The sequence below is a fragment of the Epinephelus moara genome, chromosome 8 (assembly GCF_006386435.1).
Source record: "Epinephelus moara isolate mb chromosome 8, YSFRI_EMoa_1.0, whole genome shotgun sequence".
Lineage (NCBI taxonomy): Eukaryota > Metazoa > Chordata > Actinopteri > Perciformes > Serranidae > Epinephelus > Epinephelus moara.
This window is the reverse complement of record NC_065513.1, coordinates 19572621-19711086: the sequence shown is the minus strand read 5'-3', so window position 1 is coordinate 19711086 and position 138466 is coordinate 19572621. Positions and strand designations below refer to the sequence as shown.

At 42.1% G+C, this 138466-nt stretch overlaps 4 protein-coding genes across 6 annotated transcripts; 2 read left to right on the top strand and 2 right to left on the bottom strand.

Annotated features, from left to right (window-relative positions):
• Window positions 1-2656: 2656 nt before the first annotated feature.
• On the bottom strand, window positions 2657-5072 carry LOC126394133 (uncharacterized). The gene is made up of 6 exons (XM_050050772.1): window positions 4824-5072; window positions 4027-4169; window positions 3843-3910; window positions 3506-3634; window positions 3257-3352; window positions 2657-3163 (listed from the first exon to the last, which is right to left on the bottom strand). Exons 1-6 carry the CDS (start codon window positions 4932-4934, stop codon window positions 3054-3056), a joined length of 657 nt encoding a protein of 218 aa, XP_049906729.1. The 5' UTR covers window positions 4935-5072; the 3' UTR covers window positions 2657-3053.
• Window positions 5073-25036: 19964 nt separating this feature from the next.
• On the bottom strand, window positions 25037-92726 carry ssbp2a (single stranded DNA binding protein 2a). 3 transcript variants are annotated; one of them, XM_050050761.1, is made up of 17 exons: window positions 92576-92726; window positions 63662-63734; window positions 59935-59996; window positions 59497-59581; window positions 35907-35996; window positions 34427-34486; window positions 33714-33780; window positions 32442-32512; window positions 32273-32340; window positions 31837-31885; window positions 31701-31736; window positions 30795-30849; window positions 30168-30238; window positions 29989-30067; window positions 29829-29857; window positions 29619-29717; window positions 25037-27207 (listed from the first exon to the last, which is right to left on the bottom strand). In XM_050050761.1, exons 1-17 carry the CDS (start codon window positions 92629-92631, stop codon window positions 27178-27180), a joined length of 1080 nt encoding a protein of 359 aa, XP_049906718.1. In that variant the 5' UTR covers window positions 92632-92726; the 3' UTR covers window positions 25037-27177. The 3 variants fall into 3 exon arrangements, with proteins under 3 accessions (XP_049906718.1, XP_049906717.1, XP_049906720.1); XM_050050760.1 differs by lacking the exon at window positions 92576-92726 and adding an exon at window positions 66681-66748; XM_050050763.1 differs by lacking the exon at window positions 92576-92726 and adding an exon at window positions 64988-65119.
• A 28212-nt stretch (window positions 92727-120938) lies between these two features.
• Window positions 120939-128529, top strand: LOC126394130 (arrestin domain-containing protein 3-like). Its single transcript, XM_050050767.1, has 6 exons — window positions 120939-121423; window positions 121518-121587; window positions 121921-122068; window positions 123702-123804; window positions 123913-124178; window positions 126571-128529. The coding sequence occupies exons 1-6, from the start codon at window positions 121147-121149 to the stop codon at window positions 126667-126669; spliced, it is 963 nt and encodes a 320-aa protein (XP_049906724.1). The 5' UTR covers window positions 120939-121146; the 3' UTR covers window positions 126670-128529.
• A 2423-nt stretch (window positions 128530-130952) lies between these two features.
• On the top strand, window positions 130953-135088 carry LOC126394131 (arrestin domain-containing protein 3-like). Its single transcript, XM_050050768.1, has 6 exons — window positions 130953-131211; window positions 131607-131667; window positions 131910-132060; window positions 132172-132268; window positions 134513-134769; window positions 134866-135088. Exons 1-6 carry the CDS (start codon window positions 130956-130958, stop codon window positions 134989-134991), a joined length of 948 nt encoding a protein of 315 aa, XP_049906725.1. The 5' UTR covers window positions 130953-130955; the 3' UTR covers window positions 134992-135088.
• Window positions 135089-138466: the final 3378 nt, after the last annotated feature.

Below are 138466 nucleotides of genomic sequence, written 5' to 3'. Positions count from 1 at the left end.
AGTCATGGTATGGTCTGCTGTACATAATCATGGAAACTGTCAGTGTGTCATTCTGTCAGTCAGTCATTCTGTCTGTCCCACGTTTTTCTACTCACTGACGTGGTCAATCTATGTGAAACTGCACATAGGCATTGAGGATTGGCATAGGTAGAAGGTGACAAAGCTACCAATGGGTATGGACTAGTTTAAATTAGATTTGTGTTTCATATTCTTTTTCAGAGCATCACTCAGAAATGTATCATCTAGCAAGTATACTTGATCAGTTATCTGGCGATACACAAAAATATTTTTGTCCAATCCAGTCTTCATTAATGGCCGAAAATGTTTCATGTATTGCCAGACAAATGATCAGGTGCAACCCACTCTTCTTTATACAGATACATGCACCAGTTAGTCATAGTGCAGCGGCAACCCTACAAATATTCTCGTTACCAGTAAATTATAGGAATTAAACAGTTAGCGTAAAACAATAATAAAGTTTTAATCTGAAAAAAAAAAACCATTACATGAGATGTACCCTAGTAACTGCATTATTGTAAGAAAAAAACGGTGGTTTTGACACCTCGATTTCCCAATGCAACTCAGTATATCATCATCTGTTCTAGGTTTTTAAAAGTCAGAATGTAAAATCATTAGTCACATGTTGCACTGGCATTCATAGCATAGATAATTCCATCTACTACACTATACGTGTGTTTGCTTAATGCAAATGTTGCCGTATCTCTTTGTGTTTTTTGACTGCTGCTCACTCTGTGCTCTCTTCGTCGTCGGGGCAGAGCTCTGAAACATAAAGACAAAAAGCAAAATTGTAAGAGGGGAGAGCAAATATTCCCTGAGCAGCAGTGTTTCCATTTCCTGACCATGTGCATTGTGTGCCATGTACAAGTTTGCTGTAAAAAGACATAGTGTTTAACTATATTCAAATACTGCATTTCACAACACAACGCAACATCTCCACCTTGTGGCAATTTCTGTGAGTCGTCATGTCCAGTCAAGACTCGCAGTTTCTCAGCTATGGTCATTATTACAGGTTACTGAAGACTTACTGACCTGTTTTACCATCGTAGGTGTAGAAGTTCTCTGGGAAGGTCAGACACCCAACTTGTTTCTTGAAAATTTCGACATCTTTGGGATCTATCTTTCCCGTCCTTGCTGAAAGGAGAGGGAGATTTTAAAAAAGGACTGGCCACATTTAACACTCTGTCTGATTGTGTTAGAGCAGATGAGGAACTCACTGAACTGCAGGATGTATCTACCAGTGACGTCCCCGTTTCGAAAGGTGTCTGTCCACAGCAGGCAGTCGGAGCAAGTCTGTAGAATATGTCCTTTGTGGTCTGAGAGATTTTCTTAAAAAGTGGACAGCAGAGTGATGCAGTTTTATTTATATGGAGATCTGTTGTTGCGCTCTGTTAATACCAAGCTAAAGAAATGAGCTGCTGTATCTCATCTGATGTGTTACTTACTGCGAAATGTGGTGGCAATCCCTGAGACTGTTGCATTTACCTCCCCTGTGATGCACCGATCACTGAGAAACAAGAATATGCTGTGATAGCATTTTGTTTTCACAAGCGTAATAGTGTTAAAGAAGGTATAATATAGTGCTTCACACTCCATTTACGGAGGATTCTGCCCCAAATATTCCAGGGATTAAGTCACCAAACTTACAAGCAGTAATCCCCCCAACGTAATGTCACAACTTGACTGTCAGAAGTGGGAGACAAGTCTATCCAGGAGCTTTTCAGAGACTCCAGCGCCTTGTGATACGCCTTGGGGTCGCCAGCTCCCATCACATACACCCATTTTCCAAAAACCTTCACATAAACAGCCAAGAATCATAGTTATATTCAAAATATCTAAGCATATTTGTGGATATATAAGAAAGAGACAGAGAAAACCTACCAGTTTGGGGTCCTCTGGCATAAAAGGTTTGACCAGGTCCTTACAGTCAGGTGCAGATGCAGCACTGAGGGAAGTGAGAGCCAACAGAACTACAACAGCAGGCAGAGCCATGGTCAGACAGAGGAGGATGTGAGACGGCAGCACTGCAGAGGATGTCACTGAAGCTGCAGCAGAAAACTTCTAACGCTGATTCATTGTCCCTCTGGGGTTTCGGACACAAAAAAAGTCGTTGAGCAAGTGCTAATAACAGGGAGGAGGGGGGGTTCTACATACTCAGATGCACCAGTGAAGGTTTGTTTAATGACCTTGCAGACCCATGCAGATTTCTCTTTCTCAGCGTTGAATAGCCAGCTCATTAGTCCTCTGCTGCCTGCAGCGCTGCCCCTGAATGAACTCAGGCAAAGTGCCAAAGCTTGTCTCTGACTGTTGAGACATTCAAAAAGGACCTGAAGAAGGCTGTCTCCCTGTGGGTCTGAGTGGACTCCTTGTGGCGACAGTTTAAAAGTTTGACGTCTTCTTTCTCCCCCCTAACGGTGACGTTACCCGGCAACACTCTTTGTTGAAGTTTCTGGGAACAGCGGTGCATTTGAGAAGAACTGTAGCAGTTTTGGTGAGGCGTTTAATCGTGACACACGGGTCAGAGGAGTGTCTTCATCTTCTATTGTATTCAGAAAAGGTTAAAGAAATGTTGGAGCTCAGAGGCCGAACACTTTCACGATTAAGGGTGGAAATAAATGATGAGAGCACGACGCAGAGGGAGACTGAAAGCTGTTTTATTTACTTCACACAACCAGTGGGAAACAGAGTGTTAACGTGATTTAAAGGAGGCATTTAGGTGGATTTTTCAGCCATTACTGTACCTGACAGAAAATGCCATGAGCTAATCAGATGTCAACATTTCCTAATCTAAATTATGGAAAGTCAAACAGCTTAGCAATAATAAGACTACACATTACTAACCACAGATCTAACATGACACAACACCAGCAGGCCTTTAATTTAATGCTGCTGCTGGAACAAACATGACCACGACTTATCAAACCACAGCACAATCTATTTTTTCCACATAGCAACACTATGAAGCACATGTTAAGCTGGAGGTGTTTGGATGTGTGCATGCTGTTCAAAGGGCCGTGACATCTCTGTGCTCTGCTTTACTTTGCAGCAGTAGGCTCAACATCGGTTTGATTATTCTCCATATTCTCCGTATTCTCTGTAGTCTCAGCTGCAGGTGTAGCAGGTTCCCTCTCATCTGGGCACAGCTCTGAAATAAAAAAGCAACGATCAAATAGTGAAGAAAGTAGCATGAGGAAAATTTTAACTTGGTATAAGATACAAAGCTCAAATGGCTGCTGACCTGTTCCTCCAAAGTGGTACTCTGGGTAGAATTTAAGGCACTCGGCCTGCTTCTTGAAGGTCTCTAACTCAGATGACTCCAGAGTGCCGGTCCGTGCTTTGAAAGAGGAGCGAGAGGAATAAAACAGGGAGGGTGAGGTGGTCGTAATGAAGAGAGGAGACCAGTAAAATAGAGACAACTGGTCAAAATATGGACCAAAAACTGTGTATTTTTACTCAAATTGGCAATGGAGGTGGAAAAAAGCCTTACTGAAGAGGAAAAGGTATCGTCCCTTTGACTTGCCGTCAGGAAGGAGGGTGGTGTCTTCAGACAGGAGGCAGTCAGCGCAGGTTTCATAGTACTTCCCATCATGATATGAAGTGTGACCGTTGATAATAACTGTCAGGGAAACATAATGCAAGATATGAAATCTGAGGGTTTTTATTTCCAATTTTCATCTATTTTAAATACTGTATTTGGAGCCTTGTAGGACTGTTTTCTTTATTAAATCCAGCCTATACTTTGGTAATGTGATTTGGCTGCATGCATCACCCACATGACAACACACAGCACAGACAGAGATGATGAGACAGGGCGTAACACGTACAAGTGGTGTGACTGGTCATCCCCGAGATGGTGGCATTGGCGATACCCTGCAGGCATCTATCTTCACCTCTGTGATGAGAAAAAAGAAAAAAGAAAAAGAGGTCACGACCCATGTCAACATTTCAAAACACTCTTAAATGCCATTTCTATGTGCGAGAACATCACAATACGTGCAGTGTCCTTACAGGCGGTCGGACCAGTAGATGGTCATGACCCCGTTGTCCGAGGAAGGCGACAGATCCACCCAGGAGCTGTTTACCGTCGCCAAGTCATTCTTCAGGCCGGGCTGGTCCCACGCCCCAACATGGAGCACCCACTTCCCATAGATCTGCCACAAGCACAGAGGCAAAACATCCACACACGTCACTCACACGATTGGGCTGCATCTGTGCTGGAGTGAGCTCATACTTTATTTTCCAAAAGAACAGAATAGAAGAGAAGCAAAAGAAAATGTTTTTAAAGAGATACATACAGATATATCATTCCTTTGTTTTGCCATCATTGTTTCTGTTGGGCAACTGTGCAGTATCTGCTGAAGAAGCCTGTTTGCAATATGATCGAAAGCACCAGAACAGCTTAATGGACCTTGTGGGAACATTGTTCACTAATGAATTGATATATATATTTAAAAAGAATTAAATTTCCTGGGAAAAAAGTAATATTGGTTTATCTGTGAAGGACTGCAAATGAATTAAAAATGTTCTCTGCTAAAGTCACATAATATCACAGCTGTTTTCTGTAGTCTTGATATACAAGATGCATTAATGTGCATGATAAACTGAATATGCTTGAGCTTTATGTAAAACAATAAACCAAGATAAAATATTAAACAGACTGGCTACACAGATGCACTGTTGCATAATTGAATGTAACACTTAAACCTATACAGTTTCAGCTCTTGGAGTTTTCCTAACACACAGCGCTGGGCTACAGAGCCTCCTCTCATATGACCTGCTCCTACCAAATGATCACTGATACTCACGGGGCTGTGGCTGTCCAGTACCAGAGGCTTGACCAGGTCTTTACAGTCCAGTTCAGATGCAGCACCCAGGGAGGCGAGGGCCAGCAGAGCTACAACCAGCTGTGAAGCCATGGCTCGAGACAGCAGGCAGCCAGAGAGCAACACTAATGTCAGGGATCCTGCCAGCTAGAGCCTCCTCAAAGCAACCGGGGGAAGTGTTCCGTAACAGTGGGCTGGGCCACACACACGCGCACACACACACATGCACACACACATACACACACCGTCACTTCTCACATCCAGTCAGCAAGGGTTTGTGTCCTATTTATCCCCTTACATAACAGCCAGCTGGCAGAGTCTGAATAGCAAGACCCCTGCATCTTTCAATATGTGAACACCCCCCTGGACAGAGTCACACACAGGCACAAAGGCAGAAAAAGTGAAAAGAAACACACACACACACACACACACACACACACACACTTATCTTATTTCAACAATGGCTCCAAAACATTTCATATATCTCCATAAACTCATCTTAACATATTTCTTATTTGCCGATTCACTGAACACACACAAGACGGGCATTTAGCGTCTTTGACATCAAGTAACTTTTTGTTTCTGCAGGGTGGGTGAGAGCTTACGTAACATGTACTGCCTCCATTTCTCCAGGGACACAGTTCAGAGATGGGTCCCTCTGTTTTTTTGTTTCTATAGGGACAAAAATCATTACTAAAAGTGATGATAATACTACACATGAGTGTGTCACAGTTCAACAATATAGTGTATTCTTGTGAAACACTGGGGCCAATCAGGGCATTGTCACTTGTCTAATATTGTGCTCTGCAAACACACCTTGTACCAGATGTTGATAAGGTCCAACTGGTCAGCTCCATTTCCAAATTCCTTATCTGAGGTAAACACACAGAGACCCTGAGATGAGGACAATCGACATAAGGTCTGTTTGCAAAATGCCGTTGTCAATACTGGGTAAAGAATCACCAGTTGTGTTTCATGGCCTCATATGTGGAAGGTTTGGTCTGTGGCAGAGGGACAATTCAGATTCAAAGCAAATTTTGTGGTGAAATGTGTTTCATGTGTTCCTGAGTATGTTTTGTGCTTGCTCAGTTTTTGGCTATGGATAAAAATCTACACTAAATCTTAAAATATATAGTACACATAGATTATGTAACTCACACATGCAGTACTGCATATGCCATTATGTAAATGGTGTGTCTCTGTGTGTGTCATTCTTTATTGATGTGCACTTAAGGCTGCGTTATGTAACATAAAAAAAAGTCCTTTAGGTGCCATGTTTTAATACTGAAGCCATATATAAGTCATGTTAAAGTGGCAGACATATTACAGCTTCGTTTTGCAGGAAATGTTTTTGGATACATGATGGTTTAGGGGAAACTAGTACTTTTCAATGTGGACTCTGTTTGATCCCATGTTTTGAATCTAAGTGACTAATGGAGACAACTATTTTAGAAATTGGTCCCGTATTTAGCAAGGGTGCTGTGGCTGGCAGCGGGAAAACAGGGCTGCGATATGATCTTGGCGACGATAGCGCACTGTCATGTGCATCCATCTAACGTGATTGTTTTTACTACTGACCGGCTCAGATAATTAAAGCCTGGTTTCCACAAAGCAGTACAGTACAATACAGTTCAGTTTGGTATGCTTTTTGTCATTTCCACAGTGAAAAGTTGTGGATGGTACCAATGGAACCGTTCCGTACCGTCCCCATTTTTGGTCCCCCCTCTGTTGGGGTACCTAGCACACAGATCTGGTACGAAAAGGTGGAGCTGTGAACACTGCAGTCTGCTGATTGGTCAATAGCTGACGGTCACTCTGCTCAGGGCTGAGTTGTGACTGGTTTGAGGCTCATGTAACCACTGTTCACACCGTGGAGAGTTTTACATATATTAGTAAACTGTGCCTATAAAATGAAAGGATGTCTTGCTGCCTCTTGCAGCAGCAGTTGTCTGAGAAAATAATTCACTGGGCTGACTGCCAGCAACTTTTAAGGTGGAAAGTTTGATTGTAATGCTACTCAAAGACGTGAATCCATCAGCACACCTTTTAAATTTCAACGAGACAACTTTGGGGCAGCATGGTGGTGTGGTGGTTAGCACTGTCGCCTCACAGCAAGAGGGTTCCTGGTTCGATCCCAGGAGGGAGCCCCTCTGTGCGGAGCTTGCATGTTCTCCCCGTGTAAGCGTGGGTTTTCCCTGGGTACTCCGGCTTCCTCCCACAATCCAAAGACATGTGAATGGCTGTCTGTCTCTACATTTCAGCCCTGCGATAGTCTGGCGACCTGTCCAGGGTGTACCCTGCCTCTCGCCCAATGTCAGCTGGGATAGGCTCCAGCCCCCCACGACCCTCAAGAGGATAAGTGGTTCGAAAATGGATGGATGGATGAGACAACTTTGACTTTGACAACTTTACTTTAGTTTTTATTGTCTCTTTTGGATTACATACACTTTTAGTAATGACTGGATCTTCAAATGTTTAAAAATATATATTAATTTCAACCAGATTATGTGAACTGTATATATTCTAATCCTCACTTGGACGTAAAAAAAGCGTTGCAGAGCATCGTTGCTGTGTGCTCCGCCAACACTAAACCCCTGAGTTTGCTTGAGAAGGACTAAATGCACAATCCTGCTATTTTTAAATATCCCATACAGAGAGAGATTCTGAGTGTAGGCTGTTTTATTTTGTTCTGAAAATGTCGGCATGCAACCTTGTGGATAATAAACTGGAGTGCTGGATGCAGCAGTGAGTGACAACAACCCCACCCACATTTAAGCGGGGGGAGCACTAAGCGGACCTAGGGTCTAGGTGCTATGTCTGCAGGGTTACTTTTGGTTTCAAAGGTACCATACTGAAAGTGTTTGGTGGAAACGGGGCTTAAGTGTCTTTCTTTACCTTTCACATTTAGTTTTGCAACAATTCAGCTCACAAGACTTCAGAACGAAGCTTCTTCTTGAGCGAGACGTTGGTTAGATACAATACCAAACAGACCTGATCAAGTAGGATAAAGAAAAAAGTTTAATTTCTTTGTAAAACACTTACAAAGCATTTGCAGTAGGCTACATTGCTCAAACGATTACAGTGCAGTGCTCTTGCTCAATACTGGGCCAATTTCAAAAATTGTTGTTACCGTTACTCACTCTGACACAAAACATGGGAAAATAGCGTCCAGGTCCCCCCGGACCTCAGAAACATGGACTCTCTACCCCATTTCAAATCACAACTCAAAACCCATCTGTTCCAAATTGCATATTCCCTTTAATTGCCCACATCCATTTTTACTTTGTGTCACTCTTGTCTGTTGTTTTTATTTATTTTAATTGTGATTTAATTGTGTTTTTAATGCTCTGTAAGTGTCCTTGAGTGTTGAGAAAGGCGCTTTTTAAATTAAATGTATTATTAAAAATACCAAAGTTGGCTTTTAAAGTGAGCCTGGTGAAATAAGTGAGAGGAAGTTGCACTACTTTTTCAGGATAAAAAAAGGTTACAAGCCACCATCTTTCACTTCTTTCAGGAAAATCTCCACACAGTGCAAGACATCTTCTGAAAGGGCTCCAAAAGTTTCTCACAGCCGTGTAAATACGTTGCATTCCATCCTTCAAGGGGCCCTCCAACAAGAAGACATCTTGAAAAGAAGTAGTGTTGAGCTAGAACAAGAGTATGCATGAATGTAACAGTCAGCCAGTCCACAGGCCTGCTTAGTATTTACATCTTTAAGTCCCCTCACACACACACACACACACACACACACACACACACACACACACACACACACACANCACACACACACACACACACATGCACATTTTAGTCACAGTCCATAACAATAGCTTTGAGTCATAAAAACTCTGTCACAGCCTGAGTTGGACAGTGTTTCGCAGAGATCACTGGAGGCTTGTAGTGTCAGCCATGAATGCCAAAAGCCAGAAAGTACAAACAGATTGCATTCATGCAAAATAGAAGCATGCTGATGCAGTATGATGGCATCGGATTATTACATGCTTTTGTATTTTGACAATAATCCCATGTGAACTTCTTTCATATACCTTTTTTTTTTTTTGTTAGAAGTTTGTGTAACTTTGACACTGTATTTATCACCTATGGAAGCATGTATGGCCCATAAGGCTCCCTCTGTCTAGCTGAAGGTAGAGATGATTGTCATGTGTATTTCCACGCAGCCATATTACATAGAAGCTGTGTCTGCACTGTTTTGGAACAGACCCTGAGTTGTACTTTGGTCCTACTTTGGGTCTGACCAACGCGTTAAGAAAACCAGCCTGGACTAAGAATGGCCCTGTGGCCTGAGTGATTGATTTCCTCTTCTTCCTTTCACATGCAAATGTAGCCCGGTAACCCTGTTTATTATTTTGGGTTGGTGAAAAGATCATTATTTGAAATGTAATGGTTTTATTATTTTGGGATTGGTAAAAGAAGTTCTTATTTTGTGATGGGTACTGGTATATTGCATTGTGAAGAGAAATGGTTAAGTTTGAATACAGTATATTGTTTACCTGAGCCTACCTTTTTTTTTTACCATTTACCTTTAAAAGCGTTTTATTTACTTAAAGTACTGTACTTTTCTGTGGGTTTTATTTTATTAATTTCTGGGATTTATTTTGTAGCGGGATGTACTTTGATACCTGTAGTCATGGGAGAGCGAATGAGCAGTGAGAGAATGGGTCATGTGATCGGAAGCGAGAGAGCGGGTGGTATATGCAGTTCCATGTACGCAAGGAGAGACGAGCGAGCGATAGTTGAATGAATGAAAGAACATTGAGAACGGAGCGTGACAGACGATCCGAGACATTCTTATAGTTATCAGGGGTGAAATATCGCTGGTGTGACTGTGAGAGAAGTCTGTGGAACGGCCACATCAGTCAACAAGCCTGGACAGTGTCGTTCTGCAGTGAAGAGTAGTAGTTAGCTCGCTAAGCTAGCTGCGCATGCAGTACAGTGTGTTGCTAACCCAGCCAGCCGCTGTTTGAGTGGAGGAACGTGGACTTCGTGATCAGAGAGGATTACCAGGGCTACTTTTCTTCTGCACGGAGACTGTGGATTAATTTGGACAACTTTGTGCTCGTTCGGCGGATTTGTGTGGTGCTTGGAACTTTATAACAAGGAGATCGTCTGACTGTGAGTAAGCTTTTCCCTTTACCACAGACGCCATCTTGTGGACTACAACGGAACAGGCCTGCAACATAGGGTGGGGTTTGTTTGCTATGTTTTCATTTAGATGCCGGCTTAGGTTATTAAGTTAAGGTATTTGGATATTTGATTTAAGGTACTCAATTCATTATTGATATTTGATCATTTAAAGGTGAACACAGTTGAAGGTTTACATTTCTAAGTTTAAATAATTCATAATCTGAAGGTATTGAATTCATGATTGTATCTGCTTGATTGGGTTTTACTTGATTGAGGGTACATATTTTCTAATTTGAAGGTTACATGATTGATTGACCGAAACAGTGTTGTTAGTTAAAAGTCACAAGTGACGGGTTTTGCCTCTAGATAGGGCAATTTATTTGTGTTGCACTTTATTTCATTGTTTGATAAAAACAGTTGTCCTTTCATTCTATTCCTTTTTCCCTAAACCTGATTCCATAAAACAAGTTCCTATTCCTAACTCATTGTCCTAACTAAAGTATCTATAAAACTCATGTGGTATTGTCTGCCTCAGTTATTTTAAAATACAAGTTGGTTGCACACAAGTTCATAGTTGGGGTAATTTATCTAAAAACATCAGGGATCCCATAAAGAACTCGTAGCCATCCTATTATCTAGGATAATAAGGGTTACATAAATGGAGGCACCGCTGGGATTGGGATGTTTGATTCCCTATGTTGATATTTCATTCCCTATAAACAGTTAAAAACAAGTCTCTAAAAAGTAACACAAACTAGCAGCCAAGCTAATTTAAAATGGCAGTCAGTGCAAAACACAAGATGTTCTCAAACAAATTAAAGAACTGGTGTCGAGGAGAGGGGCTCGATGACGCTCAAGCACTCCTGACTGTTGTCCCTGAAGATACACAAATAGCCGAAGTTGAAGATGTCCTGCAGACTATAAAGTGCCTTGGAGTTGTCCGCGTGAGGGGCAGAATGTTCAGCGATGCTGGAGATGAACTCATGGTGCTCTGTGAATACTGAGGAAAAGTGACAGACGCACAGTCTATTCCCCCTGAAGTTGTTCCAAAGGAAGGAGCAAAAGCCTGGCCAATCTACACCGTAACAGAGAGCCCAGTAGCAACTGGCGATGATTTTAGTACTAAATTGACGTCTCTGCTTGCAGCTGAGGGAAAGTCCATGGAGGATGTGCAGGCTTTGTGCGCAGGGCCAGAGCCAGCCCACTCTTCTGTGGAGTCCATACTCCGTGCCGTTGACGACCTGCTAGACAAAGCAGGGAAGCCACCTCCTGAGAGTGGAGGATACCGGCGCCTGCGTGTTTTCTCCGGTACTGTACCTACTCCAGCTGGGGAAGAGCAGTTCGACCACTGGATGGAGCAGGCCTACTTGATGGTGGAGGAGAGTGATTGCCCACCAAAAGAGAAACGCAGGAGGATAATGGAGAACTTAAAGGGGCAGGCACTGGAAGTAGTGAAAGCTGTGCGATTATCTGACCCAGATGTCACCCCAGAGAAATGCTTGGAAGCACTAGAGAGTGCATTTGGACTGGCTGAATCAGGAGACGACTTATATTTCTCTTTCCGTCTGCAGCGACAACACCCGGGAGAGAAACTGTCAGAGTTCTTAAGAAGATTGGAGCGCTGTCTGTCTAAAGTCGTGCAACGAGGTGGTCTTCCCGCAAGCAGTATGGACAGAGCGAGAGTTGAGCAACTGCTTAAAGGGGCAGTAGATGCTGACTTGATGTTAATCCAGCTGCGGCTGAGGGAGAAAAAGGACAACCCTCCTACATTCCTGCAACTGCTGCGCGACATCCGCACAGAAGAGGAGTACGAAGCCTCTAAAGCTAAGCTAAACCAGTCTGTGCGCTCAGTCTACGCCAAACCACAAGCTGAAAGCAAGTCAGAAATACAAACACTAAGAGCTGAAATGAAAGAAATGAAGTCAATGTTTGCCACACTGGCGACAAAACACCAACCAGTCACTGAAGAAAGGGTTGAGTCACCTGTTGCCCCAGTAAAAGACACGGAGACTAGTCAAGACCCTGAAGTAATTGCCCTCAGGAAACAAGTGAGGCAGTTAACACAGAAAATGAACTCCAAAACGTTCACTGCAGCTGCGGCCTCATCAGCAGTGATGACTGTTGGCAGCACCAGCCCGGCACCCAGCACCAGTCCCGTACCCAATACCCGTCCTGCACCTAACACCTTAACCAGAAGATCAACTGACACAGCTGACTGCATCTGTTACCGGCGTGGAGAGAACGGGCACATTGCCTCAAAGTGCACTAATGCTGAGAATCCAAGCAAAGTGATCCAGAAGCTCATTGGAGCCCTAAAGAAAGCTAAAACTACTGGCTCCCAGACCGCCAGTGCTGGGGCTGAAGTCCGGAAGAGTACACTGGATTTCCACAAGACAACAGACCTACCAGAAGGCTTGATAGTGCCCCCGTCCATGGAGCCGCTAAAAGTCAATGGCCACCTGTGTGACGCACTGTTGGACAGTGGCTCACGTGTCAGTATAATCTTCGAATCCTGGTACAAACAGTATCTGTCCGATGTCCCGATACACCCCGTGAGCAGGTTGGATATTTTCGGGCCTAAGTGACTCTAGCCACCCCTACCTTGGCTATGTAGTGGTCGAAATCGAGTTCCCGAAGAAAGTGGTCGGAGCTCCGACCATCATGTCAGTCCTGGCGTTGATTTGCCCTGATCCCGCAGGTCCCGACAAGACACCTGTGATCCTGGGGACCAATGCTAAGGCCAGCCTTCCCAAACGACTAGCCCAGTTGTGTGAAGACATGCCAGGGTCGCATGTGGCTCGAACTATGGCCGTTCAAAACACCTGCAAAGAGTCCTCAAAACCGCTACAGGAAGAAGGCAACGATGAAGTCGGATATGTAAAGTGGCAGGGCCCTGGTCCCTTGATAATACCTGCTGGACTGGATGCAGTTACCAAGCTATTTGCAAAGTGGAAGCCACTGAGCCACTACCAGATGAAATCCTCATGGTCGAAGCTTTCTCCCAAAACCCCCTTCCTGCTGGTGTGCTTTTGCAGCCCATGGTCATTCCGAGCCATGCAGTAGATGTAAACAGGTTCACTGTACTTCTCCAGAATGAAACCCTCAAAGACACCACCATACCTGTGGGGTCCATTGTCGGCTGCCTGTGTCCCACTGATGTTGTTCACAAACTGTCAAAGCAACAGCCAGCCTCTAAAGTGTTTGACCTCAGTCTGTTAGACTTCGGGGACTCACCTGCTCCCGAAGAGTGGAAAGAAAGACTGCGACAGAAACTGTCTGAGAGAGCCGATGTATTCTCCTTCGATGAACTAGATGTGGGGCTAGCAAAAGGTGTAGAGCACACCATTCGCCTGGCAGATGAGCGACCATTCCGTGAGCGCTCTAGGCGCCTCGCTCCTGCAGATATTGACGATGTGCGGAACCATATTCAGAAGCTGTTGGCTGCCGGCATCATTAAGGAATCCAGAAGTCCATACGCTTCCCCGATAGTGGTGGTCAGGAAAAAAGATGGAACAATAAGGATGTGCATAGACTACCGCACACTCAATAGTCGCACAATACCTGATCAGTACACCACTCCACGGATAGACGAGGCTCTGGACTGCCTAACAGGAAGCAAGTGGTTCTCCGTCTTAGACTTAAGGAGCGGCTACTACCAGATTGCCATGAAGGAGGATGACAAAGAAAAAACGGCCTTCATCTGTCCTCTGGGCTTTTATGAGTTTGAGAGAATGCCGCAAGGGATCACCGGAGCACCTGCAACGTTCCAAAGATTGATGGAAAAGGCAGTCGGAGATATGAACCTCCTCCAAGTCCTAGTATACCTGGACGATCTGATCATTTTTGGAAAGACACTAGAAGAACACGAAGCAAGACTCCTGAAAGTCCTGGACCGGCTCAGGGAAGTTGGGCTCAAGATTTCCCTCGACAAATGCCGTTTCTGTCAGACCAAAGTCAAGTACGTGGGTCATATTGTGTCAGCAGATGGTGTCGCCACGGACCCCGGCAAGGTTGAGGCCGTTACCACCTGGCCTAGACCCACCAACCTAAAGACACTACAATCGTTCCTGGGATTCTGTGGGTATTACTGCCGGTTCATCCACAACTACTCAGCCGTGGTCCGTCCCCTGACTGAACTGACAAAAGGGTACGCTCCCTCGCAGAAGGGGAGGAAGCCAAAGAAGGGGACAACTGATCAAGTCTACCTGGATGAACGCGAACCATTCGGAGAGAGGTGGGATCAAGCGTGTACTGACGCATTTGAAAGCATCAAGCATCGTCTCACTAACGCTCCAGTTTTGGCCTTCGCCGATCCAAGCAAGCCATATGTGCTGCACGTAGACGCCAGTCTGGCGGGACTTGGCGCAGTTCTTTATCAAGAGCACCCGGAAGGACTCAGGCCAGTGGCTTTCGCCAGCCGAAAACTGTCGTCTTCGGAAAGGAACTACCCCATACATCAGCTCGAGTTCCTGTCCCTCAAGTGGGCCATTGTGGAGAAGTTCCACGATTACCTGTATGGAGCTCGCTTCACGGTCCGAACCGACAATAACCCACTGACCTATGTGCTCACCACGGCTAAGCTGAATGCCCATGGACATCGGTGGCTGTCAGATCTCTCAGTGTACAACTTCGATATCATATACAGACCGGGAAAGAACAACATAGATGCAGATCTGCTGTCAAGGCTGGAACCCAGAGAAGGCTGGGAAAATATATCCCAATCTGGCATCAAGTCTATATGCCAGCAGGTCGGTGTCCTTGGATCCCCTCAAGCCTCTCCAAGATATGTAGAGCAGCTTGGAGCATCACCTGAGTGTGTGCCAGACGTGTATGCCTTCCCTGCACGGGTGCAGCTGAACACACTGGGCCAGTTGTCCAGACAAGACCTAATCCTGGCTCAAAGTCAAGATCCTGTGATTGGACCGACCATCCATGCCGTGAAGCAAGGGAAGTGGCCAGACGATGTGGAGTCTAATCCTGAGATCTCAGCCATGAAAAGGCAGATGGGAAAGTTTGTCATGGAAGATGACTTACTACACCGTTTGAGCCGAAGCCAGTCTGGAGAACAAAGTCGTCAGCTTGTCCTGCCATCTGAGTTCAGACCAGTAGTGCTAAGGTCCCTTCATGATGACCTTGGTCACTTGGGAGCCGAGAGGACTACTGACATGATAAGAAATCGGTTCTACTGGCCAAAGATTGCTGCCAGTGTCGAGGAGTATGTCAGAAACTGTGGAGAGTGCATCCTGAGGAAAGCTCCTGCACACAAAGCTGCTCCCCTACATCAGATAGTCAGCGATGGGCCTCTAGACCTCGTGTGTATCGACTTCCTCTCCATGGAGCCAGACTCAAAAGGAATAAGTAATGTGTTGGTCATAACAGACCATTTCACAAGGTACGCCCAAGCCTTCCCTACCAAGAATCAAAAGGCCCTTACAGTCGCCAAGGTCCTCGTTGAAAAGTACTTTGTCCATTACGGATTGCCTTCTTGTATCCATTCTGACCAGGGCCGGGACTTTCAGTCTCGATTGATCAAAGAACTCCTGAAGATAATGGGCATAAGGAAGTCCCGAACGACCCCTTATCACCCCCAGGGTGATCCCCAGCCAGAACGCTTCAATCGGACCTTGTTGTCCATGCTGGGCACATTGAACCAGGAGAAGAAAAGACAGTGGAGTCAACATGTTGTGCACCTGGTGCATGCGTACAACAGCACCAAAAGCGACGCCACGGGATACTCCCTGTACTTTCTTATGTTCGGGCGAGAAGCCAGACTTCCCGTTGATATGTGCTTTGGCACCCAGCCTGAAGACAAAGTTGAGCGTCAACACTCGTCCTATGTCACCAAGCTAAAGCAAGACTTGCAGAAGTCCTATCAGCTGGCCGAAGAAGCCTCGAACAAGTTACACATGCGCAACAAGAAAGCCTATGACAAGAGAGTCAGATGTCGAAATCTAGAGCCTGGTGATCGGGTGTTGCTCAAGAATCTGGCCTTTACTGGGAAACACAAGCTCCAGAACCGCTGGTGTGATATTCCCTATTTAGTGACAGAGAAAATGCCAAACCTACCCGTTTACAAGTTGAAGCCTGAGGACGGGAAGGGCAAGTCGAAAACCCTGCACCGAGACCATCTATTGCCTATTGGAGAGCTGGTGCGGATGCCTGAGTTGCACAAAGATGAAGATTTGCCCTCCAGGCCTAGAACTCGAACACAAGTTCGGAGTAAGAGCAAAATCTCTGATCACCCAGTGCAACAAGAATGTGAATCTGCTGAGTCTGAACTGGAGTACCCCCAGCGTAGGTCCTACCACACTTACCTGGAAGAGATCTGGTCCAGAAAGGAGAGGCCGCTTTCAACGAGGCACAGCCAAAATGAAGTCCAGATGGAAGCAAGTGACAGTCCTTCGGAGTCAGGGAGTTCCAGTTCCTCTGAGCCAGAGCCCCCTCCTCTTAGGGAACATACACATCATTCGATACCAGACACTGAATCAGATCCTGAACCGTTCTCCAGTGATCCAGGTGATAGAAGGCAGTCTAGTAGTGCTAAAACAGGAGTCCCTCCTAGACAGATTAGACCTAAAAGATCACTTAAGCCAGTTATGAGACTTACCTATGATAAACCTGGTAGAGTCAGTGAGGAACCCCTTACAATTGTACATAGGGGAGTTGTGATTAAGATTGGGAAGAACTAAAGTAAGCTTGCTTACACGCCAATCTATTCCTTTAGGTTTTTCAAAGTTAATTGAGTCTGATGGGGACATCAGACATTTAGAAGGAGGAGCCTGTAGCCCGGTAACCCTGTTTATTATTTTGGGTTGGTGAAAGATCATTATTTGAAATGTAATGGTTTTATTATTTTGGGATTGGTAAAAGAAGTTCTTATTTGTGATGGGTACTGGTATATTGCATTGTGAAGAGAAATGGTTAAGTTTGAATACAGTATATTGTTTACCTGAGCCTACCTTTTTTTTACCATTTACCTTTAAAAGCGTTTTATTTACTTTAAGTACTGTACTTTTCTGTGGGTTTTATTTTATTAATTTCTGGGATTTATTTTGTAGCGGGATGTACTTTGATACCTGTAGTCATGGGAGAGCGAATGAGCAGTGAGAGAATGGGTCATGTGATCGGAAGTGAGAGAGCGGGTGGTATATGCAGTTCCATGTACGCAAGGAGAGACGAGCGAGCGATAGTTGAATGAATGAAAGAACATTGAGAACGGAGCGTGACAGACGATCCGAGACATTCTTATAGTTATCAGGGGTGAAATATCGCTGGTGTGACTGTGAGAGAAGTCTGTGGAACGGCCACATCAGTCAACAAGCCTGGACAGTGTCGTTCTGCAGTGAAGAGTAGTAGTTAGCTCGCTAAGCTAGCTGCGCATGCAGTACAGTGTGTTGCTAACCCAGCCAGCCGCTGTTTGAGTGGAGGAACGTGGACTTCGTGATCAGAGAGGATTACCAGGGCTACTTTTCTTCTGCACGGAGACTGTGGATTAATTTGGACAACTTTGTGCTCGTTCGGCGGATTTGTGTGGTGCTTGGAACTTTATAACAAGGAGATCGTCTGACTGTGAGTAAGCTTTTCCCTTTACCACAGACGCCATCTTGTGGACTACAACGGAACAGGCCTGCAACATAGGGTGGGGTTTGTTTGCTATGTTTTCATTTAGATGCCGGCTTAGGTTATTAAGTTAAGGTATTTGGATATTTGATTTAAGGTACTCAATTCATTATTGATATTTGATCATTTAAAGGTGAACACAGTTGAAGGTTTACATTTCTAAGTTTAAATAATTCATAATCTGAAGGTATTGAATTCATGATTGTATCTGCTTGATTGGGTTTTACTTGATTGAGGGTACATATTTTCTAATTTGAAGGTTACATGATTGATTGACCGAAACAGTGTTGTTAGTTAAAAGTCACAAGTGACGGGTTTTGCCTCTAGATAGGGCAATTTATTTGTGTTGCACTTTATTTCATTGTTTGATAAAAACAGTTGTCCTTTCATTCTATTCCTTTTTCCCTAAACCTGATTCCATAAAACAAGTTCCTATTCCCTAACTCATTGTCCTAACTAAAGTATCTATAAAACTCATGTGGTATTGTCTGCCTCAGTTATTTTAAAATACAAGTTGGTTGCACACAAGTTCATAGTTGGGGTAATTTATCTAAAAACATCAGGGATCCCATAAAGAACTCGTAGCCATCCTATTATCTAGGATAATAAGGGTTACACAAACATCCAGTGTTTCCTTTTATTGGACTTTTAAAGAAAAAGACATTCAAGTGGCATCCACTGTGATTCATGAATCTGACACTGAATGTGAAATCAGTTTATTCAGTTCTCTTTAATACAGCAATCTACAAAGTCTGGCATGGTGAATAACTTTAACAGGCTAAGTAGCTCTTTGTTTTCAAAAGGCACTCTCACACTTAAAAAAAGCTGTAATCCCTCTTGTCTTACATTAAACCCCCCTGCAGGATGAAAAAAGGGTGTCATCTTCACATCTATCAAGACATCTGTGTGGTACTGGGAGTTTACAGACATCTAAGAGAGGAGCATACTTGAATACAAATCTGACTCATGGAGTAACTTCAGGTCTCTATTCTTCTTCTATTCTATTCTTCTTTTACATCTGTGGCAGCCACATTCTCATCAGGACACAGGTCTGAAACAGGAGGAGGACGTTTATAAGTGCTGTAATAAGTGACACATACTCACTACTGCCATGTGTGTGTTTGTGTGTAGCAGTGAATCAGCTTGTACCTGTGGATTCTCCAAAGTGGAATTCTGGTGGGAGGTTGAGGCACGCAGCCTGTTTCTTGAAAACCTCCAAATCAGAGTCATCCAATTTCCCAAACTTCGCTGCAGGGCAGGGACAGGAGTAGAAGTTCATGTTAAAGGGGAACTAATGTTTTTTTCAACCTGGGCCCTATTTTCCGATCTACTTTTGTCTAAATGAGTGATAGGATGTTCAATATTTGACATTTCTCCAGTACGAAGCTAGGGCTGACCTGCCTGCAGCCCGTGAGCGAGCTATATTAAATAATAGGGCACTCAGACAGCGTCAAACATCGTCAAAATACGTCCACTAAAAGTGCATTTTTTTCCACACAGATAGGCTCGGATTGTTAGTATAATAGTATAATTATCTGACAACATAACGGAAAGGAGAAATGAACGTCTGTGTTTACCTTTAGCTGGATTAGGACATGTTCTTCTGTCTGTTGCTGCTCCCTCTCTCTCCTCATCTGCTCTTCAGTTTCAATGAGCTCTGCATCCGTGTACGTCCGTGTTCAAATAAATACGGGCGGTCATCAAATTCAAATGGCTCATCCAGATCCAGTTGGTCAAAATCGGGTAAAAATTCGGACATGTTTGTTGTGGCAAGTCAAAACACTCACTCAGAGAGTGAAAGTCTGGCTCTGAAATCTCACGACTCGCGAGATTTGAGTTGTTGCAGGACGTTACCACTGGAGTGACCTTACAAAAACGCCAGGAGTTACTCTGTTTGGAGTAGTCATGGCTGAATTTTTGCCCGATTTTGACCAACTGGATCTGGATGAGCAATTTGAATTTGATGACCGCCTGTATTTATTTGAACACGGAGTACACGGACGCAGAGCCGGACGAGGAGAGAGAGGGAGCAGCAACAGGCAGAGGAACATGTCCTAATCCAGCTAAACCCTAGCTTCGTACTGGAGAAATGTCAAATATTGAACATCCTATCACTCATTTAGACAAAAGCAGATCAGAAAATAGGGCCCAGGTTGAAAAAAAACCCCACAAAAAAAGTTTTACCCATTACAGAAAAGCTGTCACAGACAACTGTGAACTCACTGTAGATCAAGAGGGATTTTGTGTCTCCCACTTTGCCCACAGTCACTGAAGTGTCTGTCCAGAGGATGCAGTCAGGGCAGGTCGTCAGGTACTTCCCAACATGAACATGATCAGAGGCATTGAGGTGAACTATGACACAGAAACAGAAGATTAACATATTATTATGCATTTCTAGGAACTGTGTGTTAAAGCACACATGATAATATGTATCATAATGTACTTACATGTCACTCTGGTGGCGTTTCCCATGGAGGTGGCATTAACGCTTCCTCTAACACATTTTCCATTCCTTGTAAGGAGAGATCAAAATAATACGTTTTTAAAACTGGAGAAAGTCTCATTAGTTACCTGACACACTGACTGCCCTAAAGGAGCAGCAGTGTGTGGGCTTCAGTGGCATCTAGTGGTGAAGACTGTAGATTGCAACCTACTGAAACTTCTTCATGTGCTAAGCTTGAACTCCCTGTTAGATTCCTTCAGTGTTCATTGTTCAGGAGGTGTTTTTGACCCTTTGCTATGTCCCACCTCTCAAATGTAGACGCTTCGACAAGGGTCCGACAACACAGCTGTGCTCTGTAGATTCTCATGCAATCGTTTCAGATTTTCTTTTATCTCAGGCTGGTTTTGTGGATTTCAAGCTAAAATGATGGTAAACTAGATGGTAAACAAACACGGCAGCACACCGGTAAGGTAAGACAGCACGTTTACATGTCGTTTTCTATATGTTCTCTGACATTTATCCTAACGATATGAGGCGGTCTTTGTGGAGAAAAAAAGCTTGTTTAGTGGACTAACTTTGCACTTGAAAGGATGCCCGTTTAATTACGTTTTAACAGGTCTGACGCTACAGCTGTATCTAGGCTAATGGCTAACATGCTAACTATTATTTCTATGTCACTAGTCACTTGAACCAAATTTAGGACGATAGGAGACGGGTTGAAATAAACCGAAATTTCCCTTTAAAGCCATTGTGCAACGTTTTGGGCAAACAGCTCTTTGCCAGACTTCTGAAGAAAAATACTTTCAGTGGGAGCTATTTGTTTTGCCGATCGATTTGTTTCAACTCAGATATTTCTTTGATCCAGCACCCACTCCAATAAGCACTGGGACGTGCATTTCTTTTTTAGTGTTTCTTATGCCTTAAAGGTAGTGAAATAACATTAATTTTCAAAAGATCATTAACAGTTACACTTTGTCTCCCCAGCGAAGGATCATGTCATCACTATCAGGTTTGGGTGAGAGTTCAATCCAGGAGCTGTCGAGAGTTCTCACTGAGTTCATCATCTGTTCACTGTCCGATGTTGCAGCGTGGAATATCCATTTTCCAGAAACCTATGAACAGATGTGCAAAATTAAAAATGTACAAATTTATACTTGTATAAAAAAAGAATTTGGAGCTCTTAAACCCCACATGTTGTAGATCTGTGAAACCATTGTCAAGAAAGTATACAGTATTTGGTATCAGTTGTATTACCCAACAAAAATAATGTGGTGACACCGACACAAAGGTGACGGGAGAGGCATGCACAAGATTGTTAGAGGGTTTTAAAACAGAATAGCCTTCGAATACAATCTCAAAGTGTCTTGCAGTGTCCCCCTCTCACCCCTGCTCTATCTTGTTGCCACCTGTGAGTTAACTGGGTTCAGGTGTGTTGCACTGAGGTGAAGGTTCGTGGAGACAGCCTGCCTTGTAAGGAGAATAAACTTCAATGGATTTGTGTTTTTGGTGATTCCTCAACTGTGTGTGTGGAGGACCAGAAAGGAACTGAGCCCACTACCAAGTACGACCGGATCATTTTTTAAATTCCACCCCGGTGAGTTTGATTCCTCTTTTTTGGATGGCATTCCTATCATTTGGGGATGGGCACAATATATAAATAAATCATGTTTGAGTCTATTTAAATTTTGTTTACTGTGTTTTCTGCTGGTGTCAGTAGGGAGGCCCCTTATTTTGTCCACCCCCCGCTAACCGAGATTAAATAATAACTGTAGCTTACGAATTTCACTCATAACTAGGCTTTAAAGCTGATTGTTATAATGTAAGTTATAATTAGGTTAAGTCATGATGCAAAACCACCATGAGTGGCCTTTTGAAAAGCAAATATTGACTCTGCTTGTATGTAAATGCTGAGGGCAACATACCTGGCTTTGATCCTCCAGAGGTTTAAGCAGCTCTTCACAGCCTGGGCCAGATGCAGCAGTCAGAGAGGAGAGAGCCAGCAAAGCTAAACAAAACTCTACAGACATGATTAGAAGTCAGATCACAGCCAACTGGATACAACAGCAAGAACAGAACAGAACAGGACAGCTGTCTTGCAGGAAGGCCACCCCAAAGACTAGCAGAGAGGAAGTTAGAATGAGAGACAGAGAGAGTTTTCGAGAGGAATAAGGGAGGTGGGTGGAAACTCCAGTTTGCATGTGAAATGATGGGATTGCGCAATAGTTCAAAAGCCTTTCAGCAGACAACAAAGAGTGTTAAGTTTGGCTCTGGCAAGAGGCACACTGTATTTGCAGATGACTCCACTGCTCAGTTTTCTCGTGCGGAAGATAAGGATAAATACTTTATATATAGCAAATGCTTCTTGCTTATTCGTGTGTGAGAAGCTATATCAGAGTGTAATACAAGAGAACTACTGTAGTCTTCTTTGTGGTTCTGCCAAAGGCTCTCTCGCTTTCCCTCCTACTGTCTTCTGTTGTGCAGGATAAATTATTCCTTCTGTCGGTGATCACAGTCTCACTCCTCCTCCTCCTCCGTGTGTGTGTTGTGTGTTTGAGGACAAAAAGAGAGAGACACCCTCATGCAATATGCAAACACCGTAGTCATATGAAAAATAATCTACATGCAGTGTTGACATAAAGTGGGTTGCACATGGAGTTTACAGTCAGTGAGTAAATAAGTATTGCAGCCAACATGTGAAAACTTTCTGAACCCATTCCTTTTGAACTCTCTGACTTGTAGGAGTGTGCTGCTAGGTATAATTATATGGCAAGTACATTATAACTACAGTACAGTAGCCTCTTATTTCACTATGTGCACCTTGAAAGCTTTCAAAGGTTTAATCTTCTATAATCTTATACTGGATTCCAGTCACAATGTAAATCTGTTCGTGAAAGGTTTTCAGCGCACTGTTTCTCCCAGCTACCACGATTTGTGCTCCACTAATGAAACTGGGCCCGTAAAACATGCAGCAACATTTTGGTAAATATGCGTATTCCCTCTCTAGCAAAGAATTAGACGAGATGCTATTTTCATGAAGCTATAACCATCAGCCGTTTAGCTTAGCTTAGCTTAGCACGGAGACTGCAAATGGGGACTAGACTGGCTCTGTCCAATGGTAACAAAACCTGCATACCAATCTAAAGCTCACAAATCAAAATTCCATACAAAAATTGAAGTGTAAAAACAATCCACCATTTTTCTGGGTAATGTGAAAAAAAGGGGGGGTGGGGGGGTGTCTTCCTCAAGCTTGGGTCCTCTACCCCAGAGGCCTGGGAGTTTGAGGGTTCTGCGCAGTATCTTAGCTGTTTGCAGGACTTCGCTCTTGTGGATAGAGACCTCAGATGCTAGACCTGGAATCTGCTGGAGCCACTCTCCCAGCCTCGAGTGCTCCGATTACCACTGGCACCACTGTTGCCTTTACTCCCCCCATCTCTTCCAGCTCCTCTTTTAGCCCTTGGTATTTTTCGAGCTTCTCGTATTCCTTCTTCCTGATGTTGCCGTCGCTCAGGATTGTTACATCTGTCACCACCGCCTTCTTCTATTGTTTGTCAATCAACACGATGTCCAGTTGGTTAGCCATCGCCAGTTTGACAGTCTGGATCTGTAAGTCCCACAGGATCTTAGCTCGGCCATCCTCAACCACCGTAGGAGGTGTCTTCCATTGTAACCTTGGGGTCTTCCAGCCCATACTCAGTGCACATGTTCCTGTACACTACACCAGCCATTTGGTTGTGGCGTCCCATGTGCGCTGATCCTGCTTGCATCTTACACCCTGCTATTATGTGCTGAAGTGTCTCAGGAGCGTCTTTGCACAGCCTGCACGTGGGGTCCTGTCTGGTGTGGTAGAGCCCTGCTTCTATTGATCTTGTACCAAGTGCCTGTTCCTGTGCTGCCATGATTAGTGCTTCTGAGCTGTCAGTGGTACATGCCGTACAGGGGCATGACAGTTCATCTTCCACTCCTGCATTCTCAGGTTTCTGCTGCCTGAGGTATTCAGGTATTCACTTGGCAGCTCATCTTTGGGGGCCATCTTCCTGATGTCGTCCTGGATCTTGGATGTTTCGTTATAGGAGCAACCTTAATGATTACGCAGTTCACATTTGGATGCTGTCTAGCTTCCTTGCTCAAGGGGACCTCACTGGTGGTAACAGAGTGGTGCAGGAAGGAGTCCTAAAACTTGTTCCCTCGTCTTGAATTCAGTGGGTTTCTTGAATGGGTTTGATAAGATGCCTGAAAAAAGGTCTGTGACTGACACAAGCTTCAGAGATTTTCACATCTTGCTGTATGAAAATATGTCAGTAAATACTTTCCTTGTAATTTTTAAAGCTTTTACATGTCTCAAAAAAGGCGATTGCTAACAAGTGGCTAAGCGAAACTACAGATGTTGACAGGGACATTTAACATCATCATTCCCAACATGGAAATTCATCTGCTAACTAGACCGGTCTGCCTTCACAGTGTTGGGTTGTGTTTATACTTGCGCTATTTTTTTTTTTTTGGTTGTTTTTGAAAAACTACAGTTAATGTTAATGTTAGCCTAACGTTAGCTTTTTACTTCTGGAAATTGCATTTATGCCTCAAAAATCATTTAAGTGGTGTTCATTTGTGAAGATAATCTTGCTGAACAAAACCTGCTAATATCATAAGCCAATGAAAAACTCCTATGGGCTCTTGGTCGGGAGAACCCGGGCGATGCTATCTTCCAGGCTGGCCTACAAAACAACGTTGTCCCTGCAGCACTCCACAAAAGATATCTTGCCTTTCCCCTACTAGGATAGAAGTGTATGGATCACAGTTAGTGGTTTTTCTTTCACATTGCAGACACTGCTCTGCTGCACAACACAGAGCAGATTGGACCAAAGCACACGACTTAGAGAGGCATAACTCGTGATAACACCTCGTCTACAAACCCTGCATACACCCTGAAGTGACTGCGCTCATGTCCACACACGCAGTCCTCACAAACGACAAGAGCTGACACTGTGACTAAGGGAAGAGAAGCTTTATACTAGCATATTCAAAACCCATGAAATACTTCTCTGTGTATTTACAAAAACATAATACAAGAATAAAAAAGAGAAAATGAACACGTCACAAATGGAGTCCCACATACTGCCACAAAACAGATAAACATGACCCAATTTACAAATGCATCTTCTTGTACTCCCACTTATGGCTTCAATCTAACACACACAAAAAAAAAATCAAAATAAAATATCTCTGTTCAGTTGTGATGGTGCGTCATCAGTCCATCCCTCCCTTTTGCATGAATTCTCTCCAGTTTTTTTCTTTAAATAATAATAATATCAAATACACATACGAGACAGAGGAGCTACATTTGTGAGCTGTACACTTTGCAGTAAGAGAGGGGAGAGGAAAATGTTCACAGGCATTATCGTCCGTTTGTACACAATGATAATACATTTTGGGCAGTGAAAAAAGTCTAAAACATTGATTTAAAAACAAGCTTGTTTTTAGCTTTCTGTACCAACAAACCTTTCACATCACACTGAGATCACAGTTTATCCGGATGGCAATAAAGTATGAGTGACCAAAGTGACTTTATAAGCTTGTGTCTTACAGTTTACGCTCAATACTGGTCATGTGTCTTTGATTTGTCTCTGTCTTTTTAACGTTTTACGTCCAGAGAATGTGGGCCATTGTATCCATTTTGCAACTGTTGCTGCAGGACATAAACTGATAAATAATTTGGATAAAAGTTTAAATAACTAGAGACGAGAGAGGCCTCAAAAAAAATAAAATAAATAAAATCGTATGACTGCATGCACAAGTTCAGTATCCCCTCTTGTAAGATAACACAGTCCCAAAAAAAACTCAGCTATCCTAAACTTTGCCCTGTGCCTGTGCAGTCAACAGAATGTAAAACCCTCCATAGTAAGCCACTCACACTGGGAAGTCTAACAGTTTGAACGCAACAAAGGTTTATCACTGAATACAGAACGACACCATGCTTAATTATAGAAAACATTTTCAGTCTGTACTACTGGGTATCGACCTTTGTGCTAACCGTATTCCTCAGTGTCAGCGTAGTGACTGATCTGATTTAAAGAGAGACTATGTCAACTTTAAAAAAGAAGTAACACATTCTTCCTCTTATGAATAGAAAGTTAAATTAATAGGCATTGCTCAATTCAGTACACTCAGGGATTTTGTTTCTACAGCCTTGCTTGGTCAGGTATGACTGGTAGCGCTGTTAACTGAAGTTGCATCATCTCGCCTTAGGCCTCGAACAAAGCACTTTATTTTTCTCAAAAACCATTCGATAGATGAGGACAAATATTTCAGTTGAAGCCTTTCTGCAAATCGTGGTTAAAGAGCTAACTTTAAAGAGATTTCACATTTCCCACATTTGTGGCTTGAGTTTGGGGAGCGCAGAAAAAAGAAACGGCCCATAGTATAAAATATGAAACACAATGTTAGTGGTCTTAAAGATTCAGACAACCACAAAAGTTGAAAAGACAAACACCTGCACAAGCCTCAGATAAACTTATTGGTAATATTGTGATGTCTCTCCAATTCTCTTTCAGTTATGGACAAATTAATTTGTAAAGAAAAGAAAAGAAAAGAAAAAGTTCCTTGTGAGACCCAGTTAGATTAAATTTGAGCATCAATCAAAAAGTATCTGTTATTTTTCAAACCCTTGGAAATTTAAACTTTAGCATAAATAGGATACTGGCCGTTTGTTTTTGGGCATGAACTCTGTAATATGATGCCAAAGGCAGACACGTCTGTCTGTGACTGGAGTGTGTGCACAGTCTCATACACACCGTATGCAAATATACAAAGAGTTCTCCTCCAGGTTGTTTCAATTTGGTTCCTTTGTACAGTCTCATAGTTGCAGAGGAAGAACTGATGAATGTAGCAGAGTCACCACTTAGAACGGGAGAAGAAACAGGAGAGAGAGAGACGTGGACAGGAACAACGGAGGAGTGGGGTGGGTGGGGTGGGGAGGAGAAGGACGGAGCCTGGGGCAACTGTCCTGACTAGGCAGGTGGTGGTGGAGGTGGTGAAGTCACTGGCCTAGATGACATCACATCCTGTCTCTCTGCTTTTCACCGATCCACACCAGGTTACTGGGCGACTGAACCAAACCTGCGTCCAGAGCCTTCACACGCTCATTGTCATGTTCGGAGAATACTGCAGAGATACAATGGGAAGAAAAGCGTGTGTGAGTATTTTTCACCATTATACACCAAAATCCCTCCAAATGCAATGGTTTAAAGTCAAATATTTTTTTATGAATGTTTAAAGGTATACTATGCAGTAATTGTCATTACTTTGTATGAGTCTATACACTCTTTTTTAGGAAAAACCCTCATAGTATACCTTTAACTTTAGTTAAAGGAAAAGTTCGACAATATGAGAATTATGTTTGTGTTTTAGGGTTGTCAAATTAACACATTAATTTTGATTAATTTATCACAAAGAAATACCATGTTAAAAAAATCAACACTGATTAATTGTGTTCCATGGTGACCTTTGACCCGGTGCGTCATTGAAGGCCACAGTGCCTTTGTCACATGACGGAGGGAGACGATGCTGCTTGGCCCAATGAATGGAACATTAGCATTTTAAAAACGCCCAGATGGAACTGTTGATAGGAGCACCGTTCTCTGCATTTTCTGCAGTAAGGAATTTTCGTACAATCGCAGTAATTAAAACCTGAAATATCACCTCAGCGCAAAGCATTTAGCAGCAAACTCAGAGGTCCAAGCTGGCACAGCCTCTGATGCTAGTGCTAGAAGTCAGCCTTGTCACGACCAGGGCCCGTATTCACAAAGAATCCTAAAAGTAGCTCTTAGTGATGTCATTCTTAGAATTCCTCAAATTCTAAAATTTTTCTTAGAATTTTCCCTTGGTAAGATAAAAGTTATTCACAAAGCATCTTAGGCCTTAAGAGAGCTCCTAAGGTGAAAAACTGTTAAGAGGAGGGAGGAGGACTTTTAAGAAGCCTAAGAGTGTCTTAAACAGAGAAGATGGCGGAAAGACAGAGAGGAAGGAGAGATATTCTCCGTATATTGAACGACAGTGATTTAATAAGACGCTACCGGCTTGATCGTGCAGGGATAATGTTTGTGGTTGACCTCATCAGGGATGAGCTTACTTTTCCCACCCAGCGTAGTAACGCAATAACGCCCGCTTTGGATTGCAGCACGTACCAGCGCTTCTCACACTCATCGCTTGTGCGTAAAAGGAGAGGGAACGACGCATTGATTTGTCGGGCAATGCGCTCCCAAGTCTGCCTCTTCCCTTGTGCCGTGATCCCGGGACCGAATTTCCCTCTTAAAACTCCTTTGTTCTCCTCCACGAGCTGTGCCAACAGCAGGCACTGCTCTTCTGTCCAGTTCGGCTTTCTCGTTCTTTTTTTCTCCATTTCATTCGTTGTTTTGGTCATTCTGCCAAATCAAACCGCTTTTTACAAGGAGGCCAGCAATCACAGTAATTGCTGACAGCTGAGTCTGCGTCCACCATTAATATCAAATAGATTAAGTAGTAAAATTACCAGCATGGCGAGTAAACATAACAATAAGCAAATCAATATAATAATCGGCATGTGAATGAGGTACGTTCAAACATTTTGAAGCTGTGTAACAATTAATTTAATTTTGCTGAGTTTCATCATCATGACATAAAATTATTTTCACGATTACACATTTCTTAATAGCCTACAGTCTAAGTTCTATGATCGGTTGATTTCACTGTCCATTCATTACTAGGAGCCCATTTTTTCAGATTTTTTTTTCTTTTTTTTTTTCCTTTTTGTAACAACCAATCACAGCTTTTAGAAGAATGCGTCATACCTAGCAACGGGGTCAACCACACCTCCTCACTAAGATAAAAGTTTCTGTCCCCTCCTTGCTCAGAGTTGCTCTCAGAAACTTCCTGAATCACTCTTAAGCTAAGATTCCTTGCTAGGAATTTCTAGGCTAAGTTAGGAGCTCTCTGAGAGGACTGTGAGAATCTTTGTGAATATGGGCCCAGGCATTCAGACACAAACTGAGTGAGTCTACCTGTGACCGACTGACAAAAGGGATTGCAATGGATTACAGACCAGTTTCGGTGGTAGACACATATGCCAAAATTCATCTGAATTTAAATTTTTTAAATACTTTCACATTTTTATTAAATTCAGATTAATTAATCACAGAGCATGTAATTAATCAGATAATCTTTTTAATCGTTTGACAGCCCTACATCCACACATCTTGTTTATTTAATCCAAAGTGACTTCCTGGAGTATTGCTGTCACAGTGTGGTTGCCAAGCAACAGGTGGAAACTCCTTCACATGACATATTACGTGTATCACTTAAGAGATGCTAAGTGGATTTCTTCTTCTTTGGACAGAGTCATTTGTTTCCCCAGAGCCAACAAGCTGCTGGCTGTAGTTTCATATTTAGCGTACAGATTTGAGAGTGGTATCAATCTTTTCATCTAACTCTCTGCAAGGAAACAAATAAGAGTATTGGCCAAAATGCCAAACTATTCAAACCCATTTTTAACCTAACTTTGGTATTAAGTTTTGAGATCCCGCTAACTTCTGACTTACACTTTCATTCTGAAAAGGGTTAAGGAAGTTTCCTCCCATCTCTCCATCCTCCCTGGGGGTCCCGGGCTGGTTACTCATACTTAGGTTACCAGGAGAGTTCTGAAAAAAAGATTGTAAGACACAGATTATTGGTAACTGAATGCTACTAAAGCTATGGAAGAAAAATACTGCAATTTTAAAATGGAGTTTCAAGGTAGCATCTTGTCTCACCTTGGGGAGACTGTCCATATCACCTGACCCTGAGAGAGGGAACACAAGGATGAACACAAACCACCATTATTGAATGAAAACTGGTTTTACTTAAATTAAGGGAAAAAAACATATAACCAGATTAGTGTCAGATTTAGTGTCAGTGCAGCACACACTGTACCTAATGATCCATTCATGTGATGGGGCTCCATGCCAGCCATGCCACCTAATGGACCGTCGCCACCTGCACCCATAGGGAACTGAGGAGAACATACACAGGAGACATCAAAGAATGATTACATCCACACACAATGTCTACAACCAGACACAGTGATGTATACAGAGAGAGAAATGTCTCACATTTGGTCGGCTTCCCCCCGGAGGGACTGTGTTTATCATAGTGTACATGTTGTCACCAGAGTTGGTTGAATCTGACGGAGAAACAATAAGAGGATGAAAAAGCATAAACGTGTACTGTGAAAGTAAGATGAAGATTAAACAAATAAGGTTATCATTTAATAAGGAAGCACTATTATGAAACATTAGGGTTTATCTTTTTTTTTAAAATCATGACTTTTCTCGCAGCCTGCTTCATGGACTTTGGTTTGAGTGGGCGTCTGAGGATACACAGAACTATGCTTTGTAACTGTCTAAACTAAAAGTTAGAGTCCAGATATGGTGACCGTAACATGACTATAGTATGACTTTTAAATGGCTTTTTGGGATTGGAGGAAAGTTGTTATCATTTGGCAAACAGCCAGTCACTTTGACTTTCTTTGTCTCTATAATATGTAATGGATATAGTCTCTTTCACACACTGAGACAATTTCTGTATAAGAAGATCTGTATTTGTCTCATTACAATTATTTTACTTAAACTCTTTTGGTGTTTGGTGTGTATTGATAATGTGACTGGGTGCTTCACATCTTCACAATTTTCCATGACAGTACAAACTCACACTCACGCACATGGATACACAAGCCTTACCTGCTGGACTCGGCATTATTGGAGTGCCGGGTGGCCCCCCTCCTCCTGGAGGTCCCTGAAATCACAGTTGGTTTCCGTAAGATTCATTAATGAACTAATAAATTTCAGCCCATACAGCCAGTGAATAAAGACAGTATAATGGGGACCTGTTATACTTTTTCTCATTTTCTGTCAAATATATAAGAATGATGGATGTTCATATTAAGCGTGGCCATTGTATGTAAAAGGAACCCATGTAACAAAGGTACTGATTTCAGGGGGACGCAAAGGACACCTCCCCCTCAATATTTACAACCTGTGCATTTCTCCCTCCCCTAATAAAAACATTCAAGTTGCTTAGGGCAAAATCATAGACATTTACACTGTAAATTGATGCGGATGAAACCACAAACTGGTGCATTAAAAATCTCCAGAATGCAAGAAATGACATGTTTGATTCTTAAAATGTTCTGGTAGAGTACCCCCAACCCCCCCATTGCATATGTTCCCTCACCTCCAAATATGGAAAGGAGAAATGTATGCCCCTGTGTGTGAGCAAAAGCCTGTTATTGTCTACTTTTGAGACCAGCTGACGTCAGCTCCTGACGAATTTCTTGTTGATCTGCTACAGGCATGTAGCCCACACTGCTTCATGTGCCTACATGCACTAACAGAAATATGCAGTCTTGGTTGCTGATGTTATTAATTTCTCCCTGATTTCTGATCATATTCCTGCTGGATCAAGGTTGTGTTTAGAAGGGTGGGGTGGATCTTAAAGAGACAGGTGCAAAGACGGAGCCGGTGGATACAGGTGTTCCAGCACCGACAGTTTTGAAGATTAAAGCATTTACATATATATTTTAGTCGAAACCTTAAATACAAATATGACCCTGAAAATAATCATAATTTAAACTCAAACATACATACCACATAACTTCCTGGAGATGCAGAAGAGTATGGGGTCTGGAAAAAAAAGAAGGAAAAAAAAAAAAAGAAGAGAAATCATTAAAGAAATGAAATATCTGTTAAACCTTGTCTTGGGTGTCTTTGTAAGAGCACTTACCGAATTGGAGTTTGGAGGATTTGGCCAGGGTCTACCCCCACCAGGTCCCCTGGAACACACACACAATTATACACTTTAGTTGTCCGCTTTTGGCAAGCGTCTTTGTTTCCAATTCATTTGGGCAGCGTTGGCAACAACAAGCTCCTCTCTTGCCAGCGAGAGGTGATGGGAACAACAAGTTTCAAAAAAAAGAAAAGAAGAAAAGAAGACAAAATAGAGGAAAGCTGGCTTCTCGCTCCGCTTCCAGTCCTCTAAGAGCCAGGAACATACAGTAAAGTGTAATTAAAAGCTACAGAAAGCAAATGGCTGACTGCATCTACTGTCGAGAGAGATTAAAGACATTTGCAGTTTAATGTCCCTCTGAGTGAGAGAAATGTGGGAAGGTCAGTTACATTGTGTGTGTGTGTGTAGATCACATTATGTTGCTACCACTCACATGTTCATGCCGGGCATCCCAGGACCAACCAGGGCATTCAGTGGTGGTCTCATCCCACCTCCATAGCCCTGAAACAGAAGACACCAAATGTCCTCATTGATGTCTACACGAGAGTAACTGTCAGAACCAATGCTTTGTATATATCCCCTGAAATCATCTGGTCCCGTACCTGGGGCCCGAGCGGTACCATGCCTCTGGGTGGAGTCATCCGCTGCATCGGTCCTCCCATATTTGGATGTCCTGAAACACAGGAAAACTGTGAAACTACAACCGACCATCCGTTTGTTCCACATGAGTGTATTTGGGTGTGACTGGGGTGAGTTTTCTATTATTCAGTCAGCAATTTCCCGTCATGTGTTTTTATTTTCTACTGTACTCTCTTCAAAAAAGCCTGTTCCCTTCATGTAATGTTGTATTTTACACCTCCATCTGGAACCCTTAGAAGACATCAATTTCTGAGATGATGGAACTAACCATCATACAAAATTCAAATACAGTGTTTTTTTTTCATTCTAATGTTGAGTTTAACAGTAACTGAACATTCTGCGTCTTTTTACTTCTGCATAATTCATGTGCTGTCTGAAGGAGTAAGTAGTGTGTGTAAACAGGGTTGTACTTAAAGGGTAAGAAGAGATCTTTTTATTACTATCTACAAATCCCACAAATAGACTAAACTAACAATGAACTCATTCACATTAAATTTGGTACAGATATCCATAGTCCCCACAGGTTGAATCCTACTGACTTGGTGACGCCCTGACTTTTTCTCTAGCGCACCTATGATGGTGACAGTTGTGATTTTGAGATGACATTCATGTTCCCGGCAGTGGTGCAGTAGTTGGCACTGTTGCCTCACAGCAAGAAGCTTTCAGGTTTTGAGCCGGCCATTTGGGCCTTCTGTGTGGAGTTTGCATGTTCTGTGGGTTTTCTCTGTGTCTTAACACATGGTGATTGGTCATTGCTGACTTTAAAATGCCTGTAGGTGTGAATATGAGCATGAATGGTTATCTGTCTCTATGTGTCAGCCCTGTGATAGTCAGGCGACCTGTCCAGGGTGTACCCTGCCTCTCACCCAGTGTCAGCTGGGATAGGCTCCCCCATCAAGTCAAATTTAAATTCATGACTAAATACCTGCAAAGCTATATCCTATATTATCCTTTTAGTGCTAATTAAATATGTTAGCATTGCCATTGGGAGCATGTTAGCATGCCAACATTAGCATTTAGGTCAAACTGCCACTGTGCCAAAGAGCAGCTTTACAGAACTGCGGCTGTACACTCTTAATCTTGTAAATAGTTCTGGGACATCGGTTCTATGATAAAAGCACTATCAGGCTGTGACTCTGTCTGTCTGTCTATTCCTTAACAGGCTGGGTGCTGACTGAGCACATGTGCTGTAACATCATGTGTCTGTGTTTGTGCATACCAGTGTGTGTGCGTACCTTGCTGTCTTGTGGGGTCCATTCCACTGGGCAACATAGGCTGACTACCTGGGACTCCTCCAAGTCCCTGCAGAGGGAAAAGAAAACCCCACCCCTCATTATCGTCACAGTAACACAGATACTGTCCATTTATACTAATTCATTTATTTCTTTATTTTCTATTTTTGTTTGCCAAATCATTTGGCCCATTCCACATGGGATTACAAAATTATAGTACAAACATCTCCCGGTCTTGCTTATATAAAGCATGTGAAAAAAGAAAAGGAAAGAGACACAAAAACAGTATCCCAAATGAACTGTTATCATGTAAAACTATTACATTTCTACAGATTATCTAGATAATCTGCTTTTCTTCTTATAAATTAATACCGTCTAGTTTTAACAGTCAAAGGCAACATAGCAGATCTCAACTTAGCACACTGAGATCTCCTTTTAAACAAGTTATAGACAGCATAAGTGTCTGTACCATAATTCAGTTTTTATCATTGTAAAAGTACGTAGTTTTGGCTATGTCAGTATGTCACCAGCCCACTGACCTTTGTCCTTTGCAAACAAGCCTTTTCTAAACAAACCACCACTGAGCTTTTGACTAGTAAAATAAACCCAGAATTGGGAAACAGTGTGCTCACAGGTTTGTTTTTAGACCAAGAGCCAGTCATTTCTAACTAGCTACAGTTCTGTCTGCCACCTGCAGGTGTCAGTGTGGCTCTTACCTGATTCGGTAATCTGAGAGGTGGTCTGGGTCCTCCGGGGTATCGAGGTGACATGAACGGCTGAAATTAAATTAAAAACATTAAAGCAGGTTGAATCACAAACACACAGGACTGCTATTTTAATACCTCTCCCACAGAAACAATAATGGTGTACAAACTGCACAGAGCACCATATGGGGAGTTTTTTCACACTTCAAAACAGGAAACCGACCACAACCACTGCAAAAATCTGCTGTTGAGTTTTGGGCACATTTAACAACAGTTCCATGACAGCAGACTCAGTACGCCGACCACATTTTCATTGGACTGGATTTATGGAAAAAGAATGAAAGACTAAGAGATGAGGTTGGTTAATAATGATGTCAGTGTTATGTGTTAACTGTGAGCAGTTTGGCAGCAGGAGTGAGAAGCTCTTTTGCAGCTGCGAGTGGGTTTTCACTTGTCCTCACCACAGACAGTAGCAATGCTGTTGCTATGTCTGCTGAACCGATGCCACTGTGGTCAGAGGAGCCAGTCTGCAGCGTTGGGGAAGCAATGCAATGTGTTGCCACTAGAGAGCAATGGTCCACTTGTTTTGATCAGGGTCTCCTCTTTAATTACCCCTTGTCTCATCTCCCAGCTGTGCTGAATGTCCATCAAAGGAAAACAGCTACACTATTCTAAGTCTATTGAAGCTCTATAATGATTTACATTCCTGTTTTCATACATGCACAAACAAATAAATGCAAACAACTAAACACAGAAAGTAATAAACTGAATGAATGAATAAATGACACTCAAAGCTAGACGTTATATGTCTGTGAGCACGGCTGTGCATTGTCTGTGATGTGCAATGCTTTGCTAATAAATATAATTATGTGATATTCTCCGATCTCGTCCATATGCAAATCATTTTATGGAGCCCGAATGAAGAACTGGCAATCTGGCAATTGTTGCGTTTCTTTCACCGATAGGTCCTGACAACCCCTTGTCTTCAAAGAACAATTGATCTTCAGAAGGAGATGGAAAAGGATGTTTGGAGTTTTTTTGAAAGCGGAGCTGAGAAATGCCTATGAAGGATATTGATCTGCGTGTCAGATGCGAGCGTCTGAGTTTGACTGATAATGACGGCTGATCAATGTGCAACTGGCAGAGTCATTCTGATGGAGAACAGCGATGATCTGGGGCGAAGCTGCACGTGTGACTTTTTGTTTGTGAGACATTCATTTCAACTGTCAGGCCCTTTTCTGTCCGTTTTGAGAAACACACAGAGGTGCACCCCCCACACACAGATTAATGCACACAAAGGTTCTGTACATGAACACAAACAGTGAAGTATTCATGAATTAAATTCTCACATATGGAAATATCCAATAGAACTATTCAGTGCTGTATCTGTAAGTGGCCTGAAGGCCCCAAAGAAAACTCTCTTTCCTCTCTTTCACTTTCTGTATGTTAGTATGTGTGTGTCTGTGTGTGTGTGTGTGTGTGTACCATATACCTGAAAGAATCCCGGAGGGACTGGCCCCACTGGCATGCCCTCTCCTGGGGGAAGGTTCCCAAGGACGGGGCTGGGAGCTGCTGCAGCACTCTGGAGGATGCAAACACACACAAAGAAACAAAGAGTTAAAATCACAACTCAAACCAGTCTGCAGACACTCAACACTTCTTTGCTCAGCAGTGGTGGAAAGTAACTTAGTATATTTAGTCAAGCACTGTAGTTAACTTGACTGGAGTTTTTCTATTTAATGCTACCATACAGTTGCATGCAGAATAATATACATTCACCAGCCACTTTATAAGGTACACCTGTTCAACTGCTCATTAACACAGATAGCTAATCAGCCAATCACGTGGCAGCAACTCAATGCATTTAGGCATGTAGACGTTGCAAAGATGACCTGCTGAAGTTCAAACCGAGCATCAGAATGGGGAAGAAAGGTGATTTAAGTGACTTTGAACGTGGCATGGTTGTTGGTGCCAAATAGGCTGGTCTGAGTATTTTAGAAACTGCTGATCTACTGGGATTTTCACGCACAACCATCTCTAGGGTTTACAGAGGATGGTGCCAAAAAGAGAAAATATCCAGTGAGCAGCAGTTCTCTGGGTGAAAATGCCTTGTTGATGCCAGAGGTCAGAGGAGAATGGCAGACTGGGTCAAGATGATAGAAAGGCAACAGTTACTCAAATAACCACTGCTTACAACCAAGGTCTGCAGAAGACCATCTCTGAACCAACAACATGTCGAACCGTGAAGCAGATGGGCTACAGCAGCAGAAGACTGTGCCGGGTGCCACTGCTGTCAGCTAACAACAGGAAACTGAGGCTATAATAACAACCAGGCTCACCAAAACTGGACAACAGAAGATTGAAAAAGCGTTGCCTGGTCTAATGAGTCTGGATTTCTGCTGCGACATTCAGATGGTGGAGTAAACAGCATGAAAGCATGTATCTACCCTGCCTTGTATCAACAGTTCAGGCTGCTGCTGGTGGTGTAATGTGTAATACAGTGTAATACAGTAAAAATGATTAAAAACAGTAACAGTATAACACTCACAGGGACATTTTTATCTGACTACTGAGTGTTGAACTTTGACTTTTGCTACTTCAGATGCCTGCTGCTTATGGTCTGGCACCTGGTTGCTTCCTTTTATAAAGCCCTGACCTCACCTGAGCGCTGTGGGGGTTCACGCCCATAAACATCACGCCCATAACAACAAACAGAGAAAGGAAGAAAAGAAGAAAATGCAGGCAGAGGGCAGAAAAATACACTGACACATATTTCTAGTGGGTCATAAGTGACGATTGAGAGGGATTACTTCTGTATGAGTCTATAGATAGTTTTTTTTAGGACAGTCCTGTATAATATATCTTAAAGTAAAGGACCTGAATTCGATTGCTCAGTCAATACCTACAATACAGCACCTCTTCTGAACACGCCACCAATAAAAGCCATGACAACAAAAAGAAGATCTACAATCCAAAGGTCTTCCCCAATGTCTCACTTGCCGTCTCTCCCTCAGTGGGATATTTCCTGTTCCTGCAGATACCCTGCCATGCTGGCACAGGTTTATTTTTATACCTTGTGTTTTTTGTTGTGCTTGTCCCAGACGGGCGGCGCTGGCACATTTCAGCACAGCCTCCGTCTGCTTCCTGTGGCATTGTACTACTAACTAACCCGGAGTTACCACCCAGCACCGGCCTCTTCCTCGTCCTCATTAAGTCTAGAGACCAGACAACATGCAGTGTGGGAGAGTGTGCATCCATATATATGATAATGTGTGAAGAGTGCGCACATAAAGCCAGTGTGCCTATGTCTGTGTATTTTTTTTTTTTTTTTTTTAAATATCTGCCCACTCTCTGTCCTATTTCTCTGATCTCCCCTCTCGCTTTCTCTCCCTCTCTGAAGGCATCGGCTGGGTGTAAAGAGCTCCAGTGAAATTCACCCACAGTCTCTGAAGTTTCCGCCAGCTGACTTTTTAGGTCAGACAGGAACAGGGTTTAATCAGAGCTGAGATAAAAGCGGACTGACGACACTCCTGTATCCTCCTCTGCTCCACCCCACCACCCTCGCTATTCCCTCGTCCTCCCTCATTCTCCTTCACATCTCCCAATCGTTAATGTTCGGCAACAGGGAACAGGATGCCGTGCAGCTTTTTGATTCAATATTCTGTTGCAAACAGAGCTTGTGTTTGTCTCAGCAGATGAATGTACAGATGGACGCAGATGGATATTGTATCTCTATAGTTCAGCGGTGGGAGACTGGATTTGTTTGTGTGTGTGTGTTTGTCTGAGTGTACGACGTCATGCACAGCATCAAGTGTGTGTTGTGAATTTGTGAGAGTTTTTCCCCCTTTCTTTCCCTCTTCCTTCTCGCACCCTGGATTACCCAGAATGCCTTTACTCCCTGGCAGCCTGGAGGTCTGCTGAGTTTGCCTTCACGCACAGAGAGGGAGAGAGAAAGAGAGGGAGCAAAAGAGGAGAAAGGAGGACAAAGCAGAGATTATAAGTGTGTGTGTGTGTGTGTACTGTGAGTGTGTGAGTGCACTTAATGTTTGTTTGTGCGCAGAAAGGAGAACTGGGGGAGGGAAAAAAAATCTACCTGACCTGCTGACAAAGCAGCATTTTCCAAATACAGCAACAAGAAAAAAAATAAATAAATAAAAAACACGGCAGGATGTATTTGCCTGCCCCAAAACCAGCACCACCCAGAAAACGAAAACAACACTGGCAACAACACAACAACTGCTCTGGTGCTGACAGTCTCTCTCGATTATGACAAATCAGATTGACTCAAATGACATTAGAAAATTAGAATGAATCACGCTGAGAAGGAATCACAAAGCCTATTTCAAAGAGAGGCTGTGAATCTTTTTTTTTTTTGCATAAACCTGGACCAGTTACACGATTTGCATAGTGATGTTTGTGTAAAAATTGTGCAGCAGCATCTATATTACTAGACATTTTGTGAAATAGGCTTATTTGCTATCTTGCTGAGAGCTAGATTGATGTCACTCTCATATTTGTGCAGTTAATATAAAGCTACCACAAGCAATTGGTTAGCTTAGCTTAGCTTAGCACAAAGCCTGCCCAGGTAGCCAAAGTGACCTGGCCCTGAATTGGCCTGAACTCCGCATGCTTGATGAAATTAGCCGGGCCGTTGCTTGACTCGGAGGAGACTCGGTATGAATGACGCTCCAGAATTAGGCCAAATCAGCTGGCTCGATTCCAGCTGCCGACACTGCCATCACTGGGCGGAAACAGGAGGTAAAAGCTAGCCTGGTTGTGTCCAAGGGTAACAAAATCTCCTCAATTAACATATTATATCTTGGTTGCATTATCCATGCAAAAAACGAGATGTAACAATGACATGTTACACTGCTAAAGAATGGTCATCTACCAGTGTATTTCTGCCACTGGTGTGCTGAGATGCCTATCCAGGTGTGCCATGGGATTTTGTGATAACCACACATACTGCAATATTCAACTGGGTCTGTACAAAAAGTTACAAATACATTTTTAATTGACTGTATCAATATGTTGTGGGCACCCATTTCTTAATAAATAGTCAAACTCTAGCTAAAAAATGTAATTGATTTTAATTTATTAAAAATAAAAAAAACCTTAACAGGAAACGTATTTGTAGCCGTGCACACGTGGGAATCTTAAGTGTGTGACATATCAAGAGCCCTGATTGGCAGCCAGTGTGAGGGATGATAACATTTAAAAGGAAAAAGCCGTGAGTGGGATGATGCATCGCTTTATTGTACGGAGCAAATTACAACAAAGCACCAGCGAAGACGACCTACCACTGAAACAAAAGATACGTCAGTAGACAGTTTCATAAAAGCTACCTATTCTTATTTTTATTGTCTTATGTCATAATAAGATCGACACATGTTATAGTAGCTTCTGTGCACAGATATAAATACAGGTGTTGCCTTGAGATTTTGGCTTGCCCTTTGGTGTGCCTTGGGCACACAATGTTCGAAAACCACAGGGCTAGAGCAATAAATCAGCCGGGCTAACGTATCGGCAAACATGAGATTGTTTCAGGTGTACTGGCATCTGCTTTTATGTTGGTCGATCAGTAACTGAACTGCAGAGCAGAAATGTTAAAAATATGTTTCAGACCATTTAGAAACATTATCACAGTTACATCGATTGTCCAAAAGAGAGAGCTCACAATTTATTCTTAATGATCAGTGGGTGACTACACATCAACTACACTTTGTTCCTCTAAAAAACTCATTTCAAGGACTCTGAAAATTTAAAAATGATCAGCCCACCTCTTAAATATTGGTATTGACCTGCAAAAATTCTAAATCTGCTGGAATACAATAAAAATGACACTAACCACACACTCACACACTGGACCTGAAAGTTGTTACACTCAAGCAGTGAGAAAACAATCTATGACGTCAGTTAAATTGGACTGATAACAATATGAGGGACATTCAAAGAGTCCGTGGCAAACAATCGATAACGCCTTAAGCACCTATAGACTCATAAAACCTGGTATCTTTTAAATACTGGCAAGAGTTGGTGCTTATTTCAACATTTAGAAAAAAAAGGAAATGCTTACGACTCTCTCAGTTTCACTAACAACCTTCATCTGCTGACTTGTGGACAGTTACAGAGAATTATTCGAGCAACACTTAATGTTTATTCCGTTGGTAACGACTTCGATAACAGTTAGATTAAACATGCTGATGTGCCAACACCTTAACTGTGTTCAAACACTGCGCCGCTCATGGCTGTTGATAACTGTGTGAGCCTGCAGGGCTTCACCTGCTCTAATGTGAACACATCAGTGTGGTGCGATTAGCTCCAGTTAGCTACAACAGCGCGGTGACCAGGAAGTTAATGTTTACTGTCGGCTGTCATTATTACACCACTGTAAATTAGACTCAATGAATTCCTGTTAGCCGGTTCTGTTTAAATACTGATTCACAGCCAAGCTCAACATATTCCAGCACTTAACCTTTGTAAACATCAAGCGCACAGACATTGTTACACGCTGTTAATGAGTCCATCATTTACACTTCTCACACATCAGTGTTTACACTTTTCTGACAAGGCCGAGCGACAGGGACAATGAGATATTGAGCTGGTGGCTTTACACATTAACACACTGTATCATAGCACGCATTATTGTGTGTCTTGTGTAGTCTTTGTACATGTTTCACTGAGCTCAAACACAGTCAAGTACTTCTCATAATATTAATGGCACTTGACCTAATGGAGTTGACTGCTGATTCAATTTGAGAACAAATTGTAGAGCCCATTATAAGAGCCGCATTATCTCACAAATTCAGAAACTGGTAAATGAAAGCTAACTTGCTGCTGTTGTTGTCGTGTTACTTTGAAGCAGGTTAAGGAACAGGAGCCAACGTTTGCATCCCATACCACTCCAAATTATCTGAACACACTCAGCCAGCGCTCTGCCCCCTCCCCTGTCTTTGTCTCTGAGATCCCAAAAAGACTTCAGCCTGAAGACACTGAAAACAAGACAATCAATTAATCTGTTTGTCCATTCAGCCTTTGCATTTCATGAGTCATCAAATTGCTCAATGCTTTGCTCTTTGCGGTTTGTTGTGTACTGTGATCCCACCGCATTCGTAGTCACTGCATGACGACGTAACCAAAAGGTGTTTGTGATGAAACCTGAGGCGGTGGAACGGCCCCCGCGTGTCCTCAGATGAACACCTGCATCTCCTGGCAAACTCATTTGTTGCATAAATTATTCAAACTGCCCCCCTCCAGGAGGACGCTACAGTATACCAGACATACACAACAAGACATTCAGTACAGCACACTACAACATCACTAAATGTGCACTGAAGTACGCCGCTCCTCTGCAAAGACAGAATGTCAAAAAAGAGGGTAAAATGAGAAGAAGTATGTGCCAAAATAGATTCTGATGTGATTTAAAAACTGGCGAATAGTCTATATATTTCATGTGGACTGCGTAGTCATGGTTTGTGTGTAGGACTGTCTGCATTTGTTTCCTGAGGCGGTACAGAATCACTAAGATATACATGATACATACACCCACAAAAACATACAAAGAAAGATTTGAGATAAATGTTTCAAAAGGTAAAACAGTGTAAGACTGGATGTACAGTGGGGGAAAGTCTTATTAACCGTCTACTGTCATCCTGTCTCCTTATGGTGCTGGCTTACAGCAACTGCTCAGAGTCTGCTCAAGTTATAATGTGCAGTATGACGTTAACTTTAACTCTTATCCTGGTTGGAATCATAAGCAAATATTTCTATATGTCAGATTGACTGTTAAATGTGGTCAACAAAGTCAGATATCTGGGTGACATTATCTCTCTATGCACAGTATGCTAGCATGTAAGTTTCACATGTGTACAGCTGTTTTCAGAGCCCTCTGTACTCCACCATACACAGCCCGCTTGTGGTGCAGTTATAGTGAAGCAAAAATGCAAAAGCTTCAGGTGGCATTTAATGATGCGTTCAGGATCTTGCTCAGGGTCCCGAGACAGACATGTGCAAGTCATATGTTTGTGGCTGCTAATATTCCTACCCCGGAATTTTATGTACAAAAGTATGTGTGGATTCAAAAAATGTAATTATAATAGCATTAACTGGGCCCACACAAAGTGACACAATGGACTCTGTTATGTGTCTGAATCAGGGGCGTCGTAGTGGGGAGGAAAGTGGGAGTGATTACCCAGGGCCCCAGTGGGAGGGGGTGCTCAAATAGCCTGGAATGAAAAGTTTGGTTCTGTGTGGCTTTTTTATCTAAGTAATTAGAGCCATGACTAAATTAAATTTTGTTGAATAAACTGGTTGAGAAAGTAAACTTTGTATAGAGACTCTCTGAGGCCGCTCTCACCCCTTAAAGATGCAAAATGGTTTAGTCCACGTCTGCAATAGGGTTAGTATTTAAAAACATCATAAGTAACTGTTTATGATGATAAATGGACCTGCACTTGTATAGCGCTTTTCTAGTCTTCTGACCACTCAAAGCGCTTTTACACTACATGTCACATTCACCCATTCACACACACATTCACACACTGGTGGCCGAGGCTGCCATACAAGGTGCCACCAGCTACTCAGTAACCATTCACTCGCACTCACACACCAATGGAACAGCCATCAGGGGCCATTTGGGGTTCAGTATCTTGCCCAAAGATACTTAAGCACGCAGGCTGGAGGAGCTGGAGATCGAAACCATCAATTGTCCAATTGGTGGATGACCCACTCTACCTGAGCCACAGCCGCCACACCAGCATCAGGCAACTGTACGTCCCCAAAAACAGAAAATTGGGGTTCCAAAACAGAAAAGACAGAAAGACAGATAGAAAGGAAAGGATAACAAAGCTATGGCTATGCTCTCCATTCACAAAACATGTTTTTACTGTCTATACTGAGGTTAAGTACAGAGTTTTGCAAGCAAGCATTTATGTATGCAGCTCCTTATATGTGGAATCTTCTGCAGAAGGACTTAAAGTTGCACTCATTGGTTCCTCTCGGCCGTTTCAAAGCAGCGTTGCAGGATTTTTGTGCACAATCTTCTATATGCCAATGTCACAGTGTGTCATAGCTGGTCCTTGTAATCATGTGTAGTTGCCATTTTTTGCATTTTATGGTGCATTTCTCGTATATATTAACATACCTTTTGGCTTTTCTTTGTAGTAGTCTGATTTTGTGTTTTATATTGCTTGTTTAAGAGCTTTACATTCTTATTCTGTATTTTTTTTTGTTATATGTTTTCTGTCTGTAACTTATGTAGCTGCCTGTCTTGAAAAACACTGATCAAGAGAGGAGGAAGACCCAGACCCAGAAGTTGGTGCTACATCCCTGTTTTTTTATCACAGTACATTATACTAATATGGACAAATGTGTGTGAAATAAAGCCAAACTGAAATGTCAATATCAAAAAGGACTTTGCGTGAGTTTGAGGTCAAGTCGTCCGAGTACAGGTTCAGATGTGTGAGGCCTAAAAAGGAGAAGGAAGACCATAACAGTGCTACACACATTGCGTCAATGTGTCCAATTTCTCCATCCGAAATGACGCACTTTGTCAATATATAATCACACTGCTTTTATCTTATCAAACCTCCTTTGCTTGACAGGACGCTGGAATGAGTGCTGAGATGAGAGATGACTCATCATGGACAAAACAAAGCAAACATTTACAGTAGATTGAAAACATTTTATATGAAGTGATCCGACATATGCGTTACCGTAGAACATACAAAAACTGTTGAAGGAAGTGCAGACGCTGAGATGTTGTGCAATTACACTACAGTTCGCTACTTTACAACCTAATCAGACTTTCTTAATCCCATCAGACTAAAGGGCTCAGTAATACTTAATGAGATAACTCGCAAACTCTTTCATCCCTATATGTTTACTGATTGTGTTCCTCGCTAATGTCTCTGCGTAATGCATGCATACTGTGTGTGTGTGTGTGTGCGCGTGTGTGTGTGTGTGAGTGAAGGTGGGGAGTCATTTTCATTCAATACTTCAGAGACCGAGAGACACTCAGAGATGCGTGAGTGGAATCTCAAAAGGCTGTCTGTGTCTATCTTCTCTCTCGCTGTCTCTGTCTGTTTATCGCTCTCTCTCTCTCTCTCTCTCTCTCTCTCTCTCTCTCTCTCTCTCACACACACACACACACACACACACACACTCACGGTCCCAACCTGCATCGGCCGTTGTCTGCTTTCTCCACCTCTCTGTCTCTCAGAGGCACACTTCTCGCACAAATCAGCCCTGTCTCGTTTTTTTTCGACTCATGTACCACCCCATAACAATTTGTTTCTATCACACATCTGGAAGTTGACTTCAAGGATCGGGCTGGTGATATTCTATATTTTTCTTGTCAACAAATCCCACTGTTGCCTCCTTCCTCCATTGTTGTCAAAAAAACTATTAGATGGGGGGCGTCGGTGGCTTAGTGGTAGAGCAGGCGCCCCATGTACAAGGCTGTTGCCGCAGCGGCCCGGGTTCAAGTCCAGCCTGTGGCCCTTTGCTGCATGTCATCCCCCCTCTCTCTCCCCCTTTCACACTCAACTGTCCTATCCATTAAAGGCAAAAAATGCCCCAAAAAAATATCTTAACAAAACAAAAACAAAAACAAAAAAAACTATTAGATGCACACAAATGAGCAAAGTGAACCTCTATTAGGAGCTGTGACTTGTTTAAGTAAATCAAAACCTATATGACTGAACCATGTGGGGGTTCAATTTGAAAGGACAGACACAGGAGGAGGCCACGCTCAGCAGTCAGACAGGAGTCAGGTTACAAACCAATCACAGCCGACAGATGTCTTTCTCTTCTTCCGTATATATTCAGTCTGAATACGGAAAATGTTATTGCAGGGCTACCCAGAGCTTTACATCTGCCCCACGGACGATAGGCCTACACGCTTATAAAAAGCACCTTGAAGAAGATCAGCTCTGCACTCAGGATTTCAGGTAAACAGGTTATAGCTATGATGCTTGCAAAGGTTGCTTAGCAACCTCAGAAGCAAACCTGCTGCTATGCTCTTGAAAAGCTGGCACAAAAAAGGCACAAGAGTAACGCCCAGTAACGTACCGACGTAGTTTGGTTGGTACCCTTAACTGAAAGTAATGAGTTCATTTCGACGATCAAAATTGAATGTTTAAATCAATTTTAAATTAAGAACTGAAATAGTGACACCCTTAATGTATATAAATAAATATACCGTATAATATTTATATAATGATTCCAAACAAATGTACTCCTGTTTCAGTTGTGTTTGTGGAAAACCACAGTTGTTTTAAGGAAATTAGGAAAATGAAATTACACAATTGTGAACAAGGAAGGAAGGAATAAGTGGGATTGAGGTCGACCCCACAGACAGGATAATACAGTCTAAAGGTACTGACAGACTAATGTATTATTGGCTTTGGTTATTGGATGGAATTTGCTGAGAAAAACCGTATACTCCAGCCTTATCCTTTAAACTACTACTTCTATGTGAAATTATTTATGAGAGCTGCAACTAATGATCATTTTTAGTGTGAATGACTGGTGATTTTCTCTATTAATTGCTTGTTTGCTCTATAAAATGTCATAAAATCCCCACAATGACAGGGTGTGGAAGAGTTACCACTGAGTCTCAAGGCCACACGCAGTACAACAGGATCTACAAATGACACACCACACAGGAAGGAACTCCGTCCCTCCTCCCTCTTTCCCACTCCCTCCATCCTCTCAAATGCCATTAGTCCACTTCCTGAATGAAGGGGGGAGGGAATGGAAAGAGGAGATGCTACCAGTCTGCATGACACACACACACTCACATACACACCCACAGTCAAAAGTAAAAACACATTCACTAGAGTGTGAGAGCAAAAACACAATAAGACAATTGATTTCTGCATTAGTGTAAATGCACAGAATACTTTTGTAGTGTGTCAGTCACTGACAAAAGCATAACTAGAGCATATATATATCTATATCTACTGTAAGACTGTTGTATAGCTGTATAACTATGTGTTTTAACTAAGAAATAAATGCCAGGCAGCACAGAAGTAAGAGAGACAGAGGGTTAGAAGAAGAAGTGCAGCGCAGAGATGAGAATGGGTGTGCTCTGCTTTTAACCATGTATTATTCACAGTCTCCTGTGGCGACCAGAGACAGATCAACACGCTCCACTGTCCAATCCTAAACCAAACTCACTTTTCAATTTCAAGGCAGATAAGCTTAAAATCGCCCTCTGGCATTCAAAGCTCCCTTTCTTAACCAAAACATGCCATATGTTACACCAGTAAAACACAGCAGCGAGTGGAAGAAAGTGGATCTCTGCTCGTTAGAAACAATATCTGACTGTGTGCAAGCTGCCAAGGAAGAAAAAAAAAATAACGTCAGTGTCCATGTGTTTGTTGTTAGATGCATGTTTTTATATTGTCTTAAATGCAATCCTGATTATACTTCACTGTTGCCATAAATAGTCATAGAACGTTAAATGTTTATGTGTGCTCTGCCTTCCATGTGCACTTTCTTACTTTTCTATCTACCTATACACTTTCCTACTTTTCTATCTATCTAACCATAACCCTTTGGCCCCCACTCGGAAACCCCCAGATGGCACAATTACTCTCATTCATAGTCTCAGTATGTGCATCAAGGGCTTGTAACATCTAATCCTAAACAGAGCTTGTGAGCCATCTTTAAAGGAGCTGCATACGATATTCAGAGCATATCTGCGATTCGGAGCCTGATCCATGTTGTCTTCACATGGCTCTCAACATGGAGGTGGGCCGAGCTGGTGGCTATGAGCTAATGGTGCTAACTCTATAAACAGTACTAACAACAGTGCTGACGGAACTGAAGTTACGTAAAATGTCTAATAACAAGGTTATTTGTGGATGTTAACATCATGACGCTTTGCAGACACTGGGTTTTAGTCTCCACACCACACAACTAAATGCCATTATTCTACGTCATGACCTAACCCGTTTAGAACAGTGGTTCCCAACTGGTCCAGCCCCGGGGCCCAGATTTCTCCTTAGTCATCAGTTCAAGGTCCACACAGTTAAATATATGCAGCGTCATAGTTGTGTTTGGTCGTTGAACTAGTTTGCTGTCTCTGTCAGGTAGCTGACCATTAGTCACTCACTCTACAGCAGGAGACAGCACTTCAAAACAAAAGCCCTGTGATGGAAACTTGACACGTTCGTAAATCACTTGAAGTCCATTCAGAATGGACCTGCGACCCACTTTTGGACCATGACCCACCAGTTGGGAACCACTACTTAACAATGTAACTTAAACCAACAAAATAACCTCATCCGTCGTCATAATTCTACATCAAACTGACGTTGGCATTAGATGTTGTCCTGACATTTAATTTTGGTCACCCTATGTCCGAACCTAAATCTGGGGTCTGGGCGACGCTTCTACAACGCCTTGTGTCAGGACAGCATTATAACCCTACCCTATGAGTGCAGTGCAGAGTGGCAGCCATTAGCTATTACATATTTAAGGACTCAAATGCACTAACATGCACACGCCACCAGACCGTCTTCCAAAACAACAGACGGAGAAAGTTGAATTCCAGCCCACACAGAGGAAGTGTTACATCATTCTCTGCTCGGGATGCCATTACTCCACTATATCTTTACGTAGAAAATAGTTGTATGCTGCCATATCTATACTCTAAATGTCATGTACAGCTCCTTTAAAGATTTGACTTCAGTAGGAACCAGGGGCTTGGGGCTGGGTGCCACAGTCAGGCTTGGAAAGGCTGAAAGTATGGAGAGGTTAACTAACGCGAAGCATGTTTTGGTCTTTTCATTGCATCGGGTAAACTATCTTATCCTTTAATTGCTGAGTGCTGGGAATGCAGTGACATCACCAACAAGAGGTAAGATGGAGCAAGAAACACAAGCTGTCAGAAAATTCCCACATTTCTGGTGTTACTAGAATCTGCAGACACGAAGGCCAAAACAACAAAAATTAGACCTAAGTCGTAACAAAGCCAGAATTTCCTTTAACAAAAGAAAAGAGAATCTGAGTTGAACAGAAATGAAGGGAAAGGTCAACCTATTTCAACAGCCCTGTGTTCACCCCCAATCCTTCTACATCTTTCAATCTTTATCACTTCCAACAGCACATTATCCCCCACAACAGAATTCCCCACAGCACCACTCTCTAGTGTAACATTACAGGTGATTACCAGGTAAAATGGCTGCACAACACTAATCTACTTGGTCTCACTGGGTGATTACAGGTAGGGTGATATCAGCTGTGCAGGGGGGTGACACGAGGGGGGCATTGGCCGTGTTTCCTTTATCACTGATGTCATTATCGACCCTTGTAAACATCTCTGAGGCTGCGAGGAGCTGTATAATATGTGAGGTGGAGCCGTGGGCCGATGCACTGTCAGATACACATACAGAGCTGAAAATGATAGTCACTTTGGCGCTGGGGAGCCACACTTCTCCCACCACTATCTGGCTTGGTTCAACGACACGGGGGAGATAAGGGAGATGGACTGAACACAGAGGAGAGGAAAGGGTACAGAGACATGGAGGAAGATTTAAAAGCCACGGCTTCAGATGAAGAGGAGACTATGTCATGGGCTTTTCTATCTGGCAGATTGCTGCAAAGACAGAATATTGATTCAGCTGAAATCCACAGATTGTATGATCTTCAACACTGTATCGATCCAATTCTTTTAAGATATATTAGAGTGCAATTGCAGCGTTTGAAAAGTGGATTGGAATTAGAAAACTGGCAGAATTGTAATACTCCTCAATCCAAGCCACAGGAAGAACTACTCAGAAGTCACTTTCTGTGTCTTACCTTGCAGTCCTTATAGCGCGAGAGGGGCAGACACAAGAGACAGCGCGAGATAAGAATATGGGTGTCTACAACAGCAAAAAAAAACAAAAACGCCAGGGTTAGTTGGGGTCAAAGAGATAACGTGCTGGTCTGATCGTGTCAGCATTCTCGCTTCGCCCTCCTGCTCTCCCTCTGTAGTCCTGCTGCAACTTCTACAGCTCAATTTTTGGATCACTCACCATAATCCCTTTCATGCACACAACCTGTCGGGTTGCTGCTGTGTAAACTTTGTGCAACATTTCTATAACTTCCCTCCCAGTTGGGTCAGGGAAGACTGGATGTTATATTACACAATGTCTGATGCTAACTTTGACTGATGTCAAACTGACATATTTTATCCCGGTCTCTTAAATATTTTAGAAAATTTCAACTCTGACTCCAGTTAGAATTTCACAGCTCACACAGCACTGTATCACCTCTCCTCACACTGCTGCAGACACACAACATATGCTCCTGACTAAGCCCCTTATTTTCATAATCAATAACATTAATACCCGCAGCCAAACTGGAAACCACTCTTCCGTAGCCCACCGCTCTGCTAGCGCTTGCTCTCATTCTTACACCTTCTTGTCTTCTGCTGCCCCCAGTTAACCTCTCCCCTCCACTCTGCGCCATGCCCTCGTCTGTGCCCCCGCCTGCTGCAGAGCAGCAAGGCGTGCATATGTCAACATCACATTAACACTCCACCTCGTTCATGTCCAAACACGCATGTGACATGACTCAGCGTAACACGCTGGTGGAAAACACGCTCCTCTGAGACCAGAGGGCTGCGTGCAACAGGCCAGCGAAAGAGGAAGGAAGATGATAAGAGACATAAAGGGGAATGCAGAGGGACGGAGAGCGGGGACAGTGATAGGCAGAGGAGATGAAGAAGGGAGAAAAAACTGCTGATGTGAAAGAGAAAGGGAGGAAGCAGTGTAGAGAGTGAGGGGGGACAAGCAGGGGAGGGAGAAATGGGAGAGATTGTGATGTTTTTCTATAAAAATGCAGAGAAGTAGCATACAAGCATACAGCAAGTGTTCAACACTGACGATTCCCTTATTCTGTTTTTATTTTCAAACTGTTGGAGATCGTGACGACCGTTTCCATCTCTGCTCAACCTATGGAAATTCCCGTTCTTTTTCTCCCTTCACTCCCTCCACAGTCGGCTCACTCTTCATTGCCATGGCAATGATGTTACAGTGAGTCACCTCCACATCTCCCTCCTCCTCAACACCGCCGAGAAGGAACATGGGAGCATGTGAGAGAGAGACAGAGAGACACAGACAGAGAGAGAGGGAGAGAGACAGAGGAGGAGAAAGGGCTCTGTTTCCCTGGAAACAGACTGGGGGTCTCCCCAACCCCCATTGGTTCTCAACTGGTTGGAATCAGCTTGTTACCCACAATGCTTGGAGCCAACAGAGTCTCTGTTTCTAGGTTGTCTCTGTCCTCTCTGTTTTGCTCTGTCTCCTCATATGCATGCGCACACAAACACACACAGGTTCAGAATTCAAGTTTGCATTTCATGCTGCTGAATCAAGCCAGGTTTGTTTTACGCTGATCAATAATAAGATAATAAAACATCCGTCCCTGACAGGACCTTACCATGTTTTCTTTTGTAATTACTGCAGTCAGGAGTGACTAGATTTACAACTGCTCCTCTGAAACAATGTGTTGCAGTTTGCAGCACTTTTAATATCATTTCCTGATGAATTACGGTAATGTAAAAAAAAAAAAAAAAAATGCAACCCCGGGGGGAAAGAAATGAAATAGTTTGAGGAACTAACTAATAATCAGTTAATAATGTTTCCAGTAAGAGGTAAAATTATCTTCAAAAGGTTCAATGCAGCTGGTGGTAATTGCAACAATATGCAACAAGGGCTTGGAAAAACAAAGTATCGATGCTTCAGCTCAGACTGAGGGTTAGAAAAGTTTTGTTGAGATGTGAATTGGTGGAGTTTGTTGGGAGGCAGCTTTGCCTGAGAAGACGACTTCAGGGGAAAGAAAGTCCCACAGTCAATAACGTAGCTGCAAGGAAGTTGGATTGTTGAGGTGGAATACTGATTTGATCTGGGCTCATAGGAGTGGCTCTGAATGGGATTATTTTATCTAGGAAAGCACAGTGATTTGAAGCATTCTTTCAATTTGAGCGTTGTTTGTGAGAGTTTGGAGACAGAAAACAAGTCAAATTAGAGTATTAGGTAATTATAAGGGCCCTCACACACCAGGCCAACAGTCCACCATTGGTCAATCTTGGGCTGTTGATGAGTGTAGCCCTGGTTTTGGAAGTTTATCCAGCACCGTTGGCACTAGTCGGCCCCTTTTGGCCCTTGTTGGCCGACTAGTGTCAAAGATGGTATGAGATCTAAACAAACGTGTTAATGCGCTAACTGACTAGAATTAGACATTTTCCCTTTTTAATGACAGTTACAGACCACCGCCGCCCACTGATAGGGAGAGTTAGGGTGCTTTCACACCTGCCCTTCCAGTTTATTTGCCCCCCAAAGTGTTGTTTATTTAAGCAGGTGTGAACACAGCAATCGCACCAAAACAACCAGACCGAGACCTTCTTGAAGCAGTGGTCTTTGTCCGGTTACAAACGAACTCTGGTGCGGTTCGTTTGTGGTGAGAACATGTTCTGACGTCGATCCGAACCAACTGCATTCACATTACACATTGTTTGGGTTAAACATGAGCATGTTACAGTCCTGGAGGATTATTAATGTGCACCTCCTCCTGTACTGCCTTAATATGCACATTCGGCACATCCAGTGCATCAAAACATTGTTTTCTAGTTGGAGCCGCGCCTCGATTTCAAACTGTATGGTTTGACTAAAATGAACTATGACAGCAATATAGTCCACGATGAGCAGCGCTAAAATCAACCTGCATAGTTGTCCCTCCATTGTGACATTAGAAAGTGTCACATTTATCTTGCAAGTGTACTCTTCTTCGTTTTGTTTACTTCCTGGATCTTTCCCGCATGGAAATTCTGACCAATCAAGAGCAGCTTTCTCGCACAAGGCATTTTATCTGGTCTGCTTGTAAATGCTGCTGTGAGAACACAAACCAACTCTAGGTACTTATGCAACTTTGTAACAAAATTAGTCCCTGATCAAAGCAAGCGAACTCTAGGTCTGTAATCTTACAAAAGCACATTAAATGTGCTTCGCTTTTGGCTGTAGTCTTCGCGGTGTGTTCTGGTACAACTTTTTGGTGGCAACACAGGCAACATGAGGCAATGCAACAGTCGACCTTTGTCGCCACTAGTTCTTTAATGTTGGTTTGGAGTGTCTGAGCCTTAACAAAGTCTTTTGGCCCGTTAGTGACACAACAGAAAAGCACCTATGTCCAAAATGAAGAGGGTTTATCCTCTAGCGAGCGTGACTGTGCTTAGTGAATTTCATGGCACTCTGACCTTCATGTTCTTTGACTTCCAATGAACAAGTCGTCTGCATTTTAGTCAGAAAACATTGACTCAGAGTGCCATCCTTGCAGTGCGAGAGAGAAATTAAACATTAACAATTAATAATTTAACAGTACAGCATATTTGATTGCAACTTTCTGGGAATCACTGTGTGTTAGTGGGTTATTAAGGCTGCAGAACATCAGTACTTACAGAAAAGGGAATCAGGCCTATTTTATGAGAAGAAACAAAGCTTGTACCAAAAAGACCACAGAAAATAGAAAACATGTCCATGGTCAAGTGTATGTGAGTGTCCTTCTGTTTAGTGTAGCAACGCACGTTCATAATGTACACTGCATGTTTCTCAATGCAGGCGGGAGCTGTTTTCAGTTAAGCCCCAGGGTCGCTGCCCCCTCCTGTCCTTCATTCAAGCACACACAGTGCAGTACAGTATGCACGCACTTGTTTTTCCCAGAGTGCATCAGGATGTAGATAAATAAAACAGTCCTGTGTGTTACTACATATTTACAAATGTGTGTATCCCTTAGCTGCGCAATCAAGACAGAATATGTGTGCTGGTGTTAAATTGAGCAGTGTGAATACATTTCCATGCATGAGTGAGAGAGTTATGAATGTGAGATCTGGCAGCGTGAGATGGAGCATTTTTATCAAAGGGGGTTGCTGTTGGCGCTGCCTCTTGATCTCTTCTTCCCCTCTAACTGCCGTGTGCCTGCCATCTCCCACGGCGATGCCACACAATGATACCAGGCTCTCCTTGCTTTGAGTTGCCTATAACACCGCTGCCTACAGCCGGTGGGGCGCAATGACAGTAGTTTTTATTGCAGTTTTATCATTTTTGCCAAGTAGCAAAAAAAAACAGTCGGCCCTAATCCGGACGTGGGGCCTCACAAAGGTCTCTCTTGATAAAGCTAACGGGTCATGAAAACATTAAAGGGATAGGACAGGAATATATACTTCTGAAACACATCACTATTAGTTTTTTTCCTTTTAAATTTCAAACACCTACACCTTTTCAGCCATTATAAATAAAACTACTTGCAACTTACAGTGCGCCCAGACTATGGTCATAACATGTGAGTTGAGCTGAAACAATCTGTTGATCAATCCATCGGTCGCTCAAAAGAAAATTAATGTACAACTACTTCAATAATCGAATATTGGCTTCAGCAATTTTTCATCTTTCACCTTCTCTGTCAGCCTGTCATCTCCTCATTTTAAATATGGTTCTTTCTTGCAGCCGTCATGCACGCCCTCCACCTCCCCATCACATCACCACCCAGTCTCTACGTATTCATCACCCTCATATCCCTCAGCAGTCAGCAGCCTCAGAGTCATCAGCCACCACCACCAACACCACCAGTGTCTGGGCTCCATGGGGGGATTTATTTTGCTGCCGCTCAGATGTCCCTTAATCACAAAATATCTCCCGCTATGCTCCAAGCACCAAAGACTTCTGGTTAATCTTAATCAGCACAAATCATCTGTTAATCTTTACAATCATGTTCTGTATTAGATATTATCTTTACTTCATTCTTCTGTCTCTCCTGATTGAAATGGCCTATGTTGGGGCATTTTATGACCCAAACAATTCATAAAAAAATAATCTATCATTAACACACAACATAAGCAACATTTAGTTGTGAAGTAATACTTTAAGACACTCATTTGAATGTCTGTTAAGTTGCTATCGATCACTGAATGAGGTAACACAAAGGGGACTGAGCCGTGGCCCACTGATGACAGCCCTTGCATTTGTAGTAGCCTATTACAGACTGAGTGTCTGTGGTGACTTTCCTGGGAAAAACCACAAGTGGCGCAAGGTCATTAATCCACTCTCACATACATGGAAACATACACACACACACCATCCATGCTGTGGTAACTCTCATCTCACCCGCTGCAGGGCTCGTGACACGAACTGCACACTGCAACTACCTTTATTGTCACAGGTGCCACCGAAGACAATGATACGGCGATCATCGAGATTGCAACTTTAAAGACGTAAATTAAAACTGAATAAAAAATTCACTCTGGTATCAGGACTCTGTGCAAAAAAAACCCTTTCATTAGACTAAATGAAATTGCCTTATCGCACTGGCATAATTTAATTTGGTAGAAAAACATATTTAAAGATTAAAAATAAGGTGAAATATATATTTTTGCTTTAGCCTTGGTGTCAGCATATTTCTCAAAATTTTGTGGTATTTTTATGAGTCAAAATATCCATCAGCCAGTCTGTCTTTCTGTGTGTCTGCACTGCAGTTTTTTAAATTTAATGCCCATCTTTGCCTGTCATCCTGAGAGGCTGCATGCCAAGCTGATTCTGCACATGTGCAGTTTTTGAGAAAAACATATTAAGCAAGAAGTCCAGTGTGATATTAACTGTACATGTTGAGGCCATTACAAAAGACTTTCACAACCACCTGCTAATTTCACTTCACAGCATGTTTTCATCCACAATAATCACTTTTTATACAAAAACCCACAATTCATGCTGTTGGACTCCTGTCTTTTTTTTTTTTTTTTTAACCAACGACTTGCTTCAGTTAATAAGCATATTCTTATCTGGAGGCTGCACAGCACAACCAGTACAAGTGTCGGACACTGATAATCTCCTCAAATCAGGAGTGAGATATCTTTCTGAGTGTTTTTTTTCATCAGCTCTCCCAAACTCCCCCAAATTTTTCTAACTCATCAGCCTTTCTACCACAAGTCTCCCTCGCCAACATCTATCTCTCCCAACGCTTGCGAGAATAATCCACTGAGGGTTTGAAGTTTAAACATGTAGAGTGTGACTGTATAATTATTGTGCAAACTCACAGTGCCACACACAAATACACAACCACGCACCACCGCACTCAACACAACTTATATGGAGACGTTTGTATTTCAATTAAATAGAGTGTTTTTCAGTACAGCAAACATTTTAAAAGGTCTAAATGTCATAATGTAGCAGACGAAATGCAGCTAATATGCTCAATATTGTTTCCACCAGTCTTACAAGCAATTTCATGCTGGCTCGATTCTTTCCTGCTCCGCTTTAATTTGACCGTATTTTGTTAAAGATCACAGAAATTAGGTGGGACAAAAGTTTGGTGTCGCAAGAGAAAACACACAGTTCAAAACAGAAGATTACCTTCATATTAATCTCCATTTATTTACGATTATGAGACCTTGAAATATTGCATGATGTGGAGTATTTGCTGGAAGATGTTACAGCTGAATGACAGCTGTTACCTTTCAACTTTCACACTAATGACTCTTTCAGGACGAGCCTGAAATGACCCGTATGGACTAATGACTTCTTCTTCAAAGACAGAAAAGCACCAGCAGCTGACATTTGTCTCTAATAAGGCGATTTCCGGGCCAAGCATAAGAATTTAAAAATAACTTGTTTTTATGACTTCATGGCCCCTCGGAAATGGAAACCGCTCATTTAGTATAAAGAACACAATTTACAAAGCACTTAACAGAACTGTAAACGGCCTTTCTGATGCCTGAAAAGCATCGTCTGAGGATGGAAATCAATAACATTGCATCTCTCTTCACTGTGTTCATAAGTCTTTTCTTTCTTTCCCTTTTAACAATGGATTGCTGGATTAATGTCCTGGAAGACCATCCTCGCACACTCGAGTCTGGTGATATGATTAAGACATGCTGCACACAGCAGCACAGAGCTGCATGATATGCAAAGTTATATTGCAATTATTTTGGATGGATATTGTGATATGCATTGTAATTTTTGTAGGAATAGTATTTTTTGCATTTCATTTTCACTGCAAAGTCTGGTCCAAACAAGCCTTTTGCCTTAAGTCTGGAATATGTTTTGCAGGCCGGAGCATCTCTGTAGCACCACGGTGCTTCATTTATAATGGTAGGTTGGGACACATTCATCATAAAATTGCAGCTCCTGCAAATGGAAATTGCACTTAGCCATATTGCAGTTCTATATCTTGATCATTATGCAGACCTACAGCTGCATGCAAAGCATCATGCACATGTAACCAGGCAGAGCAGAAACACTCTGTTAAGACAATTCCTTTAAATAAGATTTACTCAAAGCCAATTGTATCTACAGTAGGTAGTTCAAACTGGGATAATCGTGCAAATCAAGTCAAAAGCCTTGTCACAATCCCATCAATTATCAAAAGGAAGGGACCCAAAGATGATGTGAACGAGCTCCTACATCTCCCCAGCATTAATTAGGACTTCACTCAGTAATTAGCTATCTGAAAATAATTACCATCAAAATGTCTGATTAAAATCTCCATCAGCCTCAAAGTCAGGAGACTGAGAGAGAGACACCAACGTCAAATTAAGGCGTGCTACTTTTTCCAACGACGGCCACCGCGGTTGTCCCCTCATTTTGCTTTAATTGAGCGGCAGATATGTGAGTAGTACCTCTGATTGGATCTGAGAAGCAGCGCAGCATTGGAACAGTTGATTGAAAGTGACCTTGGTCTAATTACAATTGGTCTAATTATAATTCTCTGATTACATCCCTGCAGGAAATGTAAGAATAAGATGTTGCTGGTGGCCTCCGCTAATGACGTTAAGACAGGTTCTGAGTGATTCCTGAGCTGAGCTGATTCTGATCAGATAAAAAGACACAACAAGATACTGTTGTTGTCATCTTGAACACAATTAGATTGAATCACTCTAAATGTGTTTGGTTTTTAGGTGCTGCGAAAAGATGAATTGATAATTTAAAGAAGAAATGTCTCGTCTTTTTTGGACAGTTTGTTCCGCTTTTTTGACTCATTCTCTCTTCCCTGTTTTTCTCCCCCTCTGTCTTCTCTGTCTGTCTGTCTCCCAGGGCTGAGGTCGTGCTGCCCTCCAGCTCCCTTCCTAGCAGCCAGGATGACATCATCACATAGCTGCCTCGTCCTTGGAGTGCCTATTCATCACCCTGATCATCATCGCCGGCATCAGCAGCATCACCTGCGTATGCGCACACATTTACACAAGCACATACACCTACTGTCAGAAGATAAAAGAGGAGAGAGCCCCCACCGGTTCTGCAGGATTGCGAGCCTAAAAGGAAAAGAGGGGCAGAACCAGAGAGAGAGAGAGAGAGAGGAGGGGAGAGGAGAGGAGTGGAGAGAAGAGGAGGGACGATCCTGCTGGGGTAGGCAGAAACCCCTGACCTGTGCACTTCCAACAATACATCTCAATAAACCACAGTACAGACAAATCTGATGAGTCAGACTTAGTGGGAAAACAACAACATAAAAAGCAGAGGAGAAGACCCCTCCACACCTCCCCGTCCTCCTCCTCCTCCACGTCGCAACTTCCCACGAGGAGAGCCGCACTTCCTCTCTCTTAGTCACCAGCTAATCTAAAACTTCAAGAGCCCTGGCACTGCTCGCTGTATTCCAGTTACTGGACGGCGCATGACTGAATAAACCAATGCCTTGATGTGCTGGAATTACAGCAGTGAAATGGAGCCACACTGAGAAAACACGGCAATAAACAATGTTTCCACCACACGGGCCACTGTCTGCCTGCCCGGTCTGCTCCTCAGCGCAATGTGCTCACAATACTATGGCAGGATATGTGCATGTGCAGCGTGTTAGAGCCGGATTCATGTCGCAGGTACTGCGATCATTAAGCATTATGTTCTCCACGCTTTGTTATCACACGCTTTGAACATCACACCAGGCACTCAATTAAACACCACTTCAGATGAAATGAGATTCATAAGGAGATAAAACTATTTTACAGGGTTGTTAAGACAAGTTGCAGCCGCACGATAAGCAAACAGTGTTAAGTATGTTGTTCTGGGCTTTGATGTGAGAAACTGATGAAGACTGTTGAATCCACACTCTCGACTTTATGGCCTAAACGTGCACCAAATTTTATACCAGTTGTTTTGACATCAAAACAAGTCCAAATCCTAAGCTGTAATTTTTTTGCGCTTTTAGACGTTATTATTGTAATCAAAAAACAGCAGCAAGCAAGCCACTCATTCACGTTACAATCATCTATATGGATCTTTCCATGATCTGACCTAGTAAGCCAAATTTTTCAAAGTGAGTAACAGGGCTGAACAATGTGGATGAAATCACGTATCACAATATTTTTTGACAAATACTTTCAATATAGCGACAATATTGTAGGTGCTCTTGCAAAATACTTACACAATGAGATTTTTGATAACACTAATCAGTAATGTGGATATAATGACTAAGTGGGTAAAGGCAAATAATGTAACAGCTAGGAAAGTCTGGTGAGTTCAGAAACTTAAGGCAGTTTGCTGTAATACAGCCTTTAAAACCAGGAAAAGACAACACTTACAATACAATACAAATAAAAAGATGTTATGAAATTAATATTTAAATAAATATAGACAGTTTTGATATATTTTTTTAGATTCTAACATTATCTAATTATATCGTATCCTGCTTCTTTTCATAACGACGCTTTACTGCAGGTTATTTTTTATTTCATTTAAGCAGTAGCTTTTTACAGAAACGTAAAGCATTCACTTGAGAGAAAAAAATCATTATTTGCAAAGCCATTTTTCCTAAAGATCATCTTATTTCAACACTGCTTCTTATTATCACAAAGTCTTCATCAATCAAGACAAACAGGGCAGAGCTATTTATGTAGCCAACAGCCAAACTCAGTACAACAAACAAAGCTTTATAATTATGTGTTGGAACTGTTTCAGCTGCTTCTACACAGTATTATTCATTTAATAATAAAAATAATTGTTGATTTATTTATATAATATCTAACACTTGCGGTTTTCCATATAATATGGTGTTAATCGGACAGTGACATTAAGCCAGGGAGAACAGAGAAAGCTGCATCAGTGCAGACTCACGTAGTCATGGAAGGCCTTGGCCTCACTCGAGTGTTCACATGTGTCTCTTCTCTCTGGAGCCGCACAGTACAGGTCCCAGAAAACACTGCGACACACAAGAGAGACAGTCAGAGAGAAGCGTGATGGCAAAAACAGAAACATTAAAGCCTGACAGATAAAAATAATAGTCCATTTTGCAGGCAGGGTAATCCAGCATCGAGGCAATAAGTGCAATTCTATTATCATCATCGGAGTACACAACTTTAGGAGAGCGCGTTACAATTAGCAAACAGCAACCTGAGGAAGAGCTTTCGGGGACAATTAATGAGATGGAGATAAATTAAAACAGGAGAGAAAGGAGGGAGAACACTCATTTTAATTAATATTGTCAATGATGGAATGGAGAAAAACAGCATGAGGAGGAACGTAACTTGAATCATTAGACATAAAAACACTCACCACCACCATGAATGGAGGAACCCCGGAGGTTCTCCTAATGTGATGTTCTTCTCCCATCGGATCTGCAGACAGACAGACAGAGAGAGACAGAGTCAGAGAGAGATGCTTCAGAAACACGTTAAGTATGAAAACATGCCCGACATCTGAATTACCTGCTTTACAAGGCTGGAGAGGGTGCAAGGGAATTCTTATAACACATGCCATTATGTAATTACATTATGATTCTCATGCCATGGAATCATAAGTGGATAAGTGAGTCTATCTGTGCTTGAAAGCCCCTTTTATTCACAAGTGTGTGTGTGTAAGAGCCAGGGGATATGCAGAGTCTGAGGTCAGGAACATGTACCAGCCTGAGGAGCCCAATCAAACCTTTGTATAACCCACACACCCTTCAGCCTAGTCCTCTACCACAGTGTCTGTCCTTCTGCTTCCAGTGTTTCATTCACTTTGCTTCTGTCTGGCCGTCCTTACAGTGGCTTCCTACCCTGTATTACTTCTTTACTCATTTTCCCTTCCTCCATTCCTTCCTTCCTTCCTTTCTTCCTAATGTGTGTCCAAGTCACAACTGAATAAAGAGCTGTTTATATTGTTCTGAACGGACACACTGGACAATGAAATGCTCAAATTTTGCCCACCTTCTCACCTGTTATACCTAACCCTGTGTCACTTTAAAGGCCGGGGGCAATTCATAAATCATTTTTTGGGGGGTTACAGGTTGTGTTAAAAAAGCCCTTCTCACAACAAGCTGCATAGTATTAAGGGGTCCTGGATGCTATCAGAGTTCAGGGTAACATCATTAACATCTCTATGTTCCCAGGGTCCTGCGTTCCCAAGGGCCAACTCTAGCCTTGTGTTGAGTTTTGAGCACGAGTCTCTTGATGTAAACCAACATTGTAGGAGATTAATAGGAGCTATTTTTGCAGTTCAAATGAAAAATCAGAACAAAACAAAATAAACAACTGCTGCTTGAATGGTTAAAAAAAATCCATCCAGCCACTGTGTGTAGGCTATAAGCTGTGGGCGAGTGATTTCAACATATTGACCCCGGACAACATACATTAAACATTTGACCTTGGGAGACAACATATAACTCTTTAAAAGGTCTCTTTAATGTGCCATATCCAGAGGATATAGAGCTGGGAACAGAGGACGCTGGGTACATAGATTTGCTCCCTCTTCTGATAGAAATCTACTTGGCACAGTTGTAATTTTAGCTGGAAAAAATGAATGATCGCTGGCTAGAAATGAGAAGCTACTTTGGTCTAATAGACACATACAGCAAAGGAACAAAAACACACACAAAAAAATACATACAATAAAATTCACATCTACAGTAAGATTGTTGTGCATGACACGCACTGGTCGTCTGAAATCAAGGACCTATTGCTTTCAAAATTACAATGAATTCCAAGTGATACATCTGCCACTGTTATCATTGCATAATGTGCCGTGCCAGAACAGAAAGACAGGCAGATGTTGCAACAGTACCTAAGGGGGGCGGGGCTTAGCAAATGGTTAATTCCACCGCTGTGTTCCAGTGAAAGGTGTGGGAGAGGACGGTTTCATCTGACAAACACTTCAATTGAAGCATTTTGACGCCCTAACACCTCCGTCAAGGTTAGTGACTAACATGAGCGCTGCTGACATCACCCACAGTGGGGATGATTTATGTTTGCAGACAGTGTCAAGTGACGTGCAGATACACACGAAGAAAGCACACAGTTTGAGCAGCAGCTGTGGGCAGCAGTCGGGCTTCTCCTATCACACTATGACGCCATTGTTTAGTCTGCCTCACCTCTCCATAAACACACTTACATCACTTTTAAGAATGATCTCACGATCGTCTTCATGAACTGAAATGTTTCATATGGGTGAAAGAATACGACTATTGTACCACCTGCTCTGCTAGTGGAGTGAACAAGCTCTAAAATAACAGGAACAACTGAATCACTTCAAATCAGACCGTCCTGACCTCAGCTGCATATCAGACACAGTGACTTTTAGAAGGAATGTCTTGCTTTGAAGTTTTTTCTTGTTGGGTCAGGAACTGCCTCTCTTTGTTTATGCCACATGCTTTCAGTCCAAGTTAGCAGTTCTAGCAAAGACATCAGTTAACTTGAAACATTATAGGCGGCCAGCAGTTTCCATACACACCGTGACAAAGAAGGATTTACCCCCTCATCGTTGCTCAAATGGCACAAAAGATGCAGCATGGGCATGACATCCTTCATTTCTCACATTTAATTGGCTGTGGCTCAGTCCAAACACGTCTGCAGACAGTTCGGGTCAGGACACTTTTTAGTGTGCTCCTTTATTCCCCCTTTCATCTGGAAAGCGTAGAAGAAAAAAGCATTGACTGCGCCCGCATATCCTGTCTTCTTGTGGTCTGCGCTCCCGGGAGGTTTGTTCATTTACCTTCACCATGTTACAGCGAGATGCCTTTAGCGTGATTACTGGCAGATGTAGGCTGCGTGTTGCAGGGGCTGCTCTCATTGCTTGGGAAAGCCTTACTTTTACGTTTCCTTTTCACTCCGATAAATAGCCTTTAAACTTATTTTATTTCAACCTTTTCATTCTAGCTGTCCTGTTTTTTTTCTCCTCGTGTATTCTGTTAAAGTGTTTTTTTTTTTGTTTGACAGGGTTCCATGGTTTCTTGTTTCCTGTGAGCTGTCTGTCTGATTTGGTATTTACGTCGAGGTATTTGGGTCTGATTCGTGACTTGTCTTTCTGGGCTCTTGTTTCCTGAGCCTGAGGATACACTGTAAACAGATGTGGATGATAGAAAGTGGATAACAGGCCTTTAAAACTGTGTTTCACTCCACCACCACTACTACTCCAGCGAGAGCTACATTATAGGGTAATGTTTACCCTGTGTGTGTGTATGCATGCTCATGCATGCACGGCCATGTGTATTGGATACAAGTGGCTGTGTTTATACTTGTTGCACTCTTAGCTAATGCGATCCCACACTTGAATGCGACGCCGCCTATCCCATTCATCTGCCACATCTGCCGAAGAAAGAGCAAGTGATACGGCAGAGAGGAAAGGGTGTCAGGGAGAGTCCGCGGTGTGTGTGTGTGTGTATGCACATGAACAAATCAGAGTGATGGGAATTGGTGCCAGCTGATGATGTAACCTTTTCCATCCCCCTCTCTTTGTTCTCCTCTTCCTCTGGCCAATGTACAACCAGCCTCCAGCCGCTGTCTCCTACATTGTAATTTACCGTCATTTACAGCAAAGCACCGGAATCAGCTGACCTCCTTTTCACCCCGTCACCTTTTTACCTCTGCAGAATTAAAGTGAGGACAAGCTCGCTTTGCAGGAACAGCAGTGGAGAGGTAGATCAAAAAGACATGGGATGGATCACAAAGAGAAGGTGGGGGAATAAGAGAGGACGAGAGTGAGATTGAAAGAGATCGACTGAGACGGGGCCGCAGAGCGGATCAGTGAATGATGTCAGTCGAAGACGTCAGCGGCAGGCCGAGGATCGTAACTCTCCCCGCGCTCCGGCTCCAGTCCCACTAAATGCAACACTAATGTTAAAAAGCCCGTCTGCTGCTGCTGCTAACCTGTTGGCTCAGCACTGTGAGGCCAGACTAATTCAATTAGCTGCTACACTTACTGGACATGTTGTATTAGGGTCAGACCACCTTTCAGAGCGGACACATAAAGTACATGTGCTGTACTCTCTGACACACAAATATGTACACCAGTTTTTGAGGCTTACCTCTGAGAGGAAGGTCTGTGCTGACTTCTGTGCTCCTACATGCAGCAGGTACTCGTACACATACAGAGCTAACCTGCATGGAGAGATAGAGAACACAGTGGGAGGAAATGGGTCAGTTTGTTCTTCAAGATCCAAACAGTAAACAACAGATGTTAGCAGAGTAAAAAAAAACAGCTCAGAAATATGACAAAATTGAACATCATAAGGAGCAGAGGCAACATATGTACAGTAAGAGATAGACAGTTCAGAAAAAACTAAGCATTTGAAATCCCCCGAAGATCCACCTCATGTATCCCTAAGTTTGAGCATCTTTAAGTTTTAAGTTCTAACTTTGGGGCCAGAAAACAACTGCTTTGGGAGCTAAGACAATTATACTTCCCACTCTGTATTTAAGATAAATCCATATTTAGGAGGGAGTTTCTCCCAGGATTGCCTAAAAATAAAGATGAAGGAGCCTACGCATGGATACGGATTGCCAAGCAGCTCCGAGATGCAACGCGCAGTGATGTGTGAGGGCGTCACAGTCCGTTACAAATCTCATGAGAAACCTAAAGACACACACCAGCTTAGGAGCACTAATCATCTCCCCAATGCCAAACAACAGTCAGGGCACCCTTTAAAGACATTTGAAATTCGCCCGACGTTATGCTAAACCTAAAACCCACCTGTTTGAAGAACAAACAGCGTGTTGATAAGAGTATGCTCGGTAGGGATTGCACTGTAAAACACCTCACCCTCGTGCCTCGGGCTCTCCGCAGACTTCCTCCCAAGGCTTTGATCACAGTAAGAATTAATTACAGGCTTGATTTGTTAATCAATTCTCCTCCCAGTGTGTCTGTGCTGGTACTAACAGCAACTTAGAGAAGAGGGGGAGCAGTGATGATCTACCAGGTCTATAAATACAAGATAAACATTGATCCACAGAAGATCAATAGCAGATCACACTGACTCCTAACAGCACCCTGTAGAGTTGGTCAGGAGGTCTAGTGTAACAACATATAGTCACTGCACATAAGGAAGGAGAGGTTTGTAGTGGATTTAAAGGGACAGGTCATCCCAAAATCAAAATGTGCCACTTATCAATCTAGATTGTTTTGGTGTGAGCGGCCGAGGGCTGGAGAAATCGCATCTTACTGTAGGAACTATTTTCTTTCTACCGACCTACACTCTCCAAGCGAGATGTAAACATTAATGGTGTCCTCCTCGGCTGAGCTGTAACGTTAACTCGCTCAGTGGTGCACGGTGAGCTAGCAGTAGATACATGCTTCCTTCTGCACGGTGATACAGGTGGCGGGTGTAATTCAGTAGAAAGAAAATAGTTCTTACATGAAACTGCTCACAACAAGATCTGTAGTAGGCCTGCCCCTTGAAAGTCGGAGATTCGAATCATCAGTCACAGACCCCTCAAATGATGAGATTGTTTCAAGTCAAACAGTCGTTCTTGTTTTTTGCTAGTCAGTGTGATGTGCAATGTATTTCTGGTGACAGTTTGGTCCCCAGATTTTGCTAAGTGAGCACTCTTGACTTGACATGATGCAGCAGGACAGAGGAGGAGAGACTTTGCACCGTAAGGCTCTGAGATAACATTATCTTCTCTCTTCTGCTTGTTGCAAACTTCCTATCCAACTTCATTTAGCTTGTTTACTATATTAAGTGAATGCCGCTGTCACAATGAACATATCGCTGAACCCCATTCAAACTTTAACACTTTATGAGAAAAAAACGTTTCATTGAATATTGGTAGTCGACTGATTCGATTGACATAATTCTGTGTTGGTACAGCCCTAGTCTGTGGATTATCTGTAGTAGTGTCTGTATGATCTCCGGAAAGAGACACTGCTCTTTTATTTTTCATGTGTACTTTTTTGGCACTTTGAGCACCACAAGCTGAGTGCCATTTAACTCCATTAAATTTGAGAGAAGGCAGACATCTCTACGGCCAATATCTCCAACACTTACTACAACTCACACCAAAACTATCTAGATTTATAGATAGCACCAAAAATGAGAGGAAAAGTATGTATTTTGGTTTTGGGGTGAACTGTCTCTTTAACAAAGGGAGCAATGAGTACATTTCTGCTTAAAGATATGTCACGCAGGATATTTCTAAAAAACAATTAGACTCACACAAAAGAAATCCTTCTCAGTTTGTCAATTACAACGCCCTGAAAGTGTGTGACAGTGTATTTTTCTGCAGAGACCCTGCCTGTATTTTATAGACGTGTACCCCCACAGCGCTCAGGTGAGGTCCGGCTTTTTAAAAAGGTAGTGACCAGCTGCCAGACTGTAAGCAGCAGGCATTTGAGAGCAGAAAAAACTCAAGAAACATCCAAGAGATTATCTGGTGTGGCTTTTACTTTCACTTTCGCTGGCGAGTGTGTTCATATAAAGTAACTGACAACTCTGCATAGTATACCTTTGTATTCACAGTGCCCCTTAAATCATATTTAACAGATTAAGGGCAAGATTGGTGGTATTCTCAAGTGTTTTCATATTCCTGAGATGCACTGTATATAAATATTTAGCCACATAAAAAAAAAAAAAAAACCTCAGTTAGAGGTCGGTGTACTGAGGTAAAATGGAACCTCAAGTGTGTTAGCTGAGCAGATTGTTGGTAACATTTGAGAAATGGTAATTAATGCATGCTTGGCATTTATGCATGAAAAATTACTGACATGATTAGCTGATGAAGATCAATATGTTATTTGACTAACTGGTTACATGACTAATCGTTCTGCATTCTGATGTACAGATAGATAAGACAGACAATATAGAAACCTTAAGTTGAAGCATGACACAGCACAAGACTTTGGTGTGTCTGTGTGTGTTTGTGTCACGTGTGTATGATTGTATATTGTCAGGTGTGAAAGATGGTCACACTGGGACAGCAGCTGTCCTAGAGCCTCCACTGAAAGGTGCTACCAGGCTGCTGTAGCCGATCCACACACCTCCATATCGAGGTAAAAATAAACTCCCCAGACAGCCCTGTCTGCCTGTCTGAGGATGATGGACTGCACACCTTTCTGCTCTGCACACAGGTACTCCGTCTCCTCCAAAACCCCTCTCCTCCATTTCCATCTCTCCTCTTCATCACTTTCATCCTCAGTCTCCCCTCTTCCTCCTCCTCCTCTTACTGTCTTGATGGCTCTGCTTTCTTCTTGCACTCCTTTTGGTAAGAGGCCATGTTTGTTTAATGATGAAAGGATGAAGGGAAGCAGCAGAAGCTCTTCCTCACCATCCTCGCCTCCCCTTTTCCATCCCTTCCCCTTTCTCTCCGTTCCCCCCGTGGCCTGGCAGTAATGTTTAACCAAAGAGATAGAGACAGAATGTTTCACAGGGACAAGGTTAACGGAACAGTGAGAGGCTTGACAAAACTCTTGACACCTCGACAACAGAACATGAATAAAAGATGCAGCCATTTTTTTTTTTCAAGGCACTGTACAGCTCTGAACATTCCCAGGTACAAACTCGTCGAGTCGCTCTGCGCTGCATCGTTTTCCTGTCAACCTGTCTAAATGTGTCACTCTCCCCTGTGAACCCTAACATCAGCCACAGCAGCGTCAGTACAGATCTGTTTATTAATACTGAAAGATCTCACGTCGCTGCGGTGAATACGTTCACAGCGATGACGACGAGCCTGACGGACTGTGCGAATTAATTCATTGTGTCAGTGGGGATAAACCAAAGAAATGAAAGTGTGTCCTCAGCATGCATTGGCCTGTATCCAGTCAGCTACCCATTACCACATAAAAACACAGGCTCCCTCAGTAGCTGCCTTGGAGGCAGACTGAAAGGTTTGACCTATGATTGATTCCACAGGAGCTGTAAGATGTGACCTTTGGCCCTGATATAGAGAAAGGGTCAAAGAAAGTGAGGAAACCCGGTATAGGTGGAGGCATGAGGGCGGCGCTGGGGGGGAAAGGTGATCCGATGAAAGGAAGAGAAACATTACAGGGTGTCAAAGGTATGCAGGTTAATGCAAGTTTTGTAGAAAACATGAAAGGCAGGGGAAAAAATGAAGGATCTGATTCATTCAATGCTCCTGACCTTAAACACAATGGCTTTAATGCGTCGACGCCTGCGGAAATACATACATAAATCAGACTTCTACTTATTTATTAAATTTATAACTTATTTATTTAACACGCCAACAGAAGGCAGAGCTGAAACGGGGCTGATAAGCAGACAGCAAAGCAGCAGAAGACGGCACTTTGTTAGTGTTCAATATCTATTGAACTTTAACTCAAACTACTAATTTCCTCAAAGACGAGTGATAGGCTTTGAAAACACAAAACCCTCTCACGCTGCTCTCTCATTGTTCACTTACAACTTGTTCAGCTGAGCCTCCCGCTGATATATATATATATATAAAAAAAAGCACCCAACTATGTGGAACTCGACTGACTGACAAGTTAAAATAAAGAGCGGAGATAAGGTTTGAGGATTAGAGCACGGTGGACTGTTCAAGGTTAAGAATCCTCTACATTTGACACAATAAAGTGGAAGCATTACAAAGACTCTCTTGTCATTAAATAAACTGTCACTTTAAATAATCTTTGCGTTAGGATTTTAGGTAAAAAAGTGCTCAAACTGAGGCAGCCAATGCATTTCTAATGGTTCCTGACTCCATATTAGTCGCTTCACATTAAAGCTCTTTCGGTGTTTGCCCTTGCTGTCGGACACAGACCAGAAAATTGAAGATATTTTTTTTAATACCTGCACATCTACCCTGGAAATTTGAGTTGTAAATAAGAACCACTTTACATTAATCACAACCAGGATGATTGAAGCGATCAGGTGCCTCCCACTTTGTTTCTTCTCCCCCCGTACATGCTGTGTGTGTGTGTGTGTGTGTGTGTGTGTGTGTGTAGGGGGGTGTACAAATGCAAAGGCAGGACAAGTGAGTGGATAGAAGTGGAGAAGGTGGGGCAGAGTGAGACTTTAAGATCCACACCTGACTCTTTTCTCCTTCAAACTGAAGTAGTTTTGTCTTCTGTGAGTCACATTTAATTAAATTCATATTTGCAACCAAACCCACCCTGACTGCTCCTGTGAGTCTGCACAAGACCAGACAGCCAGCGAGCTTCCACAGTCAGAGACTGAGCTTAGCTTAATGACGGCAGCAGGCAGAAACAGCGCCCAGCATCTATGTTGCTCTCTTACTGAGCTGTACAAAGCTCAGTAAGAGAATGAAGACGTGAACCGATTTTTCCCAAATCAGCATTTAGGAGGGACCAGTAGATCACTGCTAATCAATTTACTGCCATGGCGATCAAAGTCTGGCGGAGCTTCAAATGACAACAGACAATGGCTTCACTGATTGGATTTGCCTGTTATAGATTAGCTCCAGATTATTTCACCCTTGTTAAAGATGAAATGGAAAAGTGATTATACCTCTGATCTGAATCGCCATGTTAATTGACATATTTACAAGACTTGCCACTGTGCTGACATAGCCTAATAACACCCATTTGAAAAGTAATAAAATCCTAAAGACATTGTTGCCTGTAAACATCCCCACCGGTGATACACACAAGTCACTGCTTCAGACGTGTGACAATTACGATAAACCAGTGATACCTTGCTCCCACGATGCATTTTAAGTGAAACTGTCTGGTGCATGTCACAGCTTTTCTTTTATAGCTGCAGATATGTTTCTGTTTAAGCTGTAAAGATGCACTGTCTTATCCACAGTTGAGACAGCAGCGTCTCACCCCATCTAAGTAAGATGTTATCCATCTGCCTTCTTTGCCCAAATTAAATTCTGGTGTTGGGTGTGGGCAATGGCAGGAAATCGTCTCTGCCCACAGGAAGTGATGAATACAAACTGTCTCCTCAGCCGCAGTCAAGAGAGCGATCCAGTCAGAGAAAGTTGTCTTATCCCTTTTGGTACTTAGTAATTATGACACATTGTAAACTTCACAGAGTGCGCTGAGTGGGGTTAAATGTTGCATGTCAAATTACATGATATCTAGACCTGCTTTTCTGGCCACTTGGGGGCAGCGCAACAAGCTGAAAACCAAACATTAACAGATTATATGGAGAACTTGTAAGCAAACAGTGGCTAGTTTACACAACTGTCGGACACTTATTAACATCAGCATTCACTTAACGTTTTGTTTATGGCCACCTGATGAATGTAACTTCTTTTAGCTCTGTTTTGTTCTCCACCAACCCCTGAGGGAAATATCCGGCTCTTCAGCCGCTATATACTCCATTTTCCTTTTCATCAGCATACCACTGTCTTTGTCTGTCTACTGGTGCTAGGCAGGTAGGGTATAATGGGTTTTTAGAGCTGTTTTCATTGGAAAAACAACTGGAAATGACACTAATAAAAGCATTGAGACTGAACTAAAACAGTCAAGTTGCAGCCTAGAAAACCAAAACAAGGGTTTAAATATGATAAAAGATTTACTGCGTCGGATTATAATTCTCTGTGGGTTTTTGACTATGACTTCTATCATATCACAATCATTACTGATATAAAAATTGTTGATTATAACGGCTTCAAGTCAAATTTTAGAGCAGTTACATGCAAGGTGATGTTTATGATGTCATATGACGATACAGATATGTATATAGATATGACTTTGTGACTTTATTTTCTGTATGAAGTTATCAAATATGAAAATGTTCCATTTAAATCACACATTGTGAGGGTACTGTAAATCTCACTGCACAGCAAGGTGATTCCTCCAAGTTTTAAAACTAGAGCATTATTGCTTTCTAAGAAGTAGTGCCCCAATTAAGCCTATTATATGCCTTTCAGTGACACGTGTTATACTAGCCCCTTTTACACTGCCTGTTCAAGGTGGGAATATCAAACCATTTGGCAGCCTTGCCGTGCTGTATGTAAGGTGCCATGGCAGAATGGGTGGACAAAGTGGTCTCGCCTTTAAGCTGCCACGGGAGGTTGTAACTATGGTTAAACAGTCTCTGTATAAACAGGACAGCTGGCAGGTCGGGTGTGACATTTTGATGTGCGACCCACTGTGAGAGATTTAAAAAGTAGCTGTTAGCGGTTAGCAGCTAACTCAAAAAAGAAGAAAAGCAGCCGTCTGCAAATGTCTGCAAATTGGTAAACAATGAGATTCGGGAATTACTACCCTCTGAGCAAAGGACAAGATGAGACGCCATATAACAGGGACGCTAAATGGTTGTTTTTCCATGTTTTACCATTGTTACTGTTCATAAGCACTACCTACGCATATGTTATGTCACACTAGAGACTGACACTGTTGTGTAAAATGTCATGCCCGTTGTGCCTCTTTTGATTCCACAATGCCGGCATGCAGTCTATAATCACACACTGGAGTGAAATGATGCCGCCGTCATTTGGATCTGGTTAAAAAAGCAAAGGTGGCATGCAGGGTTACTTTGTAGTGGCCCTACAGATCTCTGTGTAGAAAGAGCTAACGTGCCATCAGACACAGTGACTGGTAAATTGGCATTTATGGGGATATTGTTAACTATTATTATAAAGTCTGAAAAAAAACAGAGAGTGCAGTTTTCAGGTTAAGCAGTCATGTCCATTGAACAACAGCTGCAGACTAAAGTCTCTGTGTTAACCAGGGATTAACTTGTGATGTCTCTTATGAACAGGTCGAGCACAGGTTGAACACTTGTTCAGCAGAGCGTGTTAAACACAGACTTCCTGTATTTAACAAAAGTGTAAAATACATGTTCTTCTCCTATTTTGATAAAATTTGACAAGTGATTTCTGATAGACAAATGAACGAAAAATAAGAACAAACAGCCAACAGAGTAAAACATACCCCCCTATCCAATTCCGCCGTGGAAGAAAATTACAGAAAGAGAGAGAAAATGAGAAAAAAGAGAGTGATGGGGTGACGGGAGCGTAGCAGAGAGAGATGAAAGGTTTTGGTGAAGAGACGAGAGTGAAGAAGGGGGATTAGAGACACAGGGAGAAAAAAAAGGCAGATGGGGAGGATGGAGGTGATGGGTGCTAGCGGATGAGCCCCAAGATGAATACTCGTGAGATCTGTAAACTTTCATATTCTAATGTTGAGGATTCTCACTGAGCAGTGTCTCAGTTAGCCAAGCACCCTGCTGTGACCTCCTTCTGCAAATTAACACAAAACCCTGCAATGAAAACAGCCCGGCTAAAGAAGACCTGATTCCTACCATTCTCTAAGAGAAAAAGCAAATGACTGCACGCTGTGCTGAAAACACAACATAAAGAAAAGACATAATAAAAGATACATAGGCGTACCATGCCGCTGAGTATGCACTGGATTTCATTATATTTTTATAAATGAATTTCAATGGGTTCTGCGCGAGACATAACAACAATGGAAAAGTAATCCTAGATTGAACTAAGTCGCAGTCAGGAAGTTGAAATACTGTAATTATCTCCTGGATATGCTTACCTACTACAAAAGACTAAATTGCCGTCTTAAATCTCTGCTGTGTGTGTTCACAGCAAAGAATAATGTTAGTGGAAGTGACACTGTGAAGTATGCACTGAGAGCTATAGTGTCTTTGAAGCACTTTGCTTTCAAGCGAATGGAACACTTTACAGAATAATAAAGCAATAAGGTGAAATAAAGTGACTCCTTTAAATTCCCCATGGACACAATAGCAATAATACCTTACAATAAATTAGACCTGCAGTAAACTCCAGTTTGGTAAAGCTCAAGTTTCCTTACAGCATCATTTTCAATGTATTTTGTCTGTTGTTAATCAAATATCCCACAGTATGTCTTTCATTCAGTGTTGGTGAGAATCTACCTGTGCCTCTTTGTTAATGCAGCTTGTTTGGTGTGTGTTGCCATGATTTTTGAGATACTTTTCTTGCCATGTTACATAACTTTGCAGCATATAGGACTGATGCAATACAGACAGTGACAGCAGTAACCGCAAGTACAAAGGCAGCCAGTTCAAAACTGAGCCAAGTTGATTTCCACTTAGCAACATGCATCAGTTTTATAAGGGCCGTCAACATTGAAACAAGTCAGTTTTAAGGCTTTCAGTGTAAGTACTATAAAGTCAGATGTTCTAAAGCCTTGATCTGAAACCTTGATTTCTGAGGCTGATAAAAAATCAGATACTGTTATACAGCCAGTAGTATTTTTTTTAACATAATATAAATGAAGAGTCTCGATGCCTCTTGATCTTATTTTCATTTTTTGAAGGGACAGTTCAACCCAAAATAAAAGATTTTTAGCCCCTATCTGCAGTGCCATTTATCAGTCTACACTGTCTTGGTGTGAGTTGCTGAGTGCTGGAGAGATCGGCCGTAGAGATGTCTGCCTTCTCTCACATATAATGGAACTAGATGGCACTTGGCTCGTGGCGCTCAAAGTGCCAAAACAATACATTTGAAAATCTGACAACAATGTCTCTTTCCTGAAATACTCCAGATGATGCGCAGACCTTGTTGTGGACAGTTTCATGTAGGAACCATTTTCTTTCTACCAAACTACACCAGCCAACTGTTTCACAGTGCAGAAGGAAGTGTGCAACTAGTTATGGACAAGAGGCTCATGCTTGTGACAGTGCAAGACTTGAACATTAATGGCATCCTCCTCACAAATGTACGTATTCTAGGATAGAGAAGGAATGGCCCGTCCTATGCTCCCGAAGATTGGCTAGTACTTGTTGCCTTTGTTGGTTGGACAGGTTGGGGTTGGGCAAGACGAGTGGGAAAGGTTAAGGTTAGGGTAAGAATGTCAGGGTAAGCCAACAGGAGGCAGAGTAAGGAGGGCCATTCCTTCACTATCCTAGTAATTGCAAATTCGCTTCCTCTTCGGCTGAGCTGTAATGTTAGCTAGCTCAGTGGTGCTAAGTGAGCTAGCTGTAGATGCACACTTCCTTCAGCACTTTGATACAGTTGGTGGGTGTACTTTAGTAGAAAAAAATAGTTCCTACATGAAACTGCTCACAACAAGCTCTGTGGATTATTTTGAGTAACCGGGTCATGATTTCTGGAAAGACATATTGCTGGTCAATTTTTCACATGTATTTTTTGGCACTTTACTTTGAGCATCTAAAGCCGAGTGCAATTTAGTTCCATTATATTAGAGAGAAGGCAGACTTCTCTACGGCTAATATCTCCAACACTCTGCAACTCACACCAAAACAGTCTACACTGATAAACAGCACGACAAGAAGAGGGAAATATGTATTTTTGATTTTGGGGTGAACTGTCCCTTTAAGAATTGTGACAACGAAACACTAACACTGACATTTGAAGTGTAAAAATCAACTTTTATGTGCCCTCTGCCAAACAAAACATGCAATGGTTTGAAATTACCTCAAACTTATTTTGATAATGCTGCTGCAATTTCTTGTGAATTATCTGCTGACACATACAAATACATAGACACATCTGCGATAAGATAATCGGCTGCATATTCACCTGGCTGATTCATTGTTCTAGCTCTGTTGTTTTAGCGTTACCATATATGCATTACACTGCTGGGCTATGTGTTCTAAGGTATTCCTGTTATTTTGTGCCCCCTTTACAATAATCATATGATGAGACTGAATCTCCTGCATGCAGCAGCAGTAAAGATCTGTAGTTGAAAGTTGTTTACTCCTTTGTTTGTATCCTTGCCCACTAACAGCACTGTCCTCTCATAACTCCAAACCTCAACACAGAGCCGCGGGCCACGAGAGCAATACAAATCCCAGACACCTGTCTTTGACTCAGATGTAGAATCATCAACATTATCATCACCATCACGCCCAGTCTACAGCCAAGCCAAGCAGACTCCTGCTCTGCAATCAAGCCTCCAAAAAGCCCACCATCAAACAGATGCCACCTGTGGATGAGGAGAGCGTTGGCAGCTCGGGCTCCAGACAGCTCTGGCGAGAATAGAGAGGGACCCCGCCATAAAAGAGAGCGCAGCGATCAAGCTGCTGCCCCTGCTGAGGACAGCCCTGTGTGTGACAGCCAAACACTTTCCCTGATTAATCAAGCCTAGCAGCGGGGCTTTATGTGCCATTAAGAGCCTTGCTAAATGACTTCACTTCATTCATTAAAGTGGAGCATCCTCTGCGGGTAGAGGGGGCTGCGCTCGCCAGACAGACAGACAGACAAGTGAAAGCTGGGAGAGAGATGGTGGTAGGGCAGCGATGAGGGTGGCGGGGGCACTGAGGCAAGATAAACAACGACAAATATAGACCCATTACAATGCTGAATAATTCATCCTATACGCAGGGCTTCAGGAAAACAACAGAGAAAAAAAAAAACAACAGCCCAAACAACCATGGGGATTATGGAGCCTTTATACAGTGAGGAGCATCTTCAAAACAAGGCTATTTATGCACACACCTTGTCTGGGAAAGGTATAGCGACAAGATCACGGTCAAATCGCTTTATGTGGAAAATCAAGTTCCAGTGGACTAATCCCTGATGCATTTTCATTAGGCAAAAAGATAGCTTTAATGAATCTGTGCAGGGGAGTTGGACAGCGAGGTGTGAGTGGATTCATTGTTTGAAAGTGCTGTGAGCTGCATACAGTAGACGCTTTGTTTGAGCTTTTCTTTTAACTCTTCTGCAAGCACAAACACGGATACAGTAAAACTCACACACACGGGTTTAAAAGAGGAAAAAGCCAGAAAAGAGGAAGATTATGGAATGCAAAGGCAATGACACACACTGATAGTATTGAGGGAAGGACAAAGATAGGTAATTTACCAGTCAACAGAGAGATAAAGATGTAGCGATGGAGGGTAAGATAAAGAGATAAAGATTAGCAGCAACAAGAGGACTGGAGGGTAGAGAGGAAGAGAGGAGAAGAGGGAGAGAGAAAGAGGTAGAGAAAGAGAGATGGAGAGAGAGACACAGAGGAGGGAGAGAGTAAATGATTAATGAAAGGAGCTGGGAAGCGCAGCGAAGGGAGGTCAGGACGGAGCACAAGAGGAGTGATGCTGCAGCCTGTGAGCGAAACTGAAAAGGACAACATTATGAACATGCCTGCTGCTGTCACACACCTTTATCAGGGAGGATCTCAGAGAGAGACTGAGCTGGTATTAAGCTGACGCATCCCTATAAACGCTAAATTTGCACAAGTGGAACTGAACTCGTCTTGGGAAAATGGGAAAATGAGGCAGAATTGCAGTCCGTAAATGAGACAATCTCTCCTCTTTTAATTCATAGAGGCAAAACTAGTTGGTTACTATGGCTTTGAGAGGTTTTGTGTTCTGTGTTTTACTGTTTTTTACTATCAGTGACAGACCCCTAATATGGCTGAGATTCCTTTAAGCTGAGTCAGTGTGTAGTGTACTTCTGTGGACTTTTTGGTCCCCAGATTTTGCTGCAGAGTGAGCACTCGTTACTTTCATGTTGCTCTCCCATACAGGCAGCTGCAGACACAGACCCAGGGTGAGTCTGGAGGCAGCTGCCTGGAGGAAGAGAGGCTTGGCCCGATGAGGCTCCAAGATAACGTTATCTTGTGCCTTCCGCTTAGAAGTTGTGAATTTACAGCTCACTGCAACTTAATATGATACAGTCTCCGGCTTTTGTTATGTTGGTGCACATTACTGTTGTCACGAAACCAAAATCTTTGTTTCGGTACCGATACCAATATGAATTTCGATACTTTTCGATACTTTTCGGTACTNAAAGGCGTTTGTGTGCATAATTGAGTAAAATAAATTAACTAAATTAATGAATTGAATCAATTTCAAAGTACCGGTATTTTCCAAATGCAGTATAGTACCGTTTGGAATACTCTAGTACCGCGGTACTATTTTAGTACCGGTATACCATGCAACACTAGTGCACATTTCCAATCTGTCTTAGCATGGTTAGCACCCATTAGCTCGGAGGGCTTGTAATACATGAACGTCTGTCATCTTCAGTGTCCCACTGAACTTTATTCAACCTCTCAAACTCTATATGGAACAAAAGGAGCAAATAATGGAATATTCGTATCTGATTCGACTGATATTCGTCTGACACAGCCCTAATATTTAAGAGCATCAAATAACATGAAAACCTGCTTGTAGATAAAGTTTCTCTCATTATGTTGGAAGAAAACAACCATCAACATTGAGATGTATTATTTAAGTGTGACTTCCATTAGACTCCTTCAACTACTCAGTCAAATACATGCCTTCAATTAATCCCCAACTGGCAGTGTGCTGTGGTTCTATCGCTGGCTACTCGCTGATGCATTTCTAATTGGTATTTTTGCTGATGGTCACAAGTTAAATCTATATTCTCCATTACCCTTCCGCGGCATCCCCTGAGGCCTCTCTAATGGCCCCTGCTAAAGGCAGAGCACTTGTATTGAGATATTCATATAGAGTGTATTGTCTCTGACGCTGACTGGCCTCTGCATATACTTCAGGTTTGGTGCACAGTGAAGAGTCGGGAAGAGCAGTGAAAAGTTCACTCCAGCTTTGAAGATTAACAAAACACGCATCGTAATCCGGCATTGGAGGCAGCCTGAGGAAGGACAGTCGTACTCAAATAAACTGCGCTTTATCTGCCCGCGTTCCCTGTTTTGTCTCCACTGAGATGGTCTCACACGCTGCTTTGCTGAGCAAATGTTTGTCGTAGCCTTTATCCCTCTCACTTCCACAACACATAGTAAAGCCCTTAGTGGAGCATTGGCTGGGTGACAGGCCCGAATGCTCCAACACTGGCTTGGCAAAGATCGGTGAAGCCTGGAGCTGGCTGACTTCAGAACTGTGTGAGAGGTTGACCAGGCACACAAAGAAAATCTCTATGACATTACACAGGTGGCTGATAAATGCTGTCACGAGTTAACTGAACTCAGGGGATAATGATGCTGACATGAAGCTCTATACCGAACATCCTGCAATCTGCTGACATTAAAGGAATACTTCACGCACGAAATGATTGTTTGTAAATCATATACTCACCACCGTTACATTAAATTTGTGAAGAAAATTTTATTTTTCCTCACATGCCTTTATGGTGAACGAAGAATCCAAAAACAGAAAATCCTTGATGAATTGACGTCATAGGCGACTGCGTTAACCAACAGCAAAACCTCCATTTACAACTCTCATACAACTCCTGCAGTATAATCCAAGTGCAATCTTATTCAGTCATATGTTCAGTACTTCCCAAACATGTGCATTTCTGCTAAAATCTTAGGATTTAAAACACTTCTGCCTATTAGTATCACGCCTGCATTCAATTGAGCAGAGTTTAACACATATGCTTGCCTGTGCACGCTGCTCATCTGTGCTTCAGACTGTTAATGTGGAAGTGTGTGTGTGGAAATGCACGTGTTTGGGAAGATCTGAGCATATATGACTATATAAATTAAACTTTTATGGATTCTTTGTTCACCATGGACACACTGTTCATAAATTCAACATCACACCAGGTGAGTAATTGATATACAAATTATCATTTTTTGAAGTATTCCTTTAAGATGAAAAGTTTTTCCTAGTTCACATAATCATACATGTGGCTGCAAACAGCAAAGCAGCTTTCAGGGAAGTGGTCCTCCTGCAGAGAGGAGGAATGTGCCAGTGGAAGGGTGAAATGTCATGCGTAAAAGTATGAGTCAAAAGAATGAAGCTCATATCCTGAAGGAGAGTAAGACTCCTGCGTTCTTTGGCTCACCTCAGTGTAAACCTTGTGTTTACCTTTCATTAACTCAAGATCCCAGAATCCTCCCCCTCCCCCTCCCCACCCTTGGGACAGTCCAGTACAAGGTGAACATAAAGGCTGTAAAACACACTTGAAAGGCAAATATTAAAGCAGCAGAGATAATACTGTTTGAGTTATGAATTGTTAATAGATGTGCATGAAAGACAACGCTCAGTTTTTGTTGTTTGTATTAACGTACTTGCTTGAATTATATTTTTATGTCTACTCATTCACTGGGAAACACACGTTTTATAAAGGCAAATACCCTCCACAGCCCAGATGCAACATATCTTAACTTGATTTAGGCTAATCAACTCATCGATCAATCAGCCACCATGCATGACTGAGGACTAAAATGTTGCAATAAACAACAGCCGATTCTGCCATTGCTTTCTTGATCCTCTATGAGAGAGAAAAATAAGTAACCCAAGCTACATGGTGAACAGGATGGAGACTGATAACAGCCAACTTATCAAGATACTCTGACCACAAGCACAACTGCAGTTGCAAACTGCCACCCTTCGCTTTAAGGACAGCACAGACTCCAAAAGACTCCACCCAGACTGAGTTATCAACAAATATGTTGCTCATGAAAAACAGCACACAGACAGAGCACAAAGTCTAACAGACAGAACAGAAAGTGAACGATGTAGTGAATGAGTAAATAATGTGTAAACCACATCCTCTAATTGAGCTAAGTGTTGAGATGTCTTTGTGGAGGCAAAATGCAAATGAATGAACATACAGCACAATATAGATGAGACACTTCTGCAACAAGATAATTAAAAGTGTTGATGCAATGTTGAATCTGGGCTCATAATAAAGAACTGATGTGTAGTTACAGCCTCGTGTTACATTAAATACAAAACAATTACACTTCACATTCAGTATCATGAGGAAAAGTAGGATCTCCAAGCAGGTATGGGTATGACTTCACTACATGTTTTGGTGTAAACAATTTCAGGGCTGCAACTAACAATTGTTTTCATCATTGATTAATCCGCTGATCATTTTTTTGGTCAATAAAATGCAGGAAAACAGTGAAAAATGCCCATCGCGATTTCCTAAAACACAAGGTCATGTCATTGTAGTGCAAAACCTAAAGATATTCAGTTTACTATCACATAAGACAAATAAAAGCATGACACTATCATAAGTTAGAAGCTGGGATGGGGTAATGTATTTTTGATTATCAAACCTAATTGTTTCCAACATAGGCTGGACAATATGGCCTATAAATAATATTGTGACATTTTAAGGCTTTATAGTTATACATAATATATATCATGTTATTTTGAAATCGTCCCTAAACTACTGTAGACTATTAAAATACTAATCTACTAAATAAACCACTGTTACAGTAAAGTTAAATTGAGTACTGTGACAATACATTTAAATAAAGTACTGTTATAAAAAAGTTAAAGTACTTATAATAAAGTTGAACAAATTACGATTGCAATAAAGTCAAAGTTAGAATAAAGTTAAAATAAAGTTGAATTAAGTATTGTTCTGATAAAGTTAAATAAAGTACTGTTGTAATAAAGTCAAATAAAATATTGCTATGATATAATTAAATAAAGTACTGCTGTAATAAAGTTAAATAAAGTATTGTTACCATAAAGTGAAATAAATTACTGATGTAATAAAGTTATATACAGTACTGTCATTACAAAGTTCAAGTATTGTTATAATAAAGTTAAATAAGGTACTCCTGTAATAACGTTAAATAAAGCATTGTTATAATGAAATGAATCAAAGTGAAACCACTGGTGTTTTTATTTTGGAGCACCCTGCTCATCTTCGTCCGCACGTGTTGACGTATGTTAACTAACAGTTCTCTAGTTCATATATCAATAATGTTTGCAGGTTGCACTGGTGCTCCATGGTCGCAAAATGCAACTAAATGGTTGTAGTCTGGAGCACTTCAGACACAAAAACAAACGCCTCGCCTCACACACTATCACCCTGGTCTGGATGGGTGGGAGAGTTTATCTGACGTATGATGTTTGTGCCAGTAGCTTAAAAAAAATGGCGTGACAATTTTTACTTGATGTTCGCAATGGTTACTACATACATCTCACATGGAACAAGCCCTGGAACATCAAATATCGATATATCGCCCAGGCTCTATTTCCAACATTTTTGTTTTCGTCCATTCACTCACGTTTCTAGTTGTATTTTTCTGTTTGTAGATTCCTGCTTTGTGTCAGTGGAATGTCCGTAGTAAGACAAAACTAAGCTGTTCGCCTTGATTGTGGCTTAATATTGATAAATTCATCAATGTGCTGTGTGCTTGGTTTGTTCAGTGGGTGGTGTGCACCAGACTATACAGACTGACTGGTGGCAGCTCTGGCAGGATACACTCCTACACTCACATCTTGAAAACAGCAAATTAGTGCAGCTGCAACTAAGACTTGAAAAGACAATACAATAAAGAAGGAAGCATTCCCCCACCCGATACAGGCACAATCAGACAAAGTGAAACAGTTCTTGTTCTGTCAGCAGTGCAGAGACTCCACTGTCTCACACAGCAGACAACAATGCCCAGGGCTGAGATAACAGGAAATGCCAGCTTATCAGAGAGCGGGAGAAACAGAGAGAGAGCGTGATGGGAAGCTCACTGTTTACCAACACACTAATTGAGCAAAAATCCAGTTGTGCCCTTTATATAAAAATCTGTCATTTACATATTAGGTTTCAGCCAGTAAGGTTTTTCTACAAGTGGAATTTGTTTGCAGAACATGTAAAGTGGATAAATCAAATAAAAGCGGGGGCAAATCCATCACTTTCTTAATTCGAGTTCCATTTCATTGGCTTTGATTTGTTTAGATTGAGTCACCTCTCATGGGGAGTTTGTTTAATTTCACAGCTGAAAGAACACCAATGATTTTTAGGAGTGTTTTCCTTGTTCAACTTTCTCTACAAGCTATTACTGTAAATCTTGAATGCAACACAGCCATAAAGCCCGGAATATTAAACTCCTGTTTACAGAGGGAACTTAAGAGTTTGATGACAACACTTAGCGATCATACGAGGTTAATTACTGTATTCTTTTAAAGTCTATTTCCAGCGTTTCACAGGAAGAGGGGAGCTTAATGGATTGTGAGTGTAGAGGCAGTTATACATGTAACAAAAATATTCCCCAGTTCTTTATAAAAAATCGCCAAAACACTGGTATTTATTATGCTGGAATACGATTTACCAATTTACTACAATATAAAGCAGAGAGCCTAGCAAACCCTCGAATTTGAGAAGTCTGAGCCAGCTAAAATTTGACACTTTGGGTACGTCTGATAAATTAAAATAAAATTAAATTAAACAAAAAAAATAATAATAAAATAATTGCAAATTATTTGTCTGTTGATCAGCTAATGGATTAAATGTGCTACAAACTACAGTGCAACATCAAAAATGGCGACGAAGTTGAATAAACAACTCTCTAAAACAACAAAAATTGAACATTGCAACCTTCATATAGGTAGTATTTATTGTGGTGCTGCTGTATTAGACTGCATTAGTTTGAGCTGGGAGTGCCTAATAGATGGCTGACTTAGTGAATGAGCTCTAAAAGAAAACACAATTGAGTATTTGTGAAGTCTGGCCCCTACATTTCTAGCTGGTGCCTGTTTATTTTATCTCTTATACCTTGCTTACATTAGCTCCATGAATTGAATGAAAATGTTCTCTCTCGCCTGATTTTAATATTACAAGCATAGACTGTATAAAGAAGTGGATGTAGCTATTATGACGTCACCCATTAGTTTGTAGTCTGCCATTTTGAAGCAAGGTAGCAAGGAGTAGATCTGAATCAACAACTGTAGTGATGCCTCATAGACAGCCTGTCACTCCAGCAGCACTACCCTTAAACATGCATAACTTTGAGCCTTAATTAAATGTAAATGGATGAGTTCATATAAAAATTCACCCCTATACAGTTGTCATGGATGTTGAAATTAGCTATAAAGACCAAAACTGTTTTTTGTACCAGGCTGTAAACACGTTTATTTCTGTTGAAAAGTTGTGCATTTTAGCATGGGGTCTACGGGGATTGACTTCTGGAGCCAGCCTCAAGTGGACATTCAAAGAACTGCAGTTTTGGCACTTCTACGTGGCTTAATTTTTCAGCCCAACATTGCCGCTTAGTTATAAGATGACTCTTATTAGTTGATGGGTACTCATGCATAAATCAAGCTAAATAACTAAGGCCTAGTCCACACTTACAGAGGTATTTTCTTATATATATTTCTTAAAATCCTGTCCACACAAGCATTGTTTTAAAATAATCTCTGTCCAAGCGAAAACACTGACAACAACAACTGAAGTGCTGACAAGACTCTGCCAAACCAAGGAATAGTAGGAATGACCTCTTGTGCAATCTGACACCTGTGTTCATGTTCCAGTGGAGAAGTAACTGTACATGTCAGGTTGAAAAGGTGGACACTTCTTGTGTAAGAGAGACATATGAAAAATAAATATCCAGATTGTAGAGGAACAATAAAATTATAGTATAAAACAGAATAATGAATGTTCTGTTAATGTCGGACATTGCCTAATGCAATTTAAAATAGTACATAAGCTGCATATTTTTAGTAGATAGTTTCTTCTCTGTGCGACAAGCGTCAATAAACCATTATGCTATAATGTGTCCTAAGATTCAGAAGTACTGGTGCAACATTTTCCATACAATGTCAGACATTCTTGATTCAAGCATTGAGCCTGAACCTCACATCAGCTCAAGGATGACTTATCAACTATGTCCTTGTGTCAGCTAAGACATGCTTGCTGATGTTGTGGAAGGGTAAAAATATTCCTAATGTGAATATGTGGCTTGATGATGTCGTCAGTACACCCGAGATGGAGAGGATCAGATATAACAGAAATGAGCAGGTGAATTTATTTGATGCCATCTGGTAACCTTTTATTCAATATCTGGAGAGGATAACAGTGTAAGGATCCTTCTATTTTGTTTTGGGTGTCTAGGTTGGGTGGGTTGAGTGCTTTATGTTTTTCTTTTTTTCTCTTTTTGTTCTATTGTGTTTTTTTTTTCTTATTTATATAAATTCTGAACAAGAACAGTGTCTGTATCAATTGTGTAAATACACTTATTATTTCCAAAATATTCATTGTACGTGTGGGTTAGGTCTGAGGCTAAAGGCTACGTGTCCAAGGCAAAAAAATAAAATAAAAATAAAACTTAGCACACGTACCAGCTCATAATCGATGTAGAAGACATGTTAATAATCTGTTTAAATAAAGAAAATCTTCTTGTATCGCAGTGGAGAGCTAGTTAGTCCTCGTATTACAATTATAAATATGATAAGGATCAATGTAAGATCACACTGTTGTTTTGTTCTTTGACGGGACCATCACTGTTCAGGGGAGGGATTACTTCACACACTCACACACACAATCCTGTCGCATAAATTTTTACAGTAGATTGAGTTGTTTCACTTTAGGATAATCTTTTTCTCTTACACACACCCCACTCTTCCTTTTACAAACACACACACACACACACAGTGGGGCTGAGGTATTTCCTTGCTGCCACACACACCTCCCTGCCCCTAGCATGCAGTATGTGACAGCCCAGGACACTCTCCGCACACCGTCCAGTGACACATCGTCATTGTTCACCTCGCACAATGCAACATTCCACAATCAGCAGCAACTCCAACAAAACCAAAGGGAGAAGGAGACGACTGGGAGGACGCCGTTGCTCTAATCTTATAGGATTAGAATTCCTTTCTACGGGCTCTAATGGGCCTCTATTCTTTTGAACAACAGAGCTTCGAGATGAGATAAAAGAAACTGATACAGATGAAGGCAATCTAGAGCAATTTGGGGAAGAATGTGAGGCTATTAAGGCCTGCACAGAGGCTCGGGAGGAAGTATAAATAAATGACTAACCATTCAGACAAATACATCTTGCTGCAACGTGAGGGTGTATAAACTAGTAGTAAAATTTATGCACCGAGGTGTCTGTAAATTAATAGCGCCAGTTAATAACAAGAAAAACACACTCAGAAAAGACAGTGAAATAAATAAATAAACTGAATTTAGTTAACTGTACTGGTAGCTGCCAACACTGGCGCTATCCTGATGAACAACCTCACTGTTGCCTTGCTCTGCACCTTGTGTCACTCATTTATCCTCCCTGCTTCTCAATGGATGAGAAATGGCATTTAGTGGACCTTAAAAAGTCAAGAACTCAATGTCAGAGAATTAAATCCTGAGCGAGAGGATATACCGCCTTGCATTCAGAGGGGAGAAAATGTCATGAAGGACTTTATATGGATCAGTGGACAGACGGCCTGTATGTTGGTCATGTAAGGACAGTACATTTAAGGAGAATTAAAGCGAAGAACTCTGTGGCTTAACTTCACAAAACAGACAAGGGACAATTGAGGCCAAGACATAGAGGAACTGAGGTCTATGCAGAGAGGAGGCACAGTAAGAGAAAATGTGTGTGTGTGTGTGTGTGTGCAGGAGAAAGAGAGAGGGATACAGAGAGAGAGTGTCTGAAGCAGTTCCTAAGCCTGGCCGTCACGCATGCTTAACCTTGCGCTAGCGCCTGTGCGATGCAGCTTGCATATCAATGATGGAGGGATATCAGCAGAGAGGCCTCCAACCAACCTCCACTACACTCGGCAGGCAGGGAAAGCATAGCAGCATCCGCAGTTACACTATACACGGCAATATGCAAGTTAAACCACGCTGGTGAGCACGAGAGCAGTTGTCACACACTGAAAGTGAGGGTGATACAGCTGGGTGGCACTAATAAAAAAAATGGGAAAAGATGACTATTATTCACACGTACTATTACACAGGACAGGTAAGGTAAATAAATAAAAGTGCTAAAATAATTTATGTTCCAGAAAATCTGAGAAATAAGAGCAACAAGCTGGGCTTCTCTCATCTGAGCCCAGAGACAGTGAGTGTTGTTTCCACCGACAGCATTTACTTTTGGCTGGAACTCTCAGGTTACAGGAAGCGCTTTGAGGGAGCGTCCCTACCGCGCTGTGGTTTGGAGCGAAGCCGTGCATATTTGGTGTCACCAGGGGCAAAAAGAAAAAAAAAAAGTCCTAACAAAACCACAAGTGCTACCACTAACGACACGAACAAAGCCTGACAGCATGGATCGCAGTTTACAATCATGGTCAACAAAGCGTACGATGAAATACCCCCCCCCCCCCGTCTCTGCTCCGTGTCTTACACTCATCTACAGTGCACTGATCTGAATCCTCCACTCCCCGAATGTCAGTATCTCACTCCAAAGAAAAAGCTGAGACACTGTAACTGTTAAAGGGAGGATGTTCCTTGAAGAGAACTGAAGAGAAAGGAAAGACATGTTGTGTTCCTAATTAAAGCAGAGGCATTCAGGGACACCCATGGGGTCTTCAGGGACCAACACCGGGTGATAAACTAACTCATCTGTACCCTCCGTCTTTTGAAGGGAGTGATAAAAGACTTTGAGGATGCTGTGCCCTCTCCTCCTCTCTTCCCCTTCTCACCCGCGTGCTATCTGATGCCGACGGAGGCCTTTTGTCACGTCGATCCTTCTCAAGGACCCCAAGGCGTCCTGTGAGAATGCCTTCTACAGGGTCCTCTCTGTTGATTGACATGTCACCCCTTTTTCTGCCTGCGTCGATCAGAGGCTGTCTCCCCCCGCCTCACACAGCTCAATAAGAGGCCGCTGCTTTGATAGCAGTTCTGTGGCAAGTTACATCTCTGGCAGCGGGGATAAGAGAGAGACTAGGAGGGATGCCAGCAGATAAAAGAGGACTTTTAACAGCCTCTATGTGTTCAGCAGGTTAAAAAGTGTTTTCTATCAGGGCCTTGTCAAACTGTCATCATCACTTTCGTTTGAAGACAGCTCTGTATACCCAGAGAAAAAAAAAAAAAAGAAAACATATCAGAGGTTTTCTTGTAATCCCAGACTGATGCTAATCTAAAACGCTGCGAGGATTAAATACATCTGCAGCAGTTTTAAGTCGATATCTTTCACTGACCGTCAGTGTTGCTGGAAGACAACAAACGGAGAGCGGTGACAGTTCTCCGTGTTCTCACAGTTGTTCACAAGCATCCCATGAGAGCTGAAGAGGCTATTAGCTGTGTAATGATCACTGGATGTTGTAGTTCGCGTTCACACAGCCAGCGTGACAGACAGATGGAGGTTGATTTTGAGGGATGAAACATATGGGGAAAGTGCTGTAAGCAGACAGCTCAGATGGGCTTACAGACTTACACACGCAGTATGCTCTCTGTTGACCCAAAGCGGCAAAGAGCGGAGACAGACACACACGCATTATCACACACTTTTATATTGTTCTCTGGAGCTAAAGCCGAGGTCCACCATGTGGCTTTATGTTTGGGGTTAAAGGGTTCCTTTTTACTCCGGCACTGGACTTGAGCCAACAGAACCAGGTGTGGCCACTTACCAGTGTAAGTGATCCACAGAAAGAGTGAGATGTGTGCAGAGTGCAGAGGTCCGACACACAGTCATTATGGAGCATTAGACCATGAGGTCCTGCAGGATATCACCTGACCTCGTCTGACCTGGACACAAAAACTCTCCCTTTCCCTTCGGATCGTTCTCCGATTCAGCCCGTCTTTTTTTAACCTCTCAACTGTTGAACTTATGTCGACTTTTAAATGTGATAGTTTGAAGCTAATTTTCCATACTCGGCGTCCCATTTCACCCGCCAAGTTGACCAGGAACATATGCTTATCCTCTGGCTACATTCTTTTCTTCATGCTCTAACAAATGATCCCACTCTCTCCTTCCCCTAATGAGTGCGCCTCCATCATTTCTCAAGGACACCGAGATGTAGTAAACAAACAAAAAACTCATCAATTACATTCATAAGGTGGCAGCTGGCACGGACAGAATCAGATTCCCCGCACAGTCGAGTCAAGGCATTGTGAGCATACACTATGTGTGTGTGTGTGTGTGCGTGTGTGTGAGATACTGCTCTATTTTTATTGTAGTTCTCCTGTAATGCGACTCACTGTCAGAGCCAGAGTGGCAGCCTGAATTGCTTCTGTCGGATAAACACTCCCAGCATGCACTGCTTTGCCTCAGTCTGCGCAATGCTGCATTGGCAGCCTCCTGGCAGGATTCTGAGGTGTCTCGGTTCAGAAGTAGCTGTGTGTGTGTGTGTGTGTGTGTGTGTGTGTGTGTGTGTGTGTGTGTGTGTGTATGTGTGCAGAATGATGATCCTTACTAGAAATGCTTAAGTCTGCACCAGATTTATGGTTGGTACCTGAACTACAATACCACCTATGATACTTGGCCTTTTCACAAATGTGCATTTACAGTTTGTGCTTTTCAGTCTGATGAGTAAAAAAACAGTTGTACTTTCTAGGAAAAAATCCACAAAAGCAGATATGATGTATACGTCTGTGAGTCCGACAGAAATAGAGAGCAGCGACAAGACTTGCAAGCATGTGTATTTGAAGCAGTGTTTGTTCCATGATTCATTACACAGCAAAGAAAAAAAAAAAGGAATGTGTACTATGTGCTGCAATGCAACTCACACAGGACCACAATCCCAGAACTATGTGGAATGTGTCCTCTAACTGCCAGTGACTGAAACCTACACTCGTCGAACAACTGCAGTACACAGTCAGTGGTCGTGTACTGTCACTTCGAATCAAAATCAAGTGCAGACCGTAACACAGGTACAGCCAGAGAGAGGGAGCGAGAGGAGAGAGTGGAACAGTGTTGCTGCCTGAGACCCACTGAGAGTGTTTGCTACAGACACACGGGTGTAAAGACTGCTCCCTATTCATATTTCTGTTGTCTTAAACCTTAAAGGATCAGTTCAAACAAATCAGAAGCTACATATTTGTGGTGGTATGAGTGGTATCTAGCTCTGCAGACAGTTTGGGTTTTATTTGCACATGTCCCTGTTACTCAGCATAATCCATACACCATGCTGCCAACAGTTTGTGACTGCAACCACAGTACTTCCTGCTGAAGAAGAAGTCCTATCAAAACTATTGATGGCTAACATTAATGTTTTTTCACTTGGGCAAGTGGGTTGAATCTACCTGTCCGAAGCCAATTTTTATGTTCCCCTATACAAACTGTTATATTTATTAGCGATTATAAAATAACAACAAAGACTAAAATTAACTGTCATGTTTAATCTTTGGCCCAAATCCTCTACCACCACCCAACTAAACTCCTGTTTCCAGGTAACTGAAATTCTAGCTTGCACTTCAGCTCATAAACTCTGTCCGATCAGTGCTGAACATGTGCAACTCTCAACAGAGCTAAGAAGTAATGCAGCTCTGGAAAAAAATATGTATTGAATTCTTCCACCATTGCTAGATTTACTAGCCCGACATGGCATTCCACTTGCCCCGGGCGATCAGGCAATCCTTATTGCAGAGCCCTGTATTGTTTCTGCGCACATGTTTCCATTAACTTTTTAGAGCTTTGAACAACACAAACAGAATCCCATGGACCTTTATTGAACTGGCGTGCAGCTGCACTTTTTAGAAGCAGAAGTCTCACAACTGCGGCACATCCAACCTGAGCTATCTCCGTGACGTGATACCAGTAACGCTAAGTGTGACAATGTGTTTCTGTTTATTTATTTATTTCTATAACTTGGGTAAAGTGAGTCTTTGGAGCATCATTTTCGTACTCATCTGCTTTTCTTTATCTGCACATCCTCCTCTGTAATGGTTACAGATTACATACAGGAGACATCGATAAGTGATAACAGCTTGAGCCGCATCTTTAGTGAACTTCATAAAATGCTTGTCTACTATTTGGTGCAGTCGTAGTTTTCTTACCATAATTTATGCAGCATAGAATACACAATCTGGAAAAATGTCAGGTACTTGGGCCTTGATATAATGATTTAAGCAAAATCATTTTCTCTACAGGCCTAATTCCTTTTGGCATATTTTAACATACTACATTTTCCTATATAGGAGGACAAAGAAACGAAGTGTATGTTTATAAAAAATCTTGCAAATTAATAAAATTGTTCACAGAATTTTGAGCTTTTGTATGCAGAATACCTTATGTGTCTGAAAGTTTTTCATATCAAGAACAAAAAGGTTAACGGACATGCCGAACAATAAGCTCAGTGATAGCGTACGAGAAAACTAAGCTTCCTTTATTTTGTTTAAATATCTCAGGCAGCTTCTGCATACTGTAAATATACACCGTAATACAGCCTTTAATATAGGGTCTTTTAAAAGCGCCACATTCTGTGATTCTCCTGAAGCAATATTTTCATCCTGCTTTATTACTTTTTATCTCAAAGTACGCAAACTGCAAAACTACCTGATAAACATTCTGCTAGATATTAACCTGCTGGGGAAAAAAATTGTATTCCCAAAATGCATTTGTAGCAAGGACATAACACACAAATCTGATTCTAAGAGCACACACACACACACACACACACACACACACACACACACGAGTGAACAGAGTAGCATAGAGGTCAGTTGCATTTCAAGCTCCTTTACATCTACATGGGCGAGATGCCAGCGCCCTGTGTCTGCGGGGGTCCATCCTGAGGTCAATACTACAACACTGTAAACTAATGATCCAGCAAATTCCCTCAGTCCTGCTCTCTCCCCTCCTCCTTCTTTCCCTCAATCTGTTGTTGCCCTCCGTCTCTCCCACTCTCTGATCCCCTGCTGTGCTGCAGAAATGAGAAACAACTGAAGACTCGGCGGCGCTGGGCCCCGCTCTGCTTCTCCGATACACACCACTGATAAACAAGGCTGCTTGTTAAGAGACGAATGAAACTCTGTCTCGCCTGATTTTTGCCTTTCCCGGCCCCTTTTCATCTGGTGTTTTCTTGTCACCCCGTCCTTTCTTTTGCCGTGGCCTTGGCATTAACGCCCAGTGGAACATCAACTCTCGCCTTGAAAACACTCGTAAACACAGATAACGAAATGATCTGCAACAACGGGGAAGTCTAAATTAAATGTGATGCCACCCAGTACGATAGAAAATTATTAAGTTTAGTGACTGCAGGAAGGATCTTTTTAATCTCAAAGACTGATCTCTAAAATAATCAGAAGATCATATAGGGTTGGGCGATATGGATAAAATCAAGTATCACAATATTTTTTAACCAAACACCTCAATATCTATTGCAACAATATTGTAGGGTTGACTACTGGTGCCTTTAGAAAATGTTTACACAATGAGATTTTTGATGAATAATCATCAATAATGTGGATATAATGAATAAGTGGGTAAATGCAAATAATAGAACAGTCTGCTAAGTTCAGAAAACGGCATCACCTTATTATAATGCAGCCTTTAAAACCAGGAAAAGACAACACTTATGATGTTATGATATCTAAAATCAAAGATGGAATCTAGCCACAATCACATCTACCACTGTAGATGGGTCATTTACAGCATATTGACAGACTGTATTTGTGGATTAAATATTAAGACTCGCTCAATAACATCAGTATCACACAGAGCCAGGTGTTCATGAACGTTAAACCTCCCAAGTAGCTCCAAAAAACTAGGTCTTCACCTGAGACACATCGCGTCTGTCACATCTATGAACAAAGTTTAGGCAGATGTTCCCTTTAAAGACAGCAGGTAACCCACTTATAGGCCATGTTAACACAGCGCTGTGATCTTTAGTCTCTTCATCGTAGGTGAACTGAGCCGCTCTGCAAACTCACAGGGGACTCCTGACGAACACTTTTACAGAATAAGTCTCTGCTGCGTTTTCCCAAAGAAAAGCTCTTTCACATACAGTACATGCTTACACACATACACACACGCTTACATGTGTTGACACAGAGTATCTCCCAGGCCTGGAGGAAGCTTTCCATCTCTCTGTCAGCGCATGCAATAAGGCAGCGATAGAGCCACACTGCTCAGTCCTATCCTTTTCATATCGATTGGGGGATAAAGAATGGGGCTCGAGGGAAACGCTGAACACTCAATCACACTGTTGACAAACATGAGTGAACTGGATTCAAAAGACACGATGTAAGTAGCAGTGGCTGGGGGGTGGAGGTGAGACGACTCATCTGATCTTTCATGAACATCTCACCAGGGCATGTAAGGACTCTCAAAGGTGGCAACAGCTGAAACAACACAAGTCAAATGCACTTTATCCTCATATAGTTGTGTCATACTGTAACTGTTACGGAAGGCAAACCCACCGTAAAAAAGTGTTTTTGTCTGCTCACAGCCAAAAGGCACATCATCAATATGTACAATATGTACTATGTAATATGTACTCCTCTTTGCTTAGCAGGTGCTGATCTATGATCCCTGCTCGCTGACCATCTGACCCTGAGCATCCAAAAAAGTAGCGAGCAGCCATGACTTCACCTTAAGGATCTTTGCATTTCAGAACATAATGAATTTATGGTGTTTGTTTTCACATCTCATGCATCAAAGTAGACAAGATGTGTTGAAAAGTGGCACAATTAATTACATGCATTTTATGAATGTAGATATTTAACAACCTGATATTTCTATTTAAACTACTCTACTGTCAGTTTCCACCTCCAAAATTGACTTAATTCTACAATATAAAAGCTGTTGTCTGATAAGGAAAAAGCCTGATTAGTTCAATTCTTGGGTCAAACTCTGTTCTGTCTGTGAGAAAGCAAAGCACAGCCATATCTTTCCTTGCTGGTATGTAAACACAAATTGCTGTACATCCTCTTCTATAGCCTATGAATAACTATCTCACACTGTGCCTGTCTCGCCAAAATGTGGAGACAAGATGACTGTCTGCTGTCACAAATCTCCTCTACCGTGGCGGTGACTGGACTCACGGAGCGTGGCCGTAAACGCAACACAGTCTCTCTTAGAAAAGCGACACCTTAAAAAAACGCGCAGCGGCTCGTGAGCAGCCAAATGCGTGGACTTTTTGTTGCCGCTTCCACAGCCCGACACACGGTCACGGGTGTCTAGTTTGGACTCTGCAAAACTGCCAAACAGTTGTGCGTAAAACACACGCAAAATTACAAACAGTCGCTCGGCATGTAATGAAACAAGACAACAAGCACAGAAACGCCAAGACATGACAAGAGAAGAGGAAAATCCTGAGATTAAGCAGTGGAGCAGAAACTGCGTGTTACATTTTAATCTAACTGCGCTGAAACCCCGCCGACAAAATGTCTTATCTTTCTTCAAATAAATGAAGCAGTCAACTTTCCAGTGCTTGCAGAGCGCAGAGCTGAGAGCTCCGCGCCGTGCGCCCTCCCCTACCGCAGCTCCGTGTGTGACTGCCCCTGGCCGCTCATGAACTTCCCTCACAGCCGCGGTTTCCTCCCCCATAAATAAAACTTACTTTTCTCTGGCTTGGCTGTCGGACGGCACGTTGCTACTCTTGCCTTTGGCGTACATGCTTGCAGAGAGCTCCGATTGTCACGCACCTGTCAACCCATCACAACCTCCCTGGGCACAGCCCCGTCACCATGGTGACACAAGCAGCGTCGGCTCCCATTGGATGTCCCGCTGTTCGGGACCGCCCGCTCGCCATGGCAACCGCCAGTGAGTGACAGCATCCTAGCCACGCCTCTCCACTGATAGCTCCACCCCCCGCCTCTCTCTCTTTCCCTCTCTCTCTCTCTCTTTCTCTGTCTTTCCCTCTGCTTTCCCAGTGTGTCTGTCTGAAGTCTGTCTGTCTGTCAGTGTCTCTCCCATCCCTTCCCTGATTGGAAAGGCTCTCTCCTGACATGCAGACAGACTGACATACACACACACACACACATACACACATCCGCACCCCCTCCCTCTATTCTCCTCTCTCAGTGCAAGGGGGGGATTTGAAACCGTCCAACTAGGATTTTAAACAACTGGCTTTGGCTGTTCCTTTTATAGACAATCACACCCTCTACCGACGCACACACAGCGCACTGCGCAAACAACTCTCGCAAATACGAACTGCATTTGCATTGGTGTTTATTTACAAAGGTGTTAAGATATCCAAACATGTGTGGAGCAGAGCATGTTGGGAACAGACTGAGCACTACTGAGGGCCTGTAAACAACACACCCCAGCATGCACTGTGGGGAAGACGTGGCCACAAAAGAAGGCTTCCTTTACATACATGCTTGAAACACTGCCACTGTGCAGCTGCTCCATCACTGAGAGGAAATGTTTCAGTGATACTAAAATGTCGGATACATGCTATAGGACACTGAGGATGATTAGCTGTAAAGTGTAAATGCTGACCTGTTGGAGTACACATGTGAGTTTAATCTGCAGTCCTCAAAAGGCCTCACACTTACTAAGTGATCAGAGGTGCTGATGGTCACGGGAATGACGCAGGTTTGGTATGTTCACAAAAAGAAACAAAGGTCACGATGACTGCGGAAACATCTTCACAGAACACTGTGTGTGTTTTTTGGATATGCAGCAGGCAAGAAGTGCTACGTCATGCTGCTGTCCAGTCTGGCAGCTAACAGAGAGGAGGGTTCACTCCACTGTCACGATGTACTTATCACAAATCCACTGAGAGAAAGAGCACAAGAGAATAGGGATGGACTGCAGCTCTGTGCTATCCAGGACCTGAAAAAACACTACAGACTGATGGACAAAATGCTTGATTCCCAGACAGTAGTAAGCTGTGGAAAGACACAGTGTGTGTATATGTGTGTGTGTGTGTGTGTGTGTGTGTGTGTGTGTGTGCGCGTGCACTAAGGGCATAGCACAGGGGCAGCAGTGTTTATGCTTACGCAATGCTCCCGTGATGTGACCCAGTTGGAATGGATGCACACTGCCTCATTCTCTCCTGCTTTCTCTCTCTGTCTCCCCAGTCCTCCCTCTCTCATCTCTCCCTCCTTGACTGAAACCTCTCTCTCCATCTCTCTGTCTCTCCATCTCTCCGTCTCTCTCTCTCTCTCTCTCTCTCTCTCTCTCTCTCTGCCTCCCCATGTGCCAATGAACCCCCATCCCCCTGGAGAGAGGCGGAGGTTCTATTTCAGACAGGCAGAACTTTTGGTTTTGGGATGAGTCCCCCGGGGTCGATCACCATGACAACCACTAGCAGGCGATAACCATGTGTTCCAGAGGATGGCGGAGGAGGAGGAGGAGGAGGAGGAAAGAGGCGAGAAAGAACGAGGAAGAGAGATACACAGAGACAGGCAGAGGGAGAATGTAGAGGTTAACAGGTCATGTTATGTCAAATAAAGAAGTCAGATCAGATCTGATGTGATCTGACTGGGTCACCTGTTTGTTGTAACGCTCCCAGATGGTTTCGATAATATGTGCTATCATCATATTCATATGTGCATGGATTCAGTGAGCTGTTGCCACACAGCTCCAACATGACAGAGGCTGTGATTAGAGGGAGGGCGGGGGGGCAGAGTGACACTGATAAAGGGGAAGAATTTGGATAGATAGAGAGATGGATAGATGGATAGAGGTCCAGATAACAGGGGAGTAGTAAGAGGAAGAGGTAAAGCTCATTGGCCAGCCCCCCCCCTCTATGCCGAGGTGACCCCTGTTAACAACACAGTGCTCAGATCCTCACCGAGGTAATGAACAGTTAGCCTCTCCTGAGTTCGGAGATTAACTTCCCTTCCCCCTTTGTTTCTGCATCATTCTTACCCATCTCCCTTCGCTCGCGCTCTCTTTTCTTTTCTGCCCCCCCCCCCTGTTTTCTGCTACTCCCACATCCACTGGTTTCCTGTCTGTGAATTTGTGATTAAAATAAAATGTTATTATGCTGCCTTGGCATGACAAGACAGAGACCTGCTACTGAATTCTGGTTATTAAGATTACAAAAACATCACCAGCTGGCAAGAAGAAATACTCAAAAATCACTGAACATCTCGAAAACTGAAATAATAATTAGTCGACTGAAAGAAAATCAACAAAAATGTTGAGTAGTTGTCATTCATCAAGCAAATACGCCGACCCTTCACTATTTTTAGTTGCTCAAATGTGAGAATTTGCTGCTTTTTTGTACTCTATACTATTGTAATTTATTAGGCTGTTCCATTTAGCTAAATATATTCAGTTCAGTTCAGAAGAACTTAATTTATCCCAAAGGAAATTCTTGTGCCAGAGAGTGCTTCTAATTACAGTAACACCAAGTACAGTAACCACAATTTAAACTATTCACAACCAGTGCCAACCAATCAGTGCATTCGCTGGGTCAGGGTCACTCACTGGGCCCAGTTTTAGAACAATAGAGTATTAAAAATATACAAATATACCAGATAGAAGTGTTTTCAAGGAGCAGTATGTTCAAACAGTATGTTCACACGAAAACGATCCGCTGAAAACGGAAATCATTTCTCATTTTCGCTTTAAAAAAGTTCCGCATTCATACGACAACAATTTGATAACTGTCGTGCACACGGATCCGCAAAAATGCTGTAGTATACATGCCAGGCCAGTAGTTGGCGGTGTGACTTTGTAATGAAACAATGCGCCTGTGCACATGTGCTTCCTTCTACAGAGTAGTGACGTATAAACAGACGAGGTGGAGTTGCTACAATAAATCTACACTTTGCTGGAGAAGCGTTGATTAATTCAACAGGGTGAGTAGCACTAACAGAGCTTGGGAGTCCACCATTGTTGTTGTGATGGTCGGCTTTCTCGCGCGTGCCTACTGACTGGAACTGTAATGCGCATGTGCAAAAAGTATCCGTTTTAAGAGGAACTGCATATTGCAAGTGTACATGACAACGGAGACGGTGCTGCTTCCAAAAGATGAAGAAGAAAAGAAGATTAAAATGCTGTGTTTTCAGGCATCCAAAATGCTGCTGTTGTGTAAATGAACTTAACTAAAGTTTACCGTTTTCGGTTGAAATCATTGTCGTATAAACAGGACCTTAAATATAGCATCTTATGCTTCGCTTCAGTATTTGTCCTTTATCAGGTGTTTCTACATCCTGTCCTTTTTCTTCCTCCACTGTTTTCAACTTCCTGTTTGCTTCTGGAAGCTTCAGGTGGGGACATGGTGTGATGACCTCTGTTGTGCTACAGGGGGCCACAGTCTGATCACAGCTGATCACCTCAACCCCCATTCTTCCCCCCAAGGAAAGGAAGTAGAAGTAGACTTAATGGCGTGAAACTTGTCTTACTGACTGATAAACTTGCCGACATTTTGGCCGACTGATGGACCGACTGGCTGGCTCGTTGACTAACTGAAGGATTGACTGACTAGCAGGTTTCCTAACTGGCTGGTTGCCCGGGAGGCAGTCTGGCTGAAGGCTGTAGATGTACTCCATCACAGGGGACTTAGCTCTTTTCCCATTGACTGTGGCCCCATGTAATCTGTGGGCCTGTGGTGACAATCAAAACTAAGCCCCAGCATGCTACACTCCATCACTGAAAAGCGCAACTTCAGTCAGGAGAGCAAATGATCTGATCCAGACAGACAGAGAGGGGAGAGTGAGGACGAGACAAAAGACACAGATCATCCTATTCATTTTTACAAATCGTATTTCAGATTTGCCTTTTCTACAGCGTAAGTTCTAGCTCCACCTTTGCACACTACACTGTATATTCAATGTTTCTGTTTATCATTTTCCCCTTTATACAATCCCACAAACCTTGACTTCTTGAAATGTCACAGACTGGAGGATACATGGAAAAAGATCTGGCTATTGTAGCTCTGTTTATTAGTCAATATACTACCGTTTACAGTGGTGAAAAAAATACTAGGACCCTTGACAATGGTAAAAGTTCTACAATGTAAAAATACTCCATTACAACTTCTATGTCAGTTCTATCAGCAAAATATACCTAAGGTATGAAAGACAAAAGTGCTCCTTCTGCAGAAAATCCCTTGGTAGTGTTTTATTACTATACATCATTGCATTGTTAATATTTCTGCATCAGTGCATAAGCAGTATTTTACTGTTGCAGCTTGTCAAGGTCATGGGCGGATTATAAAACAATGAGCCCCAGGACGCAGATATGCAAAAGGCCCCAGCACCTCTCCTATACAGGAACAAGACACATATTTTGTGGTAGTTTGCAGCTGTTTGGGGTCATTTTGTGTCTTCTTGTGGTTGTTTTGCCTCTTTTGTAGTTATTTCGTGTCTCCTTGCAGTTCACTTGCACTTTTTTGCTGTTGTTTCAACTCTCTTCCTGGTCAGTATTTGTTAATTTGAGGGATATTTTGCAGGTAAAGGCCAGGGGGGGCCTTGACACTTTGTGCCCCTGGGCCTGTGCCTGGTAGACCCATTCAGTAATCCATCCATGGTCAAGTTGGAAGTTTTTTAACTAATTTAAATACAGTTAGGTGGCTTTTGGACGGTGGTTGCCAACCAAGTAGCACCCTCCGGAGCTCAAAAATGAAGCCAACATGGGAGTCCCAGAAACTGCAGTTCCTCTGATGGCCACTTGAGGCTGGCTCCAGAAGCCAGTCAGCCCCCACAGACCCTCATGTTATAATGCCAGACTTTACAGCTTGGTCTCTATAGCTAATTTCAACATTCATGACAACTTAATGGGGGCTGAATTTTTAGACAACTCACTTGTTCACATTTGATCGAGGCTTAAAGTTACTCATAATGAAGGGCCAACCACTTTGAATGACGAGCTTTCTACTTATAGTGTCCTCAGCTTCTCAGACAGAACAACCCTTCGGTTGTCCACAGCTCCAGACTCACACAAATATGGTCACGTCTGGCTCCAGAAAAAAACAAGATGGTGACGGCCAAATGCCAAACAAACCAATGGGTGATGTCACAGTAGCTATATCTATTATTTTCACAGTCTATGTCTCCAGCCAAGGGGTTGGACACCTTTCCAAAGGATCACATGATAAATCTAAGAGGTCAGGAGGTAATTAATACGAGAGAAAGAACAACAACAACAACAACAACAACAACAACAAAATGAAATTCTGCTTGACAAACTGTTTTCCTTTTTTGAGCTATTTACTAATGTCAGGTTTTTATGTGAAATATTTCGACCATTTTATCTCTTTTGGCTTTGAGCAACTACTTAAATGAAACCATCTGAGAAGTTTAGCAGGGAATGTCTTTTTGGGGAAACTGCTAACAACTTAATTGGCATCTGAAACATGAGGGGTCCCAACTAGAAAGTGGTCACATGATGAAAATGAATGACTACTGTATTTTAAGTGATTATATGTTTTATATATATAAATCTTAATCTGAAAAAGTGGCTATAGCTGTCAAATAAAGGTAGCTGAGTAGAAAGGGCATTAAAATGGAGATATTCTGGTAAAGTACTTATTACTGTACCTGAGTAAATGTACTTATTTAACTTTTAACTACTGGTCATAAAAACAACACCCCTACATCTGTCAGCTAACATCACTCTTGTTACTCCCCTTCCTCCTTCTCCTTCTCTTCCTCTCCGTCTCTCAGTCCACCCACCACTCTCAGTTCTGCAGCACCGAGCCATCTGTCTGAGGTCACCTATTCCAGACTGTCTAGACCACAGACTCTCAGCACTGTCACTTACAAACAAACCAACATGTTCACTTAAATCAGGTTAACACGCAATCACTGTGAGGCACAGAGTGAAATCATAATGTGCCCAACAATCATACTCTTCTTCTCCTTTGTTTTCCTCCCTCTCTCTCCTGTGTCTCACTTTCTTTGTTTTTCCTCTGTCAGTCATTCACACACAAATGCGCACGCGTTCACATACAGTAGGCTGCGCGCAAGCACACACAGAAACAAATGATAGATTTGCCCCTCTCCAGCTTTACAACAACTGCTTTGGCAGTTTGGCAAACAGCCTTTGTTTACTGAGCCTGTCGATGGGCTATGTAATCGTATATTTCCACTGAGAGTGTCTGTTAGCAAGGACGCTAATTAGCAAACGATTAAGCTCTCACACAAAAGAGGTTCTTGAGATTAATTGGCGCTGAAGTTTACAAAAGCTTGTGGCTCAGTAAATAATTTAGCATGAACAATAGTACACCTTGTCACACTGTGTTTTTGTTTTCAGATGAGTAATCGCTGGTGTCAGGACTGAGCATATATCACTGTTCAACAACAGCTCTCTGTAGTGGACACTACTATACATGATGACACCATGCCTGTGTCCCCTTTTATTTTATTTTATGTATTTCATTTGTCATTATTCATCATTGGTAAACTGTAAACAGGTGTTTTCTTATGGAAAAAACCCTGTTATTCAACTTACATGGCTCATGTAGCTACAGTATACCCTGCAAGTATGAGATCTTTACACCACCTCACCATCAGCACCACCTCGACTTGCACTAAAATGAACCATGTCTGCTCCCCCTGCGGAAAATGCTCTCCCTTGAAAACCTGTGAGAAGCTGCTTTACAGTCTTGTCAGCCCTGCAAGTGCTAGACACATACTGTATACATGGACACACAACACAGCACAGACGCAGATACATCACAGGCTCCTGCAATACAGATTGTCGGAGAGGAATCGCGTTGTGACAAATGTGTGGATGCAGGCTCACAGATGTACAACACAAACACATAGTACACAGGAGAAAAGAAATAAAACTCTTCGGTCCCAGTCTCCTCTGGTCCAGGGGCGTCTTGAAACTGCCTGCTCCAAACAACATTTGCTGTTCCCTCCTCCCCCTCCTCTCTGCTGATGAAGAGGGTGTCCCAACCAGGGGTTTTGTTAACGGTGGAAAAAGTTACAAATCCCACTCTACAACTGGCTGCAAAACTTGGAAATTGCTTTCATAAGCACAATGGCACCTCCAATATGGTCTACACAAGCAACTCGCCTCTGGGCGTAATTGGATCAGCAGTGTAAACAAGAGGCAACTTACAAACTGGTTACACAGTTTATCTAACAGGAATCAACATGGAAATGCTGCAGCTTCAAGATCATCCAGACTGGGCTGTGAAATAAACTTGGCATTCAAGCAGAAGAAAAAAAAAATGTTTGCTTTCAACCGCTGATGCAACAGGAAAGCAAGAGTTGAAAACATCCTAATAAGCATGTCTAGTAACATTCTACGTTTCGCTGATTTAACAGACATCTAAAGTGAAGCGGTCCTGAAAATGTAGGCCCTGCTGTGCCTACTCTTCTGCCCTGATGCTGGTTGACTCAAAGGATTAATGCCTGTTTGCAAAATAGCCTGTCAGTTCGTTGCAGGGAATCAACCAACCAATGTGTGTTTAACTTGAACTGCGATTCAAGAAGGCATAGCTTATTGATGATTTTAAAGGGGTTTTTGACTGCTAACACATATTTAATGACACAGCAGCAGTGTCTTTAATGGTGTTGAAAGTTACAAACAAAAGGAGACAAACATTTTTAAGCTTAAATATCTGTAAGAATATCTGTGCATATCTGACACTATTACATTTGTTTCTAATTTGGCCAAAAGATGCAGCTTCTCAGACAAAATCTGGTACTTGACTGTTCCCTTGCAGACTTTCAGCTACTCTAACAGACAGACACGCAAGAAATTAAACTTCTGCATAACAGAGAAGAGCAAACCCTGTATTTGTTCGACCGTTTTACAGACTATGATGCTGATTCATACAGCAATTAGGCAGCTGTTAAATGGTTTATTACTAAAAGGGCCTCTGGCATTCCCACTCAACAGATGTTCAGAAATCATACAGATGATATCACTTTATTTTGATGACTGAGTTATGTGCAGCGATGCCACTAAAAATAATGGTTATGATGCAGATGTAAATATGAACGCAGGAAGCCCCATAGCCATTGTAATCACCACTAAATAGTCACAATTTGTCATGATGATTGAAATATACCTAAGGGGGCAGAAAAGCCAGTCATCCTGATTTGAACATGCAAAATAGACCTTTCTTATGTCTTGCAGATTTCATTTCTGCGGTTAATTACACTGGTGAGATGAAACGGCATTTCATCCTGGGACTGAGCAGAGAAAAAGAGCAGTTGAGCCGGGATGGAAAACTCCATCACAATTAGATGTATGCACAGCCTTTTTCTGAATTCTGGGCAGGTTTTCCATCGGTGAAATTCCTGATGATCTGAGCTGGGTTGAGCGTGCGCTGGGTGCTGATGTGACTAACAGAACACTCCAGCAGCGGAGCGCCGGTTGGGCTGCTGCAGAGGACTCTGGGTAATAAGGCTGCAGATGAGTGCTACCAAAAAAACAAAATGGGAGAGTGGGGATTGGATGAGTGTGTGTGTCTGTGTCTGTGTCTGTGTGTGTGTGTGTGAGCAATGAAGAAACAACACTTCTTATGCCGCCAGCCAAAAGCACACTCTCTGATCTGCGATACTGAGATGACCCCGAGCCAGACTTCTCCAAAGAGTACAACATGCTTAAGTGAAAGAACAGGCAGTACTGTGGGCATTCTTCAGGTGGTATACACACACACACACACACACACACACACACACACACACACACACACACACACACACACACAAACCAGGCAACATTAGAAATGTGTGAAGTATTTTTTTTTATCGTATGAGTCTATAGATAAAAATAAAGTAACAAAACATTCTGTACCTTTTGTATCATGTATTATTGTCTGCATGTACTTGCATTTAACATACAAAGACCAGTGTTTGAGACATAGTGACCGGTGTTGTGCATGAACGTGCTAAGAGAGCACAGTCATTGAACATGCTCATAAGATAAACCGGACAGTTTCCATCTTATAAACTTTAAAATCAGCGTCATTCACTCATACCACAGTTAATGCATATTTTTCATCACCAGAGCCTCTATGGCACCCAGCATGCCAACACAACACAACAGCTGCTAAAGCAAGTCCATATGGACTTTTAAAGACTTTTATTGACAAATCAGTAAGTCACAGGTTTCCAACAGAAAAAGAAATCTTATATTTATTTGCAAATTGTGCCCACTGGGTCTGAAAACAAAACAAAACCAACAGCTACATTGGCAGCTAATGTGAAATGACACATCGAGCTGAAGCATCCAATCAGTCTTGGGAAATATCTGCAAGTAAACGATGATCAAAAACTTTTATTTGTTTAAAAAAAAAAAGATGACATGAATGTAAACTTTTCTTAAATTTTTTCGGACTCTGAACTAATTCAAAATTCAAATACTGAACACTCCTCCCCTTATCCATCACTTTCCAAGCATGTAGCTAATCTACCGTGGCCTTCAGGTAACATAAAAACATGAAAGGCTCTCTCTCTCTCTCTCTAGAGTCAGTGTCTGGTTTGTCTGTTCTGGGCTTCTGTAGAAACATTGCCAGTGCAACATGGCCGACTCCATAGAAGAGGGCCCACTCCCCCTGTAGATATAGCTAGCTGGATAGCTAGATAGCTAGATAGCTAGATAGATAGATAGATAGATATGTAGATCCTCATTCTAAGGTATCAAAAACAAAACAATACCTATTTTCAGGTGATTATACATTCATGAAAACATATTATATTCCATTTCTGCCAATAGAGCCTCCTAAATCCTACACTGGACCTTTAAAGGTTCTGTTCGATAGTTCCTGGAGATGTACACATTTTCTGGATTTTCTTATTTATTTTTACATCACTGGAGATTTGCTTCAATTAAACAAGATTTTGTCTGGTGCTATAACACGTTTTTAGAGTAAATATTTTATAATAAATAGAGTTTAAAGCTGCTGTATTCAATATTTTTTCTATTAATAATGTATCAAATGACTACTTGCATTGCTCATAGTGATAAACCCACTAAGAATTGTTACCATCTCTGCTGTTCCCCTCAGCTGTGCGCTGCTTTTCCACATCTTTCAGCTCATTGTTTTGGATTTCTCTGACCCGCAACTCTACTGTTTTGGTTCACTCTCATCGCTCTCGTCAGTCTTATATACAGACACAGCAGGCGGCCATTTCAGTGACAAAGCTCCGAAAGCCACCAAAGTATTTTTTTCTAAGGCAAGTGTACTTTTGTAATGCTTTGCAACGGGAGCACCACATATCTACACCCAGCTACAAATGCCAGCAGCGCAACAAGGCGCTGAGCATGTACTTAGTGCTGAGTGCTGCCAGTTGGATGTTTCTGAGGGTTGAAAAATGCTCAACTTTGGGTAAAAACGCTGCGTTCATCATGGTCACATTGGCCGTTCAGTCACAGTTGGAGAGAGACAAATCACATCTTATATTACACGTGCTGAGCAACAACAACAATGGAGGAGAAATCTGTCAATATACTGTATATGTTTCTTCTCATGAACCCACACAGACCGGCAGGTCCGTTCTCTCAACCTACCTGCTTCAGCCTTCCCCTCATCCAGGGCAAGTACTCTACTTTGTGCCAACATGTTTACTTCAGCGGATATTTCGTATCATAGCAACCACACACGAAGATCTCATATAACTCTGCGCCTTTCCTGAGGAGCCCCTGGCATTTTTAGCTGGAAACAAAGAATGCTTTTCTGGACACGGGGCCTAAGTATTGCTCACGCATGTGCTAAAAGAGTGCTTCTCCTTCATTGAACATGCTCATGTTTTTGGTGAAGGGTGAACTGAGTGTATCCGTTTGCAGCTAACGCTCATGCAGCACCTGAAGATTTACAGACCTGACAAGCCGATGTTGTGTCGCAGACTTTTTCACTGTTCATCTGGGTGTCCTCCTAACTTCTTCCTTTACCTAAACACTGAGGGGGGCGCTATGCATTTTAAAAGGGGGAAGCGCTGTGCAACAGGGGGACAGACTTTGACACAACACCAGCATGGCTAGTACAACAAAGCAGCCACCGATACTGCTGAGGCCAGTTCATATGAACATTTGAAGGCGTTTGAAGGCAACAAATTTGAAACGACACATTGAATTGAAGCATCTGACCAGTTTTTCCAAATATCTGCCAGTGATTGATGATTTTATTTTATCTTAAAAAATGAAAGAATTTAACATAAAATAGTTGATTTTTTGGGAATTCAAAACTTAGTTAAAAAATCAAATTGGGAACTGTGAACGTGAACTACCTCATGTCAGTATGTGTGACCTGAACTTTGAGTCAGCTCTTGTGAAGTGTAAACTTGCACAGCACTGAACACTGCTCACACTAGCCATTTTTAGATAGGAACTGTGCAAATTTGCAGGAAAGCCCAATCAGTCTTTTTTCAGCATTGGCAGTATAAAAACAAAATCGGGTAGTGCAGCAAAATGCTGCCTACCTACTTTTGTTTATACAGAAGGCGCCTTTTTCGGGGCAATGGGGGGCGTGAGCAAGTAACAAAACGTGTAGCTCAGCGTGTGACGGGGCAATGGGGGGCGTGAGCAAGTAACAAAACGTGTAGCTCAGCGTGTGACATAAACATAGTGAGAGGGAAGCCGCGGCTGGTCAGTCCTTTGGCGATTCTCTCGTATTTCGGCCCATTCTTCACCGTTCCTGTCATCTGACGGTTAATGGCCTCTTCGTTTGCGAGGGCAAGGAGGGCACACAATTCCTTGTCTCCCCAGTTGCTCATCTTTACAGTCTGTCAGGTTTGCGTTTCCCTCTTGCTACTAGCTGCTCGCTAATTCCTGCTATCAGCTGTTTCCTGTTTATCCACCGCCAGTGGGTCGCATGTGCGGCGTCATCAACAGCTCCTCCCACAAGTCTTCAACAGCCCTTCCTGTTGCGGAAGGCTGCCTCTGTCTGTTTAACCTTAAAGGGTTCTGCCAATATGACTACCCTACGAGGTGGAAAATTGGGCACCTCGGATCAACTCGCCAGTCTGGCTCTGTGTGTCTAAACGCTTGCAGCTTGCCAGCAACACCGCCCAACATTCGTGGAAAATCTGGCAGTGTAAAAGAGGCTGTAGTGTGTTTTTTCTTTACTGCCACTTGGGGGCACTAAAATCACAAATCTTTAAATCCTACATTCTGGGCTTTAATATGAAACTGGGACTGTTTATAGCTTTAAGTGCACTGATATTTTTGGCCTCATACAGCTTGTCAGAGAGGTTTGATGAACTAATTACAAAATGCTGTTTCTATAATTTTAGCATATATGCATGTAGACCAATCACAATTGCCATTAACAGCATAAAATGCAGACAACCTAAAATTACACTTGTGTTGTGAATGCGCAGATGTATTTTACATGAATGTGTTCATATTTTTAATGTGATTTTACGATAACAATAGCAGCAGTGTTGTGCCTTCTCTTGCACTTATTCTCCCTAATTCTTACTCCGCTCACCTCTAAAGAAAGTCGGGACAGAGGCTTTATACTGTGTAGGACGTAGAGGCTCTAACCTGGGTTAAAGTGTCCTCCATCTGGATACACCTCTCAACCTCATCCCTTCTCTAAGCCTAGATGATGGATGGTCCTGCATCAAGGTCAGGACAGAGGTTGTGTGCCCATATTAACTACCCTCTTCCACTGATAGACTGTCAGACCCTTTGCGTCTGGAAGCCTCCCATTGGCCCTGATGTAAACAACTGCAGCAACAGTGGCTGTGCGGTGAGACACGGAGGGGGAGAGCGGTCTCAAACATACATCATGTGGACAAAATATGTATCAGGCAGTTTCCTGGAAAAAAGGGCCATTTTCATTTTTTATTACAACCTGTCTTTTATGGTGTTTTAGTGCCTCATAATGCGATCAAGCTGCATCTCCCTTAAACAGGAAATGAGAACAAGTTGAGTAAGAGTCAGGACTACAGTGGTTTGAGTGATGGCGTCTCTTTCTTCACTGAGTCATAAAGTGGAGTTTAGAGGGGAGATCAACTGGATTTGATTTCAAGGATCTCTGTCACAGGCTGGAAGATTTGTTTTGTAACAGCCGGACAGCTCAAGGCAAATATTTGACCCAGCTTTGACAGATAACGCTCTAATTCTGCAGTAGCGATGCTTCAAGCGGTGACTATGGTTTGAGTTCTGAGCAAAGTGTGCATGTTTTATGGCACCTGTGTTTTTCACACATATGTGAAGTTTTGCTGCTCAGGGAAGCAAATGTCACATAAATGAAAATCAATCAATAAAGATAAGATAAATCTTTACTCTGTGCCTTTTGTAGCACCTCACATTGACTGTCATCAGTGAATAATAAAGCACAGACACATCTTACATCTGCAGTGACACTAGAGTGTATTTTTAGCCATGCATGTGTCATGACTCTGTGGATGGAAATGCTGTTCATGTCGGTCGGTCCACCACTTCAGTCCAGACTGAATTATCTCAACAACTATTGGATGCATGACTGTGACATTATGTAAAGGCAATCATGGTCCCCAGGTGATGAATCCTATTACTTTGGTGATTCCCTGACTTTTCCTCTGGGGTCACCAACAGGCTGCAACTTTTGTTTCTTAGTGACATGTCTTAACAACAAGTCAGTGGATTGCTGTTAAATCTGGTGAAGATATTAATGTTCCAAGACGATGAATCCTCCTGACTTTACCTTTAGTGTCACCATTAGGAGGAGTCCTGCATCAGGTCAGGTGATTTTATTTCTGGGTTTGGTGACAGATGAAAAAAGAATGGGGTTAGGCTGTGGGTGTTGGATGATAAATATATTAAAATAAAATGAAAATCATTTTTAATTTAATTTAATTTAATTTAATTTTTAATCCTCTGAGTGCTGACTTTGTGTGTGAACTTTTTCTTCTGCACCAGCTGGAATATGAGAGCCGCTTCAGTCAGGTGTGTTGCTAAAATGCATGTTAACTGTGGGGATATGCTGCTCAAGTTTAAAAGCATAATATCTCAAAAATTTTATACAAAATTATTCAAAACAGTGCATAATTTTTTTACAGGATTTATAGTTACTAGCTGGCTGCAGATCTTGTGTTGGCAGGTCGGGTTGCAGCACAAAGTGGTCATATGTGCGGGTGGCGGATACTTGCAGTTCCATTTATTTGAAAAATCAGACCTGTAGAGGACTTTGCCCCTGAGATACACTGCAATCATTCTGGTGATCCCATAACATTTAATCTTGCACCATCATCAATATAAATAAAACACTTTTTGCTTTGCTCCTTATTTTTGGGTACTACCTGCAAAATCAATGACAATCCCATCAGTCTCAGTTGTACTTTGAGTTTGATTCTAGCAAATGTAGCATGTTAACAGGATAAACTAAGATGGTGAACCTGGTAAACATACTACTGTAATAATAAAAAAAAAAAAGTGCTTTACATGCCAATATTTAAAACAGACAATAAGCAACAACTTTTAAATGAGCTATATAAAACCTGAGGAAATAAAAGACAGTCTAAATGAACTCAAAACTCAAGTAAAATCAGGAAAGGCTCTCCAATAAAAGTATGTTTTACTTAAAAGAGATCACTGACTTGGCTGACCTGATTTCCTCGGGCAGACTGTTCCAGAGCCTCGGGGCCCTGACAGTAAACGCTCTGTCCCCTTTAGCTTTCAGCCAGGCCTCTGGAACAGACAAAAAAACTCTGCCCGAGGACCTCAAAGTACGTCCTGGTGTGTATGTTACCATTACCGCTGAACAACATCAGCACATGTCCCTGTTAGCATGTTAGCATGGTGTCATGAGCATTTAGTTCGTAGCACCATTGAGTCTCAGAACTACCTCACAGAGATGCTAGCATGGCTGTAGACTCTTGATGTTGTTATATGTAGGTATCACAGATATGGTATGCAGATCATGTAGCCACTCAGGAGCGTAGGGAGCAAGTTTTGCTGCTGAGGTAAATGAATGTCATGTTAATGCAATAAATAAAGACTCTACATAATAGGGTCTTCCTCTGTGAGATCAACAAACTCATAAGGAAAGGCAAATCTTCATACATTTTCTAACAGCTCATGACATTTACTTGAAGCGCCCATCTTTCATGGGTGAATCACTGGGTATCGCACACAGAATCTAGGCTAAAAGCAGTAATAATAACTGCGGGGAAAAGCGTGTATTACTGACAGTAACAGTTGACAGTTACACGTGAAGCATAAAAAAACCCTCAAATTATACCAGTGTGTCTGTGCACCAACATCTCTCTCTGCTTTCATATCATGCCATTTATTACTTCTGGCTCTATTTTAAATGCTAAACAATCATAGTCAAATACAGCCTTGTCTCATGATACCAATTATTTTTCACAAAAATCCAAATCTGACAGCGACATACACTCTACATGGACAAAATACCCGCTGCAGACACCAACAGAGGTGCAGAATCATAACATTTTGTTCAAAGCTTACAGCGGCTGAAAAAGAAGAGTGATCGGGCTTTGCCTTTCGAGCGCCTGTGTCTTCATGCTCCACTGCCTGCTTTAAAAGAGAGAGTGTTGCTCTGTTCCTCGCCGAGGTCTTTGGAAGGTGAACGGTAATTGCTGAGGGAGGATTTAGCCTGACGATGGAACAAAGCACCTCTTTTGTTTTACTGAGGTAACTCTTATACTCTGAGATGGAGCACTACTTTAAGACATGAACTTAGACATGAATATAACATGTGGCTTCCATTTTGTGTTAGTGTGCCGGGGTGTTTGTGTGTTAACCGCAGGGAGAGAGACAGGCCGACTGACAGACAGAGACTGACTTGTACGTGTAGACTACATTACGAGACTCCATACTGTTCCTGGCTCATTAGCTGTAGTATTGGCCCTGTGGTAATGACATCATGGTGGCAGTATTAGCTTTTAAAGTCTGACCACAGAGTGAGCGAACTGTGATGCTCTTTTGAAAAAGGATTCTTTCACTCTGACTTCATTTTGTGGTAAACTTTCCAGGAAACCCCAAACAGGTCTTCTCCCATTGTTTGACTCGTATATAACAGTTATTGGATGGACAGACTGTTATTGAATTAAGAGGCAGGCAGACATGGATTCAGACACACAAATACACTCTCTCTCTCTCTCACTCACACACACACACACACACACAATAGATGATTCACAGAACGAGGAAAGAGGCTGGACATCTAGCCTGTGCTCCTGTGCTTTGGAAAGTCAACAGTTTTATATTTAACATGCTATGAGTGCAAAGGAACGAAGCAAAGAAACAACAAGGCAAGTGAAAAAATTAAGAGGCATGACTGTTTAAAGGTGACTAAAATCTTTTCCTGGTATTACATGAACATGTCTGAGTGTTGATCAGTCAGAGGGTGACAAAGATCTTGGCTCTGCCCAGTCGTTGGGTCTTTCAACACCCCCCCAGAGCCTCCTCGGCCCTGACCGGCATTGTTTGTGGAGAAGAAAGCTATCAGAGGATCTGCACAAGATTAGGGTAGCCAACTGTTCCCTCTGTGGCTTCCTGTTTGGCCGCAGGAATTCTTTTAGCGGGTGCAAAAAAAAAAAAAAAAAAAGCACATAACTGCACAAATCTGACATAGTTAACCCTTTCCTCTTAACACACTCCTTACTGGAACACTCACATATTCAGTGTTTTAGTTTGGTTGGCACTCAAGAGATTCGTCATTCTCCAACTTTATGGTGCATGTGAGACTTTAGGTTTCTTCAGATCTTGGTTAAAGGAATAGCTCAACTCAGAGGAAAGGAATTTTTTTTTTTTTTTTTTTTTACCATTTTTTCGTATCTCTTATAAATGCAGCTCCTCTGAAATAGCCCTCCTCTTGTGTCAGTCCAATCCTAATTTAACATCTTAAAATGCTCTTTTTCCTCTCTCACTGCACTAATTTGTCCAAAATAATCAGCTCTTGAGATCAGCGTAAGAGCCACAAAAAAACTGAATTGGCTTATAAATGGTCTCAGAGATCAAATTCAAGTCTCCACTGTGTGTACTTTATCTGTTCTCAGAGTTGAGAAACCTTTGAGAAGCCAATGAGCACAGAAAAAAGTCCTGCTGGGGGGTCAGGAGAAACTGATCAGAAGTTAGCAATCTCCAAATATAAGCTGATTTATTTCTGATACCATAAAGAAAAGACTGTGAAAAACATTTTTTTTCCTCTGGGAACAAGAGTTAGATAAAAAAAAATTGGATTCCACTCCCATGTATATACAGAAAATATGATGCTGCTACCAGCAGCCAGTCAGATAAGTTTAGCATAAAGACTGGAAACAGGGGAAACAGTGAGCCTGGTTCTGTCTGAAGGTAACAAAATCCAACTCCCAGCACTTCCGCAAAGAAGCACATTACCTTTTCTTTGTTCAATAAGAAATCTGAGTCGCCATCATGTGCGAGACTGTAGCTGTGTCTCAATTCAGGGGCTGCAGCCTTCGACGGCTGCATTTGAAGACCAATTGCGTCACATAGGCGCGATTTCCCATTACAAAGGCTCCTTCAAATGTGGCTGAGAAATGTAGCCCTCTTTCCCAGAATTTGGAGGATGCAGCGGTTTAATCCTTTGGGGCCCAGCCTATCCCAAGATGCATTGTGCGCCGGTGACTTTCATACATTGACTTAAGTTAACTGACTGCTGTTAACTAGCTACCGCTTCCCTCAAAGGCTGCGGCCCCTGAATTGAGACACAGCTTGTATCCTGTCTTATTGTCACCTTGAGGTCGCCAGGCAACCAGAGAAGACTCCAGGAAGTCACTGCTCTCAGACAAGAATTATTCCCCCACACACAAATCCCATAAAACAGTGTTTTGTTTTTTGACGCGTTACTATACAGCCTCATGAGATGGGTCATAAGGTGTTTATCTAGATTCAATGTATTACATACAATAGATGTCAGTTGGTATACCCCCAGTTTGGAGAAGCAGATAGGAGTACCGCCACAGAGGCTAAGCGACATACTGCTGTGGAAAGGGTCAGCAGCAAAACATATTTTAGCCACCTAAAAAAAATAATTATCAGTTTCAGAGTATACTATATTGGAAATATTTTCACTGCTTTACCTTTCTGTCAGATAGTGACGGTTATCTCTTCAAGGCCAGACTCCATTGAGGAAACAGTACTTAACATTGCTGAGCGAAGGAGCTTCTGGTCTACCGCCGCCTCAGTCATTTAGTTTGTTTGTGATATTGTGTGACTTTGTGCTGACTGACATCTACTGAAGGCAACACACTGACTATGGATGGATATCTCACACAATCCCATTTTAAAAGATTAGAACTATCCCTTTATAAGAGGTGCTGGTAGCTGGAGTCTTTTTCCTTTGGACAGAGCCAGGGTAGCCGTTTCACCTTGTTTCCAGTCATTATGCTAAGCTAACAGGCTGCTGGTGGTAACAGACAGATATGAGAGTGGTATCAATTTTCTCATCTATGTTTTGGCAAGAAAGCAAATAGGCATAACTCCAAAATGTCAAACTCTTCCTTCATGTATTAAGTGAAAGCTGCCAAATTTAGTTATTGTGACTTTATTGTGTGAGACATGGTTTAACCCAGTCATTAGTCTCTCACTGAAATTCTCACTTTCTGTCATTTAAATCCACCCACTCTATTTTCTGTCTTTTCCCCCATTTTCCTGCAGTGTACCCGTCCTCTCACTGTCTCTCTTTCCTGTCTGTTCCTTTTATCCATCATTTCTTGTACCCCCCTTTCCCTGTCACTTTTTTCAGCCCCCCTGTTCCTCACCCGTCTCCCTTCTCCTTCACTTTCCCTCCTCGTTTTCACCCCCATGCACCTCCTCCTCCTCTTCTCCTTTCCCTCTATCTAAATTGCAAATGGCAGCAGTGCTGACTGCCAGAGGAGCTCCTCAATGTCATTAGAGCTGACCCTGTGGATTAACTAGAGGAGAGAGGCGGTGTGTAGAAACTACAGATCAATAACGCGGCTTATCCTCTGGGTTCTTTTACTTCACTTTGGATTTAGATCTGATAAGCTGAAATGTCTACTCTGTTCCTGTACAACAAACAATAGGGTTATGACTGGGTGACACAGTGAAAAAAAGAAATTGTTACATGAAGACTGAAGAGTGATTAAGGGGTGGGATATATGACAGAGTAATTCAGAGTAATTCCTCTGTTTGAGCTCATATGATAAATGGACAGGTGTACAGAAATGTCAGTGATGAGGGAAACATGTTGCACATACCAGCTGCCTCATTACGGGAGCTGATGAGGGCTGTTAAAGAAATTCCGCAAGTCAGAAGAAATATAATGTTTCCAAATCTGTTTGGGTGTATTTTGGGATAAAGTCAAACAACATAAAAAATTGAGACAAACAAAAATTAAGTTGTCATCCAGATGTAACTCCACCAGTACAACCAGATCAAAATACCAACTGCTGCCGTCTGGATGTTCCAATTAACAACGTGATGTGATATCTATGAGATAAAGAGATGGATGGAAGAGATAGATGTGTGTGTATGTGTGTGTGTGTGTGTGTGTGTGTGTGTGTGTGTGTGTGTGCAGCCGTCATACTGTGTGTGGTTGGTTTACCGAGTTGGCAGGCAAAGTCAAGTCACCATGAGCTCAACTAAACCCGATAGGTGCCCTTATCAGAGACAGCTAAAGGCAAAGCCTATTATAAATGGCCGTGTGTGTGTGAGTGCATTAGGCCAAAGATACACACACACACACACACACACACACACACACACACACACACACACATACACGCACACGTTAATGTCTAACATGTAGATCAGCATCAAAAGATCATGTTGCTAAGACTCTCACTTGATAGCAGAATGTGCCAAACACTTGTCTACATCTGTCTTTCACATTTACAACAAGCAGCCGGCTTTCCCAAAGCCACAAAACCATATTACATGTTACCATATTACAGCCATATGACCTCTCAGATGCTACAAAAACAAACAAACGAAATAAAAAAACAACAAATATTCAGTACAGGACTTGCTGAAATCATCTTACACTATAACATTCAGATTAAGATTTTGAGTCAAAGATCTACTTGACAGAAGAACAGCTATGGAGGCATAAAGTCAGCTGGAGTATTATTATCACAATCAGTGACGCCCCACAGAAACTTTTCATAGGGGCGGCCAGATGAGGCCTCCGAAAATCTTGGGGTGGCACACCAAAACCAAAATCCATAGCTGAATTTCAGGAAATTTGATTATGCTGTTCAAGTATATTGGCTAGTTGAAAACTATATGATGAGCTAATGAGTCACCAACACATTCTTATCCCAACTTGTCAAATACCGCTGCTTTGTCAGTGGACATACATGTGAAAATATGAAGCGCTAGGTAACCTCCTGCATCTGTTTTGGATGTTCACGGGTGGCATGTGGATTTATGCTTGTTACATGCGTTGTGTCCTTGCAAAATACTCTTCCATTTTCACAGGATACAGTTTCTGCTAATTACATAGCCTACATGGAGTCTTTTTCAACATAAACTTACAACATAGGTAAGACACTTCATTTTTAGGTTGATTTCCTTAAGTTTGGCCAACAAAAGCACGTGGTTAGGTTCTGAAAAAATCATGGTTTGTCTTGAAGTTCACGCAGGAACTGAAGAGCGATCTCCTGTATGAAAATTTGTGTGACTCATCCACCTCCCCTTCCATCCTCGCTACATGGCCTTTCTCGCTCTTTACATTACTATAATTGCCAGCAGCGTTACAAACTGCCGCCAACTGGTGCGTATCACAGTGAAGAGGGCTTCTCTGTGTCTGTGTCTCAACCCGGTCTTGCTCCGAAGTGGTCGAAATTCGGTGCATGGGCAGTGACTTGTGGCATCAGACACTGACAAAAAAATGTTTCAATGTTGGCATGATACACAGCCAGTTGTCATTATAGTTTAATGGCACTCGGCAGCTTAATGGGGAAACGTGGTGGGACAAGGACGAAAGTTAAGGCAGTGAAAGTCTGAGTAGGGTGGGTGGGAGGCGCAGTTGATGGGTCCAACAAACATCGACCTTCACCTGGGAGAGTGGTGTTTGCGTCCCATAAGATTATACAGCCAAACCTGTTCTTTTTTCTTAAATCCAACCACGTGTTTTTGTTGCTCAAACCCAACCACGTGCGTTAGTTGTTGGAGCAAAAAAGAACCTTAATTTGTACTTGTGGAAGTGTATTTTGGAAGAAAACAATGCATGTAATGGTCAGAACTTGACACAGCATCCCAGAACGTCAACAACCATCGCACCCAGGGTACCTTTCACGTCGTATCTGGACGTGGAGGGTCCATGACCAAACATCAATATGTGACGAGGTTGGAGTGAGAATGTGCTGATCTGATGCCAATGTCCACCACCAAAGACAGGGTATTTGATGAGCAAATTCCAGTTGAAGGTGAGAGTACATGATACCCCTTTGAAAATGGCCATGCCAGTTGTTTTCCCTTGTAAATTTAACCTAACTTTAAATTGTTATTTAGCCCCCTTCTCCGACAAGCATAACATTGTTAGTGGATGCCTTAGATTGTGTAGTTTTACAAGATACCACTACCTTCACTGGCTTAAAAATTGAGCGCACTACAACCTCTTAAAGACGGTAACATCGGCTTCCATATATATTTTTGCTGGGGTGGGGGGTCATAAAGGCCTCCTCCTTGGCAACGCCACTGCATACAATGTATTATTTTATTTTTTAAAAGCAAGAAAAGTGACAGTTTATCAAAAAGCTAAACTTTCCAGGAGTTTTACCAGCAATCCTTAATAACATCAGGCAAAACAGCTGGGATATGAATGTCGCTGTCTGGGTCTCCATGTACCATCACAACAGTGAATTCTTTCCACTGTTTATAAGCCTGACTATGAAGTCTCTCAGTGGCTAATGGACAGTTAGATTGAATAACAGATGATGATGATTAAAGTTTGTTGATTGAAGCGACCTCTGCTTTTCAGCTGTTCTTGTCGCAAAATGCAGTTAAAGCGTTACATCAAGAGTTTCATCTAAATATCACAAACTGTGTTCTCAAACTTTTAACTTGATAAAGTCTCACACATAAACACTAAGTAAATAGAAATTGAGCCATAAAACAAGGCATGGAGGTTTTACACTCTTTGTACTGGAGGTTTGATGGAGTGGAAATAGCTCCTAAATAATTTCCTAAAGTCCTTAAACTGAATTCCTGCAAAGTACATGTACTAACAGTGCTGTTAATCCATTGTAAGCAATTGTCCATGTGGTTCAGAGTGTATAAAATCCCATCCTGTATCTGTAAGTTAAATATGTTTCAACATACAGTCGAGCCGCACCGCCAAAGGGCAAGTCTAGTATAGCAAGCAATGCACGGCTGCCATACATCTGTAACAGCCCAAACATAATCTCTGACAAGTCATTTGTACAATATGCTGTGCCTCACTACACTCCAAAGAAAATCTCATACTTCAGAGGAAACTGCTGGCAGGTCTATTCCCCTCTCAAACAGGGCGAGACAGCAGGTATGAAAAGATATGTGGTCAAGTTAACTTGTGCCAGGAGGTTTTATATACCTTGTGCTGTCAGTTTTAATGGGTCGTTATCAGCGTTTTATGGCTGTATTGTGTACCATAAACCTATCAAAGGGCAGTTAAACCACTTGTTATTGAAGCATTACAAAACATTATATTAAAAATGCCTCAGTTAAGTGTATTCAGGAATAACTGATCTGCATCGTGAAGAAACATGACATTTGGGTTTGTGATGACAACTTATGTTGCCATTAAGTTCTGTATAGTTGTGGTTTACACTGTTTGATGCAAGAGGATGATCAGACTAAGGTATTTAGTGCCATCTAGTGGTTGAATCATCACAGAGTCAGTTCAGCCAAATTATAAAAGTCATATTTTCTCACTAACCCCTAGTGATGCCAAGGCATGCCAATAACTTTTTTTTTTTTTTTTCACACTTACATCATTGAGATGCCAATAAATGCAAATGAATGGAGTTTGTTTGTGGTAGTGACAGCACTTACAAAAAAGCTGAAATACTTTAATAATCAAACCTCACCAGATATAGTTGAGGATCTACATTCGGCAAAAGAAATAGTCCCCATGGAAATGCTAGACAGGATTATCCATCGTAACAGGATTTTGTTGGTTGTTCCAAAGTGCAGAACTAAAACATTGGTGCATCTTTTGGCTGTTGTGCTCTGAGTCATAGGAAAAGTCTGCCTAAGGAATCTGAGAGCAGCTGGAAGTGATAAAATTCTTTAACATAAACTTTAAACCTACCTTTTCAGTCAGGCTTCTGATTAAGAATGGTTTAAAGACATTTTCTTTTACAATATTTTATTCACCTACTTTATTGTATTTATATTGTAAAATATTGTTTATTTTATCTTATCAGTTATTCTATTATTAGTAGTATTATCAGATATAATTTATACCTTTTTTAAATTTTATTTGTCTTTATTTTGTTTTGTCTTTTTATGTATTTAATCTAGTTTTTAGTCTCGCTTCTATTTACTATTTTATAGTTATTACTATTATTATTATTATTATAGCACTTAAATCTCTTTCATTGTTTTCATTTTTATTCTTGTTTTTTTTTATAATTTTGTCTAGTTCTTTAATTTAAGTTTAACTACTTTTACTGTTATTATAACATTTAAGTCTGTTTTGTTACATTTTCATAATTTTTATTGTCTTGTATGCATTGGTCTCAAATTTTTAAATAATTAAAATTGAGCATAGTATCAGTTCAGGCAGGCCAGGATGTTAAGGCCAGCTCACATCCCAGCTACATCAGCTGATCTCAAGCAGCCCAATCAACTGATGGAGCAGCTGACTGATGAAAGGGAGTCAGCTGATAGATCACATGATTCCTTTCTATGCAACCAATTGATGAATCTCATTCAGGGCTCCCTATTTAAACTGCTCTGGCCTGCCTACTGTTGCTGCTTCCTCTGCAAGCTGCTTTGCAACCTGCCTCCACCCCAGCTCCTCCTTTTCATGCTGTGTCTGACTTATCAAAGTCATTTCTGTTTGTCATTGATGCTGCTCTGTTCTGTTCCTGGGAGGTCTTTGCTGCTGCTCTCCCTGCCTTAGGCTTTCCACGTAGGCACATGGAAGGGCAGGGAAGTTTGCCTCTCTGCCTCAAGCTTTCCTCATTTGTACGTGGAAGGGCAGGGAGGTGGGCTCTCTCCACCTTAAGCTTTCCACGTAGGTGCATGGAAGAGCCTTTCTGTTTCTAGGAAAGGCAGAGAGGCCCCAGAACAGAGCCATACTGCCAAATATAATACTGGAAATAAAGTTTTCTTTGACTAAAGTGTTCCTGACTGAAATGTTTTTTATGTTGTTATGGTCAACACTTGTCTTATTATCGACCCTGTCAGTCAGCACTTTTAACTATAACCTGCAAGGAGCTATACAAATAAAGTTTGAGTTGAGTTTAAGTAACAGGGACATTATTTTGAAAATATTTTTAAGATAAGGCTGCTAGAGTTGTTAAATGTATTTTCCAATTCTGTGCACACTACAAATTAAATTTCATTCACCTCTATTTTACTGGGGTAATAGAACACATCTAGAGACAGATATCTCAAAACCTGGACAGATCAAGAAGTGAGTGTATTCAGGCGAACAAACCCAACGCTCCATTCTTAAACCACAACACAATGAGAACACTTTTTTTTTTTTTTTTTTTTTTTTTTAAATCAAAGGTAAATTAAAGTCCATTGTCCTGACTCATTGCAAGGCACAGGAGCCAGCAGTTTAGCTGAACCCTCTTCAGTGTTGAATTTGGCAACACTGATACACAGAATCCTCTTGGTTTTCCGTCAGCTATGTCTTTTGAGCAGCAAAATCTCTGTTGTTTCAGCCTCCAGCATGAAGTGCTTTGGGAGTTCACTGTCTACGCCAGTATCTGGACTTTCATTTCAAACACCAACATTTTGATCATGATCATTTAGAGCCATACCATCCTTGTGGGTAAAAATACATTTCTTTGGAAATATGAAAATGTGTCACCAAAGTCTTTGAACAACTTTAATGGTAATAGTATGTTTTTCAAATGTCGTACAATCTGTCTTCTTGTCATAATCATTATCAACAGATCATGATTTAGAAATGTTTGTTGGATAAAAACATCCCAGTCAGAACACCATATGGTTTGTGATATTCCAAATCTACCACAGTTTTCATAAAAAGGCATAATGTTTGAAAAATAATGTTTGTGTTGATATGAAATGATTCAGAAATTTAGAAGCACACTAGGCACTACCCTCAGGCCAGAGCATGAGGAATATTACTTTTTGTGTTTATGACAGATGAAGAAAGAAAGCAAGAAACAAATCATATTCATTCATGTCATCAGATGAATACCCTGCAGAGCAAATACATTTGCCTTCGGTCTCTGTCCCGACACACTCCTGTAGAAAACACCCAAGTTACCAGTTTTTCATCAGACATAAAGTTATGAGTGGAGGGATTCTAATATACTACCAGAAGAAAAAAAAGTTTCCCATCGGCCTACCTTAACCATTAAGGTCAAGGATTTTCTGTCTTGAGCAACCAGTCTGCTGCTATTTAATACTCAATTGATAACATTATCTTAGCCTCCAAAACAACTTCAAATATTTGTATGAAAAAAAACAGAGCAATTAAAATGAAATTGTAATAAAAGATACAGATTTACAATAAAAGGGTAAAGAGGAAAAAAATTATATCCTGTCAGCTGTCCGAGATGCTGCTGCCCCAGCAAACCACTCCATTGGAGTTCAATAGAGTCCCCCTGTGCTCCAAAGGACCTGAGTCTCCTGGGTAAAGTACCAGAAAAGAAAATATTTAAATAAAGTAGAGGAACCTCAAATTAGTAGGGGATACCAGGATGGTTGTCACGGTGCTCATTACAGCAACAGTAGAGGGCGCTGTGACACTATGTTGATAGCAAACAGTTGGCCTGACCCAGCCAGCATTTGTATGTGGGGCCCATGTGGGTAGTAAATGGGTTGAAAAATGGGCCCAATATGGGATTGTCCATGGGTTCCGTATTGTTTCCATGCCAATTGCCCACATCGATGGCTTTTCCCAAGTGGGACCCACACAGTTATGCTAGGGCTACTTGGGTACCAAGTGGGTATGGGCCCACATTGGGCATCTTATCTGAGGCCCATTTAGGTAAACCCACCCATGTGGGCAATTGGCATGGGGCCAATATAACCATGAACAATCCCATAGGGCCCATTTTTCAGCCCACATACAAATGTTGGCTGGGGACTTCCTGCTCATTTTGCAGTGGTCATTTTGGAACACACACAAAACATTGAGGAGAGGAGATATTCTGCAATTTCTATGGGTCAGAGTAATGTGTTAGGCTTTAATAAACGCTAGATCTTTTCTTTTCAGCTTTGGGCGGCATGGTGATGTAGTGGTTAGCACTGTCGCCTCACAGCAAGAGGGTTCCTGGTTCAATCCTAGGAGGGAGCTCTTTTGTGTGGAGTTTGCATGTTCTCCATATGTCAGCGTGGGTTTTCTCCAGGTACTTCGGCTTCCTCCCACAGTCCAAAGATATGCAGGTTAATTGGTGACTCTAAATTACCCGTCAGGGCTCAACAATAAGGATTGCCCGATTGCCCGGGGCAAGTAAAACTCACGGTCGGGCACAGACAAACACGCTGTGTTTGTCTGTGCGCGTAGCACGGCACTCATGCTAAGCTTGTGTTGCGTTCAGGCGTTGTCACGTAAATAACAACTTCCAACACTTAAATAGGTCATAGCACAAAACAGCAGCATGTCATGTGACTTTTTACTTTTATTATATTCAATAAAATTGTATGTTCCTAAATCTTGAGACACCTCATATGTAAGCTAGACAGACATTTCACCTGCTCATTACTGTGCACACATGTACTGTATGTACTTAGTCCTAAAGAGCCCTTCTGGTGCCAGTAGATACATAGAAACATCCCAGCAGGCTGTGCTTTGCAAGCATACAAAAAAGTTTCACGCATGTGAAAATTATTTTTCATGCGTGTGCTTCACCTCCGCTGCTACAACTCCATCCTAGGGGAAACACTGCTGTGTGCGTTTTGTGCAACAGGTGGATGTGGTAGTCTACTGGTAGAGTAGAGAGAGAGCTAAGTAGCGTTGAAGTAGAGTAGAGCAGGGCAGAGAGATGGAAGCAAAATATATTAAACCCGGTGTTAATACAGCAGAACTGGAGAGAGGGGTGAAAAATAAATAGAGGTGGGCATGGCTCAAGTAGGGCGCAAAATTATAGACGGAGAACGATTGACAAATTTTTCACTTTAAGCCCTGACACTGTCATTTTTGTGTAGGAATTAAGCTACAATACATGACATATGTTGTTTTAATTAATAAATACAGTGTGAATAAAGATTACATAACATAAAAATAACTGCAGTCTTTGTTATTTGATAGCTGCTTAAATTAAACAATTTTTACAGGGCAAGTAAAAACTGACTTCGGGCAAGTAGATCTCTGACCAACTTGCCCGACTGGGCAAGTGAAAAAAAACCTTAGCGTTGAACCCTGCCCGTAGATGTGAATAGTTGTCTGTCTCTATGTGTCAGCCCTGCTATAGTCTGGCAACCTGTCCAGGGTGTACCCTGCCTCTCACCCAATGACAGCTGGGATAGGCTCCAGCCACCCCCCCCGCGACCCTCAAGAGAATAAGCGGTTATGAGAATGGATGGATGGATAGAAATTCCTTCATTGTTCTTTCCTTACAGAGGATAATTCAAACAAACAATCTCCTGGTTCAAAATCATGGTTTAAACTTAATGGGCATTGATGAGGAGGTATTTATTTCAAAACTTATTTGGTATTTCTAGCTTAATAAATTAAAAAAGTTGCACATCTTTTAGAGTCTTTATTAATTGTTTCTTCTTCTTCTTCTTGAAGGGGGTACAAATGCAAGGGATACCCATTTCAAGCCAAGACCTTAAGCTTTCATTTAATGTAGGAATGACTATTGAAAGATGTTTAGATGATGAGCAACTCATAGCAAGAAGTGTGACAACCAACCCCGGTCTCCCCTACTCGAGTAGTACTCGAGTAAATGTACTTTGCCACACTGCTCTGACATTACTTCACAGTCTGCTCAGCAGTCCCCTCGGGCTCTGGCTCCGCCCCAAATCAGGGCTGGTCCTGAGGCATGTTCTGCGCATGCGCACTACCGTAAATTCCACATTTTGTTGTCAGCTGTGTGTTGCAGTGTTTTTGCCATTTAATACTTATATAAGTGATGCGTACTCGTTTGCATTTAACCAAATTGACCGTTTTAACTTGGGGAATCTTTTGCTTTTATAAAACTAGATTATTTTATCTTCAGTAGACTCTTTTTCTTTAAAGTCTCAACGATGTTCCAGCAGACGATCAAGAATTTCACCATCAACTTCAACAATTTGAGTGAGAGGAAAACTGTCTCCAGTGGCGACCTGATAACGGGACACATCTCCTTCGACGTCACAAAGGAGATCAAGATCAATTCCATAACGATGAGACTGAAAGGGGCGGCGGATGTCCACTGGTCCTCCGGTGGAGGGGGAGGGAGGAAGCGGAGAAGACAACGGAAAGTCTACTCAGCAAAAGTGGACTTCTTTGACTTGAAGAGCGTCCTCGTGCAACAAGAGGGAGGTATGCGCTCCCTTAGGCCGTTCATGTGCATGAAAAGTTTGCAAACAATCAGTCATTGTTCAGTAAAGTCACTGAGTTTATCTTCCCCTTGCAGCTGTGGGTGGAACAACAAAACTTCAGCCTGGCACGCATGTGTATCCAATTTCATGTCTTCTCCCACAGGGGTGTGTATGATATGAGCTCTTTCCATATCCAGTGTGTTGTTGTTGTTTTCCTTGTTTCTGTAACTCCAGAGGGGTCACATGCTACCTTAGATAAAGATACAATGATGTGCACTCATCATCATAACATGTAATCTTGATTTAGAAGCAAGACTGATTACTAAACCCAGGGAGCATCAATAATGTTGTCTACCATGTGATCACTTTAAGATAGTTCCCTTTGACATCTGAGATTGTTTATTACCTTTATCTTAGTCCAAAATGGTTGCAGTGGTTGCATCAGAATCTTAACTATTCCCATTTCCTTGTTTAATTAATATTCTTGCATCATTGCAGAGACTTCCCCTCCACCTTCCATGGGGTTCATGGAAAGGTATTGTACACTTTGACAGTGGGCATCAACAGACCGTGGCATATGGCCAAGGACTTTGTGACAGAGTTAAATTTTGCAAACCGCTTTAATACCAACCAGCCAGAGCTGCGGGTAAGTGATCCATGCCATATTAACATGCCAGGGGGCCCCAGGGCCCTAACTACCCCCCATTATCTTGCCACTCCCTGTGTAGAATGTACAGTTTCTCTTTAAATGGAATACTGCTTGGCCCCAGGCTTGTTGTTTGGTCATTTGATTGAACACATGATTTAAGGAACATTCAACATGTAAGATCCTTTACTTAAGTGAAATTGTCAGTACCACACAGTCTTGCATTCAGAGCTAACTGAAGTATAAGTATATAATTTTTAACAGTATAATTTACTTATGTAAATATGTGTTGTATTTTTTGCCAGGCGAGGGAGTTCAAGTATCTTGGGGTTGTGTTCACGAGTGAGTGTAGAATGGAGTGTGAGGTGGATCGGCGGGTCGGTGCAGCTTCTGCAGTGATGCGGGCACTGCGCTGGTCCGTCGTGGTGAAGAGGGAGCTGATCCGGAAAGCAAAGCTTTCAATTTACTGGTCCATCTATATCCCAACCCTCACCTATGGTCATGAACTCTGGGTAGTGACTGAAAGAATGAGATCGCGGATACAAGCGGTGGAAATGAGTTTCCTCCATGGGGTGGCTGGGCCCAGCCTTAGAGATAGGGTAAGGAGCTCGGACATCCGGAGGGAGCTCGGAGTAGAGCTGCTGCTCCTTCGCGTCGAAAGGGGTCAGTTGAGGTGGTTCGGGCATCTGATCAGGATGACTCCTGGGCGCCTCCCGCTGGAGGTGTCCCGGGCACGTCCCACTGGTAGGAGGCCCCGGGGCAGACCCAGAACACGCTGGAGGGATTACATATCTTGTCTGGCCTGGGAACGCCTTGAGGTCCCCCAGGAGGAGCTGGAAATTGTTGCTGGGGAGAGGGATGTCTGGCCCGGCCCCGAATAAGCAGATGAAAATGGATGGATGGATGGATGTTATATTTGTTTGGAAAACGTGTTAAGTATGAGACAGTTGTTTTGTCGGTGAACCTTGTGAGCTGTGATGCAACTGAATTTTGTAAGGTTACCTTTGATAAATTTTGCGTAGTCCCTGGCTTCATTTGAGTAAAGGAAAAGTCCGCTAGCTGCTAAGCTAATTTACAATGTAAAATGCCATAGGCTTGTGCTAAAAACATTAGCATGTTGTATTTGTGGGGAAAATGTGTCGAGAAAAAGACAAATGCTTGTCTGTGATTGCTGCGAGTTATAGTGAAGCCTAATTTAAACTGTTAAGCCATGTTTAATGTGTGTTTTGAATCAACTTAACTTTACAGCACTTCACGTAAACCCTGAGTGTTTTGGAGGTGTAACTGCAGAGTGACACAGATGCACCACCGCACAAGTATAAATGCTCACAACGGCGTAGGCTACAGTACAGACTCTGCACAGAGCTGACACACAAGTATAAATCCCGCTTTAGAACCGCATATCTCCATAAAGTCAGCTTTTCATGGTATCAAAAAAAAAGCCACTGTTTCAGCTTTGTATTAATGCATTTTCTGGCTGATCAAAGAGTGTAGTAGTTTATGAAGCTTAAGAACAGGATAATTTTCTCAACCTTTAAAGGGACACTATATCCTACGGTCTACGGTCACGTGGATGCATTTACATCGCTCACTTTGTCTGTTGCACCGCTGTCCCTGTGTTGTTTGTCTGCAGGCTCCTCTCTCAGGCTCCAACAACATGACACTGTGCTGCCTGTGGTGTGCTTCAGGTCCTATCACAGTGACAGCCAGTGCAGAGAAGAAAGCATTCATCCCTGGTGCTGTTTCCATCTAATCTTCCCCAAAAAGAAATAATCAATATTTTGATGTTAAGAAAATGTCCCTAAAATAACCACATCCAAACACTGTGTCTGCTCTTCCTTCAGGTGAAACTGTGAAAATAATCTGCGAGTTTAGCAACGCTTCCTCTCGAACAGCTACTCCGAAGGTGTCACTGCAACAGAAACAGGTTTACTACGACCGCAGCAAGGTCGCGAGGAGGAGGATTCTCAAAAACCTGGCGTCTGTGACTGGACAACCCGTCAGCGCTCACACTACTGACGTGCGCACTGAGATCATGCTCACCATTCCCTCGTCTGCATATCTCACCATCTCAAACTGCAGTATGCTAGACGTCGATTACTTGATAGAGGTTGGTGCCAACGACTGACTGGTGGTCTGTTGAGTGCAGAGCTACAGTATAAGATGATGGGAGAAATCATGCATGTCTGTTTGAGTCAGTTTGACTCAGTTGTTCAGAGAGATTTCATTTGCTACTTTTAATACATCTAAACCTCATGTTAGTTAGTATATATGTTATTGATTTTCAGTGGATCGGAACTTGGATTACTCACTGGTTCTTCAGTCCTCTTAGACCCACCATAGACCTATTTTGTCTTTTTTTTCAATGGGGGACTGGATGTTTCGGGGGAGATGGCAGGTCAACAGTGTGTGTCACATAGAAGTAGTAAACATCATCTGAAAGCTGGTAACTGGAAGATTAATTTGAGATGCAGCTCAGCTCTGTGTCAAGTTTTAGTTGTCATAGTAATAAACTGTGTTAAAGTTGAGAGTGTATAGGGGCTTAGGACATTATGATATAAGTATACGATGGCCATTCCAATGTCTCATTGGTTGTTGCAGCAATTTTTGGGTTGATATCATTTGTCCCATGAATTTTGTGCACAATTGAATTATTTTGGATCACTTGAAAATTGATAACAATGGTCAAAAATCCCGCCACACTGCCACATTAAAGGTATACTACGCAGGATTGTTGCGTGAGTGAAACTAGAAGCCAACCCCAGATTTACTCTCATTTGCCATTTCGCCTCACTGTATTTGCATTTCTTTCGGCACTGTGTCTCTTGGATGCCCGCTGCTAACAGTCTGGCACCTGGTCGCTACGTTTTTTATAAAGCCCCCACTTTACCTGTGCGCTGTGAAGGTACATGCCCATAAACGTCTCGTGCACTGATCACAGGAAGAAAATACGAAAGCACAGGCAGAGAGGAGAGTCTCTGCAATAAAATACACGGCCACACACTTTGGGTCAGAAGTGGTCATTGACTTCTGAGTCTATAAGTAGTTTTTCGGTAAAATCCTGCATGGTAAATGGACCTGCACTTGTATAGTGCTTTTCGAGTCTTTCGACCACTCAAAACACTTTTACACTACATGTCACATTCACCCATTCACACACTGGTGGCCGAGGTGACCACACAGGGTGCAATCTGCTACGCAGTAACCATTCACACGCCCTCACACACCGATGGAACAGCCATCGGGAGAAATTTGGGGTTCAGTATCTTGCCCAAGGATACTTTTTCCACTCTACCTCTGAGTTACAGCTGCCCCATATGGCCATAGTATATCTTAGAGACATAAAAACCTTGAGGAACACCATTGAAAAATCCATGCTGTGATTCAGTCTCACAAACATTTGGAGATTTCTGTAATCATTTTATTTGGCGACTGGATGGTAGCACTTCTGTTCTGGGTATTGAGATTACCCCTTCTCCACCAACATGGAGCAGGATCCTTCCTGGTTTCCGCACCAAATTTTCAACCATTCAGAGCATTTTGACCAAAAATAAATTGGTTTGGAACTGGAAAAGTTGGTTCCCAGAACCAACAAATAGGTTTCCTTGACCTGGAGTGCCAACCATGAAGATCGGTTGGCATGTCATGAGAGCATGCAGTGTGCTGATTAATAGTTGGTCCATGCTTGTTTTTTGGATGAAAACAAATACAGTATCTGTAATAGTGGAACAAATCTTGCTATTACTGTTTATTTCCATTGTGCAACGCCCTCTATTGATGACACATCTCTGATTACAATGGTTCTGTTCAAAGCTGGTGGAAACGTGGGCTGGTTCTCTAGATAGTAGCAAGGTTCCACGAGTCCTGAGCTGAACCACTTCAAGAACCAGAGCTAATTTGGTGGAAAAGGGGTATGAGAGAAACTCCCTTATTGTTCATATACCAAGGAAAGCCTCTGAATGTCTGAAGTCTCTAGTTTTTGGTTGTTAAGGCTCATGAGACTTTTGATTTTTGTAGAGGTCACAATAGACATAAAAATGATCTTACTATGATGAAGTGACTAATTTGAGAAGTAACATCATCACACATAAATACAATTGGGCGTCTCAGCTTTTCAGTCATACCCAATTTATGCTTTTCTGAGACTGTTAAGTGACCCCAATATGCAGAAATATAGTAATATACCATTTTTAGAATAGGCAAAAATAACATTCATTAAACAAAACTGCATGATTCTTGCCAAAACACTGCCTTGGATTAGCATAAAGTGGGTATGTCTGTAAAGGAGAGACCCTTGGGTACCCATAGAAACCATTTTTATGCAGATATCCTGAGTTGAGAGGTCAGAGAACTCCTTTGAATATGGCTATGCCAGTTATCCCTTTCCAAAATTTAGCCCTACTTTGGAGCATTAACTAGCCCCCTTCCTGACAAGCTAGCATATATGACATGGTTGGTACCAATTGATGCAAGCTCTGTCAATGTTTTCTTGTCTCCTATAGGTGAAACTCAGCATCAGAGCTGCCCCCGACCTCACTGTGCTGATTCCCATCATCATGTGTGACACCCCTGTTAACTCTGCTCCACCACCCTATATGTGAGTTTCAAATGTATCTAACATGACATGATGGTGGAAGCTTTTTATACTGTATGACAGGCATTATCCTCTCTTGCCTTGTTGTTTTTAATGATAGTATCCTAAATAGTGTCAGTGTTTAGTACTGTAACTGAACGTTGACATTCATACTGTGGAAACTGCCTTCTAGCATCATACTGCCTTCATTTAGCTTTCAGAGTGTGCGTGTTTTATCTATGAACTGTTTACTATGGGTTGTTGAAACACTCTACGGGAAGTCTGTTCTGTTTAGGGCTGTCCCAAATACCATTTGCGGAGCTTTGAAGCTCAAGTGATTATTACCGGCGAATATTTGAAGCGTAGATGGGATGCGATGGGACCTTAGGGGGATAACCGTAATCAATCATATTCATATATGCCAATCAACTAAGTAGTCGACTTGAGTAGGACTTTGTGCAGCTGCTTATGTGTGTTACAAAGAAAGTCATAGAGAAGGTGGAAGGTGGACTATTTCAAGCAATGTTTCTGTAAGTTAGTATAGCTCGAAACGCCGCGGGTTGAGTCTCATCACTAGATGCAAATCAAGTGCTTCGCTACAGGTGGCATCCGCAGTTCATCTCACCTATTGTTTTCCTTCTCTTACTGCAATTTTAATGCTTGAAGAAGGGGTCGATGACTGCGCTAAGAACACTGGCCTCATTTGCGTCGGATACTTGCCACTTCCTTTCAATTTCCCCCACTGTTTTAGTGGTAAAAAAGAAAATCGAAGCATACTATACTGATTTGGACATTGATTACCATGGCAACGATTGACATTTTGAAGCTTTAAGGCATTTGAGCCAGCCCTAATTCTGTTTTAGTTTCTTTTTTGTATGATTGGGTAGATTGAAGCATGGGGGGAAAAGATGTGTTACAGAATGTTATTACTACGTGAGCCACAGCCGGGATTTCATTATCAATATGTATTTCCAGTGTCCAGTGTTTACATTCAGATAAAATTTTCCTGTACTTGTCTAAATGCAAAATATGTTACTATGTGTGATCCAGAGGAATCTTCAAGGGATTGAAGAGAGATATTCCTAAAAATGTAATATGAAGATTTGGAATATATTATTTTAAGTATATGTCTGTCTATGTCTGTAAGTATAAGCCTGTTTTTATAGTTTTATCTCAACTATCATCATGTATTTTAATATATTAACTGCTGTCATATACGTGTTGTTTTGTGAGTATACTGTGTTGAGAAGTATTTTATCTTATAATCGGACTAAATCAGAAGTTTGGGCACAGTGGGGGTAAATGTGCTCTAAATGATGATGATGATGATGACAAAGCCATGCAGACAGCTGAATGCTTGACTGAACTGACTCAAGACTATGCACCAAATTACTTTTTTGCTCCCTTCAGCAGGGAAAACTCTGCGCCGAGGACCGTGTAAACTAAATTCACTCTTTTTAGCCTAATTATGTGTCATTGCGAACACCATCAGCGTAATTTCCTGGAGGAAAGCCGTCTCCTCTTTGCTATTCAGCTGGCACTCACTGTAAGCCAGCCGGTATGTTAATATCCACTAACTTCACATGGCTGCCAATGTGGGCTCTATTATCTCAGGTTGCTTTGTTCATATTGCTGCTGTGAAAATGAAACTTTTAATGTGTTTGTTTGTTTCATGTATGAAACTAATTTACAGTGCTAGAATTTAGCCTTTATTCAGAGTGAGATCACACCCTGATAGCCACAGCTGGTGAGCGCATTTACGAGCTACAACAGTTGGTGGGCTCCAACTTCAGTGCCTCTTCTTTTGGACAATAAACTAGATGTCAATGATTTCATTCTATAACAACATGTGGCCTTCTGGAGAAAGGACTTTGGCTTTTTTTTTTTTAAGAAAACAACCAAAAGGTGTGAAATTATGTGCAATATTCTAGTGCCTGGCTTCTCTTAAGCTCCATTACAGGGCAACACTAGCCAGTGTTAGCTAATAAAGGGAGTCCACCATCGTCGCCATCACAAACGACCAGCCCCCATCACAACGAAGAGGCCTCTATGCATTTTGTAGTGGCAGCCCATTGGAGACAGACTTAACTCAGTGCCCTTCAGCAATTTGAATTTATCCAGAGCAAGACCAAGACGCCAGGTGTCTGATCCTGGACTGCCCTTACTACTGCCCTGAGTCCCGCTGTGAACCGCAGGGCTGGGGTTTGCATTTGCTGAATTGGAGTTGGTACAGTGGCATAGGTCGGAGCTGCTATCCACTCCTGGTGAAAGTTACATACAGAACCTTTAAAGTGAATGTGTCTCAACTCTCCACCAAAGACTTCGCTCACACTCCTCTTATGCTGCTTTCTCTCTGATGTCACCATCTGATCCCTCAGGTCTTATGATAGTGTCTTTTTGCAAGATGGAATTTCAAGTATTCTTTAACATTGTCATATAATTACAGTAGGATTAACATATGTAATGTTTAGATGAACTGGAATAAAAAAAAGTGATGTTAGTATGTTTTGTGTCAAGATGTTTTTTTTATTTTATTTACCTTTTTGCCTTATGATTATCAGACTATCAACTTAAAACATTGATCCATTGCATCTGGTTTCCTATAGGGGGCATCAACGTGCAGTGTCAGGAGCTACTAATTTTGGAGGCATATCTCACCATGCTTGCTCTCTGTATCAGATATTTTTTGCACCCTTTTGTTTGACAAAATGCCACAAACCTGTCAGGTGAGTGCCGAGAAGTGCTTACCACTACCACGCATATTTCACATAGCTGTTCCTGGATGACACATATATGACTATATATATGACTTCAGCTCCAGCAAATAGCAGGCCCTGTGGATAGCGCTGTCAAAGGTGATTAAGTAATGAAATCAGTGCAGATGTGCAAGGTGACTCTGGGACAGGTGATGGTACCTTTACAGCAACCTACAGTTGTTTTCAGGACAGACTTTTCTGTACTATAATGGTGATGTACTCAACTGTAATATGATAAAATGATTTAGGTTTTAGCACACAGGACACTGACACAATATGGCAATAATATGTATCTGTTGAAGTTATTTATTAATCAAAGCTTTTATGGATGTTATAACTTTAGAGCATTTTGTAACCCTGGTTTTGAAAAATATGAAAAAGGAGTTTACTTCCTCTCTGTCTGAGAACTGAAAACACCAAAATAGCATTTAACTGTGATTGGGGATCCTTACACACATTTATAACAAAACAGGTATACTGATACACTTTGCCTGGATTCCACCTCAGGCCATTGCCATAGATTCAACATTGAGGGGCAAAATGTTAATGACATTAATGACTTAAAGTGGTCTATCTGACAATTAAAACATAGTAAAGACATTAATGATAGTTGAATACGCCTGTGAGCTGGTTCTGCTGGGATACGGCAACACCACCTAGACAAACCATATGCAGAACTGCAGTACACCATAATGCTAGAATGGGTTGTGGCAATGATGGAATTTTGTCATGTTTATATATGATTACATTTGATAATGATTATTTCAGACAGCAGTGCATGGCTACAGGTCCAACTGGAGGCCCTCATGCCATCCTCATGGAGTCTGTTTCAGACAGTTTGGTCAGAAACATGCACACCAGTAGCTGCTGGAGGTCATGTTGTAGGGCTCTGGAAGTGCTCCTCCTGTTCCTCCTCACAAAAAGGCGGTCCTACTGCTGGGTTGATGCCCTTCTACGGCCCTGTCCAGCTCTCCTCATCTAACAGTTGGTCTCCTGGTATCTCCTCCATGCTCTTGAGACTGTGCTGGGAGACACAGCAAACCATCTTGCGACTGCACGTTTAGATGTGCCATCCTGGAGGAGCTGGACTACCTGTGCAGCCTGATTGGGCTGCAGGTACCGCCTCATGCTACCAGTAGTGACAAGGACACTAGCAGAACACAAAACTAGAGAAGAAGAAGAGAGCAACTGTCTGTGGCCACCACATGTAAAACCATTACCTTTTTGGGGGCTGTCTTGCTTTTGCCTCTCCATTGCACCTGTTATCACTTTCATTTGCACCAAAGCAGGTGAAACTGATTCACAATGTGCTCATTCATTACATGGAGTTGTCTAACCACTGCACTGATTTATGCAATAAACATATGATATTCTGTTTGCATTTAATTTATTTCCTTAAAGTACAATCGTATATTCTTAAAGCCAATCATTTTTCATTTAGCATCTACCAATTGGGTTCTAACCAGTGAGCATGATTTATTGAGACACTGTGGTTTAATTATTACCAAAGCCAGTGTAAAACTGCTTACAGCTCTGCTTGGTGGTTACACTGTGTAACATGCCAGACAATGTCAAGAGCTTTTCAGTGGGATATAACCCCATTAACAAAAGTGATCATTTCACCAGTGGTGACTTTATTACAGGACAAGTTACATTTGAACTGTCCAAAGACTGCAAAATAGATTCACTCTGCGTGAAGCTGAAGGGAAAAGCACAAGTCAAATGGCGCAGCAGATATCGAAGACAAGTCCGAGCATACTCTGACAAACACAAGTACTTCAGTATCAAGCAATTTATCATTCGGAAGGACCGAGGTAAGTCAGCTACTCATGTCATTCAATTTAGACACAACCTGCTGTAACCAGATTTATTACATTGATTGTAAATTTCATTAATGTAGCACTGGTGCATCTCTGTTTAGATAAAAATGGCACACAGGATTGTAATTTCCCGATTTTTACCAGTGGGATTTAAAGATACATAAGCGTGTGTGCGTTTGACCCAGTCACACTGATAGCAAACACACATCACATTACAGGAACAGTTAAAATTTCTCCCTCTTCTATCCTGATTATTCTTCAGGGTGATCAAAAAACACTTTTACCATTCAAATTTGGCAACCATGCTGACAAGATCAATCTAAGAGTTAGACATTTGTTAATTAATGTTTTGATTAATACAATTTATGATTAACTTTATTGCCTTTCAGGTAACAATGTTGTTAGCCAGGGCAGCCATGTCTACCCATTCACTGTTCATATCCCTGTAAAGTGAGTCTAAAAGCCTAATCATTATAATATACATAATTTTTCACAGTGTCTTTAAACATGAACACATTTCAGTTTGTTCTTCATTTCTAATTAGAAACAATCTATCATATAATGATCAATATTTAATTTCCATCTGATATGAGTATCCACCTCAGACAATCTAAATGTAGTGCTACTGACAGGATATTACTGTCACTCATCCAGTCTGTCTTGTCTGTACATTGTGTCGTCACGTCTTGCAGGGACCTGCCGTCCTCCTTCAAGGGCTCGTATGGAAAGATTACGTACAGACTGGAGGCGAATCTGAGCAGGTCGATGAGAGTAGACACCAAAGCAAAGACGAAGTTCACTCTCCTCCACAAACAAAGCCTTAACGGTGATCCACTGCTGATGGTACACCCACACAGTCACAGATGCATTCAAATTTGTTTGCTGTTTGATTTTGTTGACACACTGCTGCAGTAATGAGAGGTGACACTAACTAATTTGTCATTTTCTTGTCAGACTCCACAGCAAAGCACCATTAATAAGAAAATGATTCTCTGTACGTCGGGGACGGTTGGCATGGATGTCAATATTGAGCGGACAGGTTTTTACCAAGGTAATGACTGAATAATACATTCACTCCACAGATTATCTGAACAGTGGGCTGCAGTAAAAGAAAACCTCTTTGCAGTTGGACCTTGTGTTGCTCAAAGTCCCTTTGCTCATGCCACATTTTTTATGGTGTAAAGATAAGACAGCAACAAATGAGACATGTAGTAATAGTGATGGCAGAGAGATAATCCAAACATGATGCTCTATAGTTTAGAGGTTGCTTGTAGATGAAGAGACCACTGTTTAGCAAAAGTTATTTAGACTAGCTTTAATCGATTAATTAAGGGGGAACTACGCCCATTTTCAAAATCCATACATGTTATATCTATCGTCTAAGACAGTCCAAAATATTAGTAAACATGAACAACTCTCTCAATCCAAAAAAATGTTAAAAAGAGAGCTAAAACTCAAAATTGTGATGTCATAGGGTATAAAGTCTGGAGCTGCTCCATTTACAGTGAATGGGGAAAGATGTTCTAGATCAGTGGTTCACAACTGGTTCAGTCACGAGGTCCAGATTTCTCCTTAGTCATTAGTTCAAGGCCCACACAGTTTACATTCAGCGTCATACTTGTGTTTGGCCATATTGTCAAGTTAGTTTGCTGTCTCTGTCAAGTAGCTGTCCATTAGTTACTCACTCTACAGCAGGAAGCGGCACTTGCAGAATGCCAGAAACTCACTACACTTCAAAATCAAGTGTGTTTTTTAACAAATTTGACACATTTGTGAGTCAATTGCGGTCCATTCAGAATGGACCAGTGACCAACCAGTTGGGAACCACTGTTCTAGACGACACTGAGAGCACCCAGGGAAATGTTGTGAGTATGTGGGTACAATGTGCTTGGAAAGGTAGTATCGACACGGTCACTACCTGGAGCTCGCATAAACGGAGCCTGGGTTTGTTGAAGGTGGCAGTGCTGTTTGGGCTGAGAAAGCCATGTGTAAGTAAGGTAAAGAAGGTTGTTGGGTTGGTGCGGGGAGCAGTGAGAGCTGGCATTAGGGGAGTGTCTCTGGGATGCCAGAGATCACTGTCTAGCCTCCTGGAGGTGTTGTGGGACCAACTAGACGAAACACTGGTGACAGGAGGTTTCCACCTGATGACCCCAAAGACATGTTAGTTATCACTGCTCACTGGTCTGTATAGTTAAGCCTTGCCATAACAGCTTATCATAGGGCTTAGGAGGTTATTCACTGAGTGCTGATCCTTTTCTAGAGCACAAACTTCTTGCGTTTATTTGAACTATTTGAACAAAATTCTGTGTCAGAACTGAGAACACTACTGTAGAATAAACATCAATTGGGTATAAAAAAGAAAACAAACATTCTGTGAGTCTATGGGCTCCCATTCATTGTCTATGGAGCAGCTCCAGACTTTATACTTGATGACTTACTTATCTGGTTTCTGGCTTTGAGAGAGAGTAGCTAACGTATACAAATATTGGCTGAACTTTCAAAGGCCATGGAAATAATAAACTAAAACTCTGAATTTAGGTGGTGTCCCCTAGAGTCTGACTTGCGATTGCCTTTACACGTCTCCCAGTATGGAGGTGGCTGACTTGGTGGCTAGCAGCTCACAGTGCTAATAGTGCTGACTCTGGCAACAGTGCTGTCAGAGCTAACGGTGTTAACACTGGGGGAACAGGGGGGTCTTGCAACGACGCCTCTCCCCCACTGTGGGTTGGACTGACATTATTAGCAGTAACCGTTGTATGAGCACAGAATAGAGTGGTGGCAATTAGCCAGACAATGGTGTATACACAAGGTTTCACATGCTGCACAGCCAAACATGCTACCACAACAAAGAACAGAGAAGCTCGGATTACAACACACACAAAGGGAGCCTTCATTCGGTGCTCAGGATGCCGTTACTCCAATATATCTTTACATAGCAAATAGTTGTTTGCTGCTTTACTAATGCTCTGATGCCACATAGACCTCTTTTAATTAATGTAAATACTTTAATAATACTTTAAATACCTTTAAAACAGAATAGGAGTTTTTAACAATATGAGATACAATTCAATTTCATAGCACTCTGACTCATCATTAAAAAGGGGCTGTTATGTTAGTGCAGGTTTATAATGTTATGCACTGTGAAAAAAAACCCTTATATCGTATGCAGTGAGATTATTGCTATCAATCACTCATGTGTTGGCGTCAACCAGAGAGTAAGAGGGATAATTATATTTAAGAGAGCATATTTTGCATTTACAACCATTGTGTATTACGTGCTGCTCTGTTTTCGCAGGGGAAAGCATAAAGGTCATGGCCTCCATTCAGAACAGATCATCTCGTGAAATCAAGCCCAAATTCTGTTTGTATAAGAAGTACAGTTACTTTGCAAAGGAGAAGAGGAGAGTCGAGACCAAAGACATCCTGAAGGAGGAGGGGGAAGTCATCCCGCCTTCTGCAGGCCAGACTGTCACCAGGATCATCACCATCCCTCCCACCACGCACGCGTCCATTTTAAACTGCAACATCATCAAGGCAGAGTACAGGCTCAAGGTGTGTATCTGTCCTCTCAGAACATGTCAGTTAAGTCTTTATGTCTATAGGGCTGCATGGTCGTTACGATAAATGCTGTCTGTTTGTCCACCACAGGTCTATCTGGATGTCAAATATGCTCGAGACCCCGTGATCAAGTTCCCCATAGTCATCCTGCCGGCTTTACAGGAGCCTGATAATGAGGAGCATCCGTCTGCTTTTACATCATCCATGTTTGGTTAATTGCTGTTATCCAGGTGGCAACAATGATGACGTGGTATTAGTATTTAGGATGATGATAAGAACAGTAAGAGAGGAGAGGAGGGAGCTGATCAGCTGCTGTATCACTGGGATGACTTGATGGCCAGTAAATACCTCTCTTCCCCTGATCTCATGGTGCTGTGTGCAATAATAAGGAACACTGAAATTGTGTAAATAAAGTCGTACACAATATGGCTGTGCTTGCTTCTTTTAAATGAACTATAAATAAACAATAAAAACTCTTATTCCAGGGACTATATAGTACCACATAGAGAAAAAATGTTCAAGTTAAAGTTTTAATTTTTTCATCATTTCCTCTGTCGGTCTGTTACAACTAAAACTATTATAACTTCGTAATGGATTTGTAGATATAGAATCTAACCTTTTGAGCAACTGCTATAACCCAGCTGGCCACCAACTTTGTTAGATGTTGATATTTGGTTGATTTAGGTTGTGAGGTCAAAATTATCAGCGTCTAATGCCAACCTTAATTTGTAGAGTACTGAGTACAGATGACGCTGATATTCTGCTGGTTTTAAGTTATGTTGTTAAGTAACCAAAATCCAGCATCTTCCAGACATCTCATGCAAACATCATCTTAACATAGAATAACAACACTTGGTTGAAAGGTATGGAGTACAAAACCCAACTTCTGCAAAATATCAGAATGTTAAAATATCGTCAATGCGATTTTCATTCCAACCAGAATTTAATATCTGTCCAATGTAAGAGTCCAGCTTCTTTCTGACGTTATATTAACATCCAGTGCAGGCTGGGATGTAACTCAATACCATTAAAAAAAAGAGTATTGGGGCACCCACTAGTTCACCTGGTAGAGCAGGCGCCCCATGTACAAAGGCTGTGTCCTTGTCGCAGAGGGCGCGGGCTTGATTCCAACTCACGGCCCTTTGCTGCATGTGATCCTCACACTTTCTCCCCCTTTCATGCTAAATCTGTGCTATCTAAAAAAGCCCCAAGAATACCTTTAAAAAATAAAACAAAGAGTATCTGAAAAACAGGAGCTTATAAGTGAGAAGAAAGTGAATGAAAATGATGTACTAATGATGCACTTTTTGCCCGAACTGAGCCCCCCCTGTGGATCCTCAAACTACTCTCACTGATTATCATCACTGAATATTGTACCTGCATTAATAATCATTTATGACATAACGAATGACTCAAACCTTCAGTCACAAGATGCTGCCAAAGTATTGTTATCAATGCACCTGATCATTTGGCGTGTGCACTTAATTCCACTGGAAATACAACCTGCATGAGTCACTGACAGTGATCACACTTCATATTTTTTATTTATTTTTTTTCAGTTTTTTCAGTTTACATAACATAACAGCAACAAAAACAGACAAGCGACAAGCAAGCAGACAAGATAAAATCACACACAGAATAAACAGGGGGGAGGGGGGACGGTACATGATACTCCGAGACAATGTCAGGGTAGAGAGTCACACAAACTCAACAAGTGATGAATGTAGAATAAATAAGATGCACAACAAGGTATAAGTTCATATGTCTAGAAGGACAACAAATAAATAAGTAGCCTACATTTGCATGCCCTCATTTCCTCATGAGGGAACATAATTCATATATGAAATAAATTATATAAATATACAGACTATCAATATCTAATTCAAAGTTTCATTTAAAAGGTTAATTCTTTGCAATTGGAAAGAACGAAAGCCGACCTGTTTTTCAAAGGAGGTATGGCTTGAGGAATACTTAGACCTCCTTAACATGGAGAGAGCAGCCAGTTTTCTGAAAGATTTCGATAGGGGTCTTAGTGGACAATGGGATATTATTAGGAGATATTTGAATTACACACTTCATATTGTAAGTTTCATTGACCTTAATGTTCAAAGTGGGCTGGAGGGTGTGGATTTCCCCCCCGATGATTTTTAAAGGGAGTCTTAACCTGTCAACTGATTACATATGAACAAGACAGCTCCAACATTTAAGGTGATAAAGATCATTCCTGTAGATAGTTGATGGAAGGAATTAGTGAGGGCAGAAACCTTCCAAACCTTTATTGTGATTTGTTTGTGCAACAGATTACTCACTCTGCAAACATCAGTATGAGTGTGAATTTATAGATGTGTTATGCATAATAAATGTTTCCATAAGCTGTCATGAGGCATTATATAACAACGGTCATAAAACAGTGCAGGCATCATGTGACTTTACAAGGTCAAGTATCCCAGTGGCTCAACTCACTCTTCAATGAATGTTGTGGCTTTTATTCACCTACAGTCGCACCCCTTTCATTCCAACACAACAGTCCAATAAATCCAACCGTTATGAGGCTTATAATGTTCAAGCTTTGTTGGCAAACTGTCAGAGAAATGTTGTTTGTAGTTTTTCATGTGACCAAAAGTAATTTAATTTCAATTCAATTGAACATTTCACTAGGATTTAAAGTGGTTTATTGAAGCTTTGGCAGTTAGTAGGTTCACTCAGCGCTGTAGATCGTCTTATCTTATGGGACTACATCTGCAGTTTTTTGGTGTGCAGCATCGTCAATGAACTGATAATGAACAGATGTGCTCCACATGCAGTGTTTCACAAATTATTGACATTTTACTCAGATTTCACATGGGCTTTCTTGTGATTTAATGCTGTTACGTTTCGGTGACTAGACCCTCATCAGTCAAACAGTTTTGTAACAAAGAGAAGCCATCTTTAGTCACATTACCCACGTGCCATGGAAGGGCTAAATACCAAACATCAATGAGTGTAACAATCAACATTATACACAGAAATGGAGGAATAAAGAAATAAAATAAAAAACTGCTTAATGACAATCTTAAACATACCCCAAAAGTTTCATTAGATAGGTACAATCTTGAAAATAAATGTTTAAGTCCTTATTATTAACTTAACACTAGACGAATACGCCTGTGAGCACCACTGTTAAAAATTCAAGACTATCATCAGGTAAAGGTGTACAAGGACGTTGGAGTTCTTGCGCAGGTTCCTGTGTGCAGATTTGGTCATTGGTTGATCATGTGGATTGTTAACTGCAGGTTTCTCAGCTATGATAGCTAACATTAGTGATGGTTGATTGATTATCTAACCACATAAAGAGCTGCAGTACACAGTAATAATAGCACCAGTAGTAATAATAATGGTCATTTCTCAGTGAGTTTATTTGGGATTATGACTCCATTTACTAATGACAGGGGTGTGTGGTTGCCTGTCGTAGCATAGCAATTTGTTTTTCATTTATTTTATCAAAATATTGGGGGGACATTTTATATGGATTAGCCTACTGTAGTTTTAATGTGCTGAAGAGGGAGCTGAGTCGGAAGGTGAAGCTTTCGATGTACTGGTCCATCTATGTCCCAGCCCTCACCAATGGTCATGAGCTCTGGGTAGTGACCCAAAGAATGAGATCGTGGTTGCAAGCTGCCAAAATGAGTTTCTTCCATGGGGTGGGTGGGCT

Excerpts from the sequence above, each read along its gene's own strand:
- LOC126394131 (XM_050050768.1), top strand. The coding sequence starts at position 130,956 with ATGCCAGACAATGTCAAGAGCTTTTCAGTGGGATATAACCCCATTAAC. Across the intron at positions 131,668-131,909 it reads ACTGTTCATATCCCTGTAAA|GGACCTGCCGTCCTCCTTCA; the intron begins GTGAGTCTAAAA and ends CACGTCTTGCAG. Across the intron at positions 134,770-134,865 it reads AGGCAGAGTACAGGCTCAAG|GTCTATCTGGATGTCAAATA; the intron begins GTGTGTATCTGT and ends TGTCCACCACAG.
- LOC126394130 (XM_050050767.1), top strand. The coding sequence starts at position 121,147 with ATGTTCCAGCAGACGATCAAGAATTTCACCATCAACTTCAACAATTTG. Across the intron at positions 121,588-121,920 it reads TCATGTCTTCTCCCACAGGG|AGACTTCCCCTCCACCTTCC; the intron begins GTGTGTATGATA and ends GCATCATTGCAG. Across the intron at positions 122,069-123,701 it reads CCAACCAGCCAGAGCTGCGG|GCTCCTCTCTCAGGCTCCAA; the intron begins GTAAGTGATCCA and ends GTTTGTCTGCAG.
- ssbp2a (XM_050050760.1), bottom strand. The coding sequence starts at position 66,739 with ATGGAAATGGAGGAGAGGGGTTTTGGAGGAGACGGAGTACCTGTGTGC. Across the intron at positions 31,886-32,272 it reads GGGATGCCCGGCATGAACAT|GGGACCTGGTGGGGGTAGAC; the intron begins GTGAGTGGTAGC and ends TGTGTGTTCCAG. Across the intron at positions 29,858-29,988 it reads TCACATGAATGGATCATTAG|GGTCAGGTGATATGGACAGT; the intron begins GTACAGTGTGTG and ends TCCCTCTCTCAG.
- LOC126394133 (XM_050050772.1), bottom strand. The coding sequence starts at position 4,934 with ATGGCTTCACAGCTGGTTGTAGCTCTGCTGGCCCTCGCCTCCCTGGGT. Across the intron at positions 4,170-4,823 it reads TACTGGACAGCCACAGCCCC|ATCTATGGGAAGTGGGTGCT; the intron begins GTGAGTATCAGT and ends TGCTTGTGGCAG. Across the intron at positions 3,164-3,256 it reads GTACCACTTTGGAGGAACAG|AGCTGTGCCCAGATGAGAGG; the intron begins GTCAGCAGCCAT and ends TTTTTATTTCAG.